We start from the raw sequence: 141,382 nt of genomic DNA on the forward strand, positions 1-141,382 counted from the left end.
AAGTCACATAGAGTCCCTGCAGAAAGGCGGGGAGCCAGGAGAAGCAAACAGAAGTCCAGCTTCCACTGTGGAGGGAATTTTTGCAGAATTCTTTCTTTGCTTTGTGTCTGCTGCATCCCGTCAGGAGGGAGAAGGACATTTGCAGATCCCCTGCCTCTGTGCTGGGTGCTTGTCTTGCGTATTCAACTTCCTGCCATGCCTGAAGGAAGACAACTTTCCTTTCTTTTCACAGTGGGGGAAACTGAGGCCCAGGATGGCCAAGTGGCTCAAGGTCACAACACAGTGAGTGGTGGATCATAGATACTCAGACCTGGTGGCTTCTGAGGCTTCTCCCACCACACCTGGGTCACAGGCAAGCCTTAGGGCTCCAGACTAGCTGAAAATGCAGGCAAAGTTGGGACAGACTTTTCTGTCCAGATTTCCATGGGATCATGGCCCCAGTGAGAACCGCTGTGGGCCTCAGAAGACCCCTGGAGCTCAAGGCACTTCTCATGGGAGACAGAGACACAGCTCCTTCAGTGATCAGTGGGGGACAGAATAGGGAGCTCAGAATAGGGAGATCTGGGTCCTGGGACCTCCTCCTAGCCTTAGAGCCTGTGTCTGACTTGGTCCACTTTTGGGAAGTTCTTCATCACATCTACCCTAAATCTTTCTTGCTGAAGCTTAAGCGTATGTTTCCTGCCTTTTGTGGTAACTACAGGCTAAGTAACCAAATAAAAGTGGACCTTAAAAACATACACACAAGTGACTCTGCAGGCACCGTGGGAGAAATGGGCTTTGCTGGGGACACTGGTCTTCACGGGCCCCGGAATCATGAGAGTTTGGACAGAATAAGCCTGTTACTTACATAACCTGCTCCTCCCGCAAGAGTAATGCCAACTGCCTTGGGCTGTGCCAGGCCTTGGTCTCCCCTCCTGTGACACAAGGGGTCTGGGTAAGTCGATCTCTTTGAACTTTTCCAGTGCTTGCCCTGGGAGTGCAATGATCAATGTCACAGATTTCCTGAACGTTGCTCATGCTGGACCCTCAGCTGAGATACCCTGCCTCTTCTGTTTGGCTCACTGCTACCCTCCCTCAAAGTCTGCTAGGCAGAATACTGCCCTGGGAAGCAAACTGAAGAGCACATGCCTTACCTTGGGACCTGGCCTCTAGGGCTCTTATCTGACCACTGTGGGAACTATGACATGTGGGAACTACCTCCCACTCTCTGGGGCAACCTGCAAGCAGGGGCTGTTTTGCTCAACACCGACCTTCCCAGCAACACAATGCCTGTGTGTGGAGAGGCTCTGCAGCTGTGGGATGAGTGGATGGATGAACCAAGGAATCAGTGATTAGACCACCGGAAAGGCCGGTGGCCTGTGGGCCTCCCTGCTGCCGGTGTCTTCTATCAAGGCTCTGCTGTAGGTATCCGATGTAGCTCAGCTGGAAGGCTAGGTGATTGCCTGTTTATTTGGCTTGGCTGGGACAACATGGTGAACAATGCCGCTTTCGTCTGGGAAGTTCACAGGGGCTTCAGAAAGGTGCCACAGGGAGGCCTGGGGGTTCTGGCTTCCTAGGTCACCAGCCTCCTGACCATCCACCATGTTCCAAGAGCTGGGGTGCAGAGATGGTCCAACCAGTGCTGTAGATTGTCAGGCTTGACTAGCCAACAGAAATGACTTCTGAGTGCAACTGCTCCAGTCCTGGACCTAGAATGCAGTTGGGGAAGCTGAGACTCCCACCCCAGAACTTATCGTCAACATTCAATGGCGTGGAAACTCAAAATTACTCAGGTCTAATTCTATGAATTATTCCTCTTCACATTTACCTTGAAAAATGGTATGAGTGTGGGGTCTGGAAAGCCATCCAGCAAGTGAATATCACAACTGCCTTTTGCCTGGTGGTGGCTGCTGTGAGACATGAGGCTAAATGTTCCATTTCTAGAGTGGCATCCATTTTATACATGAGGAAACTGGCTCAGAGAAGTTAAGCAACCTGTTGAAAGTCACTCAGCTCAGACTATGTCACTTCTTGGGCACCCTCTTTGGGGCCCCTTTCCCCCAACTTTGGGGTCTCAATTCTTCTACTTCATACTTTTGTATATCTCAATAAAACTTTCCCACTTTATTCCCCCCAAAAGAGTCACACAGGTGCTTAAGTAGTATAACTTGTTGTCAGAGGTGGACTTGTAGATGAATTACATCCTTTGATTTCTTAATATCTGTATTGTCTAGTTTTTCTTCCATTACTATGAAATACTTGCATCATAAATCAGCTAAATGAAAACAGCAGTTGTGTATGAGTTTGTGTGTCTGTGTGTGTTTTAGTGATTTTCAACTGATAGCAGTTAAATTATGCAGTCTAAGTGTCTCTAGGCATCTCTCTATGCCTCCCAAACCATCTGTCTCATTCTTTAAGCAGCAGCCCCGGCAAAATTAGTAGGGAGACCCCTTCGCTGGCCTTCCTCACACTTTAACTGACACAGTCCCAGAAGACCCATCTACTGCAGGTTTCCTGCCCAGGGGCTGTGGCAGCAGGAACAGCAGTGGCCCGGAATGTGGAATTCTGAGGTCTGTCCTGCTACTCTGGAGCCCCGAGCAGCCACTGCCCCTCTCTGGACCTTCGTTTCTTCATCTGCCATGGAGGGGCTGTATCAAGTGAGCTCTAAAGACCTGTCTTGCCATCTTGTCCTGTTCGTGGAGTGCTCTGTCTTGGGGACAAGGGACAGGTAGGGACCCCTGGATAAGCCCATGTCTCTATGATGGTCAGAGTTTCAAATATCTATTCCTTGCCAATTGTCTGGCAGAGCATCAGTCCTTTGTGTTTGTGAACTCAGGTCATGGAGGTCTGGCTTCATATGAGTGGAGTGTGGAGGCACAGGTACCCTCCCCCACACTGGCCGAGACTCCTGAGGGTTGGTCCTTAGGGGTCTGGCTAGAAGTCACTGCTCAATGGCTGTGTCCCTTCTTGGAAAGTTTGCAGTTTATTCAAGAAGACTGGGAAGGCCTGGGCTCGTCAGAAAGGAGCGAGAGCCAAGACTTCCCATAGTTCTTCCCAAACAGTGTGCTGGCATGAGGGGTACTAGGCCAGTGTCCCCATTTTTAAACAGGCCCCCATGTGATCACCCCACTGTTCCAGCCTGGGGCTGACTCTCTGAGCCAGGTCTATGAGGCCAGGTGCTTCCCCTTATGGAAAGGCAAATCCTGGCTCTTCACCCACCACCACCACCACCAGTGGGATCAGTGGAGCCAGGATTGGGAGTTGGGGGGGGGTCTCTTTCTAGAGGTTGGGGGGTTGTCTTTGGGCAGAATCTTTGATGACTAGGAAGAAGAGACAGGAAGTCAGGACTTGATCTGAGGTTGTGGGAAGCAGAAAGCCAGCACTGTGCTGAGCACAGAGCTGTGATTAGAATAGCAGTGTCTGTGGGGAGGGCAAGGCACGAAGGGACCTGCTGTGAATGCTCAGGGAGGGAAGAAGAGGACTATGGTTCGGCCTGGGGCAAGGGCAGGGGAATCTAGACCTGTCCTTTGGTGTGAGATTGCTTTCAGGCAGGCCAGGGAAAGCCAGGTGGAATGTCAGAGTATAGCGGACAAGGGCGCTTGATGTTTTAGGTCATTTGTGGCCAGGTGAATGTGAGCAAGGGTGAGCCTTGAGAGTGAGGAGAGGGAGCCTGAAGCCAGGGGGTCCCCTCGTTAGGGACAGCATGGAAGGACAGGCCCCTCTTTAGGAGCCTGGAGGGAGGGGATACTGCCACTGACAGGAAGGCTCAGGGAGGGAGCCATCAGGGCCCAGCAGCTACATACAGTTCAAAGGATGCAGAGCTGCCATATGGACCAGCAGAGGCCAAGGCCCAGCATGCCTTTCATGGGCACCTACTAGAGGTTCCTCTCTAGCCTCCCTGTACAAACCCAGCCAGGTCACTGTGCTCAGGGTTTCTAAACCTGCCTTCCCTTGGGCCACCCAACCCTCACCTTTAGGCCCTGCCTTCCATTTTCTGGGGGGTGGGGGTGGGGGTGGGGTGGGTCTCTTCTCTGAACAAGAGGCCTGCTTCCAGCTTCTCTAGCCTGTGGGGGTCTCCACCAGCTTCAGCACTTGCACAAAGGAGACCCCCACCAGCCCACCCAGTCAGCCTCAGCTCTGAGCAAACCCCCTTCTACAGGAAGCTTCTAACAGCCCCACCCTGCCCTCAAGTTCAGGTTCTCCTTTTCCACAGAGCTGTACAGAGAAGGAAGCACTCCTCAAGCCCCAGGTAAGATTTTGTTGTGCTCCTTGTCTGTCCTCCTTAGAATGCCGAAGTGCTATGTGGGGCAGGGGCGGGTTCTGCTGTGAGGAAAGGCAGGCAGGCCCAGAGTCTGGCCTGGAACAGGGCCTAATACCTGTGCATGAGTGAGAACACTGGGAAGTCTACAGACCAGGTGCAGCTCCAGCACTGAGCCGGGCAAGGGCAGGAGACAGCCTCAGTGGGTGCCAGTCTCTCTCCTCTTCCTGTCACCATCAAGAGGCTGGTGATGGCCATAGCTGGACACACAGCATGCGGGCAGTCACTACTGATAGCCCCACAGCTGAGCCTGAAAGGTCGGCCTGCAGGCCCAGGGACCTTTCTGGGTGCAGGATGAGGTCCCATCCACATCACCCAAAGGCAGCGAGTCTCCAGGGTACCAGGAGCCCCCTGGCCCCCGAAAGGCCCAGCACCCCTTTCTCAGGAGCCCCGGGGTGAGACGATGGAGGGGGTCCTCCGCGGCCTCCGGAGCGGGCAGAGGGTCGCGGCCGGGCCGCCCACCCGCTCTCCCTCCCTCCCGCGGCCGCCGGATGTCGGAGTCGGGTTTACGCAGGCGGCGGCCACAGCCGCCTTATCGCCCGGCCCGGCGCCCGGCCCGCGCCGCCTCCCCCGCCGTCCGGCCGGCTCCGCGCTGGCGGCCACGTCCCGCGGGGCTCCGGCGAAGCTGGGCCCTGTAGAATGCGCTCACCCCCCACACCCCGCCTCCAGGAAGCCCATTCTCTCCGTGCACCCCATACACCTGCAGCCCCCAGCAGACACGGGGCCCCTCTCATGCACAAAGAGCAAAGGACCTGGAAGAGTCCTTTGGAAGCCTAGTGGCCCCTTCTTTGGGTGGGGAGCAGTGACTGTAAGGATGCCTCCTGTCCCCTTCTGCAGGAAGGTACGGTCTGAAGCCGTGCTTCAGCCTTGGAGGCCCCTTCCCTTAAGGGGAGTATGAGGCCAGGACCCTTACCCTCACCAAACTGTGTGTGGTGATGTTTGCCGGAAAGATGCTGAACTGAGAGGCCAGGGATGGAGCTGGCTTTATGGAGTCCTGGGGGAGGAGAGAAACCCAGGAACAGCCAGGAGATGCTCAGGCTAAGAGAAGGTAGAGAAGGCAGGTAGAGAGCCTTGCAAAGCCCAGGCTTGGAGTCCTCTGGTGTGGGGTGGGGGAAAAGGGATCTGGGGTGGTCTGCAAGAGTGTGTAAGGATGGCTGGGGTAGGATGAAGGATTAACTGGGACCCCATCAAGAAGACTCTTATACCCCAAGGCAAGGAAGGAGGCGTGAGGTTCTTGTCTTGTGGCTGTAACTTTACCACATTAACGAAATGACAAATCTATCCAGTCAAGAAAACTGCATCCCTAAGTGGGAAAGCCTGCATCTAGATGGAGATTATCCTGTCACAGAAGCCTGTTGACTCCTGCCTCAACCTGCGGGAATGTGCAGGGGTTCTGAGTTCTTTTGATGCGACCTCCTCCTCTGTTTTTATGGATGGAAACACGAGGTCTGAAAAGAGTCGGTCTTGGCCCCACAACTGTCCTTCCTGATGTGACATCTTCCAGTGTTCCCAAACAGGAGCTGGTTAATAACACAGCCCCCAGCCTCCTACCTCCAACTTGGGTCCAGGGCAGAACCTGGGAATCTGTGTTTTGGTAAGCTTCTTGGCGATTCTGGCCTGTCATTTGCTTCCAGGCATTTAGGACCCATTAACTGTTACCCCACAGCTTCTCCTGGAAGGACTTCCTCCCTTCCCCCTCAGCCCACCCCAAGGGCACAGAACTCCCCCCACTCTCCTCCACTTCTGTGCACCCCAGCCCCTTTCTCTCCAGGCTCCCCTTCTGTAGAAAAGTGAAAACACATGGTTTCCCAGGCAACCACATCCCTCCTCCCAGCTTCCTCGAGACCTCCCAGCGTCTCTCCAGTGTTCAAAATATTTCAAATACCAGCCTCCCCAGGCCCAAGCTGACAAAGGCTGGTTCCCCCTCAACCTTTCTCTCTGAGGGGCCCTAGATGTTCCCCTCAAACCTGGAGGCTTGGGATCGTGGGGAAAGTTCCTGCCCATCACCTTGGTTACCACATAGGTTCACTCTGCTCACTAGCTCTCAGCAGAGAAGCTTATTGCTGTTTGGCCTTAGAGTTCCATTTAGATGGAGAAGTTAGACACCAGAGAGGGAAGGAACTCATCCCAGGTCACATCGCAAGACTGTGTGGTCTGACCAAGGGGTCGAAGGGAAAAGGAAAGAGGGTTGAATTCTAGACAGTGCTGGAATTTCTGCAAATATTAACTTGCTAGTCCTTCCCACAGCACTGTAAAGTCAGTTTTTATTCCCATTTTTTAGTTGGGAAAACCAAAGCTCAGGATGTTGAAGTAGGCTGTCCTAGGTCAGGCGGCAAGAAGATGGCGGAGCCAAGTTTCTGGAAGCTGGTCTGTCTCCCTGCTAAGGTCATGGTCTTCCTACTAGATCCTGCTGTTCTCAGGGTTGAGCAGAGGCTGGGGGAGTCATGGGGCTTTGAGGATTCCTTCCTGATTGTTATTTTTACATTTCCTCATTAGAAGGTTTTGGCTGAAGTTTTTTGGAGGCTGGGCTTCAGGTGAGCTCGTCTCTCCTGCCTTCTCTCAGCTCCAGATCCCCTGGTCAATAGTTCTCATCCCAGGGCATCCCTAACTAGATAGATAAGGATAGAGAGGTGCCATTTGTACACTTGCTGCCATTGCTCTGGGCCTGAGTTTCTCCACGGGTAATGTGAAGGGGTTTGGGATAGAAGACTGCTAGTTCATCCTGGCTCAGATGTTCTGGGATTCTCACTCTAAGTGTACATGTGCAACTGTGTGAATGTGGTGTGATTGCGTGTGCAGTTAGGGTGGAGGTGATCAAGTGACTGTGTGTTAGGCCTGTGTGACTTATGTGGGGAGGAGAACATGACCATAATCTCATGGGAGTGTGGATTGCATATGTGGGTGTGTGTGACTGAGGGTATATGTAACTGTGATTTTATAGGTTATGTTTGTGGGAGGGAAGGGTCACTGAATATTCACATGTGTGGGAGCACAGGTGAGTTCTGGAGATAGGTGACTGTCATGTGGGTCTGTGCACTGCCAGTTGTCTGGAGAATGTGAGTGTGAAATTATTTGTGGACACTAGGGTGCCTTGTACGTGTGTTGTCTTGGGGTGGGCATTGCCCCTCTTCCTTGAGCTCCCCATGGGAGTGGCCATGTGAAGCAGAGGTGGGGACCTTAGAGGCTCCTCCAGTAATTGGCTCTAGGCATTGCTTGCTGGGTCTTTCTGATGGGGGGGAGGGAGCTGAGAAGATGCTGGAAATGTGTCCCAGCCCCAGCCAGGTTTCTTTGAGGAGAAAAGGTTAAAGGGAAAAGGAGAACCCTTGATGTCCTTGTTAGTGGCAGATTTTTTGCACTGCCTCTTCTACCTGAATTTATAAAAGGGGCAGAGAAGCTTGGTTCCAGTAGCTCACGCCTGTAAACCTAGCTACTCACGAGGCAGAGATCAGGAGGATCACAGTTTGATTGATTTGCCCGGGCAAATAATTTGCAAGACCCCATCTCGAAAAAAATCCATCACAAAAAAGGGCTGGTGGAGTGGGCTCAAGTTGTAGGCCCTGAGTTCAAACCCTAGTATCAAAAATAAATAAATAAATAAATAAATAAAATAAGAGGGGCAGAGAGCAGCTTGGCACAGATCTTGGGCCACATCCATCCCCACCCTCCTATGCAGGGCCAGCAGGGTATGACATCTGCTTTTCCAAGTAGAAGGGGCAGCAGTCATTATGGGGCCTGGTTTCAAATCCCATGGCCACCCCTTGATTTCTTCTTCTTCTTCTTCACTGGTCACTGCCAGAAGTCCTACTATCAGCAAGTTCCTCACGTCCAAATGCAAGAGCAAGTGGGCAAGCTCCCTAGGCACCCGCGGCTACTGACTCTGTAAGATTGGAGATTTCTGCTGTCTATATGACAATGGGTATGGAGACACTGAGATCAGGTGTGTGCCTCTCAAAGCCATGTGGCTATTCCCCTTACAATACAGATGACACAAGTCCCCAAAGGGGAGGGGCCTCGCTAAAACAGATCAAGGTGTGGCTGAGCAGCAGTCAGGTGCAGGCCGGGTTGTTAGGCCCTCTCAGGATACTCCTTCATGTTCCAAAGCTGCCCTGCGGACTGTGGTGGGGGGAGCTCAAGCTGTACCCATGGGATGGTGAAGAGGGGAAACGCTTATCCCAAAGGCAGAAGCTGATGCTTGTGCTGCCATCATCACCCCCATTTTTCAAGCCAGAAGCTGAGGCACAGTAGAGCGCCTCACTGGAGAAGGGAGGCCCTCTATCCATGTAGCAAACAAGCTCAGCCTTTCTGTGGAAAAACAGCTGGAGCCCCTCTGCCAGGAAGGCCTCAGGAACAGATAGACAGCATGGTGTGACAAGTGCCGTGATGGGGTAAGCATGACCACTGGAAAGGCCCGAGTACTGGTTGGCACAGGGCTTCCTGGAAAGGGTGAAGGGGCTGGACTTGTCCGTGAGTAAAAACACAGCCTCACCTCACACCTGCCACAAACACCCAATGCCAGTGCTCCCTGGGCCCTCAGAACCCTGGCTGTCCCCCTACCCTGTCCAGAAACCAAAATGATACTGATATAATGGTGAGTGAATATTGTGATTCACATGGAGGTTGGGGCTCCAATGCTGGGCTGGTGTCCTTTGCTCTGTCTTGTTTCTGCCCTCTGACATGGGGTGTGTGTTGAGGGGGAGGTGTGCACTGGCTGGAAGCTGGAATCCTGGCTGGGCCAACAGGCCTGCGACTTGACACGTCCCCTTCCATTCCACATGGACTTCCTGGGAATGACCAGGGCCTCTGTGCAGTTCCTGTTCCCAGCGGCTCACAGTCGCCAGGCCCAGGGAGACAAAACGTGCCTGAATGCAGGGAACAATATGGGGTGGGCGGAGGAGGGCCACAGGAAGCCGGGCAGAGATCTGAAAGTGGAGCTGGCCTGGGGGCTAGGGGTGACTCAGGGACTTGTGACTTGATAAGGTAAGATGACTCTGAAGGAAAATAGTCAGAGTTCAGGGAGGCACCGAAATGGCCCACCAGATGGGATTTCCAGGACCCGGTCAGATGTTAGTTCCAGAGTCCTCACATGTGTTCCTGCCGCAAAGGACCTTAACCATCAAGCCAAACACTGTAGTCCTTGACACTATCTGGTGCGTATGGCGGTGCGTACCTGTAATCCTAGCTACTCGAGTTCAATAGCAGCCCAGGCAAAGTTAGTGAGACCCTATCTTCTTTGGTGATGTATCTGTTCAAATCTTTGCCCATTTGTTAACTCAAAATCCAAACACAAGGGCTGGGGGCAAGGCTCAAGTGATAGAGCACTTGCCTAGCAAGCTGGAGGCCCTAGGCTCAATATCTATCTAGTACTAGAAAAAAGAAGATAGAGGAGGAGGAGGAGGTGGTGGAGGAGGAAGAGGAGGTGGTAGAGGAGGAGGAGAAGAATGGCCAAGGTCACACAGGTATGGACCATGGGCCAGGATATGCCCAGGCCAGTGTGACTCCAGAGCTGTGCAAGCCAGGCCTCTTGGCAGGCAGCACTGCCTTCAGTAATCAGGAACACCTGTGTTCAAGCCTAGGTCCACTTAGAGGGTCTTTGTACTGTTGCCCACAAAGCCAGGGCCCCCATCGCTCCTTCCCAAAAGACACCCAACAAATAGGGCCATTTTTCCATTAGAACTCAAAGCTTAAGAAAAAGTTCGAAAATAGGGGGAAGTAGCTCTCAAATGTAACAAGAAAACTGCAAATAATTACTTATAATTACAATAAAAATCCTATTTACTCCGGGAATTGTAGTTTAATATGTCTGATATGGAGTGGGGAGGGTCTCCAAAATGAGATACCCTAGGTGGCAGACAAATTTACAACAACCTTCTGTGACCCAGGGCTCTTGCCCCATGACCTGGACCCGTCATTTCACTTTTCTGTAATAACTAGCTCAAGCTGGGTGGATGGGAGGGTTAAGTACGGAACTGGTTGAGAGCCCAGGTTGGGCTCAGTGATTGTTCATTCCTCTTCAGGCTGCCCTGCCTGATTTCAGGAAGTCCTTGTGGGTTGGAAAGTTCTTAGAATGAAAGAATGTTGGGGATGACGTAGAGATAAGGCAGAGCAGGCCTCTTGCTTTGGGAGGGTGACTTCGGGAGTCAGAAGGCCCTGTGCCTCTGTGCCTTTGGATCATCCCCACACTGGGTCTTGCCTAAGCCTGTGCCTTCCAGCAGGATTGGGTTACGGTACACAACCTGCTCCCCTCTTCCTCCACAGAAGGGTGCTGGAAGTAGAGTCCACGTCAGATTTTCCTCTTCTTTCTTTCAGCTCTGTTGAGGTGTGGTTGAGATTTATAATAAAGTACGTGTGCTTCAAGTGTAAAATGAGACAAGTTTTGACATAGTTTACACTCATGAAACTATCACCATAATCAAGAGAATGGATGTGCCCTGCATCACCAAGTTTCCTCAAACCTGTAATCCATCCTACTTTCTCTGCAAACTACCCCACCCAGCCCCAGCCAACCCCTGGGGACTTGAAAGATTGCATTTTTAAGAATTTATATACATTTTACAGAGTGGATGTTTTTGTGTAAGGTATCTTTCACTCAGCACATCCACATCAGACATGTATCAATAGTTCATTCCTTTGTAGGTTTTTTTTTTTTTTTTTTGGCAGTGTTGGGGTTTGAACTCAGGGCTTTATGCTTTCTAATCAGGCACTCTACCACTTGAGCCACTCTTCTAGCACTGCAGTTTTTTACTATTACATTTTTTACTATTATAAATAAAGCTACTATGATCTTTCTCTTTGACTTTTTTTTTTTTTTTATTTTGAGACAGGGTCTCACTATGTAGTCTGGTCTGGTCTTGGCTTGGTGATCCTCCTGCCTGAGACCCCTGAGTGCTGGGCCTATAGGTCTTTATATGAATGTATGCTTTCATTTCTCTTGGGTAAATACCTAGGAAAGGGAGGCTGGCTCATAGAATAGATGGGGTTTATTTTCTTTCTTTCTTTGTTTCTTTCTTCATTTATTTATTTATGTGGTACTGGGACTTGAATTCAGGGCCTACACCTTGAGCCACTCTACCAGCCCTTTCTCATGATGGGTATTTTTGAGATAGGGATTCTTGAACTATTTGCCCGAGCTGGCTTTGAAGTGTGATCCTCCTGATCTCTGCCTCCTGAGTAGCTAGGATTGCAGGCATGACCCTGGGATTTAATTTTTTAAAGAAATTGCTAGGGGTTTAGGGACATGGCTCAAGTGGCAGAGCACCTGCCTATCAAGTGCAAGGCCCTGAGTTCACCACTAAAAAAGAAGAAGCTGCTAAAGTGCTTTCCAGGGCCTATAACCATTTTCATTCTGAGCAGCAGGGTAAGCAATCCCCGCTGCCCCTGTCCTTCTCAGGAGTTGGCGTGATCAGTCCTTATCGTTTTAGGTATGCTGGACATCTAGAAATATCTTATGGTGCTTGAATTCACATTTCCCCAATCCTACGTGATATTGAACACTTTTGCATTTGCTCATTTTCCATGTGTGTATCTTCTTTGGTGACACATCTGTTCAAATATTTGCCCATTTGTTAACTCAAGCTTATTTTCTTACTGAGTTCTTTTTTTTTTTTTGCACCTAGCATAAAAAAAAATCTGATTTGCCAGTATTTTCCTCTAGTTTATGGCTTTTTTTTCTTTTTTAAATTCCTTCACTGTGTCTTTCAAAGAGCAGAATTTCTTTAGATGGTAAATTCAACTTACCCTTTTTATCCTGCACTGGTTGTACTTTTGGTATACATCTGAGAAATCTTTATCTAATCTGAGATCACAAAGATTTTCTTCTATGTTTTTCTTCTAAGTCTTTTAGCGTTAGGTTTTAGATTTAGGCCTATGATCCATTTTGAGTTAACTCTTATATATGGCTTGTTTTGTTTTGCATATTATTCAGCATTGTTTGTTAAAAAGATTAGCCTTTCCCTCATTCTGACTGCTTGAATGGGACTTTATTTCTGGACTCTGTGTTCTGTTTTAGTGATCTATTTGTCCATCTTGAGGGCAAAGCCACACTCTTTTGATTATGGTAGCTTTATGATCAAAGGTGTCTTGACTTTGGTCCAACCTTGGCATTCCATATGGGTTTTAGAATCAGCTTATCAGTTTCAACACAAAATGCCTTCTGGGATTTTGATGGGGGTTGCATAGGAACTATGTGTCAACTTGTATAGAAATGACATCTTCTGCTAGGTAAAGATGGCGTATCTCTCCATTTGGCTATTTATGATTTATTTACATAGCTTTAATTTCCCCTTAGCAAAGTTTGGAGTTTTCACTGTACTTGCATGTCTTTAGTTAGTTGGATTTATCTGTATTTGCTATTTTTAATGGAATGTCTATGTATGTCTATACACACACACACACACACACACACACACACACACACACACCTTTATTGGTGGTTGAACCCTGAGCCTCAGATGTGCCTGACAAGTCTCTGTCTGAACTATACCCCAGCCATTTTTCTTTTCTTCTATTTTGAGATATGGTCTCCCTTGCACTTGCAGTTCTGTCTCAGCCTCCTGAGTACTAGGATTACAGATGTGTACCACCATGCCTGGCCCTTGATTTTGTTTTAAATTTAAATTTCTAAATATTAACATTTTCTGGTAACAGGAACAAGATTTACACTGCCACCTAAAAAAGCTAGAGCAAATCTAAGAAACCACAGTCTAAGACATGGGATAGCACTCAGTGAAGGACACCAACCTCTCAATGATAGAAAGGAAGTGAGGTGAGCTAAGACTGCCCCAACTTGCTGCTTAGAGAGCATTTCCAGGCCACAGTTCAAGGGACAGGGGACCAAGGCAGAACCCAGAGGCTGCCTTGAGTTGTGATGGAGCCAGGAGTCCAAGGAAGCCCAGGCAGCTAGGATTTGTAGGGAAGGGTGCTGGAGAGCAGAGAAAGAGTCCTCTCTAGTATTTGAACAGTGATCAGCACAAACTACCTGGAGCCAGCAATGAACTCCAGTAGGTGAGAGGGAGCAGTGCCTGGGAATGCTCACAGGACTCAGAACGGGGCCCACATGGACCTTTCAGCTCATGGGCTGCAGTTAGAGGACTGAGAAAGGTCAGATCTCAGAAGTGGGGAGACAAATCTGCACAAAGTGCTGCTCTGGTCCTGTCAAATATAGCTTAAAATTGGCCTAAGAGGACCAAATTCTACAAGTGTCTTAGCCTCCTCCTGGAATTATCTCAATAACAGTTTTAGCACCTGGCTTAGACCTGTAATCCTAGCTACTCAGGAGGTTGAGGTCAGGACGATCTCAACCCTGGGCAAATAGTTCATGAAACCCTATCTTGAAAAACCCCACCCCCCAAAAAAGAACTGGTGGAGTGGCTCAAGGTGTAGGCCCTGAGTTCAAAAAAAAAATGTTCAGAAATACAAGAGGATTTTCTAGCAAGATGAATTTCACAATGCCTAGCACCTAATCAAGAAGAAGGAAGCACAGAATGAAAAGAGGGACTTTCGTGCATAACGAAGAGAGGACCTTCCATATGTTCAAGGAGAGGAGACAAAGGAAATTCTGAACATGTTAAATAGAGACATATAAGGGACCAGGCATGGTGGCACCAGCCTGTGAGCCCAGCTACGTGGGAGGTGGACCTAGGAAGATTTCAGTTCAATGCCAGCTGTGCCTGGGGCCGGCCCCAGGCAAAAAGCAAAGACCCTACCTGAGAAAATGAACTACAAAGAAAAAGGACTGGGGACTTAGCTCAAGTGGTAGAGCACTTGCCTAGCAAGTACAAGGCCCTGAGTTCAAATCCCAGTACTGCCAAAAAATAGAGATGTATAAGACATAAAAAAGATCCAAATCAAACTTCTAGAGACAGTATCTGAGATGAAAAATAAATAGTAGGAATGACTGAAGACAGATTTGATATTATAGAAGAACAGAATAGTGAACTAGAAGACATAGTAAGAGAAGCTATCCAAGACGGATCATATGAAAAATAAAATAATAATAAAAAAGAACTAGGGCCAGGATCAGGTGGATCACGCCTGTATTCCTAGCTGTGTGGGAGGCTGAGATTGTGAGGATTGTGGTTCAAGGACAGCCTGGGAAAATAGTTCAAGAGACCCCCCCATCTCCAAAATAACCAGAGTTAAAAGGGACTGGAGGTGTGGCTCAAGCTTTGTAAGCATGAAGACCTGAGTTCAAATCCCAGTTCAACCAAAAAAAATTATGAAAAATGGGCAATGGACAGAGCATCAGTGACTATGGGACTTAGTCACTTAGAGTTCTATAAGGTCAAATGTATGTGTAATATGTATAACTGCAATCCTTGAAGGAAAAAAGAGAGTGTCAATTAAAGATTTAAAGAGACAATGACTGAAAAGTTTCCACATTTGATGAAAACTATAAACCCACAGATCCAAGAGGCTCAATTCAGGCAAAAGAAACATCTAGTACACCAAGGTGCTAAAACCCAGCAAGCAAGAGAAAAATCTAGAAGCAGCCGGAGAAGAGAGGAAGACAAGCTCCCCACAGCCAGCTAAGCAAATTTCTCAGCCTGAGCAAAGCAAGATAGAAAACAGCTTGAAAATATCATCAAAGTATCGAGATCTGGAAGTCATGATCCCACAGAAACATCTTCCAAAACTGAAGACTTTGTGACATAGAAAATCAGAAAGAATTTGTCACTAGCACGTCTGCCCTATAAGAATTTTTTTTTTTATTGTTGTGCTGGGTGGGAGTACATGTTGCGTTTACAAAAGTTCTGACAGTATATCAAATATATCATACTTGAATTCCCCCCTCCACTGTTCTCCTTTACCCCCTCCCCCATTCCTGGAATAGTTTAACAAATATCATTTTTCCATTTACATACATGTGTATACAGTATTTGTACCATATTCCCCCTCTCCCCCTCCCACTGGTACCAACCCCCTCTCCCGCAAGGCAGCACCTGTTCTGCCCTCTTGTTCTTCGATTTTGTAAAAGAAAAAAAAAAAGATGTTTTTGTTTTTGTAAGATAGCTACCCAGGGAGTTTCCTTGTGACACTTCCACGTATATATGTATTATAATGCAACTTGGTTCATCTCCTCTGTTTTTCTTCTTCCTACCTTAGTCCCCTTCTTATGGTGTTTTCAACAGGTTTAGGAATTCCACAGTCATTCTCTACGAGAACTGTTGAAGGAGGTTTTTCAAGCAGAAGGATATGGCGCATGGGGGGACCGGGCAGAGCTCAGCGGGAACATGCTGGGAGGCCATAGGTGCTGTCCCCAGCACCCAGAAAACAAACCCACCGCCTGGAAATGACCACTCCATAGGTAAGTATTAAGACGAGTTTTCTTATTACGTAGTGTCTTTAAAGTATAATTAACTGTCAAGGGAAAGTAGTGACACTGAACTGTGGAGTTCATAACAAATGTAAATGCAAAATGTGTAGGACAACAACACAAAGCTGGGAGGGACAAACGCAAGGTGTTGTTGAGAGTCCCCTATTCTGCGATACAGTATCAAGTGAGGGCAGATGGATAAATCAAAAGGAAACAACAACGTTAACAAGATGAAAAGACTGCTAATAAGCCAGCAGAGGAGACAAAATAGAATCAGAACTCTTCAGTTAATAACAAAAAAGTAGAACACACAGAAAAGGAAATAACAGATGGGATAAGTATAAAATAAACAGTAAAATGATTGCTTTAAACCCAAACATATCAAAATCACATTAAGTGTAATTAAATGTGAACATCCCAGTTAAAAGATAGAGATTTGGGTGGAGGTGTGGCTTAAGCAGTAGAGAGCCACCCTCTCAAGTGTGAAGCCCTGAGTTCAAACCACAGTACTGCCAAAAAAGAAAAAGAAAAAGAAGAGATTTTCAAGACTGGATAAAAGAGTGAAAGCCAGTAGTATGCTGTGTACAAGAAACCTACCTTGAAAATAAATGAGAAATAGATGAAAAGTAAAAGCCTAGAGGCTGGGTGTACTAGTGCATGCCTGTAATCTCAGCTACTTAGGAGATAAAGACATAAAGTTCATAGTCTAAGGCCAGCCCTGGGGTAAGAAATGAAAAAACCTTTATCTGAAAAAATAACTAAAGCAAAAAGGGCTAGAGGTATGGCTCAAGTGCTAAAGCACTTGCCTAGCAAGCTCAAAACCCTGAGTTCCAAACCCCAGTACTGCCAAAAAATAAGAAGAAACAAGAAGAAAAATGCCTTCCATCCACTACCTCGGTGACAACTTTAAGGAACTAGAAAGAACAAATAAAACACAAAGCAAGTAGAAGAAAGAAAATAAAAAGTTTGGAGCAAAATTAAATGAAAGAACAAATAGAAAACCAGTATCCGGGATGAGAGACATCACTACAGATCCTGCAGACATTGAAAGGGTGGTGAGAGGTTGTTGGGTACAATGCACGCCAGCACATTTGACAACTTAGAAGTCAACAAATTCCTTAAAAGACACAATTTCCAAGACTCAATGAAGAAGAATTGAGAAGTTGAAAGCCCAATATCTACTGGAGATGTGGAATTTGTTGTAGGAAGGCAAAATCTGCTCACTGGAAATGACTTCTTCCAGATTTTGGTGTCTGGGTCCTTAAATATAGCTCAGAGAGAAATCACCTGTGAGTCTGGACGCAGAGGAATGGGACACTACCCCTTTGCCTTTGCTTGTCCATCCATTCCTACCGGGGTGGCAGGGGGGAATTGGGCCACATCTGAGAGATGGATGTCATGCTAGAGAGCAACAGTGGGGCCTGATGCAGAGGCCTGAGGAGGAGTGAGGATTGGAAAGGGAAAGCAGAGACCTCAGTAAAAGCCCATGGACTGGGAGTGATGGTGTATACCTATAATCCCAGCTACATGGGAGGCAGAACTGGGAGGATCTCAGTTCCAAGCCACACCAAACAAAAAGTTAGTGAGACCCCATCTCAACCAAAAATTCAGGAGTAGTGGTATACCCCTGTGATCCTCTGCACTTGGGAGGTGGAGGTAAGAGGATCAGGCTCCAAGGCCAACCTTAGCAAGAACCTATCTGAAAAACAAATTCTAAAGAAGGAAAAGGGGCTGAGGGTGTGGCCCAGGTGACAGAGCACTTGCCTAGCAAGCACAAGCCCTTGCCTTCAAACCCCAGTACTGGGCTGGGATGTAGCTCGGTGGTACAGTGCTTGCCTAGCATGCGCGAGGCCCTGGGTTCGATCCCAGCACCAAAAAAGAAAAAGACAAAATGAAAAAAAAAAAAACCAAAAAAACCCAGTACTGCCAAGAGACAGATAAATAAATAAAGCTGGCAGAATGGCTCAAGTGGTAAAACATCTGCCTAGTAAGCACAAGGCTTTGAGTTCATCCTCCAGTACTGCCAAAATAAATAAATAAATAAGGAAAGAAAAAGAAAAATCTAGCAAACACCTAAGAAATCTGTATTTGCTTATTAGGGCTGTCATAACAAAATATTGCTGGGTGGTTTAATAACAGAAGCTAATTTTCCCACAGTTTAGAAGGCTGAAAGTCCACCATCAAGGTGCCAGCATGGCTGGCTTCCTCTGAAGCCTGTCGCACTGGCTTGCAGAGGGCTGCCCTCTTGCCGCCTCTTCACGGGCTTTTTAACTCATGGTCTCATCCCTGGCACTCATCTCAGTGTGCCCAAACCCCGCCTCTTACAAGGACACCAGTCAGACTGGATTAGGGCCCATGGTAATGGGTTCAATTTGCTTTAGTGACCTTTCTGAGGTACTGGGGGTCAGAGTTTCAACATATGAATTGGGGTTGAGGTGCAATTTGCCCATAACAAAATCAGATACCATCTGGGCACTGGTGGCTCACACCTTTAATTCTAGTTACTTGGGAGGCAGAGATCAGGATTGTGGTTTAAAGCCAGCCAGTTCGTGAGATGCTATCTTGAAAATACCTGACACAAAAAAGGGCTGGTGGAGTGGCTCAAGTGGTAGAGCACCTGGCTAGCAAGTGTGAGGCCCTGAGTTCAAACCCCAGCATTACCAAAAACAAAAAAAAAATCAGATACTAATCAGTGCTTATCCTGGGGCAGGAGTCAGATCCAAAACTTCCAGGAGGGAGGCAATCCTCGTGGGCTGAAGCGTTTTAGGAAGATTTCTAGAGAGGACTAGAAATTCTGGTCAGAAGAGAATTAGAAGGACATTCCAGGGAAAGTGAACAGTCTTGGGAAAACACTTGAGACAGGTTTTGGGGAAGACAGTTAATGAGATTTTCTAGAGGGGTGACGGGTGGGGTTAGGTTGTGAAAGGCCTTAGTTGTCAGGACATGGTCTTGGGCTTGATTCCATAGCAGTAGGGAGCCATTGATGGCATCTGAGCACAGGACAGGAGCCAGGGAAATTACAAGCAGGCAAGCGTTGTCAAACTTGAGCGTGCATCAGAAGCACCAGGCGGCCCAGTGGGCCTGGGATGTGGCCTGTGAGTTTGCATTTCTGCAGTCTGTCAGGCCCGCTGCTGGTCTGCGTTATGTGCAACCCCCTCCCCCATGGCTTCCCTGGGGGTCCTTCCCTAGGCCTGGAGCCAAGCATCTTGGGTCTGGGTTGCCATGGTATGCGACCCCCAGACAGGAAGGCGCCTAGGGCACCTCCTCAGGTAGACACCTGGCACAGGCCCTTTGACGCAACGCCATTTTTGGTGGGAAAACAGGCACCAACTAGCTGGAGCTCGTGGGATCAAGAAAGCCGGGCTTTAGGGTAGCTGCTGGGACTGTGTCTTTGCTGTACTGAGGCCCCCCATCCCCCATCCCCCATCCCTTCTCCCCCTCCCGGCCCCGCCCACCCCGCTCCGCCCAAAGCGAGCCCCGCCTCCCTGCCCTGCTTCCTGCTGCCTGGGGACCTTGGAAGGATGCTCAAGTTCTGCACATTCCTGCAAACCCAGGAGTAAAACGCCCACCACTGGGCTTGCGTGAAGTCCACGCGAATACTGTTGTTAAGAAGTGCACGCTAAGCGTCATTATTAGCTATCATTACTATCTTTGTTCTTTTGGAGTTTGTATTCACTTAACTTCACCTCCTTTATTAAATTTTTCATAGGGCATGGTGGCACACACCTGTAACCCCAACACTGGAGAGGCTAAGGCAGGAGGATGGAGAGTTTGAGGCCAGTCTGGGCTACCTGCCAGACCTTGTCTCAAACAACTGAAAAAAAAAAAAGTTTTTTTAGTCATGATCTATTTCAGACATAAAAGGAGCAAAAACTGTGTCCCCATCACCAGATTTAAGAAATAAAGTGTTATAAATGCACCCTAATACCCTATGCCCTGGAGCTTGTAGGATACCCACACAGAATGTGAGAGAGCCAGATAAAACATGGCCCTGGCAGCCCTGCTTGAAAATCTCCACCTACACTATGAAACCTAAGTGTTGGCCTGCTTGATGCTTCCTCTTTGGTTTTGGCCACCAAGACCAAAGTTGCTTTTTACATATGGCAGACCCTCTGCCTGGGGTGTTTTGTTTTTGTTTTTGTTTTTGGCAGTACTGGGGTTGGAACTTAGGGCCTCACTTTGGCAGGCAGGTGCTCTAACACTTGAGCCACTCCACCAGTCCGTTTTTATGTTGAGTATTTTGAGATAGGGTCTCTCGAACTGTTTGCCTGGGCTGTCCTAGAACTGTAGTCCTCCTGATCTCTGCCTCCTGAGTAGCTAGGATTACAGAAGTGAGCCACTGGCGCTCAGCATCTGCCTGGGGTCTTGTATACCATTCTTCTCTTTTTTACTCACTCCGGGAGGAGCACCTGGGGACCTCCTAAGCACTACCCCTCCTGGATTTGTGTCCTGCCCTAGAGTGCAAGAACCTGGCAGCAGGCCCATGCATGGCTATCTCACTCCGTCAGTGTGAGGGTGTGCCAGGGTAGTCATCCAATGACTCCAGCCCTGTCCTCTCCTCCTCTGGTACCAGGTTTTTACTCAAGACCTTGCACTTTCTAGGCTGGCACTCCATCACTTGAGGCATGCATGCACCTGGCTGTTTTTGCTTTTGTAATTTTTTGAGTATAGTCTCACATTTGTGATTTATGAGGGCCAGCCTGGATGCAGAGCCTTCTATTTACACATCCTTCATAGCTAGAATGATAGGTCCATGCCCAGCTTTTTATTGGTTGAGATGGGGTCTCACTGACTTTTTACCTGGTCTAGCCTCAAACCTTAATCCTCCTTGTATCTACCTCTTGAGTAGCTGGGATTACAGGTATGAATCATAGCACCTGGCCTTAACCTTGTCCTTTTCCAAGGGGGGAAGTTAGTGTCTGTTGTAAAGATGCTGAGGAAGAATATAGAGGTCACTCATGGAGGCCTCATTTTAAAGCTAGCAAACACGATTTCCTCTTATCATGCCCAGTTTCTTCCTCCCACCCCCTTCCCCTTCTGCCTCCGGCTCTGTCTCCCTTCTCTGAGGATGGTGAACTCCTCATGACCAGTAGAACTCCCCAGGGACTTAGGTGGGGGACATGCAGTGACCGTGTCTCAGATCTAAAAGGTTGCCATTTTGGAAACCAAGGGGATGCCAAGCTGGGCCCAGAGAGCCAGCACAGGCTCCCTGCCTTTGTCCTGCTGGATGCACTGGCCAGGCAGGTGTTCTTTGAAGGCTTTTGTGTGAGTAAAGTATCAAGAGACAGCATACCATTCAGACTTAGGGGGCAGGTCTGACTCTGTCACCTTGAGTCTTGTGCTATGTTCCCATCCAGCCGGTATTGAACATATGAACAGAGACAAGGGATAGTTCTCAGAAGAGCCAGTTCTGGTGCTGTTGTACCAACCAACGCCAGCCTGCTCACCTTCATCTCTCTTGAGCCTGAGTCAATAATCTCCTAGTTTGCCAGGTGCCAGTGGCTCATGCCTGGAATCCTACCTACTCAGGAGGCAGAGAACAGGAGGATTGCAGTTCGAAGCCAGCCTGGGCAAATAGTTTGCGAGACCCTATCTTGACAAAAACCTTCATGAAAAGGGCTGGTGGAGTGGCTCAAGATGTAAGCCCTGAGTTCAAATCCCATACTATGAAAAAAAAAGTCTCCCAGTTCTCAGGCTCAAAGAGCAGACCTGAGGGGCTTTGGGAACTGTGGGGGCCAGGTGACGTCACTGATACTTACTCTTCATCCAGTTTATCTCTGTGACAACTGAGGCCCAACTTAGTGGCCGCAGGGGTGGAGCTCTGTGGGAGAGGCGCAAGGGCGTTGAGTGTACGGCTCTGAGGGTGTGTATGCAGACACGGCAATGAGGGGACTCGGGGGACTCGGGGTTGACCATTACAGTTCCTCCGGGTGCTTCTGGTACAACAGGTCAGACGATAATGTGACCAACTTCCTCCTGGCTCAGGTAAGAGTCAACCAAAGCGATGAGAAATGTGGGTACATGGAGGGGAGCACACGAATTCACGCACTGTCTGTTTCCTCTGCCTGGAATTCTTCTCCCCAAGACCCTCAAGACCCACCCCTTACCTCCTCCGACTCTTTAAGCAAATCTCACTTTCTCAGCAAGGCCAACTTGACCACCTAATTTAAATAGCAATTTCCAGCTGGGCATGGTTGTTCATGCCTGTAGTCCTAGCCACTGGGGAAGATGGAGGCAGGAGAATCGAATTTGAGTCTAGCCTGGGTTACACAGGCAACATAGAAAGACCCTGTCTCTAAATATACTGCACGAGGGAAGGGACTGTGTGTACTTTGTTCACAGCTGTGTCCCCCAGTGCCGAGAACAGGACTTGGCACGCAGAAGCAGTCAGTCAGTACGTGTGGCTATGGTGGTGATAGGGCCTGTAGCAGCCAGGCCATGGCCATGCCTAGAGGGGTGCCTAAAGGCTGCAGCAGTGGGCTAAAGGGCCATCCATGACATATGGGGGTACACGGGGAAGAGAGTGTGGGTGGTGGAGGCAGAACACTCTAGCAGGCATGGGGGCATGAGAAGACCTGAGACATTCTGGGCTGCCTTGCATGCCCTATGAGGGCCCATCCCCTCCATTTGCTATCCTGAGACCCAGAGCCCATGGGTATGGAGGCAGGAGAGCCAGGGGGACCTCTGAAAGGCTAGTGTCCCAGGGCACATTGGAGGTTGGGAAGGTGATGGTGGTCCCACCCATGAGGATTGAAGACCACCTGGAGGCCTGGTGGGAGGTAGGAAGTACCAGAGTGGGAGAGGCAGTTCAAAGGGAAATGGTGCCAGGAGCCCCTGTCAAGGAGGCTGATGAGAGCAGATATGTTTCTCTGAGCATCGGAGGGCAGGAGCAGAGGGGCTCACTAGATTAGAGGCTGGAGAAGAAAGAGGCCTGGCTGGGAGACCTTGAAGGCCAAGTCAAAGAGTCAGGACAGAACCCTAGGGTCCCAGGGTAGGAGGTGGCAAAGGAAGCTATGGTCAGAACTTTACTTGTGCTCTCTGCCCAAAGGGCAGGAGAAGAATATTCCCCAAGCCTTCTCGTAGACAAAGGGACAGAGGGACCAGTTCACTTCACTAGCTCCTTCCCTCACTTTATCAAGCAGGAAAAGTGTGCCTGGTCTCTGTTCTGGGTTCTGGGGGTGCCTCAAGGAGTCAGTCCTCAATTGCAAGCCCAGGTAAGGGGCAAAGTGCCTAGAGAGGTGTGCCAACTCCATGGAGGCTGTGGTCCTGCCCAACTGAAACCAGAGAAGGCTCCCTGGAAGAGGATGCACCCATGCTGGCCCTCAGAGACAGCAGGGGTTTGGAAGTGAGCTGATGAGGAGGAGGCCCTGGGTTCAGGAGCTTCACACCAGTGGGTTTAACTGGGACTGTTTCACTTCATTTGCCTGGCAGCTCTCAAAGGCATCTAAGGCAGAGGAGGTGACTTACTAAATAGATGAAAAAAAAAAAACGGGAACTTGGGACCAAGCCCAGAGATGGTACGTGTCCAGCCCCAGGTCTCCAGCTTGAAAGCAGCAGGGGTGGGGCTGGAATCCAGAGCTGTGGTCCTGGCCAGTGCTCATCCTGTGTGCTAACAGAGGTCATGGGTTATTTCTGCAGCCTTCCAGGGTGCTGTGAGAAGCGGTCCACTAATTCCACATCTTAATCTACCCCAAGACCACAGAGAGGATCCAGGACCTAGGCCAGTGACCCGCTCCACGCTCCTCCTACCTGACAAGGTCGGGCAGTGCTCAGAATGGGAAAAAAAATGTGCAAGATTTTGAGTCCCACTTTTTGGGGCTGATCCCAGCACTTCCCTGGCCCCGCTGTGCAGCACTGGGCAAAACACTTTGCTCCTCTGGGCCCTTCAGCTTCCTCCTCTGTCAAGTGTGGCCCAGCATTCCTTAGCAAAAGGAGGCTGAGGAAGTAAGGTCCTGATAGGCATGACCTGGGGCTGCCACCTCTCCTGGGATAATGACAGGTCAGGGTTCACTGTCCCCACTGCAGGTTGCTTTCACAGAGCCTTCACCTGGCCCAGCTGGAAGTGCTTTCCTGCATTCATTCATTCATTTCATGGGAAACCCTGCAGAGAGAGCATCTCCCGGATGTGAGGGTGATGTACCCATCTTGTGCAGCAGGTGAACACATGCGGGTCTCTGAGAGCCACTGGGGCTTTGCAGACTGTGTCCCAGCAACTTCCTTTGTCTAAGTGACTCCCATGGTCACAGTGCAGTCAGCCAGTCCCCCACAATCAGCCCAACCCCTTGCAGGAGGTGTTCGGCCCTTAGCCTGGGCCACCCCAAGATTCTTCCTGCCTGGGAGCTGGGCCGCAGCCCCAAGAGAGCTGCCTGGTGGGCCCCTGGGCTTATCGCCAGCGACTCCCCGGCAGGCAGACTGTCTCCGCTGCCGTGAGCAGGGCTGATAAGGAGGACAGACCCTGTGTTTACTGTGGCCGAGTCTGGGGAGGAGGCGGCCCTGTCTCCTCTGGGAACAGACTGTCTGAAGAGATATCACTGCATTCCTGCAACCTCCCGGGATGGATGGGCGGGGGACAGAGGAGGAGGAAATAGGACAGCCTGCGGCCCTCTGTTCCGTGGACTTGAAGTGAGATCCTGGGTCCCTAGCCTGATCACGAGTATGTCTTTAAGGGCATTCACATCCAGCATGGGCACAGCACAAAACTCATGTGCTGGTTTTTTTTTTTTTTTTTGTGGTGCTGTGGTTTGAACTCAGGGTCTTCACCTTGAGCCACTCCACCAGCCCTGTTTTGTATTGGGTTTTTGTTGAGCTAGAATCTCACGAACTATTTGCCCAGGCTGGGCTTTAAATCACTTTGCATTTCTGCAGTCTGGGGTAATGACTGTCATTGGAGGGAGGCACCCTGTAAAACTGGGACCAGTAGGAACCTTAGTGGCCCTCAGCTGGCCAAGTGGGCTCATATCTGTGGCCAGCCTTGCAAAGGTCTTGCTGGGTCACAAGGACTGTTGAGCACCTTAGGTCTGTTACTCACTCACTATGTTATCTGGTATGGATGTGACATCAAATCAGGCAGGGTAGGTAACTGGCCTTGAACTACACGGAGCAGCAGGGAGGCTGGATCCCAGCATAGGACTCCAGGGTCCCCAGTCTAACCACTGTGCACCCCTGCCAACTTGGAGGGTGCTGTCACAGAGGCCTGGAGGCAGCCTGGGGGAGAGCAGACTTGGGAGTTGGGCCCATGTCCCACTCCCTGCACTGGCACACATGAACCCCGCAGCACTGTCTGAGCCCAGCAAGCCTCAGTTTCCTCATCCAGCAGTGGAAACAGCGCCGGCCTTCACAGTAGGCATGAGTGGGGTGACGTGTGAAGGATCTGGCCTGGAAGACTCTCACTCATGAATGACCGGCACTAGCTGGGAGCCATGGCTCATGCCTGTAAGCCTAGCTACTCAAGAGGCAGAGATCAGGAGGATTGTGTTTCAAAGTCAGCCCAGGGAAACAATTTGCAAGACCCTATCTCGAGAAAACCCGTCACAAAAAAGGGTTGGTGGAGTGGCTCAAGGTGTAGGCCCTGAGTTCAAAACCTAGAACCACAAGAAAAAAAAAAAAGATGAAAAAGAATGACCAGTACTGTCTTGACAGAGGACTTGGAGAGAAGAGGCCTGTTCAAGTGGAAATTTCAGAGGACACCTATTAAAAGAGGTGCCTTATGACTCAGTTCTGGGAGCACAGAGTTGGGGTGACTTCAAAGGAGACAGCATGAGCAAGTGGTTGAGACTCTGGCTTCTGAGTTGGGCAGACTTGAGTTCAAATTCAATACGCAGCACTTCTCACTGTGTGACCTGACTTCTTCCCCAGTGGGGTGAAAAAAGAATGGATGAGGTCATTCGGAGGTCAAGGAGTCAGGGGAGAAGCTGAGGGGACCCTGGCAAGCACAGAGTAAGTGCTCACCTCGTTCACAGGGGCCTGGGGTGGATAGGAGTGGGGGGTGGGGGAGGCAGAATAATGGCTCCCCAAACACATCTGTGTCTGACTCCCTGGTGCCTGTGAATATGTGAGGCTGTAGACTTTGACATGGGGAGATTACCCAGGGTCATGGAGTGGCCCTGTGTCACCACAGAGTCTTTAGAAGTGGAAGAGAGAAACAGAAAAGCCAGGGTCAGAGTAATGTGAGTGACACAAAGCCCACCAACCATTGGTGATGTCAAATCAGAGGATGGCACCACAAGCCAAGCAATGCAGGCCACCCCCTAGAAGCTGAGCTAGGCAAGAGAATGAACTCTACCCTGCAGTCCAGTAACACTATTTTGTACTTCAGGCATCCAGGACACAAAGATCATGAATTTGTGTTGTTTTAAGCCACCAAGTTTGTAGAATTTGTTATGGCAGTGAAAGGAAAGGAATACAGGACAGGGTGTGTACTGGGCCTTGGACACTGGAGGAAGGTGACAGGCAGAGGTGGGCAGGATGCACAGGAGGAGTGAAGCATCACCAGACGCTGAGGCTTACAGAGTACAGGTACGGGGAGCAGGGAAGCCCATGAGCCTCTGCAGAATGAACCCAGCCCTCCAGTCTGCCTTTGGCAGTGCCTGGACAGCTCCCCACCACAAAGTGGACTCTTTCTCCTTTGTGGTGTGGCTCTATGACTTGCTTTGGCCTGGGTCACTTCTCCACAAACCTGGCCTAGCACAGGACCAAGCCCAGTGGGACAGCCAGCATCTGGCATTAATGCCCTGTGTAATTCCCTCCCTCTGAGTGTGGGCTGGGCACAACTTGCTTCTAACCACCAGAACACTGCATAGGTGATAGTTGGATGTCTGGCACTGGGTGCCAAAAAGTCTGTGTGACTTCCCTCTTATCCTTTTGTTCTTCCCTTATGGCTCACCCTGGAGAGGCCAGGGAGAAGTCTACATGGCGAGGAATGGACTCTTCCAGCAGAGGTCAGTGAGGACTGAGACCACCAGGAGCCACATGGGGGAACTTGGAAGGGGATCCCCCTGCTTTGAGTCTTGAGAGGGTGCCTGAAGTCCTTTTCATGAAATAAGAAAGATTCTTTTTTTAAAAAGTTAATTAATTAATTAATTTTGCTGTACTGGGATTCGAACTCAGGGCCTACACCTTGAGCCATTCCACCAGCCCTGTTTCTGTGATGGTTTTTTTCCGAGATAAGTTCTCACAAACTATTTGCCTGGGGCTGGCTTTGAACTGTGATCCTCCTGACCTCTGCCTCCTGAGTAGCTAGGATTACAGGAGTGAGCCACCGGCACCCGGCATAAGAAAGGTTCTTATTTGAACCAGTTACCTACAGCCCAAAGCCTCCTAATGGGACAGTTGCAGGCTGTCTTAGCTCCCATGGCTGCAGGCTGCATCCTCCTGTTTCTTCTGCTGGCCACAAGTCTGCACTGATCACGTGGGTTTTGGACTATAAGGAAAGAAAGAGATGGAAGTAGGACTTGGGGCGACCATCCCTTTACTAAGGAGAAGCTGAGGAAATGCCCCACCTAGATGGGGAGAGCCAGTGCATGACTCTGGGTTGCTGGGGTGTGTGCACCTCACTAGTGCAGAGGGACTGCCCAGCCCAGCGTTGTGCCTTCCTGCTGTGCCTTTCTGTAGAGACACCTGTGTCCAGGGATGAGCGTGAGCCTGGCCACCTTCTGGGGGCCTTTACAGACAGCCCAGACAGAGCAGATATGACCAGCTGCTGTCACAGGGGCCATAGCTGGCCCAACTCTCCAACATTGCTCTGGTGTCAGCAGCTGGGATGATGGGTCCCCACGTCCATGTTGCCCTCAGGGGAGCCCAAGAAGGCAACCTTAGTGCCTTGTCCACCCCTCAAGACTCTGTACCTGCATATTCCCTCCCCCCACCAGTGTCTTTGAAGTCCCATCATGGAAAGTCCTCCAAGATGAGGACAATAGCTCTGAGTGTCATTGTCACCCCTCTAAGATAGGGGCAGGGAAACCACAGGTCTTGGAGGTTTGTTTTCTACATCTCAGCAGGCTCAATGCTAGTGACCTGAACTAGGTGTCCGTGCTTCAAGTGAGACCGTGACTAACGTCCCTAAGGGTCCCCTCTCAATGGCCTTCTCTGCACTCAAGCTCAGCAAGGCTGAGTGTGACAAAATCATGCCTTCATGACACAGAAAGTGTCATGAAGTTAGTGCTAAAACCCAGTGGTCTGTGCTGTGTCTATATGCTTGGTTTATATTGGCCTGAGCTAGCCGAGCAGGGCTCCTTTCCCCTGTGAGCAAGTGCTACCTGCCCACTGTCATCCAGGCTGGGTAATCTGGTCCAGAGCTGGGCTCTGAGCTGCTCTACTGCCCTAGGGACCCCTAGCATTGAGGACAGCGCTGCCCCCAGTGAGGAGACTTCATGGAGGTGGTCTTGGACACAGGCCTTGCAAGGTATGAGACTGGCGTCAGGTCCAGGTGTGCTACTTCCTAGCTGTGTGTCTTTGGGCAAACTGGTTAACCTGTCTGTCATTGGTTCTCTCACTAGACATGATAAAGGTCGAATTAAAACTGAAACAAAAAACCCTGAGTCTCTCTCTCTCTCTTCCTACTCCCCCTTCCTACTGCTGGGTTGGGTGTGAGGGTGGTTAGAAGGGTCCCCAGGGATATCAGCAGGAGGAAGCAAGCCCATCACAGAAGGTGCTGAGCTCCCCCAAAGCAGACGCTGCTTTGCCATATAGAAGATCCCCGTATGTTTACTGTTTTAATGAATGAATGAGAGAACAAATGAGGAACAGAATGAGTGGAGGGCTAGGAAGACAAGGACACTTCACCCACAGAGGAAGCTGAAGAAGGCTTGTACAACTCCAGTGATCCCCATCCAGGAAGCAGGTGGCTGATGAACTGGACAGGCTGGTAATGCTGTATAACAAGCACTCCCCAAATCCTGGGGCTTTTCCAGTCACCACAAGGATTTTTTATTATTTATTTATTTATTTATTTATTCATTTTGGTGGTACTAGGGTTTGAACCCAGGGCCTTGCACTTGCTGGGCAAGCACTCTTCCATGCTGTCATGAGTCATGCTCTTAGCCCTATTTGCTTTTTTACTTTTTGAGACACAGTCTCACTATGCTGCTCAGGCCAGCCTTGAACTCGAGATCGAGATCCCCCTGCCTGAGCTGCTGACGATCCCTCTGCAGGAGTCTCCAGGTTGCCATGCTTCCATGATAACAGTGGCAGGGGAAGGAGAAGGTGGCAAACCTCACACTGGCTAGATTTTTCTGGCCAGAAGTGTCTCACATCACTTCTGCTCAGATTTCATCGGCCAAAGAAAGTTACCAGGTCACACTTGAGTCAGCTGGGTGGAGAAGTACAACCCTGTCCTGTTGCCAGAGATGAGAGGGTGGCCAATTTTAGCAGTCCTGGTAAGTACTGCTGGTGGCACAGGCCAGCGGGTGCTGGGCCGAGTGCAGCTTGTGGCCATGGCTTGGCAGCTTCTCAGACGTAAATGTTTTTATGAGGTTTCTAACATGTATGGCATTAAGACAAGTCATACAATAGGCTAGGTGTGAGGCTCAGTGGTGGGATGCCTGAGGCCCTGAGTTCCATCCCCAGCACTGGAAAGAAAGAAAGATAGGAAGGAAGGAAGGAAGGAAGGAGGGAGGAGTAGGTCATACACAAATCAAACATGGTGGCTCACACCCAGCATTCGGGAGCAAAGATAGGAGGACAGAGTTTGAACCCAGCCACAGCTATATAAATCTGCATGCTTGGGTCATTTGAAATTTGGACTATCAGGTGACACTATCTTAGTTCATTCAGGCTGCTGTAACAAAATATTATGGACTGGCAGGGTTATAAACAACAGAAATTTATTTCTCACAGATCTGGAGGCCAGAAGTCCAAGGGCAAGGCACCAATAGACTTGAGCCTGGTGAGGGGCTGCTTCCTGATTTATAGGTGGCTGTATGCATTTTCACTGTGTTCTCACAAGACAGAGGGAGCGAGTGCTCTGAGGCCTTCTTTATAAGGGCACTAATCCTATCTGTGAGGGCACCACCCTCATGACATAATAACCCCCAAAGCCCACTTCTAATATCCTCACATGGTGATCAGGTTTCAACATACAAACTCTGTGGGGACACAAACATTCAGTCTGTTGCTGTGATCCCCATTTTAAGGATTCTTTCTCACAGAAAAGAAGTCAGGAGATAAAGAGGCAATCCAGGTCTGGCACGGTGGATCCAAGAAGCCACTGGACTTGACTCCTCTCTGTTTCTGCTTGCCATCTACAATGTATGGCCCATAATGGCTTCCACAGCTCCAACCATCACACTCATAGTCTGGACCAGAGAAGGAAAGGTTGAAGCCAAAAGAAAGCTGCTTCCCAACTGAGTCAGCTCCCATTATGCAGCCTTCCCAGAAGTCTCACCTAGTGTTTCTACCTACATCTTATTGGCCAGAAATGGCAAGGGAAGGTAGGGATAGTCACGTGACTATGCTCAAGCCAGCAGTCTTTTCCCCTTGGATAAAATTTGCCCAGCTGAAAAAAAGAAATCTTACTTCCCTATTAGAGAAAGAGGAGAGTTAAGGGCTACAGGCACCTAGCAGTTATGGCCACTGACCAAGAGCTCATGGATCAAGGCCACCCTCGTGTCTCGAGACTCCACCTCAACCAATAGTGGGGCACAGTAGTGCATGCCTATTGCTCCAGCTACACGGAGACCCATAAATAGGAGGACTGCAGTCCAGGTTAGCCAGGGTAGAAAGTAAAACCCAATCTCAAAAACGACCAATGGAGAAAAGGCTGGGGCATGCCTCAATTGTTACAGCACCTGCCTAACAAGCATGAGGTCCTGAGTTCAAACCCCAGTACCACCAAAAACCCCCCGAAAACAACAACTTAAAAGATACACCAAGAAAGTCATGTGTTTTAAGAAAAAGAAAGGAAGCAAATTTCTTTGGGGGAAGAGAAATACATTTCTAGGTGTGCTTTATGCAATTCAGGTGTGTTGCAAATGCAAGGTACCTTCAGCAGGAAAGGGCCGACTGGATACCTAACCATTCCGGCCTGCCTGTGCTTTGCTTCTGGGTGTGTGGCTCTCCGGGAGGTGGGGCCCAGCCTCCAGTCTCTCCCTGTTCCTGGGGGAGGCAGCCCAGTTTGTCCAGCCTGTTTCCCCTCATTTGGTAGGATCTTGCCTTTCTTTGTATTCAGGGCTTACTTGAACAAGTTTAAAACTGCCTCGAAAAGTTCACGATCATTACAACAGGCAAAAATGTCAGTTAATTACTGAAAATCCTCTAATAGCTGACATTATTATAAATTATATGCCCATCATGATGGGGACAATTAGGGTGTTTTCCCTGCCCTGCATCAGAACTCCCAAACAATGCTGTCTTGGGGAGGGAATGATCTGGATGCAGTGGGAGCAAGCAGGGAGTTTGCATGGGCTACCTGTGCTGTCCCAGGGCCTGAGGACCCTGGTGGGATGAGGTGGTGGCCTGACCGGGCCTCAGAACTAGCCTCTTTCTATCTTCACTCACCTCCTCCACTGCTATGGGTATGAGAATCTCTTCCAGGGGCCTCCCATATCCCTGCCCTGATCCCTGCTCTTCCTCCTATCTAGGCCCAGCTCAAAGAGCCCCTCTTCCAGGCAGCCTCCCCTGATTTCCCCTCTGTACAGCTCCAGACACATGGCAGATGAAGTGTCTTTTGCTTGTCTTGTGATTCAGGTGCCGAATCTTAAGTGTAAGCCCTGATTTTTCACATATATACTGTGTAGTCCTCCCAGACCAAGGTGGAGTACCTGGGTTCTCCCTTAACTCAAAACCTTGCTGTGTCTGAGAGTCCCCTTGCCTTGGGCTGAACCCAGAGATTCTGGTTGAGTGGATTTGAGATGGACCTGGAGTCTAGGTGGGCCACAATCAGGCTTCGGACCAGGGGCTAAGGGCACACAGGAAGCTTGCTGGCGCTGGTCCTGTGTCTTCTCCGTTGTTCCTGTTAGGCAGAACACTTCTGCCCCTTTATCTTGGGGCCCAGAGTCTGGTGCCTGGAACGTGGATCCAGGCTGGGGGCAGCCTGAAGCGTGCCATTTGGGAGATATTAGCCCCCCTCTCAATGTGCCTCTGGCAGCCACTAAGAATTCTTGGTCTCAGAATTTGCTTGGATGAACAGCCACATGCCGGACCACAGGATCTTTCCTCAACGATCCCCTCTGTCCACAGGTGCAGTGATGAGATGCCAAGCCCTGGCCTCTGTGTGTATTGGATCACCTGGGGGACCTAAAAAACCAAAAAGGCAGCTGCACCAAGGCCTGCCAGACATCCTGGGCAAGCACTGAGCTGTGGTCTGTTCTAAAACACCCCAGGGGATCCGGGTACAAGGCCGAGAGCCCCTGATTAGCGCTGGGTGTGTCCTGAGAAGGCCAGGCACCAAGGCCTCCCACCACTGCCTTCTGCCTCTCCCTGGAGAACCGTGGACCAGGCCCACAAGGGCATCCCCTTCCATCTTGGGGACAAAGCAATCAGTACTAATTGGTGCTCATTAAACATCATACATTCCATCTGCTCCTCAGGGTGATGCTACATATTACTCAACTAAGCTCAGGGAGTCTTGGGGACAGCCTGACAATGGCCCAGTGGGTAAGAGCTGGAGCTGGGGCAAATCTAGGTTCTAGGGTTCAAAGTCAAGGCATGTTTCCTGAGCTGGGCTGCTTGTAAGAAGCAGTGTGGGTTGTGAATACCAGCCCTGCCTGCAGCCCAGGCCCAAGGCCTGGGACCTACCACATATTAGGGGGTATGAGATGTTTAAATTTTGTTCAAAGTCAAAATAATGAATATGTATGACAAATCCAGCTTGGGTGACATTTGTCTTTATGCCAAAGCATGTATAAAATATGTTTTGAAATCTTTTTCTTTTTTTTTTTTTTTTTAAGAAAGAAGACACTGGTGAGAACAGATGTGTCAAGGATCCATGGAAGTCGTAATGCATAGCCCTGGGTCCCTTCCCCGGGGTGGCCTGAGCAGGGGAAATGAAGGCAAGGAATGTTGATGACACCGTCCTGCACTCAGGGCCCTGGGAAGTCAACAGGGGCAGAAAATCACCCGGTCTGGCTCGGAAGGGGAGATGTACACACAGGAAGCAAAGCAAGACAAGATGGGACACGCTCTCCTGCTGTCGCCAGCTCCGACCTCTAGCTCGCTTGTTTTTGTCATTTCATTTGTCACTTAGTCATGTCCTGCTTTGCAGGTTACAGAACTGTTTCGTATATTGTATTCTTCAACCACAGTTCCTTTTTTGATTTCTTCAACAAATATTTACTGTTTTAAGAACATTATCTCTAAATATTGGATTCTACAGCCCCTAATTTAACTGTTTTTGGGAAGTGATTCACCCTGCGGGAGAAATCTGCAGGTACTGCGGAATATGCACTCAGAAGGGCGAAGCAGGCAAAAGGGGGGGGAAATGACTTATGTGTTGAACCTTTGATAGTGTCTAAATTTTGTATCAAGTGCAAGTATTAATTAAGACAAAGCTGGGTGTAATGATACACACAACTGTAATTCCAGCACTCAGGAGGCTGAGGCAGGAGAATGGTGAGTTTGAGGCCAGTCTGGACTACATATCAAGGCCCTATCTTAAAAAACAAAAAAAGAAAAACAAAACAATACAAAGCCAAGCAAGCAAACAAAAAGCAAAAGGCTTTGTGTTGAAAGGCCAATTCTCCCGCTCCTGGCCTCCCTGTGTGCTTATCATCTTTTGCAAGTTCATTGTATATCTTTCTTTCTTTTTTTTTTAATGTATATCTTTCTAAAGACACCATGTACCTACCAGCACATACACTTCTGAAAACATTTACACAAACTGTAGCATAGTGTGCACATTGTTGTCAGTTGGACACCTTAATACTTTGATCATTTTATACATAGGGCTGCCTCTTTCTCTTTCAACAGCTAGTTGATATATCATAACTTCTTTAACTAGACTCTGCATTGGTAAGGTTATGGTCATTTCTAATCTCCTTCTTTTTATTATAAAGTAGGTTTCACACTGTTCAGTTATGCCATGTGTAACCACGTGCGTGTGCACCTCCTGCACAAGCATGTCTGTGTGGTGCACAGAGACTGGCAGTGCAGGGAGTGGACATTGCAGCAGAAAGGAAGTCAGTACAATTTGGTCACATTCGTCAAAAAGTGAAATCTGAGCCAGGCGCGGTGTCTCATGCCTGTAATCCTGGTTACTCAGGAGGCAGCGATCAGGAGGATTGTAGTGTGAAGCCAACCCAGGCGGAAGTTAGCCAACAAACAAGCTGGGAGTAGCAGTGTGCACCTGTAATCCCATCTACTTGGGAGGCCATAGGTAAGAGGATTGTGGTCCAAGCCTGGCCCAAGCAAAAAACATAAAGCCCTAATTGAAAAATAATTAAAGCAAAAAGGGCTGGTGGAATGGCTCAAGTGGTAGAGTGCCTGCCTGGTAAGGGCAGGGCCCTGAGTTCAAACTCCAGAACCACCAAAAAAAAAAAAAGGTCAAATCTGCCTCCTCTCTCCCAAGACTTCTGAAGTGCCTGCCCCTAGGTGTTGGCTCGGGATGCAGAGATGAGCAGGTCTCAAGTTTTGTTCTTGGGTCTCATGAATGGGGACAAACCATTTCCAGCCCAGAGAAGGAGAGCAGGTAAAATGCCAGGACAGTTCGAGGAAGGTTGCCTCGAGCTAGTCACTGAGGACATTTGGCAGAGAAGGGGGAAGGGTGTTCCAGGCAGTTGGACCAGCATGTGCAAAGTCTGGTGTGTTCTACAGAGCAGGTGCTCTCTTGCTCAGGGTCCTTGAGTGGGAAGGGCCTCCCTAATGGGGCTGCAAGGCTGCTCCTCCCCCTGCTGGGAGTCACTGCAGAGACCTCATGGTCAGAGAAGATGGCCAGAAAGCGCTCTGCCACGGTGTGCAGGAGCAGCTTTCAGATAGCCTTCTTGGCCTGGAAGGCAGGTGTGCTAAGTGCCTTCTGCCCTCAGTGACAGTGGAACTGCCCGCCAAGCACCAAGATGTGTGTGTTTTTCAAATGAGGACTCCCAGTGCCCCTGAAGGTTGGGGAGTGAGCCTTGTCCAGGTCAGGTCCGAGGCCAGTCTGGGGTCATGATCTGTTGTGGGGGCACAGTCTCGCTCTCTCTTTTTTTTTTTTTTTTGCGGTACTGGGGTTTTAACTCAGGGCCTACACCTTGAGCCACTCCACCAACCCTTTTTTTGTGAAGGGTGTTTTTTAAGATAGGGTCTCGCAAACTATTTGCTTGGGCTGGATTTGAACCATGATCTTCCTGACCTCTGCTTCTTGAGTAGAAAGGATTATAGGCATGGGCCACACTGGTGCCCAGCTTGAGCAGTCTCTTATCTCTGTTCTGTTACCTTTAACATTAAAAATGGACAACAATGGACAACAATGGGCTTGGCTCAATTTGTAGAGTGCCTGCTTAGCAAGTATGAAGCCCTGAGTTCAAACCCCAGTCCCCACCAGAAATGGACAACAGTGTCTGGCCATGTTGGTACATGCCTGGTAATCTCAGCTACTTGGGAGATGGACTCTAGAGGACCATGAGTTCAAGGCCAGCCTGGGTTACATAGGGAGATTCTGTCTCAAAACAGAATACAGACAAAAGAACTGGAGGTGTGGCTCTAGTGGTAGAGAGATTGCCTAGCAAGAGTGAGGACCGGGGTTCAATCCCCAGTATTGTAAAAATGAACAAACAAAAACAGGAATATATTACAAACCTTTCATATAAAAATAATCTAACATTGATGAGTCAAATTAGCTCTCCAGGAAACCCCTTGCCTTAAGAGACTCCACCTTAGGGCAGTTAGAGAAGGCTGGGCCCAGGAACCCAATTTGGCTGCAGCAAGCCCACAGGCCTCTGAGCAGCCACAGAAGCCTCTGCGCTTGCTCACTCGGCCTCCGTACTCACGTGGCATCTGAGCTGTGCATGGACGACCTGCGTCCTCCCAGACATCTGGGAGCAGGCGCTGGAGCTCGTGAAGTGGACTTCAAAACTCCCACTTTGGTCAAGTCAACCCATCTTACAGATGAGGAAGCTAAGTGTCCCAGTGATGAAGGAGTCTGTGGGTTATCGTTAATTTAGTGGTACTTGGTGAGACTCCTTGCTCACTTCACTAAAAGTAGCTACAATTTATTGAGCACTTAGTAGTCATGGGTCCCTGCACATTTTCATCTTAGAAATAGCCTCTTAATACCACGACAGGTAGCACTCAGGCTGTTTTTCTGTAGTCTGTCACCTGCGACCGGCTCTAGTGCCCCTTTAGGGGGTTGTTGTAAGAGGTGAAGGAGGCTGCCCAAAGTCACACAGCTAAGAGGTGGCCAAACTGGATTGGAGCCCAGCTCTGCCTGGTCCGGTGGCCTAGCTTCTTAACCATTGCTTGGTACTGCCTGTGACTGCCTTCTGCATAGGCCACCTGGGGTGGTTACAATAACACTAGAACCCACTTCAGAGAGGCTATGGAAATGCGCTCCATAATTAAGAGAAAGATCCATGAACAATCATTTTCTCAGAGAAACAGTGGTAAAAAGCAAGTGAGTGAGCAAGCAGAAAACTTAAAAGAGGTCAAACTAGGAATTAGTGTTTGCAACATTACGCATACACTGTGGTCTACAGGATAATTTGAGGTGATGTATGGATACACAGCTTTATGTATTTAATACAGGAATATATTTACATAGCTACTTAAAGTAATATATATATATATATATACACACACACACACACACATGAAACATTTATGACTTTGTGGATATTATCATGTATGACAAGGGCTAAAGAAAAGTCATGAATTGATTAAAAAGATTCAATAAATAAGTGTTAACAACACGGGCATCCTTGTCAGATGTTCTTGTATGTTTGTTTCTGAAGATATGCCAGCTGCTGACATATAACATGTCCCGGATCTGGCTCCACTGCCACCATGGTCCAAGCCTCTACCAGCCTAGACCACTCCAAGGCCTCCTACCAGTCTGCCGGTTGTTCTCCATATGGCCACTAGGGGGAGCTGTGAGAACAGAAGGCAGGGCTAGGGTGTCAGTGTCACTCAGTGGTAGAGGGGCTTGTCTGGAATGCCTGAGGCCCTGGGCTGGCGCTCCAGCACACACCAAAACAAGATAACAAAAACCCAGGAGGAAGATCCTGTCCCTCCCCTGCTCAGGACCTCCAGGGGCTCCCAATGGCCACCTGTCTGCCTCCAGTTCTAGGAACGTTCCAGGCACGCTCCTGCTGCAGGGCTGTGTGCACGCTGTTCCCTTCCCTACAGCTTACCACAGGCAGACAGTGTTGTACTAGTCCGCCCAATGTCACTTTTCCCAGAAGCCTTCCCCGAGCACATCCTCTGAACCACAACCTGCCCTCTTCCAGCAGTTCTCACTGCTCTGCGTTGCACTTGACCTCGGCACCTTGGCCTTCTGATACATTGCCCTTCCTGATCATCCTGTTCTCTGTCTCTCCCCACCAGACTCCTTGAGCTCAGGAATTCCTGTGCTATGCTTAACTGCAGCTTCCCCAGCACCTAGAAGAGGGCTAGGAACCCAGCAGGTGCTCAAGAAGTATGAACACAAAGCTGCAATCACATATGTGGTTGGAGAGAGTCCGTAGCATCTATCAGAGTTGCAGAAGGGTTGTCTGCTATTCCCAAGGGTGCTCCAACTCCTCCATTTGGGGCCATGTGGACCAAGTAGATTTGCCTTCCAAAGAGGTTCCACTTAGCCAGATGACCCTGGTTATAGACTAGTGGCTGGTCTATAAAATTTGAGCCTATAGCTGCTCTCCATAGTTAATAGTAGGATCCTGGTTTAGCCATTAGTTTCCTATGAAGTGGGTTCTGATGAGTCTGTCTCCTTGTCAATCCATTGATCATAGCAAGAGGCGGCAGTCAGCAGCCCCTAGATCCTGCCTCCTTTCCATCACCCAGAAGCAAGCTGTACCTTGCAGGATGTCTGCTTTTCATGCCTTGTGCCTTCCCAGCTACAGTGGAAACTTCCCAAGCACAAAGGACAGTTTCCTTTTCTAGACCCAGGTGTTAAGAAGATGCACACTTACCTCTAACAGCCCTGGGTTCAAGTCTCAACTCTGCCATCTACTGGCTATGTGGCCAGAAACAAATTGCTGAACCTCTGTTTCTTGTTCATCTAAGGAGAGCCAGGCCTGCATTGTATGGTTGGGAGGATGGGAAGAGACAGTGTTTATTGATGCTTGGCACAGGGATGATGGGGAGCTTGCTGAAGTGGGAGTTTTTAATTCAACCACCTCCAAAATGCTCACTGAGTGCCCCTTATATGGCAAGAGTTGTGCTGGGGACTGAAAGAGATGGGGGGTGCTGTCTTGTGTGATTTGGTGTCTCTGGTGGCACAGACAGAGAGCATCAAATGGCCTATTTCTGACTCAGTGCCTGTGTGCTGCTGTGGGTGGCATGGCCTGACAGGGTCACCATCTCTGCCCTTGTGGGCTTCCATTTAGAGGAGAGAGAAAAGATAAGGAACTGGATAGCTGGGAATTAGGATTGGTATTATGAAGGAGAAGAGGAGGCTTTGGGGGAAATGGGGCAGAAGTGACTGGGAGGGGCCAGAACTCGGCTGCAAAGCCTCAAGAATGAGCAGCTGGGACCCCTTCCTCTTTCTCTCTTTCTCTATGCCCCAGAGAACAAGAGCTTGTTCTCTGGGGTGTGGAGATCTAGGAGGGCAGGGGTCCTTAAGCTGTAGCTGGGTGACCCTGCCCTGCTGGCCCCGCTGCACACACCCCCTAGTGGTCACACTGCATGCCAGGCACTAGGCTGGATGGGTCCTGGGAAGTCAAGGACAGTAGGGCTGTCACTGCCTTTCCCTTCCTGACATTGGGCACTCATGCAGGCCTCCTGGAATGAGGGCTGACTCTGGGGCCTCCTGTTATTTAATTTGGGCAACCACCTCTAGCATGGTTCTCATTCCCATTTTACAGATGAGAACCTGAGGCTTAGGGGTAGGGGAGGTAAGCAGGGTCTGCTGAATTCAGGTCTAGGGACTCTGGTTTCAGTGCCTTTCCTCAGCAATCCCTCCAACATCTCACAGCCAGCAAGAGCCAAGGCTAAGTTTCGCCTAAGTTAGTGGAAAAAAAAAAAAAAAAAGAAAAGAAAGAAAAAAGAAAAGGCAGTCCAGGCTAGTGCTTCAGCCTCTTCTGGGACTGAGGCCAGGGGAGCACAGGCCCACACACCTCAGGGATGCCACTGTGCCTCAGGGAGTATGGGGGTGGAAGAGGGGACAGAGGAGCCAGGGTTCACATATTTGTCCAGAGGTATGCACTGAACATCTGTGGAAGCCATCCCTGCCCGGAGGGGAGTCCTTGCAGGTAGCCTCTCCTTCCGGAGTCCCCCTCTCCTTTGCATCCCATTGTGTACCCTTCACAGCCAAACTGGTTGAGTTGAAATCCTGCCTGTCACTAAGTACAACCTGTGCAAGTTCTTGTATGCAGCTAAAGTCACTCCGTTAAAACTTGTGCTCTGGTAATACAGAAGCACAGACCACTTGCAGCTGTTGGGGCAGGCACACACGACAGAGTATGCCCTTCTGATTTCAGTATCTTAGCAGCACTCCCAACACCACCGTCGTTTCAATGGCAAAGTAAATGGTCAACTTCCTGTGCCTCAGTTTCTTCATCAGTACCAGGACAAAACAATACCTATTAGGGTGACTGTGAGAATTGAGTAAGTCCAGCTAATACTTGGAGCACTGCCCAACCCATAGTAAAGATCCAATAACCATCCACTATTATCAGTTGTAACCCAAATTTACAGCCAAAGCAGCAAATACCTTTATAAAAGAAAATACATTTAGTTTCTCCTTGTATTTTAAGATGCATCAATTTCCCCAGGGGCGAGAAGTGCCTGGAAGGGACAACAAGACAGGCTTTTGGGGTGCTTGCTGTTCACTTGGATTTGCGCACCAAGCAAGATTCTGTTTCCTAGAATCTTCATGATTCTGGGAAGCATGCAGGGCGGGTGTCATCACCCGCATCTTTAAGGGAGGAACGATGCCAGGACAGCGATTCTACTTTGGCCATGGTAGGGGATGGGTGTGGAGACATTTCTCAGTCCAAATCTTCCCGGGAGGCAACCGCCTCTTCTAGCGAGCGCGGCGCAAACACTACCTGGCTCCAGGTAATGTTCAGCAAAGGGTTCTGAGACGTTCCTGCAAAAGTCCTCCCCTCGTGCACACACTGCCGCGCACTAACGCCGCCAGCCCCAAGCGTGAGCACGGGGAGAGAGACCGCGCGTCGGCGCCCCTGCCGCCCGCGGGGAATGGCGCCCAGCCCGGGGCCAATGAGAGTAGCGGAATTTCTTTCATTCAGCACTGGGCCGGGCTCCTGCCCGGAAAGGGGCGGGGCGCCGCGCCGGGGGTGGGGCCGCTGCGCGCCAGGGGAGGGCGGTGCCGGCCCCGCGGCCCGGCCAATCGGCGCCACGCCCGGGAGGGGGAGGGGAAACCAGGCCTTTTTCCCCTCCGCGCGGGACCAATCCCGACTTTACAAGCTTGAACTTTTGCCACCCTCGGACGAGAGAGCGCGCCCGAGGAGGTACCCCGCCGCGCCGGCTCCAGGGCAGGAGCGGCCTTAACCCTTCCCGCGCCGGGCGTCCGGCTGCCGCTGCCACCGCGTCCCCAACCTCATCACTAACTCAGTCCCATTTCAGTGGTGCAGCATTGCTGGGGAAAGCACGACCCTCTACCCACATCCCTCTCGGAGGAGCACTGAGTGAATTGGCGAAAGGGAAGAAGAGAGCACAAAGCCTCGAGAGGGCCCCAGAACCGCAAGCAGCCTACCTCGATTGGAGGGAGGGCTGTGGCGACAGAGAGAAGCCATCGAGAACACACTCCTCACCTCTACCCTACCCTCTCTAAAAGTCCCCACGTCGGGCGAGCCTGGAACCTCCTTGTGAGAAGCGTCCCATACCCCCCGTTTACTCCAGCAGAGCGACCCCACTCTGCACAGGGGGCGTGGAGCCTTCAAGGCTGTCACAGACGATCCCGCTACTCCATCCTATCGGCTTCCCCCTGTTCCCCAGAGACAGATGCGGGGCAGGAAGGCGCACACGCACACCCATTTTTACTAGCTTGCGCTGGGATGGGTGGGGGCTTGGACAGACTCTAAAGTGCAATTTGTGTTTGTAAGTTTGTGCACAAGCTGGAGACGCAAAGCACCAAGTTTGAGTCCGAGTCTCGGGTTGGCTCTCCCATGGTGTGTGCAGTCGTGTGAGTGAGAGAGAGGGAGAGAGAGGGAGAGAGAGAGAGAGAGAGTGTGTGTGTGCGTGTGTGTTCGTATCCGTGCCCGAGGCGCAACGCGAGCCAGAAAGCGAGCCGCGGGTGCTGTCAGCCCCGGGGCGGGGGTGCTGGGACGGGCGTGGGGCGGGGGCCGGGGCTCGGCCCGCCCCGGGAGCCAGCCCCTCGGAGCCTCGGGCCCTGCAATGGGACGTGTTCTCCTTTAAGAGTTAAGAAACTTGAAACCTTGTTTGCGCAACAATCAGCGCCGCGGAGCCGCCAAAGTGTCTAGACTGGCATATGATGGGAGGCAGCCAATGACTCCGCGGCGCTCCTCCGGGGGCCCTCAGTGTGCGTTTGAGGAGAACAAAAAAGAGAGAGAGCGAGCCGAGCGGGGGAGCGAGCGAGGGAGCCGAGCCGAGAGAAAGAGCCGCCGGGCGCTGCCTCTCCAAAGCTCGCTGGGACCGCGGGGCCACCGGGAGGCACTTTTGTGGAGGGGGGAGGGGGGCGACCTCGGCAGCCGCGGCGCCCGGAGCGTCCGAGCGCTGCGTGGGGGCGGGCTGCGACCTCTGCCTCGGTGGATTGCATTTTTAATTAAGGATTCCCAGCAGCTCTTCGGGATTTTTACAGCTTCCACTCATGTGTTGACACCCGCATTCAAGAGAAACTCGCTCCAAGTGCATCTAGCGCCTAGGACCTGAGACGGAGTTGGACTTTCGTGCATGCAAACCCAGGGATTTGGGTTTTGTTTGGGATCTTTTCTTTTTCTTTTTCTTTTTGCAGGGACCTGAGGGTATCAACAGCCCGCCTTTCGGATCCTGCAGGAAAATCCCATGTGATTAAGCGCTTGGGCTTTCGGGGAAGAGCTTTCTAGACCCGTTTAGGGGTTCGGCGCGAGCGCTTTGTGCTCATGGACCAGCCGCGCAACTTTTGAAGGCTCGCCGGCCCATGCGGGCTCTTCCTAGCTGCGCGCCGCTTGCAGCCCCCTAAGGCGCGGGGGGCTGGAGTTGAGCAGCCGGGTTGCCGCGGTCCAAGTAGCCGCTGGCCCCGCGCGGACTTCGGTTCGGCGCGCGCGTGTTCCCATCCGTTCCGCCCCGGAGAGCTCCCTCATGTTGCAGCCCTGCTGTGCCCCCTCGACGACAGGCTGTGCGCGGTCTGCACGGCGCCCCGCGGCGGAGCTTCATGTGGGGTTGCGGCCCGCTCAGCCGGCGCCTCGCTGAGGGAACGGACCCCTGGTAACCGGAGACCGCCTCCCTCCCCACCCCCGGCGCCAAAGGATATCGTATGTTCAGGTCCAAACGCTCGGGGCTGGTGCGGCGACTTTGGCGAAGTCGTGTGGTCCCCGATCGGGAGGAAGGCGGCGGCAGCGGCAGCGGCGGCGGCGACGAGGATGGGAGCTTGGGCAACCGAGCTGAGCCGGCCCCGCGGGCACGAGAGGGCGGAGGCTTCGGCCGCTCCGAAGTCCGCCCGGTAGCCCCACGGCGGCCCCGGGACGCGGTGGGACCGCGAGGCGCCCAGAGCGCGGGGAGGCGCCGGCGTGCAGGGGGCCCCCCGAGGCCCATGTCGGAGCTGGGGGCTGGTGCTGGGGGCTCCCCGCTGGACGTGACCGAGCCGGGAGGCCCGGGCTGGCTGCCCGAGAGCGACTGCGAGACGGTGACCTGCTGTCTCTTTTCGGAGCGGGACGCCGCCGGCGCGCCCCGGGACACCGGCGCCCCCCTGGCCGGGGCGGCCCTGGAGCCGGGCGGCGGGCGGAGCCGCGAAGCCCGCTCGCGGCTGCTGCTGCTCGAGCAGGAACTGAAGACGGTCACGTACTCGCTGCTGAAGCGGCTCAAGGAGCGCTCGCTGGACACGCTGCTGGAGGCGGTGGAGTCCCGCGGCGGCGTGCCGGGCGGCTGCGTGCTGGTGCCGCGCGCCGATCTCCGCCTGGGCGGCCAGCCCGCGCCGCCGCAGCTGCTGCTCGGCCGCCTCTTCCGCTGGCCCGACCTGCAGCACGCCGTGGAGCTGAAGCCCCTGTGCGGCTGCCACAGTTTCGCCGCCGCCGACGGCCCCACCGTGTGCTGCAACCCCTACCACTTCAGCCGGCTCTGTGGGCCAGGTGAGCGGCCTCGGCGTCCCTTCCCCGCCCCCTGTCCGTGACGTTCACCCTGCTGGGTACACTGCAGGCTATGTCCTCCCAGGTGGGAGCCCCCAGGGCAGGATCCTCGCCCCCTCGAGGGGAACGAGGATCTGAGCACACACAGCAGATGGCAACTTCATTCTAAGGCTCTAGCCTTAAAAATTAGAAGGGGACACCTTGGAGTTTGTGCCTTTAGGGGCGTGATGGAGGCGTCAGCTTCGGATGGAAAAGTCAGGGGGAGGCCAACGAAACAGGGTTCCTCCCCAACTTCAGATTTTATTCTGATCGGTACCCAGGCTCCAACACTTGTATCTGCATGCGTACTTTCCTCTCTCGAGGTAGCTGTCGTTTTGTGGCATTGCTGTAGACGATTTGTGGCTAGAGTCTCAAAGTGTTTGTAAAATGTTCTGCTTGTTCTTATTGTGTACTTTGGAGCACAGCTTTTGCAGGGCAATCCCTCTCATTCCCAACATCCTTTTGGTGTCAGATGCCAGGGACCTCCCATCTTCATCATCTCTGTTTGGGTTAGCTTGCCTCTAGAGTAGAGTAGAGTAGAGGTTCCTATAGTAGGTGAGGAAGCCGGGTATTTTATTTCCTCTGAGAACTGCCCCCCCACCCCGTTCTCCTGGGATCTCCTGAACACACCCCACCTGGGTCTGGCTTACCTGAGGGGCTGGGTGCTGGAGCCCAGGTGAGGACAGATGGGTGAGGACAGGCAGAGGTCCCTGCAGGTGGGGAGCTTGCAGTCTCCTGCCTCCTGCAGGGTGCATATGAATCCATTAGGTGGCATTGGGGACCTCTAGGGATGGGATTGGCAGAGTTACAGGCCCTGGGAGGGCTCTGGGTTCCTCAGTCTGACTTCCATGGACAGCCAGCACCCAGCCTGGGTGCACACCAGTGGCCAGAGCACAGGTCTCCTCAGTCAGGGTGGAAGAAGGTGGTCCTTGGAGCATGGGTTCCTCCCAGGTGTTTTGTGTGTGCCTGTGTGTGTGTGTGAGAGAGAGAGACAGTGTTAGTGGATGGAAGGAAAAGGAAGTTTCTCTGCAGTGATGGTTCCTAAATAGAGGGCACTGATGGTGGGGGTGACCTGCATCCCAAATGGTCATTCTTGGCTAAATTTAGGGGCTTCAGGCAGTCCTGGAGCTGTAGCCCACCTTGGGTTTTCTATGCCTAGCAGCTCTTCCCCACAGCTTCCCCTGAATAAACTGTTTCCCCTCTGCCACCCTTTGTTCTCCTGTCTCTGGAGAAGGAGGCCGTATTCGTGGTTGGGTTGCCTCAGTTATTTTTCTAGTGGGAGCAGGATGGTGGGGCACATTCCACTCTTCTAGAAGGTGCGAGCAGGTATTTTCTCTTTCTCTCTCCGGTCAGTGTACTAGCAAATGTTTGCTGAGCACTTCCTCTGTGCCACGCACTGTGCAGAGGGAAAATGTGAGTAGGATCTATGCCTTCTTGATCCTCAGGGGGAGATAGGAAAAGATGGATAGAAGGGAGGTGGGCAGTGCCAGGTCAGTGTTGTAACAGGATCAGGAGTGCCACACCTCTAACCTGAAGCAGACTTTGACAAGGGGAGGGTCAAAGGGGAGGAGGGGAAGGAGAGAGAGAGAGAGAGAGAGAGAGAGAGAGAGAGAGAGAGAGAGAGAGCGCGCGCTCCAGAGCTAGGAGCAAGGCATGGCATGGCTAGCTCAGATGGGTAGGCCAGAAGTGAAGACAACAGGGCCCCCTCCTGTTCCTTGTCCTGGGAGTTGGTGCAGGTGTTGATTTAAGTTTGGGCGGGTAGAGGTTGAGAGAGTCCTGGCAAACCACAGTGGAACGGTTTTTTTTTTTTTTTTTTCCCTCCAGTACTGGGGTTTGAACTCAGGGTCTACACCTTGAGCCACTCCACCAGACCTTTTTTGTTCTCAACCATAGGACCTGGTCCTAACCTGACCTTGGATGAATTACATTTCCTCTTTGTTTCTCTATGGCCAGTCTCCATATCTGATGTCATATTGGGACTTGACTCCCTTCCTCCTTCCAGAAGGAGGAGCTACTGGGGGGCTGTTTCTATTAGGTGCTGGCCTGTGAGGTCCTATTGGGGTCCCCCTTGGTGTCCCCAATGGGGGCTGTCAGCTGTCAGCACTCGGAACACTGACAGTTATGGAAGAGGCAAGGTTGCCAGTATGCCCTGCTGACCCTTTTGCCTGTGCTAGAACTGAGAACTGGGGAAACCCTCTGCTGCCCGCCCCCCACAGCCACCCCCCAACCCACCCAGCCCCCCCCCCCCCAGCCTGGCCGCCAGCCTGGCTCCTGTTGCTGGGCGGGCGCATAGCTGGGGCTCAGCCGTGCACATCCTGATAAGGAGACTGCGCCTTCTAGTTCCAGGGGAGAGGGCTCGGGCATGGGACAGGCAGACAGACAGACAGACAGACTCACACACTGAGCAGGCACTTAGCTAGCGTAAATTACATCAATCACCCCTGCCCCACCCCCAACCCACAGGGAATCCCAATGACTGGAGAAGCCCTTTCCTGGGCAGTGTAGATGATGTTTGAAGCCACTCCTCCAACTACCAGCTTGCTTTGGGGCCTTGGGGCAAGTGCCTTTCTCTGGGCCTCTTTTCCCCTCTATAAAGTTCTGGGGTTGGATGGAGTCCTTGACGTCTGTGGGCAGAGGGCAGATTCCAGGCTACCCCTGCCTCCCTCCTCCTCCATTTTCCTCCTCCCCACTTGTCATAGAAACTGGGGTGCTCTGCAGAGGCCCCGCCCTGGGTGCCAGTCTCTGTCATGAGCACTGTCCTGAGGCCCCTGGGAGTCGCCTGGGCTCTGCTTCCCTTGGTGCCTTTTGCTGAGCCGGGTGGGTGCCTATGTGGACGGAAATGTGGAGAAATACTTTAATCACAGTTCTGACCTGTGTTTATAGAGCTCCTTTCTCCTGAAAGTATCCATTAACTTTGGAAGAAATCTCCTGCTCTTTGCTTCACTACTTTTTTTTTCTGTAATTATATTGAGTAAATTACTATTATCCAAATTGTGCCCGGGAAAGAGAGACAGAGTGAGAGAGAACTTCTAAACGACTGGAGGAGGCTGCCTAGGAAAACACAGGGTTCCCAGGCCAGGCGTGGGGGAATTAGAACGGGCTAGAAAGGTTTCCTTTTCCTTGGCCTGGCATTATCCCTTTGAAATAAGATCAATTTCAAGTTGGGCTTCCAAGCCCCCACCCCGCGCCCTACTCACTCGCCCCTGGGCCTGTCTGCTCATCCTGGAGGTGAGGAAGGGGTGATAATGTGCAGTTTGCCTCTTGCTGGCGCCAGCCGGCTGTGCTGTTTATCTGGCTGCCGGGGGAATCTGGGCAATTAGGCTCCACAGCCCTTAAAGTGCCAGGAGCTGCTTTTCTGTTCTCCCATCCTGGGGCCTGGGGTTGAGCCTTCTGGGGGAGGAAGGGACAGGCGCCTGGGGGTCCCCCTCTCCATCCATGGCCACCCCTTAGGAGGGGAAAACTTGGAGGCCCAGGGAGGCACGTGGATCCTTTCCCAGCAAGATGCTGGGTTGCAAAGATGGGGGTGGAAGGTAGTGTCCCAAACTGAAACTTTGCCAGGCACAGGGAGAGGCTGTGAACTCTCTGCTGGCTTAAAAAAGGTAGGTCTAGATCTCAGAAGGCTAAGTACCCCCTGAGGGATGACTGAGGGCAGCCCGGGCTGGGCTGGGCTGGGCTGGGCTGAGCTGAGGACTAGCCTGGCTATGCACTCAGCCCCTGGCTGACTGCTCGTGCTTCTGAAGGAAGTTGGAAGACATTCCTGGAGTCCAAGCCTCAAGCTGGAGGTCTAAGGGGCTGGAGTTGTGATGTCTTTCTCTACCATGCCCCCTGCTTTCTGAGGGGCCTGCAGGGCTCAAAGAGTACAGTTAAAATTTACAGCATTTCCATTATTCTGTTAAAATCAGCACAACTTTTACAAGTGCTAGGACATCTTCTAAGAGGGTAGTGGACAGAGAGTCTGGTGGCAATTCAAAGTTTCTCTTCTGACCTTTTGTTTACCTATCACAGTGCCCATCTAGCCTACCTGAGTTAGTGTCCTGGGGCCCCATCTCTCAAATCTGGGTGGCCTGACCTGTGGGGTGGCAGTTAAGAATTATTCAGGATTGTTCACAGCATATCATTCATTACAGCAGAAGTAGAAACAACCCAAATGTCCATAAGCTGATGAATTACACAAAATGCGATCTGTCCCCATGAAGAAATATCATTCAGCCATAAAGAGTGAAGTGTGGACACTGCTGTATCCAGCATGGATGGACCCTGAGGACATTATGCTAAGTGAAAGAGACCAGACAAAAAGGCTACATATTATATGCTTGAAACTTCCAGGATAGGCAAATCATAGAGAAAGAAGTAGGTTCGTGGTTGCCTGTGTTTGGGGTTTGAGGTATAGGAAGTGACTGCTAATGGGGTTAGGGTTTCTTTTTGTGGTGATGAAAAAGTTCTATAATTAGATCGTGGTGATGGTCCTAAAACTCTGAATATACTAAAAACCGCTAAAGTATATCCTTTAACAGGGTGAATCTCGTCGTCTGTGAATTCTATCTCAGTTTTTTAAAAAAAGGATTACCTGGTCTGACCTTCCAAAGCTGTGTATTATGGAGTAGAGACTAAAAACCTTCCTACTTTCTACTTGTCTAGATTGGAGTTGTGATTAGTTGAAGTCTCTCCCAAAGCCTTGGCTGTTCTTTATTAGCTGGCATGTCTGCCGTTCAGGTTTATGTTTTTTCTTTCTGTCCCTCTGATGGCATAATTAGGAATCCCCAACTCAGGTGTGGCTTCTGCAGGAGAAACTTTGTAAACCCCTCCCACCCTCCATCATTTGGGTCTCAGGTAAAGTCCCATAAGAGATGCTGGGGCTGGTGACAGTAACTTGACTCCCACTACCACCTCCATGGCTGCCAAGCTTCCCCTTTGGGGCAGATGTGGGAGGCAAGTGCCCAGAGTGCCATGCCATATGCTGCTGGGCCTCAGCCAGTCAGAGTTTTGCAACAACCACCCTAATCCAGTGACTGCAGGCTTTCTGACACATCTGTGGGATGATGAAGAGGGTGCAAGGCTGGAGGTCAGTCACCTGGGTCTGGTTCTGGCTGCACAGTGGGTTCCTGTAGGTGTCACTTCCACACGCCAGGCCTCAGTCACCTCTACAGTGGGAGCCCTGGCTCTGTTCCCTTTCTCTGTGGAAAGGCCTTCCCAGGCCAGGCTCTGGTCCTCACTCAGGCCCAGGAGGACCAGAGTTTCAGGTGGCTCCTACTGAAGGGAAACAACTGTCATCTTTGAATCTTATTTGAGGTCCCTGGTAGGTTGCCTTTAGCCCTCAGGTCCTCTCTGTCTATACCTTTGTCCACAGATGTGACTGTTATCTTCATCCCCACCATCATTGTCCACAAACATCAAGTGAGCCCTTGCTGTGCAGGACCTGATAAGGAGGAAGGGCTGTAAGATGGGGTCCTCCTTATTCCCTGTGCGCAAATCCCAGCTTCACCAGATTGGCTAGGGGATAGGGCAAGTCAGTTTCCTCATCTGTAAAATGGGAATGATAATGACATCTTTCTTAGATACAAGTAGATACCCGATGAGTGTGATTAACCCCTCTCTGTTCTTGAGGTTTGTGAGAATAAAATGTAATACGTAAAATTGGAAGTGCCTGGCATGGCACGAGACCCAGGGTAAACATGGAGTGGATGTCCATGTCTTCTCTGGTGGCTGTGCCATTATTTACCTTTCCTTCTCCCTGACCACTGTCCACAGTGTCACTGTTCTAGACCTCTAGACTGTTCTGAGCCTCCCCTTTGCTGAAGTCACTTCCAACTGGAAAGGCCAGGTGGGAGGAGGTGAAGCTTCCTTGGGTGTATGGAGCACAGCAAATGCTCCTACAACTAGGAGTGCCCTATTATAATTGCAAAAACACTCATTACCCCCTGTGTCATTCCTGATACCAGCCTAATAATAGTTATTACCACTTTACTACCACAGAGATTGCTTTAGCTTGCCACTCGATGGTGTTTAGTTTCATTTATGGAAAATGAAGGGTCATTTCATTCATGCAAATTGTTACTTAGTTTAGCAAATTGTTGCTTCCCCTAAAGCAAGAGACTAAGAAATTCTTCTGAAGGCAAAGTATATATTTTTAAGGAGGAGTATTTTAGGCAAATGAAAGAAACCCAGAGGAAAACTCCATAGACAATAGGAATCACAGGGTTTGGGCTGGAAGGCTGTGTCCCATCCCTGCTTCTTCATTCCAAAGGGGGAGACTGAGGCCAGGAACTGGAAGTGACTGATTTAAGGTCTGCTATCCAGGTACCTAGCTTGGTTTGGCTCCTGGGTTCCAGCCAGCCCCACTGACCTCCCTACACCCATGAATGGTAGTTCTAATTCAGCTTGTTTGGGACAAGTTTTCATGTCGGGTCCTCTGTACTAATCCTCAGCTCTGACTAGGCTTGCCAAATTTAGCAGTTAAGATGCAGGATACTGGGTTCAATTTTGGTTTCACATAAGCAGTTTAACAGTCAAGCATAAATATATCCCAAATATTGCCAGGGATATACTTTACTACAAAAGCATGCCATGTTTATCCCCTATTCACACTGAACGGAGCATCCTGTATTTTATCTGGCAGCCTTAGCTCTGACTTCCCCTGCACCGATGTTTTCTTGTTATGATAATAATAATAACAGGTACTCTTTATGGAGTTGTTTTTCTGTGGAGCCAAGAGCTGTGCTAAGCATTTTATACACATTATCTTCTTTTGCCCTCTCCGCAAAATGGGGGGGAGGTCTTGTCTATATGATTGCTGTCCCCTTTTTCTAGCTGAGGAAATACTCAGAGAGGTGAGGTAACTTGCCTCAACTCACACAGCCAGGGGAGGAGTGAGCGTTCACTACTGCAGTGGATTTGGGCGGCAGAGGTGGTAGGAGACAGAGGGTGACCTGAGGCCTGGAGTTATTTGAGGAGACCAGTAATTAAAAGCACATAGAAGTCCAGGTGTGAACCAGCCTATTACATGTTGTCTCCTGTTTTCCAGAATCACCGCCACCCCCCTACTCTCGGCTGTCCCCTCGCGACGAGTACAAGCCACTGGGTAAGTGTGTCCCCTTCAGTGCTTTGAAATGGGGCAAAGTTTTACAAACACTCCCACGGTTGGGCCAAAGCAGAACCAACTGCTGCAGCCCTCTATTTACATCTTGAAATTCCAGGCTCATCGTTAACCTTTCTGTGACCTTTAAACATGGGCCCCTCAGAGATGAATGGGTTCTGACTTAGGCAGCCCTTGGAGGTGGGCTGGAATTCCTGGATTTCTTTTCTTCTCTCTCTCCCCTAGCCAGGCGCTGTTCTCCCTTCGTGTGTACTAATGAGCAGTGTGACAGACAGATTGGTCACCAAGCTTTTCTTGTGAGGAACTGTATGTCATATCTTCCCTCCCCGCCAACTCCTCCCACCCATGTTCAACCAAGATGTTCGCCTGGGCAGAAGCAGCACTGGGGACAGGTAGAAAGGATGAACTATGGTGGGCTGTCCCCTGCCCTAGTGGAGGTGGGTAATGTCATTTTAGACAAGTCCCACTCAGAGGCAGGCCATGTGTTCTGTGAAACCTTAGGGCTTGCATTCTGGGGCAGGCACATGTAGTTCTAAGGCATTTCTTTTTCTCTCTCTCTCTTTCTTTGCTTTTTTTTTTGTGGGACTAGAGTTTGAACTCAGGGTTTCATGATTGCAGAGCAGGCACTCTACCACTTGAGCCACACCTCTGGTCCATCACATGTATTTTTAAAGGTTGAGGTGCTAGTCCCTTGGTTCTCTGAGCTGTCTCTCCAATGCAACCCAGAGCACCATGGGAGCCAGAGTGATGGTGGAGCCTATAGAGTGCCGGCAGTGGGGCGAGGCGGCCTTAACAGTCCCAGGAGAACTGCCTTGTGACCTATGGGGTGCAGGCTTCCAAAGTCAGATGGCATGGTATTGATACTGACTGTTCCTGAGAGACCAGACAGCCAGTTTGCTGGTTTGGGTAAAGGCGTCCTCCCAGGAGTATGCATACCATCTGGGAGGCCACTTCTGAGTGTCCTGGACTCTCAGGGACCCACCAGGTTTTCCTTCCAGCTCCCACCCTCATGAGGTCAGGAGTGCCCACTAAGTTCCCCAAGGGAGTTTGACCTCCTGTGGGGAGGGCAGAGGCTGTCCCTCTAGGGGATGAATCAGTGGCTTCCCTTTGTTTGTTCCAGAAGGTTGCTTGTCCACAGAGAGGAACTTTATTTAGTTTACTGGGGACCTGGAGCTGTCATCTGGTAGGATGATGAGGAAGCAGTGAGAGGGGGAGGAGGGAGGCATAAACCCAGACAGTCCCCATCCAACCCACAGCTCCCCGACTGTAGCCATAGGCCTATCTCAGCATTTCCTCAATCAGCACTATGATGCGAGGTGTCTAGAAGATCCCAAGTACCATTAGAGGAACAAAGAAAAGCCCAGAATGAGCGTTCATGGTCTGTATCAGGCTCCTCTCTTGAGAGACTGTTAGCCTGTAATGACGCAGCATGAGCCAGGACACTGCCCAGCCTTGCCAAGTGACCGTTTGGACATTAACAGTATCCCCATATTCTACAGATGGGACAACTCAACCCCAGAAGTAGGAAATGATTCTTGCTGGTGGTCACAGAGCTCAGCCTACCACCTGTCTTTATATGGCATGCGAGCTAACGATGGCTTTTACTTTTTAAATGGTTAAGAAAAATCAAAAGAGAGAGATGTGAAAATCACATGAAACTCAAGTTTTAGTGTTGGGAAGTAAAGTTACATGGAACACAGCCTTGCCTGTCTGCCTCTCTGTTGTCCAGGGCTCCACAAGATAGCTTAGAGTTGAGTAGTTGTGTAGGGTTCCAAGGCTGAAGGTATTTACTTTCTGGCCTTTTATAGAAAAAGGTGGTGACCCTTGGTATTCTTGGAGGTGAGACTTGAATCCAGGGCTTTACCGTCCACCTGGGGGCCCACTTTGAACTTGGGCAGTGATGGAGGTTGGGAGTGTTCTTTACTGTGACCTGGCTGCCTTCGAGGGCCACTCTGGAAACCCTAGATGCGAAGGTTGCCAGGGGTGTGAAAGGTGGAAGCCATCTGCTCTTCGACTCTGTCTGGCAGCCTCACAGAGCTGTCTGTTGCCCCATGGCGGTTTACTGAAAACTAGGACTTAGCGAGACCTGGGACTTGAGCACTGGGGAACGTTAAATGCAAAACTTGTAAGACATCCTCTCCTTGACACTGGGGGTTGTTTTGTTGTTTTTAAAAAGATTTTCCATGTCCCAATACTTTTTCCAGCAGTTAACTTGTGTGTGTGCGTGTGTGTGCATGTGTGCCCTGATAAATAGTCCAAGTTCTCTTTCTCTTTTTGGTATTATTTTCTTTTCCTTGCATTGTTGCTTTTTCATAAACAAAAAGTCAGTTCACTTCTAAGCCTCTGTGTGATCACATGAAACCAAAAAACAAAATAAAACCCACAATATCTAGTCATCATCTGGCAAGTGGGACGAAAGAGAGAGAGAGAGAGAGGGAGAGAGAGGGAGAGAGGGAGAGAGAGAAGGCCAAATTGGTTAATGTTTCATCTTCCCGCTCCCCAAACCATGTGGTAAAAGGAAAAAATTCCTGCAAGATGGAATGAAATCCTAGCTAGCTAGGGCCTAGGCTAACAGTTTTGTCCCAGGAATTCCTGGCCCTGGGTGGTTCTGCTGGGCCAGGTGGGGCCAGCCAGTGCCAGATTTGGGTTATGCTAGGTGAGCAGGAGATGAAAATGCCACAGGCCTCATGGACCCGGACAGTCCTGTCCTGTAATAGGGACAACAGCCTCTCACTGGTATCGGAGGCACAGAAAAAGTTCACTGCCTGTCCCAAAAGGCATCAGCTTGTCAAGCAAGCAGCTCAGCGTTCAAGAGAAAATGTGCAAGAGACTTTGGCTTCCTGTCTCCCTGTGTGCACACAGGGAAGCAAATCATGCCCACCAGCTGAAGTGCTTCCTTATGCCTGCTTTTAAAAAAGCAGAGGCAGCATTGAAAGTTGCTCTGTGAACAGGTTTAGATGTTTGGGAGTCAGGGGAAGGGAGAGAGAAGAAAAAGTTAATCTGGAGCAAATGCTTGAGCCCTTAATTAGAGGGGTGTAAAGTGGGACAGAGTGAAGATGGCTGTGACTTGTTAAAACAGTTTCCCAGCTCCAGCGGGAGGAAGCAAGGAAGGAAGGAAGGAAGGAAGCAAGAAGGAACAGCTTCAAGAATTTTAATGGCTGTAATTAAGTTCAGCAGGTAGGAATTGTTAGGGGCTTAATTTAACCTTACCCCAGGAGGCTCCACGTTGCTACTTGCTTGGTCCCCTTGGTCAGAGCAATTGAAACTGTTCCAGGTGCCAGGGTCGCAACATTCAGCATTTTCCACAAGAGTGTGGGGTTGGCTGGCCTGATCTGAGGTGATCCTGGGCAGGGTTACAAAGTGGCCTCTGAAGGTCAGGAGGGGCTTGCTGCCCCTTGCACACACAATGTACGCATGTGCACATGTACACAGATGCAAGAGAGAAAGGAAAATGCAAGCAGCGTCATGCATCCAACTAATCTTTGTCTCTTTCTCTCAACAGATCTGTCAGATTCCACATTGTCTTACACTGAAACAGAGGCCACCAACTCCCTCATCACCGCTCCGGGTGAATTCTCAGGTTGGTTTTCCCTCCTCTTACATTGCTGTTGTATTGACTGTGTCTCTGGGGACAGATGTGGGGCACTTGATGGAGGTCTTTTTCACTCCCTTTCCCTTTCTTGTTGTCCTTTCCTCCCACCCCTCAGCTGGGAAGACTGCCAGTGTGTCAATTGCAGTGTTCTTGGGGTTAAGAACAGTCTGTGTTGCTGGGCTTAACAGTGCATGCCTGTAATCCCAGCACTCTGAAGGCAGAGAGAGGAGGATTGAGAGCGTTCAAGGCCAGCCTGGGCTACATAGCAAGACCCTGACTCATAAGTAAATAAATAAATAAGAACAGTTTGTGTGGGTGAAATCTGAAGGTGGTAACTTTAAAGGGTCCATGAGCCATGCTTTACCCAGGTGTCCCTACCTTTCCTCTCCTGGAAAGGATAAAGGCCTAGCAAGTAATTAAGTTCAGCAGGTAGGAATTGTTAGGGGCTTAATTTAACCTTACCCCAGGAGGCTCCACGTTGCTACTTGCTTGGTCCCCTTGGTCAGAGCAATTGAAACTGTTCCAGGTGCCAGGGTCGCAACATTCAGCATTTTCCACAAGAGTGTGGGGTTGGCTGGCCTGATCTGAGGTGATCCTGGGCAGGGTTACAAAGTGGCCTCTGAAGGTCAGGAGGGGCTTGCTGCCCCTTGCACACACAATGTACACATGTGCAGTAAAGCCAGCCAGACTCGGTGGCATGGTCTCTCCCTGTAGCAAGGCATCCTCCTCCATGGCAAGGTGGGCATGTTACATGCCTCTTTTCCTCCTGCCCCCACTTGGAGGGAAGGACTGATGGGAGGGGCAGGAGGGTGGATGGCTTGGGCAGGATGGCGTGCTGGAGGGCCTCACGAGTAAGGAGTTTGCCTAAAGCCAGTGATTTCTATATCCCTTCCTGGGCCAGAAGCACAATGGTGGATTTTGGTACTATCCCCAGATTAAAGTCCTGACTCATCCCCCTATCCCATAGTTAAAAGCTGGCCCTACAGAGCCTAAGTCAGGGCTTCATTATGTAATGGAAGGTGGTGGTGAACTTGGGCAGTAAAGCCAGCCAGACTCGGTGGCATGGTCTGTGGGGTCCTTCGGGAGCATGGTGAGTCGTGTGCTTCAAAGACAGTTGGGCCTGTGGCCTGGCTCCGCTGGGGCCTGTGCCCTTGGGTTGGGTCTCTGCCATCTGCATCTGTGTCCTTCTCCCCTAGCCTGTAGCCAGGTCCAGGTCCAGGTAGCAATGCAGCAGGCATGGAGGTGGCCCAGGCCCTGCACCCCACCCGCTTTACACTTGTAACTGCTCAGGGTCACACAGTGTCAGAGCTGTGAGTCTCCAGGGCCTTTGCTCCTCACTGATGCTGTGTCCCCACTTTTCTGCAAGAAAAATGTCTTCTCTGGCTGCGTTCCCTGTGACTCTGAGGTGATACAATGTAGACTGTTTCACCAGCTCAGAGCCCTTCTCCATCCATTTCCTGTTCTCATCACAGCCATGAAGACCAGGAGACTGTGGCAGTTTTAGGGATGGGGAAACTGGGAAGGAACCATGGTGGGTAGTGCAAGCATCGGTCCACAGGGAGGCTCAGGGCTGCACTGGTGCAGGGGTCCAGGTCCCCTAGTCCCACTCCTATCTGGGCTTCGGTCTCTGATGGCCCTGTGAATGGGTCTCTTCATTTTCTTTGACCCTATTTGGTTGTAATCTGTTCCCTCAAAGACACTGCCAGATAATACAAGAAGTTAACGCTGAAGTCTGTTGTTTGTCCTCTGTGCCTGTGTGGCAAGAGCCACAAAGAAGGACTAGGGACACAAAAGTGTTTTTGATTTTGATTCCATGTCACTGCCAATCCTCACCGTGTGTTTAATTTAGGTAGTTTGCATTGGCATTGGTTTTCTGGACAGGTGGGCCCCTCTTTGACATCCCTTTACCCCCCCCTTTTTTTTTTTTTTTGAGGTACTGGAGTTTGAACTCAGGGCCTTCACCTAGAGCCACTCCACCAGCCCTTTTTTGTGAAGGGTTTTTCCAAGATAGGGTCTCACAGAACTGTTTGCCTGGGCTGGCTTCGAACCGTGATCCTCCCAATCTCTTCCTCCTGAGTAGCTAGGGCCCTGCCTTCCCCCATTATTAATGGTGGAGCGTGTGTGTGTGGTGTGTGTGGTGTGTGTGGTGTGTGTGGTGTGTGTGGTGTGTGTGTGTAGACTTGATCCCAGTTGTTCCAAAGGGGGCCTGGAGTGTGGCTCTGTCTGGAAGGAACAGAGCACAGAGCAGCTGCAGAGGAGAGAGTGCCCTCTGCAGGCTGGGAGGCCCACACAGGTTTCCCCCTCCCACTGCCACATTGGGCAAGTTTGGCTGCTTTGGGGCCCAGTGGGCCTGCATTTGGGATTTGTGTCCACATATCTCAGAGAAGAGTCTTTTGTATTAGAAAGTAAGAAGGCCACTGCTGTTCTTGATTGTGTGGCTTTCATGCAAAAAACTTTGCTTCCAGTGGCTGGGAATGCCAGCCTCTCTGAAAGAGAAAATTTAGGGTTTCCCACGGCAGGAGGATTGAATGAGGTTTTGATGGGCTTTGGTCTGAGTTCCAGGTGTCCTTGGCAGGGGAGTGGAGTGGTCCCTTTTGGGGTCTTCCAGGCCCCTTCCAGTAAGGACATGTGTCCCCTCCTGAAGCCGTGTTGGCTGTCACACTGGAGGACAGAGAATGGGAGAATAGCACCGAGGAGCGACAGATCTTGGTGAGTGGTGAAGGCACGACTCATCCTGCAAAGGTGGAGTGAAGGCTGAGCAGGGGGGCAAAGAGGGTAGTGAAGGATAGACAATAGCGATGATGGTGCTAATGGTGCCAGCAGGTACCATGGATTGACACACGATAGGCCAGGCACCTTGATAAGTACCAGCTTCTCTCCGGTTCATTGATTCCTTACTGTGGACTTGCAAGACGGATGTGGTTCTTGCCATGGCACAAATGAGAAAACGGAGGCTTGCTGCTGAACCAACTGCTCTGATCCCCAGATTGTGAATGGTGGCTTGGGGTATAAGCCTGGGTGGTCTGACCACACAGCCTTCCACAGCAAGGGTCCCTGTCCCCCCTCTCTTTTTCTTCTTGGCACTCCTGGAGTTTGAACTTGGGGCCTTAAGCTTGCTAGACAGGCACTCTCACCACTTGAGTCACTCTACCAGCCCTTTTTTGGGTTGGGTATTTTCGTGATAGGGTCTCTCAAACTGTTTGCCTGGGCTGGCTTCAAACCGAGATCTTCCTACTCTCTGCCTCCTGAACAGCGAGGATTACAGGTATGAGCCACTGGTCCCTGGCTCCTGTCCCCTTTCTTAAGCCTGCCAACACAGACCTTGGCGGGGACCATGGAAAAGTAGAGTGGTCAAAAGGAGGGTGGGGAGAGCCTGGCTGAATTGAGTACCAGGGACGGGGCTGACTAGGGGCACAGAGCTCCTTGTTTACCCAGGTAAGATTCGCTAGGCAAATCTTACTAACCATGCAGAACCCACCACCCAGCTGCCTGGCCCCTCTGTCTCCTTGTGACTGAAGGGCTGCTGTCCCTAAGAGACTGGTCCCTGTCATGTCTTGCCACAGGCATGTGGCTCAGGCAAGAGGGCATCTGTAGCCCAGGATGGGGACTGTCACACAGTGACAACCCCAGTGCCTGGCCTAGAGCTGTTTTCATCTAGCTCCAAGGATATGTCCTGTCATTGAGGCCACTTGAGGGGATGGTGGGGACTTTGAGGCCCAGATAGGCAAGGACACCTCGGGCAAGGCCAGGGCAGCAGAAAAGGAACTATCTCGTGTCACCTCTCTCCTGATACATTGACAGAACATTCTTGTTTGATCTCTGCGTTAGCTCCAAATCTGGATACATGATCCTCACAGAAACCTGAAGCTCCGAGGGGCCAGTGACTCCACCAAGGTCAATCAGTGGGTAGAGGAGGTAGAACATGGAACTTTTACCATGAAGACCTTACAGAAGTCTTCAGTGGGACATGGGTAAAATCAAAAGCCCCTAGGTCTTTTTGAGGTGCCCTCAGAGCTCTGGTGCTAGTCTCCTTGTTTCACCCAGGGTCTAGGTTACTGTCCTCTGACTGTTTAAAACCCACTGACCTCTTTGTAAAATTAACATCCTCTCCCATTTTCTTGATGAATTTAGTTCGGGGATTCAAGCAAGATGAGCTGGTTAGAGAAATTCACACTAAGGTGTGAATTTTGCAGGCAGAATATGCTATAATTAAAGGACTAGAGGCTATAAGAGAAGGCTGGTGGAAGAGACAGCCCTCGCCCCTCGGTTGTCTTGCACAATGAAAGCCCCAATGCCTGGCACGCTCATATCTCTGACTTCAGCCTAGAAGAAGAGAATGAGCACAAGGCAGGAGCTGTGTGTCCTGAGTGAGAGAGGGAGCCAGGCCAGGCTGGGTGCTGCTGGGTGAGCCCTAGGTCATTTGACCAGAGTCTGGGCACCCAGGCCTGCCTGACTCTGTGCTGGAGTGGCAGGGCACTGCGAAGCTTCGTTGGGCCTGGTGGTCCCTCTCACACCTTAATATCCTAGGATAAGAAGTCAGGCACCTACTATGGGTAGTAAGCTGCCTGTTCTGGGGACAGGGCAGGCCCTTCTGGTGGCCTTGACTGTGTGTGTTGGCATCTCTGCCCTCCTAGCATGCTGGCTTCTTTGGAGCATCACCAGGAGGCCACACCCTCATTTTACAGAGAGGGTGGCCAGGGAAGAGGACAATGCGCAGGACTGCTGGGAGGGTGGGGGCTGAGCTGGATCTGCTGCTCCTCTCTCTCAGCCAACAGTGAGCTCTTTGAGGACCCAGGCCATTGTGTCTATTCGCACATTCTCTAGGTTGACAGAGTTTGGGGACAGAGGCTCAGAGAGGCTAGGATATGGCCAGAAGGCCACAGAGCAAGCATAGGTAGGTGGAGCCAGGGTGCAGCCTAGGTGGATCCACACTTCTTACTCCCTGTCACCTTGCAGAAACGATGCTGCCTGTCACCCCTTCCTCTCCATGGCCCTGAAGGTCAGATAACATTGCTGTCACAGGTGGTGCTGAAGTCCAGAGTGCTGTGTGGTGAGGGGTTTAGAAGGACAGCTGAAAAGAGGGTTTCGGTTGGCTTTGGAGAGCAGGAAGGATGTGTTCTTACAGCTCAGGAGACTGCCATTCTTCTGGACACCATGAGATTGGAACCTGGAATGGCCTCCATGGGTTTAAGAGGCGGCCTTCAGGTATGGCCCATGCCTCCTGTGCTTGTGCCTGAGGGTCAGGCTCTAGCCTGCAGGTGGTGGCTGGGCTGCCAGACCTATGCTGGACTTAGGGGCGAGGCCCAGACTCCTTGCCTCCTTCACGGCTCAGCTTCTGTCCCCAAATGTCCAGCATTTGCTGCTTATATCTGGCTCTTGGTGATGTTGTTTTTAGCTTTGGCCAGCTGAGGGAAAATAAGCCACACTTCCTCCTTAAGCCCTGTTCTCCCTGAGTGGATGGGATGAGCTGGGAAGGGGTGGAGCCCAGCTGGAAGGCTCAGGCAGTTGCGGACAGGTGTAGCCAGCCTGAATCTGTCACAAAGCAGTAGGAGTGGGGAGCAGTGGCCTTGGTGGGTCCTAAGCTTAGCCCCCTCCCATGGTGTGGCCTCAGGTGGATGGATCCCCGGTCTGCCAGTCTCAGTCTGCCCAGTTGCACACTGGGGCTGGTGGGTCCCTGATCTCAGGGGATCTTTACTGCTGATATGTCCCCAGCTGTACTTTCCAGTTCCTGGGCCTGGGAGGTGGATAGGCAGAGAGCGGGCCTTCTGCTGCAACATCATAGCTTCTCTTCTCATTATTGCCACAAAGCACACTCTTGACCTGGGAGAAAGCTGTGCAGAGGGAGGGGATTGAGGTCCTGGATGCCAGGACTCTATTGGGGTGGGAATGTAGGTGTTCAGGAAAGTTTTGCAGAGAAGATGATTCTCAGTTGGGTTTTGTAGGGTGACTAAGAGCTTCCTAAGAAGACAATGGGCTGTAGATATCCTCTAGGGTGAAAGGAAGTGCTTGTGCAAACAGAGGGTGGGGTGGCATCACGTTCTAAGAGCTGTGGCTAGAAGGTAAATATGTGGGAGATGGAGGATGGGGAAGGATGAATCCACAGATTGTCCTGGATGTTGGGGGAATGGCTAGAACAGGGACTGTGGGCACTGGGGCCAGGGAACCCTGGGATATACTTGGTTCTGAAGGACCTTGCCTGGCATCCAGCCTAGCCTATAGCAAGGGTCATAGTGGAATAATTGAATGAATTTTGGTCCAGGATAGGGAGATTCAGAGAGAGTGCAGATAAAGACAGAAGGATCATCATGCATAATATTTTATAATCACAGAGCTCTGTGCCAGGCACTTTCTTAAGCACCACACACCTGTTCATTCACAAAATCTTCCCAATACTCTGAGGCAGCCACTTTCATTAGCCACACTACAGGAAGACGTGACTGAGGCTCAGAAAGGTTAAGTAACTTGGCCAGCGTCACCCAGCTAGAACTGGGATTGGAAGCCAGGCAGTCTGGCCCGTGTTGGGTTCTCCAGTGTCTGATGAGATGCTGCTTGCCTGCTGGAAGGTGCAGGGTCTCAATATCATCTTTTAGCTTCTGGGACTTCTGAGTCCCTGTGCCCTGGGTTCAGCAGGATCAACACTCACTGGGTCCCAGGGTTGATGCTGGTAAATGAATGACCTGCATGATGGTGGCGGGGAGATGACCAGAGGTGGCAGGGAAATGACCAGAGGCTGCTGGGCTGTCTGACTTGGAGCTGGAGTAGACAGTGATCCTCAGGACGCCTCAGGGCTGCCTGGGCAGCGGGTGTTCCGAGGACCTGAAGTTCCAGAAAATGCACTTAGTGGCCTCCAGCCTAATCACAACCATGTGTGCCCATGGCCCGCCCTCCTCCTGTTCCCCTGGCACGCTCTGCCCGGGCGTCAGTCACAATCAGGAGCCACACTCAAGTTCCCTTGTCGGGCTAGAATGGCTGTTGCCAAGAGCTACTTCTTTGATACAGCAAATACATCCTGCAGGTACTTTGTCAGACGTTTTTACATTAAACACTTTCGCTCTGTGGCCCTTGGCTGCCAAGGGAAGCTGAGACACATCGCTTTTCCAGTCGCCCTTTGTGGAAAGAATTGCTGATATTTGTGGGCCATTCCCCGTGTCCCCCAGTGAGGGCTCTGTACCCTGGCCAGGAGGGCAAGGCCCAGGGCTGGCGCCTCTGCAGGGGGCCATTCTATTCTTACCTTTTGGTAGAAGTTTCTGGGTTTGGAAAAACAGAGTCTCATGCCTGGAACGGACATCAAAGCCCCCAGCCTAGAAGGCAAATGAATAATGACCTTTCATGGTGCGGGAAGCTCACAGATACGGCTTGAAAGTGGTTGTAGGTTCTCTAAGTCATCCAGGGTTGTGCCAGTGAGGGGAATAGGGAGAAGCTGCTGTTGGTGCCAGGCTAGCGGGGAGGGATTATGGGGGCTTGTCATATATCCTGAAATCAGGAGGAGATGGGGACACCCTTGGGCTCTTTAGCTGCCTTGGGAGGCAGCTATAACTATGTGAGGCAGGTGTGGTGTGGGGGTGGAGGGAGAGGGGCTGAGTGGACACCACTGTTCTAGTCTGGCCTCTGACAGCCAACTCTGCAGTTAGTGGTTGGTGTCAGCCATCAGAGTATATACCCAAGAAGCCCCCAGACAGTTTCTTTCCCACTCCATCAGTATTCCCTCACCTTCTTCAGCCCTTCTGCCCACCTCCTACCTTCTCATACTGAGGGTAAATGTCCCCAGAGGTCAGTACCCAGCCCTGCCACTCACTAACTGTAGTCTGTAAACTGTACATTCCTTAGGCCTGAACAAGGAGGCTGCTGGGCCCAAGGACGTCAAGGTCAATCCAAGGCCTATACCCCTGGGTTGATGGAGAGGAGGGGAAACTTTCCAGAAGGCAGGTGTTGGGGATGGGATTTGGGGGACTTGACTCCAGAGCAGGGCCTGGGGCTTCCCTACCTAGGGCCTAGCTTGGGATTAAGGTTGTGATTTCCAGAAGGAAATTTCAGAAGCTCACCTTGAGAGGCTGTGGCTTGTTCACTCCTGGGGACTCTCAGCTTGTATCATCAGTCTCAAGTCAAGCAGCCTCTGCCCTGAGCTGGGGAGCTGGGCTGTGCAGCCTCCAGGGCTTCACTGCTGTCTGTGCAGAGAGAGCAGCTGAGGAGGGTGGCAGGACACGACTCTGCCTTACTCTACCCTGACTGCCTCCTGCACAGGGCAAAAGCTAGAGACAGCCCCAATGGCTTCCTAGGCTGGCTTAATTCTGTCCCATCCATGTCTCTTGGTCATCTCAAACTGCTTCTACTTGGCCTCTCCATCTGTAAAATGGGTCCCTTGGTCCAACTCATGATTCTCAGCCCTCTTTGCACTTTTCAGTTCAGGCTCAGTTCCAGAAATGGTTGGGGAGAGCCTGGGCACTTTTTTTTTTTTTTTTTGAGTTCCTTAGCTGATTCAGATATATAGCTTGGGCTAAGAACCCAGTTCTGGATGGACCTAGATGGGCACAAAGCACCAGGCCACCTTCCACTCAGGCAGGCATCCTTTCTGTGTCCTGCCCCCAGCTGTACTTAGTGATTCCTACACATGGGCGCAAGTGGTGTCTTAAAGCAGCCATTCGTGTGTGAGCTGCCCTGTCTTCAGTCCCCTCAGCAGTGAGCCATGCCAGAGCACCAAGAGGGGACATCTGACTGTGCCTCTGAGTGTCACTAGGCACTGACACCCTTGATTCTCCCTGCACTGGTGAGGTGGGTGTGGCACCTTCAAGTCTTCCCTTGAGGAGACAGTGTCTGGGGTGTTTAACACACTGCTCAGAGCCAAGCTCCTTCCTGGGATGTCATTGTCACCCTGTGTAAGAAAGCGGATTTGCTGAGATTGTCAGGAAGACTGGGGCAGCCCCACCTTACCCTGACGCCTCCCTTGGGTCAGAACAATTTACTGAAAAATGTAAGGAGCCTCATGCTCGACCTTGAAGTGAACTGTGAGTTGAGGGTACTGATGATACAGGGTGGCTTGGGGACCTGAGAAGGCTTGGGTTAAAAGTTTAGCCTTTGGGACCATACTGGTCTGTGACCTCTGTTGCTTAGCTTTCCTTTACAGTCCTCATTCCTCTTCTCTGGGTGGACTTGGCCATACCTCGTGGGACACCGTGTGCCTGGCACACTCAGATTCCCAGGGAATGGTAATTAGGTGTGTTGATATCAGGTGCTAACAGGAGGGACAGGCCTGTATGAAGGAGAAGGCACAAGCAAGTAGAGAGTTCTCTGGAAACTTAGAATGCAATAGGAAAGACCAGGAAACCTCACTCCCTGAGAGGCAGGACATGTGCTGTTTGCTAAATGAGCCCTGTGGGCTGGAACAAAGCTGCTGCCCAGCACAGGTTGGAGTGGTGGGATCAGAGCTGAGCTTGATGGATGCAGAGGGTTTCACAAGCCTGAGGGAGGAAAAGGCAGCCTGGTCCATCAGAGCTGGGGGGCAGAGGCAAGGAGGGCAGAAGCTGCTTGCTCTGAGTGAGGGGAGTTATCTCGGCAACAAGAAATGAGGCTGACATGTGAGCTTTGCGTGTCACCCAGGGAGGGCCAGACCTTTCTCCATGGTCAGCCAGGGATGTGCATCTCAGAAAAACTGCGGCTAGATGGACTGTAGCCTTAGACAACAGGTGAGTAGAGATTTTGCTTGTTTAACGTAAGCACCACAAGTGACAGGGTCTTGTGATGTAGCTCAGTCTGTCTTGGAGCCTATGGTCCTCCTGCCTCAGCCTCCTGAACATTCTTGTGAAACTGTAGCTCCGGTAGAGAAACAAACAACATGACCTCCAAATCCCATCTCGTGTCCCCTTCCAGCTCTCCCTGGGTAGCTAAGCTGCATCTTGACTCTTCACATGGAAGATAGCTATTCCTGATTCACGAAGGGCATATACCGTAGGCTTGTTGAAATCTAGCTTCTTGAACTCAACAGGATGTTTGTGCGAATCCTCCGTACCACCGCGCAGAGTTGTTGGTCATGTATTCTCATCGCTGGGAAATGAGAATGCACCACGCATCCACCAGTCTTTTGCATCCATCTGTTGCTGGTGGCCCCCTATACTGGCAGTTCCCAGTTTGGGGTTCCTACCCTTGATGTTACAATAAGTATTCTTGTGCTGGCCTTTTCTTGTGGACAGAGGGACAGAGCCCTGGGGAAGGCTCCTGGGAGAGGAATTGCTGGCTAGCTATCATATGTGTGGTCACCTTTATTAGATACTTGGCCAGGCTGTTTTCAAGGCCTTGGTGTTTTAATCAGAAGCACCTTGAGGGGGGTTTTAGTCCATTCCACCCTAAGAAGGGCAGCACCTGTCCCTGACGGTTAGCTCCACATGGCAGAGCTGGACCCAATCAGGGTCTCTCCTGTGTGCAGGACCAGTGGTGCCCAGCCAGAGACACTCAGATGAAGTTGGGTCCTGCACCTTATGTTTCCCTGTCACCCCGTGTTTCCCTATGTCACCCCGAGGCAGGATTTGAGCTTCACATCCTCTCCTAAGGCCCTGGGCAGTGCACTCTGGGAAGAGAAAGGAGAATGGAAACCAAACATTGGAAGAGAAGTGTGTTTCCAATAAACTAGGCCTTTCACCGGTAGCCAAAACAGGACATTCCTGTACCCGGGAGCCACGGGTGCGTTTGCTTCTCTGGGCTGTAAATCTTGCTGGGAGTTGGGTCGGGATTGTCCCCAGGACACACAGACAAGCAGTGTCCTCAGCGTTGGGTCCCTGGACGTAAGACAACCTTGCCATCCTGCCAGGGGCTTGGCTGGTGCCCAGGTCCAGGGGCTCCTCAGAGGCCGCAGGGATCCCGGACAGGCAAGGGGCTGAGTGCAATTTTCCATAAGGGGTCCTGTGCTTACCCACCCTCCCTTTCTGGGGTGCTTTGATGGGTTTGAGGTGTTTATAGGCTTGATTCATGACCGAGTTACCAGGGTTTTCCACGGAAATAACTTATTAAAGGGGCCTTGCACACTGTGATGATGAAGTCTGGAGGGTGGTGTGCATCAAAGGCAACACCGCAGCCAGGGGCCGTCAGCGCTTCCTGGCCACTCTAGATGGCCAGACCCTGAGGGGCGGGCAGGGAGTGGTGGGACTGCAGGGAAAACACGGGGCTTAAGAAGGCACCCCCCCCAGACAAACCGAAGTTCAGGTTCATGGAAAAAAAGTGGGGGAGTTTAAGCCCAAGATCCCAGACCAAACCTGCACCAGCCCTCCTGCCAGCTGTGGGGACATGTCGAGTGTTGGGACTCTCCCTTGGCACAGTGCTCTTCCGTGGGAGGAAATGCCAAGGGTGTGGACTGCCCATCGCCTTGTGCCAGGGCTGGATGGAAGGATGGGCTGGGCCATGGGAGAGGAGTGAGGGGTAGAGGGATCTTCTGATTTCTCCCTTCCCTAGAGCTCTTCTCCTTTGATTGAAGCCCATCTGATTTGTTTCTGAGGTCACTAGAAGCCTTTCTCTTTCAGGAAGCTCTCAGGGATTGCACAGCCCATGGAGGCCTCTCCTTTCTGAACTGGCTGCATCTGTCTATGGCCCCCTTGCCCTGTGTTGACTTCAAATGGGTTATTTGCTGTCCCAGTGAATCCACTGTCTCAGCCAGTAAATGACTTTTGGGCAGTCCCTGGGTCTTCTTGTGCTCCTTGGAGTGGTAACTAGGAAACCAGTGACCCTTGGCGCCTGTCATGGCCTGCCTCATGCAGGAGGACATAGTTTAGAGTCATCTTTTACAGTTCTGTCCTGGCTCTTTCCCGGTCCTAATGACAGTAGTAGCAGAGTATTGTAACAGTGGCTGAAATTCTAGTAGAAAACCTGTGACAGACATTGTGCAGTGTTTCTTTTTATTATTATTTTGGCGGTACTGGGGTTTGAACTCAGGGCTTCATGCTTGCAAGGCAGGTGCTCTTACCACTTGAGCTATGCCACCAACCCTTTTTGTGTTGGGTTTTTTGAGATAGGCCCTCTCGAACTGTTTGCCTGGGCTGGCTTTGAACCTTGATCCTCCTGATCTCTGCCTCCTCAGTAGCTAGGATTACAGCATGAGTCACTGGCACCCAGCTGTGCTGTGTTTCTTATTCCCAAAGCCCACTAAGTCCCAGTGAGTAGGTTATGCTGTTACTTATCTCCACTTTACAGGGGACAGGTAATGTGTCCGAGGTAACGAGCTCGTATGTGGCACAGCTGGGACTTGAATCCGGGTCTGCCGGACTCATGCCTGTGTCCTTAGAAGTCACTGCATCTCTCAGGGCCGGAATGGCCCCACATTCTACCTATGAGTTCACAGACTGGCTGGAAAGAGAAGAGAGGCCCAGCACAGGGTCTGTGATCGGATGTTTGGAAGTCTATTGTTGCATGAAATTGAGAGCTGTGGAACTATTGCCCCCCATTCATCAGCGAGGCAGGGCTGGCAGTGCAGTTCACTGGTGGAGTCTTGCATGGCCCCTGGATCCCCAGCACTGGGAGAAAAAGAACATTTTCACAATCCCCATAATGTTTTTGGTTCATCTATGCTCTAGTTTTGCCTTTTCCAGACTATTCTACAAGTGCAATTACACAGCAAGCAGCCTTTTGCACATTTTTCTTTAACTCATTACAGCACTTTGAGACTCATCCATGTTATGTAGGTGGATATTTGGTTGTTGTCTGTTTTTTTGCTATAAACATTTATGTTCGGGATTTCATGGGAACCTAGTTTTCAGGCCACTTGTCTAAGTACCCAGTAGGATTTTGCTACAAAACTGCCAAGCTGTTTTCTGAAGTGGTTGTACCATCTGTGATCCCAGCCTCGGAGAGAGTTCTAGTTCCTCACCATCCTCTCCAGCACGTCGTATGGCCAGTTTATTTTTATTTGAATTGTCCTAGTAGATTGTGGTTTAAATTCACATTTTCCTAGTGGCTAATGATATCGAGCCTGCTTGATATCTGTGTGTCTTCTTTGGTGGAGTGCGTTCAGAGCTTTAGTATTGGTCGTTTGCTTTCTTCTTGCTGAATTTCCAGAGTTCTTTATTTAGTCTAGCTGTCAGTCATGTAAAAAATATGTTTTGCAAATTTTGTGTATTAGTCCCTGGCTTGTCTTTTTGCTTTCTTAAAGGACTCTTGAAGAACAGAAGGTTTAAATTTTGCTAGAGTTCAATTTGTCAGTTGTTTCTTTTCATGCTTTTCCTGTCATAAGAAAGGACCCTGTCACTGCCAACCCAAGGTCATAAAGGTTTTCTATGGTCTCTCCCAGAAATTTTACAGTTTCAGGCTTTTCATTGAATTGATTTTGTATCAGGTGTGACTATGGGCCTAGATTTTTTTTATATATAAAATTTAGTCGTTCTTGATTAGAAAGTCTGCCACTTCTCTTTTGAATCATTGGTCCTTTTGTCAAAAACCAATTGATAATGTACATGTGACTCTCCTTCTAGACTCTGTTCTGTTCAGTTGTCTGTGTGTCTGTCCTTGTACCAGTACCACACAGGCTTGACCACTCTGCTGTTGGATGCCAAGTTTTGAGATCAGGTGGTGTGAATCATCCAGCCTTGTTCCTTTCCCAAGTACTTTTGGCTCCTCTGAGTTGGCCGTTTCCGTGTCAATTCTAGAATCAGCCTGTTGACTTGTACAGCAAGGTGTGCAGATGAGATGGGCCAAATTGTCTTTTCACGGTATGGAAACTTCCAGTCCACAAACATGACCTGTCTCTCCACAGAGTTAGATTTCTTTTGTTGGTGTTCCATAGTTTTCAATGTACAAATTTGCCAGTATTATTAAACTTGTACCAGGTAGTTCGTATTTCACAGTGTTATTGTAAATGTACTATTAAAACATTCTCCAATTACTTACTGCTAGTGTATAGAAGTACAATTGGCTTTTAAGTACTGGCTTTGTCTATGTAAGACTTTTTTTTCTTTTTTCTTTGCAGTGCTGGGGATCAAACCCAGGGCCTTGTGCATGCTAGGCAAGAACCACACCATAGAGCTATATCCCCAGCCATTGGGGTTTTTGAAACAGGATCTTACTACATAGCCCAGGCTGGCCTCAAAGTCACTATCTTCCTGCCTCAGCTTCCCGAGTATCTGGGACTGTAGGTGTGCGTCACAATGCCCAGTGTCACAGAATTTTGGTGGCTAGGATGCTTGGCATTGGCGCCATGTTTCAGAGGAAGAGTTTCCAAGTGGAGAATTTATTTCTCCTGGATTCCCAAGAACATAGTCTCTGTCCCGTGACACTACTGAGATGGGTGTGACATCATGGGCAGTTGTCTCAGCTGCTGAGTGTCAGTCAGTTTCCTGTCGGTTTCATGGAGGGCAGTGGTGAGGGGACTTACTGATCTGGCAAGGACCCATCCAGCAGGGAGCTTGATGTTCACATAAACCAGGGCTGAGGTTTGGAGGAGGGGACCCTTTCCTCTTTCACAGATCAGAGTGGACCAGGCACTTGCCTGGGCTGCACAATAGCTGAGGAGGGGACAGGTCTCTATGTCCTACCTGGGCCCTGGATCCCTGATATGGGCTTGGAGGTGACTCTACAGCCTAGAGTGGGGAGAGGTTAGAGGGCCATTGGTGCTGGAGCCAGGAGGCCCAAGGCCCTTCCCAGAGTTCACCCTCAGAAGTGCCAGCTCATGTTTGGCTGTTTTCAAAGTATAAAAGCACCATGCTTGGAAATGCGGGTTTTGGCTGACCTTACTCTGAGGTGCTGAGTATGGAGTTAAAAGGCCTTTGTAACTCTTTGGTTTGGAACGAGGTTCTGGGCACTGCTGGGGAAAAACTGGAAGCCATTAGTGCTCGCTTTAGCCGCCCTCCTGTGGGAGAGAAGCCTCCTCCTCTCCCTCACTTCAGAGGCCAGCCCAGCCTTCGGTTATTAGAGCCAGGAGCAGCTCTAAGCACTTACTGCTCATTACCTCTGATTTTCATGATTCCTCCAAGTTATCCCATTTTGCAGATGAACAAACTGAGGCTTGGAGAAGTTTCACTTACTACCAGTCCCTTGGGGGCAGGTGATGTTTGTCTGAACTCAAAAGCTGGTGAGATGGAGCAGTCATTGGGTATAGGGCTTCCATTTGGGAAGATGAAAAGGTTTTGGAGTTACATGGTGGGGATGGTTACATGATATTGTGGGTGTGTTTAATTCCACTGAACTAAAACTTTAAAATAGCTAAGATAGTAAGTTTTATGTTAGGTGTCTTTTACCATCTACCATCATTTAGAGAGCTGCTGGGTACCCTTCACCATCCATGCTGCCTCCTGCCATACCAGGCTCCCTGGCGTGGGAGAGGGCAATCCTCATACCAAGCGTTCCAGTTGTTGGACTGCCCAGGGTCAGGAAGAAGGGGCTTTGGTGAGCAAGAGAGCCATAGCTAGCCCAATTGATCTCTCCACACCATCCCCCTCTTTTGGAACTGAGAGAAATGAAGATGCTAGGACACTGTCCAGAGGTTTTTTTTTTTTTTTGTTTTTTTTTTTTGTAGTGCTAGGGTTTGAACTCAGGGCCTACACCTTGAGCCACTCCACCAGCCCTTTTTTGTGTTGGGTATTTTAGTGATAGGGTCTTGTGAACTATTTGCCCAGGCTGGTTTCAGACTATGATCCTCCTGATCTCTGCCTCCTGAGTAGCTAGGATTACAGGTGTGAGCCACTGCCATCTGGCTGTACCAGAGCTCTTGATTCACACACAACAGGTGAGGCCCCAGTGACCAAAGCTTACTGGCTACTAAAGCCATGCCATAGTCCCAGACTGTGCTGGAGCCAGGAGAGATGGGCTGGTGCCCACCTGTTGGCCCCTGGTCTGTGTCCCATGACATTGTTGGGATTTCTGACTCTTTCCCCAGAGCCTTTCCCTCTGGGAGGGAGGTCAGGGGAGGGCAAATTCTTAGAAGCAGAGCCAGGCACTCAGATGCCCTTGGCTTGTGGGGTGTTCTCAGGAGAGGGCGCAAAGGAGCAGGAAGGCAGGCAGGGCTGTGGGCTCAGCTGGAGTCCAGCTTTTGGCCTGACAGTTTGGGAACTGTCCCTCAAAGAGGTCACACCTTGAGATAAGAGGTGTGACCTTTCTTCCACGTCAGTCATTGGCCGTAGGCAGTAGCACACGTGTGCTTATGTGTGCGCTCTCTCTCTCTCTCTCTCTCTCTCTCTCTCACACGTACCATGGGGCCTGCAGAGTCACCTGACACAGGACAGTTCTCCCAATACAGAGACATCTGTGAAGCATTAGCCCTAAACTCCCACTGGCAAGGGATCAAGAGAGGACCTGGGCCTGCAACACGGGCATGTGTGGGGAGGTTCACTGTTACTAATCTTCCTACTTGAAATTTTTACCAACAACAATAATAGTAGTAATAAAATGTCTACAGAAACAAAGTTCTGAGAAGGAAGGAAGAGGGAACTCCCGCCCAAGGAGGGCTGGCTTTAGGCTAAGCACCTCTTTACCTGTCTTCTACCTTCTCTGTCTTTCACTGAGACAGAGAAGTAGTCCTAGGTGTAGGGTCACCAGATCTGGCAAATAAAAAACACAGGATACCACTTGTATTTGAATTTTAGACAATCAATGAAAAATTTGCATTAAGTATGTCCCGGACAACCCTAGTGACAGACTCGCACTAAAACGTTATTCATTTAGTATCTGAAACCCACATTTTACCTGGGTGATTTGTCTCACAAGGGGCGGAACTAACATTGATGCTCAGATGGGTGATTACCAAGCTTACTTTTGGCCCTGATGGGTACAGCACCAGCAGAAGGCTTTGGAGTCCTTCTCCTGCCAGGGCCTCAAAGGCTACACTGCCTGACCGTGGAGTCCCAGACTGGTGAACCCAGAGCCTCTGTTGGACACCATCCACTGGAAAGCTCTGTCCAGCTCAGCCCACCTGACAGCCCAGCTCCCATTGTTCCTGAATGTGGGAAGGAAGAAACCAGAGACCAAGAAGGAACCCCCAGCACCCAGAAAGTACTCAGGCCCCTGCCCTGGCATGGGCCCAGGAATGTGCTGAGAGAGGCAAGTGGACCCATAGGGGCTGCACCACCCTCCCCCACTCAGCATCCTTCCACCATCCCTGCCCCAGGCTGGTGGAGACTCAGCCTGGCAAACAGACCCTGCCCCAAGCTGCCAGCATGCCAAGCTCTTCCCTAGCCCTGGCCTTTGCTTGACTCTACCTGGAGTGCCTGCCAGGTGCTTTTCTCCCTGTGGCCAGCCTCTTCTGGGCCTTCTGCAGATCCATCTCACATGGCCGCTCCCCTCTGGCTTTGCCTGGACCCCCTGGCAGAGCTGATCACCATGGACTCATGGCACAGGTTTCAGCAGTAGTACCTCTGAGGCCCCTTTCGCTAATAGTTCGGGGCTTCTCTGCATCTTATGGTAGTGTCTGCCATGGTGGAGTCACTTAGCAAGCGGGTGTTGAGTTGGAGGGAGAAGGAAGGATTTTGTTGGGGGACCGGGGTCCCATTTCTCCTCATCCCAGTGTCCCCAGGAGGGGCCCCCTGCCACTTTCCTTCCTGGCTGGCACTTAAGTTCTGTTTGCCTGGGACCTAGGCCTTTTGCAGCCCAAAGGTAAGCAGGTTTATAAAAACTTGAGTGAAAAGGGAAAAAAAAAACAAGTGAGCCAGGAAACCTTGCAATGGCAGATCTGGGCCTGGGTAGGTGGAAAAAGGTCCCCATGGCAAACCAGAGCCTTGGAGCCCAGCCCTAGCTGGCCTGGCTGAGCCTCCCCTTCCAAGAACCTCCTACAGATAAACACGGAAGTGAGGCCAGTACCGCCCCCTGCCCCTCCACCCCCAAATAAAGATGGGGTTAGAGAGGAGGAAGGGAATGAGGATCCCTGTTAGGAGAGGAAGCCCTGGGGTGCCTACTCTTCAAGCAGAAAGTCTTTTTTAAAATATAGAGATAAAATTTACTATTTTGATCTGTGTGTGTGTGTGTGTGTGTATGTTGCTACAGCTGGAACCCAGGACCTTGAGGATGTAGGGTTAGTGCCCTACCACTGAGCAGTATCTCAGCACTGTTTTTTTTTTGAGACAGGGTCTTACTATGTAGCCCAGGCTGGAACTCAAAATCCTCCTGCCTCAACCTCTCAAGTGCTGGGATTACAGGCATGCTCCACTGTGCCTGGCTTGAACATTGTTAGGTATGCAGTTCAGTGCCATCAAGTACCCTCACTGTTGTGCATCATCGGTAGCCATCTACAGATCTCTGTTCCTCTTGCAAAAGGAGAATGGCCTTTTTTTTTTTTTGGTGGGACTGGAACTTGAACTCAGGACCTCCCACTTGCAAATAGACACTCTACCTGCTTGAGGCTTGAGCCACACCTTCAATCCAGAGAATTACTTTTTAATGCCTCATTTTATCCAGTTGAAATGTCCAAAGATTACTTTTATATCCATGATTGGGGATAGAGAGAATAGCCCTGCCCTTGGGGAGCCCCTGTTCTTGGGGGGCAGATAGGACCATGTTGCCCGGGAGGGCTGAGTGTGAGAGAATGAGGAGGGCACAGCTCGAGGCGTGAACAGGTTCCAGCTCCAAGTTGGATGCCAGAGGATATTCACAGGGGTCACCCATAAATATGTCTGTCCCTGTCACCATGAAAAGTGGGGGGGAGGGCATGAAAGGAGCACTAAGGTACTGCAGTAATGCCGGAAGTCTGGAAACAGAAACCTGTTGCTCACTCCATTGCCGCCATGCCCAGGTTCCTCTGTGTCATGGTTTCTTGTGTTCACACTGTCACGGGCAGAGAAGAAGGTAGCGTTTTCCTTTTGGCCCTCCTCATCTCACATCATATTAGAAACACCTTCTGTGTTGGGCCCCGGGCTTCCCAATGCCCGTGCCTTACCCTGCTTTGTCAGGGGAGTGGGTCTTCCATGAAATCCCTGAGAGGTGGGCGAGGGTCAGAGTGGCCACGCTGGCCTGGCTGAGGGTGGATAGCGAGGATTCTACTTTGGCTTACCTGGCTGCAGAGGGAACCCACGTGTGGATTGCTCTGCCCTGCAGCCTTCTGGACACTTGAGGTGGCTGCAAACATCTGGCATTAGTGTCCATCTTCCCGGGACTCCTATAGAGAGAATCTTACCCAGGCGCCTCTGCGGGGGCAGAGAGGTGTAGGCAGGATCTGCCAGTGACACAGGCGTGCAGTGCTACAGGCTGTGGGAAGGGATGCAGGGGCAAGAGGCAGGTCAGAAGGGGCATCATTTGGGTTTGCTTCAAACATACTTACATGCTTTTGTTTTCAAAGCAGTGCGTGGCTCATTATGGAAAATTTGGGGATTATAGAAAAGTGCTAAGGGACACAGGGAGGGACCTGCCAGAATCTGACTGCTCTCCATATAAGGGTTTTTTTCTGTGAAATACAGTTTGGGGACTGAGGTGTAGCTCAGTGATGGAGCATTTGCTAGTGTGCACAAGGCTCTGGGTTTGATCCCCCATGGGGGGGTGTGTATATATATTTGCATTCTGCCTTCTCCCCTTAGCATACATACATGTTTTCCTGCTTCACTATACTCTTCAAAAGTGTTGTTTTTGACAGCTTCATTCTGCTTTGGCCTATGGATCTACCTGGGCTGACTCCTCTTCCCAGGTGGGTAGAGAAGCCCTGGCTAAGCAGTAGGATCTGCCTAGGGTGCTGTCTTGGCGCCTATGGATGGCCCCAGTGTGGTGGTACTACCCATGCTGTCCTTTGAGCATCCCAGCTTGAGGAGTGGCAGTGGGTCTTTACCCTACTCGCTGAACTCCCAGGAAGGAATGATGCTGGCCCTTAATGCAAGCAGCCTAAATGTTAGGCTGGGCCTTGTCCCTGCCAGGTTTGGCCTTTTGAAAATAGTGCTGGCTTTAGAGTGAGGCTTTGCCACTAACTAGCTGTGTGATCTTCGATAAGTTCCTTAGCCTCTCCAAGTCTTGATTTCTCTTCTATAAAATGAGGGTGATGAAAGTGACCTATCTGCTTCGTCATTGTGAAGAAGAAGAAGAGAATATTTGCCTGTGCCAGAGACATGGTGGGTACTTGGTAAGCACTGGGAACTTTGTGAGTGTCAGGGTGAGACCGACTGTCTTGTCACCTCCCTTTCACCCACAGGACTGAGCAGCACCATGGGTAATGGTTGACACGAACTACAGTTGACTCAACCACCTATGAGTGAACTGTCTTTAGTCCTTTGTCTTCTGCCCACACTTCAGTGGGGGAAACTGAGGCCACCCTGAAGTTCCGCCCACACCTGGACTCTCCCAGACCCTGGAGGGTGGCTGAGGAAGAGCCGGTCTTTGGAGAACCGGGAACATGCTGGATGCATCGGTCGGTGAGCCAGGCAAATTAGCAGTAACGAGCTCGTTTCGATGGCAATGAACTGCGTCTCCCTCCAGCTGCCAGACATTTACGAGGCTGGCTGGGTGCCGGCGGCCAGAGGCCTCCAGTGGCCCTCATCCCTCTGCCTTCCGGCTGGAAATAATTCGTATTTGAAAAATAACAATAAAAAAAAGGGCTCCATCTCCTCTGGCCTCTGGTTCCTTCAGGCCCAGGTGGGGACATGGTGGTGGATGTCTTGATTTGTCAGCAGGCTCTTCTGGGCAGTCAGGTGAGAAAGACTCCCCAAGTGCTCGCCCACCACCACCCTGGCCCCCCATTTGAACCCATTGCCTGGGGGCCTGGCTTCCAGCTGCAGCAGCTCTGCTCTTAACTAGGGGGGATTGCCTGCATCTGTTAGGGTCCTCACATGCTCCAGGCCTCAGTTTCCCCATCTGTAAAGTGAGAAGGGAGGATCGTTGGGATGACCTGTGACATTCAGACTCAACATTATATGGAAACCAAGATTCTGGAGTAGAGGGTTTCCAACCCTGGCCCTGATCCATCATTCTTTGAAGCCCTGTTAAATGCAGATCCCCAGGCCCAGCCCTGCTGAAGGAGAATCTCCAGGGTAGGACCCAGCAGTGCACACTTTCTTAGGCAATGAAAAAGCTGAGATTAAAGTCCTATAAGATGGCTGGGTGCTGGTGGCCCATGCCTGTAATCCTGGCTACTCAGGAGACAGAGATCAGGAGCATCATGGTTTGAAGCCAGCCCTGGGCAAATAGTTCATGAGACACTAAAAACCCTATCACAAAAAAAGGACTGTGCAGGCCCTGAGTTCAACCTCCAGCACCATAATAATAATAATTTTAAAAAGTCCTACAAGATAAAACCCAGTGGTTGAATCATTCTAGTATATTTGTAATGTGTGCGACCATCACGCTACTTAATTCCAGATGAAGTGCATCCTGACCAAGGGCCTGAGAGACACCCTTGCTGCTGCCTCTCTGGAGGCTCTGCAAGGTGCTGCTTTGGACCTTTGGATGCAGGCCCTTGACTACCCAGCCACTCCTGCTAAGGAGCTGGTATTCAAGATCTTCCTGAATGAAGATGAGCCTTTGAGAAGGGGACTCTGACTGGGGGAGAGGCTGCTGCTTCCCATACCTTCCCAGGGGAGCAGGGGCCCCATCCCAAGCATCCTACTCACTGGGAGCTGGTGAGCCTGGCACCCCAGCCATGACAGATGCAGTGATGGCCTGTGGGGCTCTCCTCACCCCATGGCTGCCTCTCTCCCTCACCTGAGCCCACCCCTCATGATGGCAGTGTCCCCTCACTGCCCTTGGGGCTGAGGCCCTAGCCTCATAGTGCACGCATACCACACCCTCCAGAGATACTTCTTGGAATAACTTGGTGTACTTGGAAGCTCTGCCTCCCAGCAGACAGGCCTTTGTGGGGATCACGGTGGGGTAGGGGAAGAAGTTATCCTAGTCACCACCTGGTCAGTGAAAGGGACGGGGCTTTCCCTGGGCCCTCGGCTCCCTGCAGGTGCAGAGAAGGTCAGCGAGTGCCCATGCTGCTGGCTGGGACACTCTTCTGCCCACTCAGTCTCCTTGGGCCAGGGAGGCTCTAAGAGTGGGACTTGGCCATTGTACTGTCACTGGCTGACCCTCTTAGGCAGGGGTGGCTGGCTGGATTGTGCCCCTTCTGGTGAAGCCTATGGCTGTCCAGGTTGCCACTGCCATTTCTGCCTCATCTGCCATCAGTACCCTTCCTGAACCTCCAGCTTGACTTCAGGAAGCCAAATGGACATGTTACTGTCTAAAACGGCCCCTGGCTCCCTGGTTGTCTTGTCTCTGCTCCTGGACTTGGTGTTCACACCAGGTTTTTGCTTGAACCTTCAGCCCTGAAGTCTTTGCTTCAAAACCCCCTATCTGGAGTCTGGTGTTCCACACTGACTGCCCTTCCGTGGTCAGTGTGTGGTGGTGGCCCACGCCCTGGCTGTGTGACCTTTCCTGCGGTGGGCCTCAGTTTCCACACCCGTGAAGTAACGAGTCCTTTCTAGCCATGGCCTTCTGTGAGTCACCACTGTGGAAGCTGCCTAGGGAAGGTTGAGGGAACAGGAGGACGATCTCACCAGGCAGAGGCTATGGGGTTCTGAGAGTCCCCCGCATCTGCAGTGATGGAATGGCAGCTGAGAATTCGTGTCATAAGATTGGTAGCTCTGTGCTGGTGTAGTTTTCTCCTAGGCCCCCGCCCGCCAACCAGCCCCGCAGAGGACTTGTGCTGTGTTCTCTTGGAGTGATGGGGTGTGGGTGGGGAGGAGATGGTCTGCAAGCTGGCCTGGAGTCAGTTTCTGCACCTGTGAAATGGGTGTGTTGAGTGCAAGGTCAGGTGTCATATGTCAGTCCCTGCACAGGTATTCTCTTCATAGCTGTCATTGTCACTGATGCCCTTATTCAACAACCAGTTATCGAGGGAGCCTCCAAGGCCACCCTAGCATTTCTTCTTTCTTCCTTTTTTTTTTGAAGGAATACATGATTAATGCAGAACGTTTAGAAAGCCAGAAAAGCCAAAGAAAAAACAAATCGCCCTGACTCTCACTCTGAAAGCAAATCATTACATTATTAGTTACTTGGAATATCATTTTTCTTGTCATCTTGTTTCTTAGCAAAAAATGGGAAGTGCAGTAAAATGTGACAGCTAGAAGATACGTTTTTAGTGTGTGTGTGTGTGTGTGTGTGTACATATGAAAAGTCAAATGAACAGGAGGGAGCCATGCCAAGAGCATACAGAATTTTTCGGATCACTTCTCTGATACTGAGAACATTTTCTTGATTCAACACATAGTCCATGTGCCTTTTTTTGGCAATTGCTGGGGTTTGAACTCGGGGCCTTGCACTTGCTAGGCAGGTGCTCTGTCACTTGAGCCATGCCCCCAACCCTTTTGTTTGGGTTATCTTTTTTTTTTTTTATGGTTCTGGGGCTTGAACTCAGGGCCTTCATCGTGAGTCACTCCAGCAGCCCTTTTTTAGTGATGGGTTTTTTGAGATAGGGTCTTGTGAACTATTTGCCTGGGCTGACTTTGAACCTCAGTCCTCCTGATCTCTGCCTCCTGAGTAGCTAGGATTATAAGAGTGAGCCACTAGCCCCCGGCTTTGGTTGTTTTTGAGATAGGGCCTCACATGTATGCCCTCACCAGCCTGGACCACGATCCTCCTATTTATGCTTCCCATGTAGCTGGGATGGCAGGTGCTCACCATTGTGCTCAGCTTTTTATTGATTGAGATGGGGTCTCCTGAACTTTTTTGCCTGGGCAGGCCTAGAATCTTGATCTCCTCTCCCCAGCCTCTGTTTTCTGACCAGCTGGGGTGACTGGTGTGTGCCACTGCTCCTGGCTTTCTTTCTGTGTACTTTTCAGTGGCTGCTAGTATTCCATCTCATGGATGTGGCATATTTACTTAACCATACCCTTGGCGCTGGATCTTTTGGGTGCAGCAGTGATTTGTATTTTATTATTATTACTACTTATTTTGTTATAATTTTTGGTGGTGCTGGAGATGGAACCCAGGCCTTGCACATGCTAGGCAAGCATTCTACCACTGAGACATACCTCAGCTCCTGCAGTGATTTTTTTTTTTTTTTTTAAACTAATCACAAACATTGCTGCTTGGCGAGCATGCCTCTGCATACATCTGTGTGCTTCACTGGCCATTTCCTTAGGATAAATTCCTAGAAATGGGATTGCTAGGTCAAAAGCTATGTACATTTAAGGTCAAGGTGTCTTCCGGAAAGGCTGCATCCGTTTTCTCTCCCAGCAACAGTGGAGAAGGCCCGGATCTTGTAACTTGCAACCCTTTGCTATTTCCAAACCACGAGCCCAGAAAGAGTTGAAAAAAAATAATAAAAACCACTACTCTGGGAGCAACTTCCTGCTGGAGGAAGGGAGGCCTTTGGTAAATAGTCCACTCCCAGTTTTTGAGCGAGGGCTTTACAGAGCTTGGGCCAGGCCCTTGGGGACATACCTCAGAGTCTCCAGCAGGCCTGGGTCCCCAGGCAGCTTCCATCTGCCTTCAGGGGAAGAGGATGAGCATCAGGACAGCTGGAGGTGTCCCGTCCCCCTGCCCCCCCACTGCCGGCCACCTCCTTCCCTAGTGTGAGGTCAGTGCTGCATGGACTGGCCAGGGGGCACATTTGTGGAACATCCACAGCCATTTGTGTTGCCCCCAGAAGCTGGTGGAAGTAGGGCTCAAGTCTTGCTTATGGGCTCACTAGTCCCCCAAGCCTAGAATGAAGTTGCCATACACAAATATTGGCTAAATGAGTGAAGGCGTCGCTGAACAGCTGAATCTAAGTGGTGAAGGAGTGGGGCCAGATCTCGGCAAGCACGTGGATGAGGCTGTTGCCTTATTCACACCAAATCCTGTCCCCTTTCCCTCTCCTAGGCCCCAGGAGTACCTGTCAGGGGGCTGGGGCTAATTTCTGGCTGCCCTGTCCCCGCCCTGCTCTTGTGGGGTCTGCCTGGTTGCCTCACTGAACCTCAGGTTTTAAAGGATGAGACTTAGTTCTTGGGGATCCCCCTGTTGGTTCCTAGACCAAGAGGTTGGGATGAGAGTAGTGTCAACAGAGTCATTTGTAAGACTTCAGCCCCCCAGATAACCTCCCAGTAAGGGTCACTACTGCTCAGGCCTGGTCCCTGTCTTTGCCCCCACCCCAAACTCCAGGGGTCTGCGTGGTGGCAAGTGACACCCCGCTCCCAGCTCATCCCGGCCCAGGGCGTATGAAAGTCAGGTGACCCAGCTTGTGCTTTGCGCTCTCTGTTGAGTGAGATTGTGGATTATTTATTGAGCGCAGAGGCTCCACCAGGCATCCTGCCTTGAGGATACCCTTCTCACCCCCTTTCTTCCTGGGCCCACATCAAAACAGCTCTCAGGGGTCCCTCCCCCTCTCTGTTTCCTGAACTCCTCCTCTTAGGCCAAGGGCAGAGGGCCTAAGAGGCTCTCTCACAGAGACCATCTTACTTTGGCCAAAACCCTTCCCCGTCTTAGGCTGTACTTGTGTCTTCAAGAGCTGGGTTGATGGAGACACTAAACACAAGAACAGCAGTGCTACTTTCTCAGGGTTCATGTGCAGCTGTGACTGGCATAGGACTGAGACAGGTCAGAAGAGCAGCTCCCACCTAGCCTCTGCCTCCAGCTTGCTGGAAGACCTTGGACAAGCCCCACTCCCTGCCTTGCCTCCTCAGGGCGTGGCAGGGGGTGGGGGCAGTGTGTGTCTGAGTTCCTGCTTTCTCTGATTCTCTATTTCTAGGTGAGGAATAAGGGCCACCAGGATGTGGTAAGGCCCCTTGAGGTCCCTCTGCAGCCCTGTGGCACCCCCACCCCTCCCTTGTGCCCCACTTCCTGCAGCCAGTTTGGAGCCAGAGACAAAGGCCTGTTCCTGGCAGAGAGTTTAGCCCGTGCTGCCTGTGGGATGGTTGCTGGTGACTGGCTGGCGCCCCGATAAGAGCCCGAGTCTCCCTGTGAATCGGCTGGAGGGTGCTGGAGGCAGAGACATGGAGCAGGCTGGTACTAGTCTTGCCAGCCTCCGCCTGCCCCTTCAGGGTCTCTCCAAGCCCTCGTGTGCAGGGGAAAGGAGGTCTCATGACAAATGCCAGGAGAAAGGGATGCTGCTGCTGTGCAACCTTGGTGACTATTGTCCTATTGTGTGTTTGCATGGCTTGGGGTTTTGTGGTCCCAACAAGCCTGGGACCTTCAAAAAGGAATGTAGGACTACATGTGGGATGGGACGTGGGTGGTTTCTGGAAGCTAAAGGTCTCTCTTGCTGGCCAGCCAGCTCTTTGTTCCACATCCTTAAGGACCCTGACTGCAGCCCATTGTTCCCGCTGACACGGAGGTTCCAAGTTCCTCTCTGGCTTTGCCGTGGGACCGTGTTCCTGGTGTTGGAGGCTGGGGCAGGGGTGTGTACATACCTGCTTTATTTTGGTGGTATTGGTGTTTGAACTTAGGGCCTCATGCTTGCTCAGCAGGGCAGGTGCTCTGTCACTTGAACCACTCCACCAGCCCTTTTTTGTGTTGAGTATTTTTGAGATAGGGTCTCACTTTTTGCCCAGGCTGGCCTCTACCCATGATCCTCCTGATCTCTACCTCCTCAGTAGTTAGTACCCTGCTTATTAATAGTCACTTGCTATGAAATGGAAATGCCATTTTGGGATACCCGTTGCTTGTGGGAGGCTTAGACAGAGATTGCTCACGGGTTTATGTCTTGGGTGTTTGTCTGAAACTTGGCCCCTTCTGACTATGTCTGCTTTCTAGTTCAGTGGCTGGTCAAGGGTGAGATTGGACCCTCTAGTAAACCCATCAAGATCCCAGAATGTTCCGAGTCAGCTGCGTGTGAAGAATTCAGTTCCCAGGATGAGTCTGGTCTGGGCATGGCAGATACCGGCTCCGAGGGGTTAATGTTATTTTGAAGTCCAAGTAAGGGCAGAGTATGTTTAAGCTACTTTCCGGGATATTGTGCATTTGGACATTTAGTATGTCAATTATTGGTATAACAGCACTAGCACAAAATTCCTTCTGGCCCAATTTTCATTTTACAAAGAGTAATCCAATTAATCTAATTGATCCAATTGATCATCCCTGAGAGGATCCAGCCAGGAGGACAGGAATTCTTGTCTGCACTTGGTGAGTGGGGAGGATGAGGCTTTGCCATAAGCGGCAGTGTTTGTGGGGTCACAGAGCCAGACTGGTGGGGCACGGGGAGCTATGGGCCTCTCACTGCCAAGGGCTGGCCTTTGTCCTACACATGCCCTTCACTGTGGGCCCTTGGGCCTCTCCTGTGTTGAGTATTCTGTGGGGCCTGGGGTGGTGAGGATTTATGGCTCTCCCAGGAGCTGGGCGACACCACCGTTAGCATGTCCCACCTGTTTACCAGCATTGCTGCTGCTCACCTGAAGGTCGCTCATGGGTAGTTTTTAATTCTAGGTCAGTTTTCCGAGCACCAACTCATGGTTTCCACCTTAGTCATAACTGTCTGTCTGTTAAAATTGAAAAATGAGAAGTTTAAATTTGATAGAGGTTCAGCAGAACATCCCAACTTAGAGTGCAAGTGTAAGGGCCTGAATGATTGTGGGACATCAAAGGCCATCTGTGGTAGTCATTTCTGCTCTGGCCACCATTTCCTCAGAGACTGATTGCAGCCATCTGTCCCTTGTGAAGAACCACTGACCCTCACCCCACTCACCCCCGCAGTCTGATAGCCTTTCCCACCCCGACCCTGGCTTGGCACAGCCCCCCCATCCCCCCAACTCACCCATTGCAGCCATACCCCTCCCCCAGTCATGTCTCCCTGGGCTCCATAAATCACCCGAAGAGCACATTCCTTGGGGGATTTGTAAAATAATCATAATATTTGAGGAAAAGACCTTAAGATTACTTATGGCTATTAGTGGGATCCATATATTTTGGCACCAAGCATGGCTTAATTGAAAAAATATGTGTGCTTGGTGATTTCTTTCCTTCCACTTTTTTTCTTTTTTATAAGGAGTAGATCCAGAGAGAAGAGCGGTTAAAAAAAAAAAAAAAAACCAAGGAGGAGTTGGATATCAAAGGCATCTGTGTGGAGGAGCTGTTTACAGAATGGTGGAAAATATAATGCTAAGTGGAAAGTAAGCCCTGCCTATACAGTCCAGGCTTATTAATAGAGTCACCCCGTATATAATGAACCTTTTAAGAGACCTAGGACAGTTTTCCCTTTTGCAAAACAAGTGTCTTTCGAATAGCTCCATTCACGCTGCTAAGGGTATTAGGTTACAACAATAAATAAAAGTGAACAGTGCCCTGAGAAATTCAAGGAATGCACAAATGTTTCCGTGATTCAGTGTGAGAAAACACCATTTCAACATTTAATTGAATTGCATACTTTCATCTTTAGAACGCTAGCATTTGAACTGCCACCTGACCCTCTCTGCTTCATTAGATCGCTCAGCTCTTGGGAATGGGGGCCGCTCTCCTGCCCCTCCCAGGTTCTTCCCTTCCCTGCTGCTCCGCTCCTTAACTTGCCTTTGCCCGGGATTATCAGGAAAAGGAGACTCCACGGGAGTTTCCTTGTAAAGCTACAGGGAGAGGCTTGGATGAAATGTGCTTTTCCAAGTGCTTTATTTGCTGGGATTTGGAGTGAGCTGTGCAACTCGGGGTCAGTTGCTGCCCTTCTCTGAATCTCAGTTTCTAACTTGGTCACAGGCTCATTCTGGGGTCTCGCAGCTGCTTCTGTTGTGCCTTTCTGGTTAAAATGACTGGACTAGAAGGGCCCTTGCTTTTCTCAGGGCCCCTGTGAGCCACGGGCACTTGCTGGGCCATCCAGTCCTGTTGGGTCCAGGGACCTCAGGAGTTATGTAAGGAGGCTGGCCCCGCATGACATCCCATTCTGTGAACTGGAGTTCAATCTCTGTGAGTGGACAGTTGTGCCAAGTTGTCGGGACAGTGGAACCAGGGAAGGGCTGCTGACAGATGGTGTTTGGCTCTTCAGAGAGAAAGGGAAAACGTGTGTCTTTAGCACGGTGGCCAACGTTGGCTAGCTTTTGTCTTTCGAGGTTAAACGTGTGCACTAGGGGCACACACAGCCCCACACAAGTGTGTTCTTTCCATAGATTAGCCAGCGGCCCTTTATTGATCACCTGCTGTGTCTAGGGCCTCCTGTGAGCTGCTGTGGGGGACAAAACCCAACAGATTCCCGGGGCTTGGTTCTGTTTTCACTGGTAGACGACAAAGTGTGTGACCCTGGGCCAGTCATCTCTCAGTAAGACAAAGGTGTCAGATGTAAACCTAGGCAAAGAAAGCCCTTGGTGGCAGCAGAGTCTTTATCTCTGGGCCTCTCCCAAACTCTTTCGTATCCTGTCTCCCAGCTGGACCAGGGGTGCCTTGAGGACAAGGACAAGTGTTCTTCTGTGTGCTTAGAAGATTGGGACATGCCGTGTGGCCAGTGAATACTCACAGACTGACTCATCCCAATTTGATTTTGCTCCATTTATGGGCACCTCCTATGAGCCTGGCCTGTGCCTAGTGCCGGGGCACACAGCAGATAAGGCCTGGCCCTTGCGCTCGCGGACCTCGCCGTCTCTCGAGGAACTTGGACTTGGCTATGACATGATGCGCTTGGTGCCAAGGGGAGGTTCTCTCCATTTGGGTGTTCCCAAGAGCTGGTCCTGAGACAGAAGAGAGCTGACCCAGGAAGAGGAGGGGCGGGGAGGGGCCGGCACAGGGAGTACATCGGAGGTATTGCCTCTGTGAGCACTTGGAGCTAGGAACATGGGCAAGGGAGCTGAGGTGTTATTAGTTACCACTCCCTGGCATCCATTCCTGGCCCTTCCCAGTGCTCAGGCAGAACAAGCCCCCAGTGGCCAGAGACAGGCTCTGACAAAAGCAGGTGTCTCATTTGCACTGAGTTGTTGAGAGCTGAGTGCATAAGCAGAGGACTGATGGGTGTGTTAGTTCAGCTCGCTCAGTTGGTGTTTACCAAGCACCTGCCCAGGCTCCAGGCCCAAATGGCTCCTGAGAGTAGTAGCTGGTGCTAAGCAGAGAGGAGCCTGTCTTGCCCTTGGGGGAATGAGTGTGAAAGGCCCTGTATTTGAAAGTGCTATGCAAACTGTCCGATCCTGTACTGTGGTAGGTTGAGGATGGTGTGTGGTGATCTCAGCTCTGCACAGAGGGCTCATACTGGAGGCATTTATTTCATTATTTCCTTTTACTCAAGTCAGAGATAAGAGCTAGCCCAGCTCAGCCCCTGTTGGCCTTGGCCCTGGGGAAACTGTGGAACCTACTCTGGCTGAAGGTGGGTCTTGAATGATGCCCGAGCACTGTACCTCCTACAGGAAGCCAAGACCCAGGGGTCTCCTGAGCCCCTGGTCCACACTGCTTTCCTGATGTGGCAAGCCCACATCAAGACCAAAGCAAATTGCAAAGCCCACTGGCTGGTGGGGAGGAGGCCCTCCAGGTAGAGAAGGCTGCTTGGCACCCTCTGGCTGTGGCCCTCACCCATTCCTATGGCAGAGGTTTGGAGTCACTGGACCTCAGCTCCTAACTTTTGCTGTGTCCCCAGCACCTGCATGGTGTAGGGCGTGGAGTAGAGTGGAATTGGCCAGCCCAGACCTTTGTTTTGTTGAGAAGAGGAAACAACGCAGAGACATCAGTGACTTCCCAAGTTGCACAGTGACTTGGTGACACTCAGAGCTGGAGTTTGGCCCTGGATAGCCAGCTTGCCTTTCCTCTTACCCCTTCTGTAGGACCCTGCATGTAAAACACATTTCATTACAGTACTTAGAAGCATAAGTAAAAACCCCTTATGTTGAATGGAATCCTTTTTTTAAGCAGTCGATGACCAGCTTTCACTTGCTCAGGAAAACCACCAAGGGAGGCCACAAAGCTTGTCTGGTTTTGTGTTGGAGTAACAGGTCTGGGAAGGTCACCTGGGTCTCAGGACTCCCAGGACGGTGCCCTATCTAATGTCCCTGGGACACTGGTATGGCCGGGCTAGAATTGGATGCTTTGGCTCCAAGGAGCCCTCCTGCTGTTGGGAAGGCCACAAACCTGGCTGGGGTAGTACTTCTGGGACAGGGGCTCCTGGATGGTGATAAGGACAGGACCAGCCTGAGCTCACTGTGTGACATGGCGAGGATTCTGAGGTCTTCTGCTGGAGTGGCTTAGTTTAGTGGACTCAGATACCTGTCATGAAGGTCTGCACAGGTCGCTGTGGCGCCAGTGGGAGCTGCCCCAGTGTGTGTGGGAAGGCCTCACTGCAGAGGGGACTGTTAGCCCTGGCAGAGGTGCAGGAGGTGCAGCAGCATGGGCCAAAGATGCAGCATGCACTATGCCCCTTAGGGGTGTTGAACTCTCACAACAGACAGTGTAGGAGGTTGACTGCGTACTGCCATTGTGCAGGTGAGCTCAGGAGGCCCTACAGAGGGGGAGGGCACCTGTGTGGCGTCACGGTGTGATGTCATGGATGTTGAAGCTCCTTATCTTCCTTCTGCTTCTCTGCAGCCTCTCAGATGTCTCCCACAAAGGCCCCCGAGGCCTGCTGTGACTTTGTTGGCATTGTACTGGAAAGGTGGTGAGATGGACAAATGAGGGGTGGGGATGGTCCCCAGCCTAGCCTGATGTTACCCCAGCAGCAGGCAGATGCTGTGGGCCTGGTGTGAGTCAGCTGTTCCAGGGAGCTCTGTGGCTCCTCTCTGTCCCCACAGCTCTTAGCGCTGATGCTTGGTGCCCATCTTCTCCCATCCCTTCCTGCTTTCTGGCTCCCTTGGCAGCCTTGGATGTACCTTAGGAACAAGCAGAGTGACTATGCTGGAGTTAACCCACCTGTTCCTCTCCTGTATCCCTTGGTGGCCTTTTGTAAGGGTCCTGTGTCAAGGGCCTGAGATGTCAGAAGAGTCCATTACACAAATGGGCAAGCCAAGGCTTCACGAAGAGAAGTGACTTGCCCAGAGTCACCATTTTAGACTGGGCCTGAACTCCTGGTGACCCTGGCTTGGAGTGATGGATGTTACTGTTGCAGCCCTCCTCCAAGGTAGGATGGTCAAAGGGATCCAGAACTTTCCACCTTGCACAGTTCAGACTACCCCACGCCAGAGATCCTCAATGACCTTGAAGGAAACTAAAATTTCCCCATTTCCTGCAGGGCTTCATCAGTTTTTGGAGACTTACGTAACTGGGTCTTGCTGAGGCAAGAGCCCCACATGGGGCTGGCCCTGGGGTACTGCCGCTGGGTCCCTTAGGCTTCGTGTCATTGTCAGCCTCTTGACACTGCCTGCCTCACCCCCAGAGGCCCCAAGAGGCATGTGGGATGCTTGGAGGCTCAGATTCTGGGTTCAGATGTCACGAGTGACGTGTGGATGGGTGATCACTGCTCAATGTCCTCCTCCCTCCATAGGAGTCCTGTCTCTGGGGAGGAGTTAATGATGCCAAGATAGTAAGTATTGCCTACTCATTGGACACTGTCACCACTCTGGAGAGAATAGGGGCAACTCTTGCCCTCCTTCCCCCTGTCTAGCGACCCTGTGGTGCCCTCTGGATTCTCTCAACCTCTGCCACTCTCACTAGTGGCTGACCTGGCTGTGTTCTCCTTAAACCAGAGGCAGGAGTTCTGCCAAAACCCACACATGTAGAAATGTCAGCTGTGCCCAACCCCACCCCTGCTTGCTGCTGCCTGGGAGTGGCCGGCTCTTGTTGCACTGCAGGAGGCTGAACTAATGCACCACACCCTGGGTTTACCTGCTTCTTCCAGGCAGCCTTCCTGCCTCCCTTGCACAGGGATGCACACAGTTCACCTGCACCCTGGAGCAAAGTCCCTTTAGTGGTACTGAGCACAATAATGCATGGCTCATTTTATTCTCTTTCTCAGTGTGGATGCTGCCAGTAGGTGGGGCTCATTTGTCCTGTTTTCATCCTGTGTGGTGATTACTCTGAGGGCCCTTTGCCCTGGGCCTTGTGGGATTGTGCAAAATAAGCCAGGGCTCTCTCAGCAGAGTCGGGCATTTTACAAATCATGTCTCTCACCGTCCTTATACCCATCCTGAGGGTGGGGTGAGATTGATTGCAATCCCCATTCACAGATGGGCTCACTGAGGCTCAGAGAAGAGGCACATGTCAGCTCTTAATAATGTGGTAGCTGAAAGTCCATTGACTACAACAGCAAAGATAAGACTTCGGCTTCTGGCAGAAGAAGAGGAGCTGGGGTGAGGGGAGGCTCTGTGGGTTGAGGGCACAAACTGGATAGGCTCTTTATTATCTGCAGATGCTCATTTGCTGTGTCACCTTGGGTAAGCACCTCTCCCTTTCTGGTACTGTAAATTATTGCACCCTTAATATCTTTGAAATTTTTTTTTTTTTTTTTGGAAACTTCAGCAGTGAATCAATTGTGTGCAAAAAGGAGCTGTTTATTGGCACCAGTGCTGTCCTTATCCTTCAAAGTCTCCATAAGGGCATCACAGATGGGTCATGACCCAGCTTAAGGGGTTACTGCCATGTTGAAGAGTAACCACATAGCTGGGGATGCAGCAGAAATTCTGCTTGCTCACAGGAAGTTGCCAGGCTAGTTCTCATGTGCTCATAGGCCCCAGTATTCCAAGAGGGCCACACTTGCCACCATCGGGCCAGAACTAGCTCATTTGCCATTGCTAAGCCTCATTTTCCCCATCTGTACTGGGAGCACAGACGAGAGGAGGCAGCTTGGATCTGTGGGGTTGGAGCTCCATTGTGTGGGCATGGAGGATGGGCGGCTGTGCCTGTATCTGTTGTGGATGCTGAGGTTATGGTAAGTCATGGAGGGGGCTGTGCTCCACTGCTAAATACAAAAGCAAGTTTTAAAACTGTAAGAGGCCAGGCATGGTGGCCATACCTGTGATCCTAGCTACAAGGGAGGTGAAGATAGAAAGACCACAGTCCAAGACTGACTCCTGGCAAAAAATCTCCAGACCCTATCTGAAAAATAAGCAAAGCAAAAAGAGCTGCAGGTGTGGCTCAAGTGATGGAGTCCTGCCTAGCAAGCATGAGGCTCTGAGTTCAAACCCCAGTGCCAACCAAAATAAAAACAAATGCTGAACTCAGAGGGAGAGTACAAAGCTCTGGGTTCTATCCCCAGCACAACAAAATAAGAACCAAGTAGGTGACCCTTCCTGCTCAGGTGGCGTTTGTGACAAGGACATGCTAGTTATTGTACTGCCCTCAAATGACATCCTGGGGTGATGCAGGCCTTCTCACCTGTGATTCTGAGTGGAGAGGGGAGGGTGCTGAGTGGAGGATACAGGGCAGGTCTGTGTGCTAAAGGCCTCGGTCCACAGATCGTTATTTGGCCATCTGCCTCCAGATGGAGGAGCCCCAGCTGTCCCTGGGCTCTGCCGTCTGCCTCTCTACTGTACTGCCAGCACCCCACAGTGTGGCAGTGGCTGCTGTTTTTACCCCACTTGAGAGATGAACAGTTGAGGCCTTGGGAGTGGAGAGTCTGTGGAGGTGAGTGACTGGGCCATCCCAGCAACAAGGGGGCCATTTCTCCCCACCGGGCTGACTGGGCTGGGCCTCCACCTCCGTGTGTGGGGTGTCCAGCCAGGGGAACCCACAGTGGGGCTAAATAGTAAGGCCTTCTGGAGGAAGGAAAAGATTCCCAGAGTTCAGTGCTTCAAGCCATTTTGGTTTAAACACACATACACACACACACAACCTAATTAGAGGTGACAGTGGTGACTTTGTGTGTTCACTTTTTCCTCCCTCTTCCCCACACCTCCCCCTTCTCTCTGCCCCTCATAAGTTGTGTCCCTGGGAGAACTGGGTAACATTATAACTACCAAAAACAGCGTGGTCCCTGGAAGCTGGGGGAGGGGCTGGAGTGCAGTAGGCCCTTTTGGAAAAAAAAGAAAAGATTTTTTTTTTTTTTTAGGTTTTATTTTATTTTTTTCCCATTCGTTTGGAAAAGAAGCCCTTTGCAGTCGTGCTGTCACAGTTAAAATAAGGTTTAAATTACAGGCCAGCCCGTGGCTTTCCCCCTTTCTTTCAGAATTTTTGCCAACTTGCAATTTACTTAATGAAATCCTGCTATTCCGTTTAACGGGGATATTTTGTGCAGATGTTGATTTAACTTAGCTTTGCAAAATATGTGAACTGTACCGTTTCTTTTCCTATTTTTAACGGTTTCAGGATTCTAGTTCAGCAACTCCGCTGGCCCTGCCATGCCAACAGCTCTGTTTACCCGGGCCCTGCAAATGCTTGTTTTCCATGCTCGGCTGCCCATCCCGCCCACGTGCCCGCCGCGGGGAGGGTCCCTTCCACAGGGCACAGCCTCCACTGGAGATGCCACAGACACAGGAACTGGTGGAACTGGCCTGATGGGGCCGGAAGGCACCAGAGTTTCTGATAGCCTAGCCCCCTTGGTTTGATGCCAGAGTGGGGAAGTCATTTGCCTAAAGTCATATAGTTGAGTTAGAAGCAGACTGGTCAGGGCCTAGTTGTCCCCTTGGACCGGTGGAGTAGGGAGTGGGATGCTTGCCTTTGGCCCTTTGGGCTGTTTGTCCTCTGCAGGGAGCTGTGGGCTTGCCCCACTCACCCCTCTTGTATTGGGAGGCAAGTCCTACCTTATTTCTTCCTGAGGCAGTTGTGGTGTAGAAGAACCCTGAATGGGGCTCCTAATCCTTGTGGGACCTAGGGGCTCCTGCTGCTGACTAGCCAGTGTGCCCCAGGCACAGTGGCTCTCTGAGCCTCAGTTTCCTATTTGTACAGTGTAGGTGACACCCTGTCTCCAGGTGCTGACTTAAGGACCTAAAGGGTGGTTGTTGTGAGGTACCTGAGGCTCAGCAGTTAGTTACCCAGGGCGATGCCTTTTAAGCCTCACAAACTACCATCTCTGACATCCGGGTAGCCTGGGAGGAGACATGGTGTGCCTTCTCAACCCATGTCAGATGTGAATCTGGGATCTAGGGAAGGTCTGAGTCAGACATAGCAGGAAATACCCCTTCTCTGTGGATTTGGGGACTTCCTCAGCCACCCTCTCTTTAATAAGGAGCCACAGGAATGGCAGGGGCTCATATGGACAGGAGAGAGTGAACACATTATTTAGCCTGGGGAGAGCAGGTAGAGGTCCACAGATGGTGTGGGACTTGTGGAGAGCAGAGCTGACCAGGGCTCTGCAGCTTGGGCCACAGTATCCCTCCTGGTTGCTCCCAAGGGGTGTGTGTAAGGGCCCCTCTGGTGGGATCTCTCTCTGGCTCCCCATGCAGGAGCCTGGCCTTCTTCAGTTCTGTCCCTTGGGCCTCCCTTGCCTCTTGGTACCCCCTGCCTGGTGACGTTGGGAGAGATTTAAAGGAGGCAGCGAAAGTGGGCCTGTGGGAGCATAGAGGGGTGGGGCAGGGCAGCAGCTCAGTGCCTGAGGGGCCTCCGCCTGGGCCTGCTATGAAGTGCATTCCCTATAAGGCCCTGGATGGTGGAATGTTCTCAAAGGTACAAGCAGGACAACAGAGTCACCCAGGTACAGCACAGTGCCAGGGCACTGGGGATCCAACTCTGCAGACATGGCCACCTGATGGGGCAGAGAGGCCTACTCCAAGCACCAGGGGCTGGCTGCCCCCGGGTGGGACTGACAGGGCCGTGGGACCCTCCTTGAAGCAAACTCCACATTTACTTCATTTATATGGGATTGCTGTTGTCTTCAGGTATGATTGTGGGTGGAGGCATGGGGTAGGAAAGTGTGACAGGAACTTTTGTTCACCAAAGTCATCTTCATAGGGATCCTTTTGTAGTCACAAATCTTAGAAGTCTTATTTTCACCATTAAATATGAAGTCATATGTGATTACACACAGAGTGCAGTTATATTCTCTTTGTAGAAAAGTCAGAACACACTGAGAAAGCAGAAGTGTGCCCTTCCTCCCCAACCCATGCCCCTCCTGAGAGCTGACCACCCTAAAATGCGGCGATACATCTACCAGCAGGGCAGGTGCAGACACTGCAGTGGTAAGTCTGCATGCTTGCCAGCACTCAGACTCTGGAGGCCATGGCAGGGATTGTGAGTTTAAAGCCAGCATGGGCTACATAGGCAATCTAATAAGACTCTGCCAAAGAAGGAAGGAATGAAGGAAGGGAGGAAGAGATGGAGGGAAGAAGGAAGGACGGAGAAAGAGAAAGGGAAGGAGGGAGAGAAAGGAAAGGAAAGAAGGAAGAAAGAAGGAAGGAATGAAAAAAAGGAAAGAAATCAATCCAGTTGGTTACCATGACTATAATCCTAGGTACTTGGGAGGCTGAGATCGGGAAGATCGTGGTTGGAGGCCAGCCCTGGCAAATAGTTCTTGAGACTGGAAGCATAGCTCAAGCAGTATGCACCTGCATTGCAGGCATGAAGCCTGAGTCCCACCAAATCATGATCATCACGATCTTCATCCTGGTGTGTACTAGTCTAGCAGAGACACACTTAGACCAAGTGATGTAGGGAGAAAAGAGGCACAGGTTGAGCGTCTCTAATCCTAAACTACAAAATCTGAAATACTCTGAAGCCTTAAACTTTATGAACGCTGGTGTAACATCTGGAGTGAAGACTTTACTCTTGCCTGCCACGATGGGTTGCAGTCAGACTCAGGCACACTACCCAGTGTATAAAAATGCCTTTAGGTCCTGTGTATCAGACAGATATGAAGTACAAGTGAGTTTGTTCAGACTGAGATCCACGCCAAGAAACCTCATTGTAACTATGCAAATACTCCCAAATCTGAAACACTTCTGGTCCTAATCAGTTTGGATAAGTGCATCAACCTGTACTACCAATGTTAGACAGACAGAAAGCAAGTGCAGCAATATGGATAGGAGGTAATAAAATCCCAGGCCCAAAAAGTACATTAAAAGGAGCAAAAGCCTATTTTATACTGATCAGGAACAAACTTTTTATAAAAGACCAGATAGTGAACCTTTCACGCTTTCAGGCCCTACCAGTACTTCTAACACTGCAGCATGAGAGCACCCGTAGATGGCATATTAAAAAATGACTACAGCTGTGTGCCAGTGAAACTTCTTTACAAAAACAAGTGTCAGGTCAAATTTGGCTTTTGCTAATCCTGTACATAGATTGAAGCTAAAATGATCTGTAAGATTTAATAAGAATCTTTGCACACCTGACAACATAGTTTTGAAATGTCTAAATCAAAGATTTCTATCTAAGTGAAAGGAGAATTTGGGGCTGGGGCCATAAATCAGTGGTAGAGCACCTGCCAGCATGTTTGAGACCCTAGGTTACATCCCCAGCTCCATAAACAATAAAAAACAAACAAACAGGAGAATTTAACAAACCTCCAGAAAAGTAGACCTTCAGATGGTGATAGATTCAGTAGACAGAGACAGTGTTACGAATGTGACAGTGCGCTTGTTGATCTGCACATATACCTGTGGTTCTAGATTCCTGCCCCAGTGAGCTCAGCTGGATTTTGGTATCCTCCTTGCATTTTTAAAACCAGAATACTGTGTCTTCCCCTAAATGGAGCTGAAGACTGGAAAAAGCTCTGTCTTCAGCACTGGGTTCTGTGCACATCCCTAGAGTTTGCACTTAAATCAAATTCCCGTCTTGTGGTATTAATCCTATGTGGGTGTCAACACCAAGGGGGAGCCAGGAGAAGCATGGGGCAGGGTCCCAGCCCTTGATGGGTGTGCACACATGCAACAGCAGTGACCTGGTCAGTTCCTGACCTCGTTCAGCACCTTACGTGGCTCTCTCCTGGTTGGATATTCAAGGCCTTGCATGGTTTGGTCCCAGCCAGCCTCTACAGAATCTTTGCTAGCCTTTTGCTTCCTGGAATTGGGTCCTGGTTACTCTTTAAACTTTGTCTTCTTCTGCCTGTATGCTTTGCTTTGCCATGTGCCACCTTCCCTCCCCCCATACCTGGAATGCCCCCTTTCGTCCCCCTCCACTCTCACATCCTTTCCCAGCGAGACTTTCTGTTCCACTGTTCCTTGCCTCTCTGCCCCTCCATGATAACGTTCTTTTGTGGTCACGTCCTCGCAGACGGAGATGCGCCTTGGTCTTCTGGCACTGATACAGAACGGTATTGTGCACACACGGGTGCTAGGCAGGGCTGTGCAGTTCAGGTCAGGGGAAGGAAGGCAGCTCAGTGGGGAGCCTTCCTGCGTGGAGCAAACCAGCAGACTGGATGTGGGAATCCTGGCACCACCCCCGGTCATGACCTTGGATGGGTCAGGAGGCCCTAGTTTCCTCCTTTAATTTTTCCTCCTTAGTAAAATGGGACAGTCAATAACATATCCCTTGTGGGGCTGTTGTGAGAAGTAGGTGTGCCTGGCACACAGTGAGCTCATAGGACATGTCAGCTGTTAGTGCTTTCACCTCCCTCCAGCAATTCACTGTAGCTAGGCATTGGCAGAGCTGGGATTTGAACTGATGTCCTTGATTCCAAATCCCACAGGGACGTATGCCCTGTCCCAAGGGCCTGTCCTCAAACAAACCCAGACACACTGAGTCAGGGCCATCCGTGGTGGCTCCAGAGTGTCGCCTTCCCAGCCGATATCCCAAGCCTGGCGCTGGGACGGCTACGTCCGTCTAATGCTAGGAAGTTGATTTGGTTTGGGCTCCTTCCTGCCCCTGTCATCCTCTGTTGAGGAAGCCAGCTCTCCCACCACCGTGCCAGGCTGCTAACCCCCCACTTGTACAAGCGTGAGCTATCCGGGTCAGCAGAGAAGCCTCCTAAATATTGTGAAAAACATAGATTCTCGGGCTCCACCCAGGACCCATGAATCAGAGTCTCCAGGGGTGGGGCCTGGGAATCTGGACACAGGGCACAAAGTAGGAGATGCACCGGTTCTTTAACCCTTTTATTTTGTGGCTCAAGAGCTGTGTGCACTGCTGCTTCGAGGCCCCTCTTCGGAGTCTTACTTGGTCTGTGGCTGCTGCCATTCCCAGCTCTGTCCCCATCCTGTACCCCTGTCCGCTCCCCTCCACCGTAGTCTTGGAATCTCTAGAAACCCTGTACAATGGAAGTGGCTGCGAACGGGTGTACAGAGAGCCCTCTGGAAACACAGGCTCTGCTCACAGACTTCCTGTGTCTTACAATGTTATCTTCAGAATAGGAAACTTTGCCCCATTTTTGCAACGCACATCCTTTGCCTGAGAGTCAGTGGTGGTGCCGGCCAGCCAGGGCGGGTCACTTCTCAGGCACAGGCCTGAGTTGTTCCGACAGCCATGCAAGGAAGGCCTCTCTCCTTGCAGCCCACAAGAACAAACAAACAGACCGTTTTGCAAAAATAATTCATGTCAGCCAGACTCATCAGGATTATTTGTCTCAGTTCCTTAGACCTGCTGGTACCGACAGGGGTCCTTTCTCCAAGATGGCTAACTGTGGGTCCTACCCTGCTGGGTGGCCTGAGCAAGTGCCTGTTGGTCTCCAAGCCTCAGTTTCCTCTTCTGTAAGGAGAGAAATTGGGCTAAGTCATCTCCAACCCTGACAGCTAGCAAATCTCCACGAATCCTTTAGACTCCTCTAACTCCCTCCAAGCTCCCCTTTGAAAGGAACATGATGCTGCTATTCAACCATATGTTGCATGGTTTTCAGAGTTTTCTGACAATCCAAGAGGCGTGTGTCCCCCTTACCCCAAAATATTTAAGTGACCCACGGAGTTGGTGGCCAGATATCCCAGGCTACAGAGTGCATTCTGAGCCAGCAGCAGGGAAGCAACTCTTAAACCCAGGAGTCAGGCTTCTGCAGGCCTGCAGTCACTCAGACCTGGCTAGTGCTTGCCTGCTATAGGCAGCAGCAGGAAGTGCTTATGCTCGCCCAGTCTCAGGGAGGGCTGTTTTGGTCGGAGGGAAACAATAATGTGTATATAGCCCACTAAACAACTTGGAGCTGACCAGAAGGAATAATGTTTACAGAAACAAGAGTCTCCCTGGTTTCCTCTGACATCCTCATTGACTTCTCCCTTTAGCCTCCAGTGCTTCCCTCACTGCAGAGAGATTCAGTCCTACTGTGAGCACATTTTGCCTCTGCACACAGTAGGCATTTGCTGAGCACAAGAGGAACCCAGCTCCCTAAACAAAAGCTCTTCTTGCATCTTCTGCTGGCGAGAAACCAAACCCACAACGAGTGGTTCTTGAAAACATCCTGCCCACTCTTTCCCTCCAGGGAATTTGCTTCCAGGGTTTCCGGGTGGAGCTCCACGTGTTCAAGGCCTGGGCAGGGCGCTCTCTGTGGCTGCATGGAAGTCCGTGAGGGGCTCTTTGGAAGGTAGAGATGACTGAGCTCCAGCAAGACTCACCTTCTAGGAAGTGGTTCTCAGCGGGTATTTAAAAATAAGTATGTCAGTTTGCCTATTACAGGGTAAATGCCACAAGGAAGGGTTGAACCAAGTGGATGATCACATTCCAAGTGTGTAGATGAAGAAGGCCTCCAGTCAAACTGCATGGTTGATGAAGGGACAACTCCAGATCCATGGTGTCCATCTGGTGGCAGGACACATGCATTGTAGCAAGCCCCAGCCTTGGTGTTTTTGTTGGTTTTACTGATACCAATTTTTTGTGTGGTGGTACCGGGTCTGGAACCCAGGGCCTCAGGCATATTAGGCAAGCACTCTACCATTGAGCTGTACCCCCAGTTCTACTGGCCATTCAAAAATGTCCATGAGGGGGGTAGCCACAGGGTCTCAGTGGGCTCTGCTGAACACCTCCAGAACTGGGAGATGGAAAATGGAGGGAAGCGAGGCGTGGGTGACTGACACCTGTAATCCTAGCTACTCAGGAGGCAGAGATCTGGAGGATCACTATTCAAAGTCAGCCCAGGCAAATAGTTTGTGAGACCATATCTCGAAAAAACCTATCAGAAAAAAGGGAGGCGGGGGGACTGGTGGAGTGGCTCAAGGTATAGGCCCTGAGTTCAAACCCCAGTACTCCAAAAAAAAAAGTAGAAGAACACTCTTCTGTTCTGGGGACCGGCCCAACTCCCTGCCAAGGTCAACTGCCACTTGAAGGGGCTCTCAGACTGGAGGGCTGCTAGGTAGCACCAGGGCACCCTGGGGAGACTGGTGGCTCTGGGTCTCCCTGGCTTGGCTCCAGCTCCCACGTGCCCTGAGACACAGGCAGTTGCCTCTAACTCTGTGCCCTTAGGGACCCGCCCAGCCGGAACCTGCCAGTCCTCCGTCAGTGCCGCCTCCCCGACTTGGCAGGGCTAGCTCCCCAAGCTGAAGCAGCCCTCGGTATTTCCAGCTTGGCCCCCTGCCTGCCTCTCTGGGGCCTTGCAGTCTGTCCCTCTTGGGCCAAGATCAAGGCACCCCTCAGCCTGATGGCTTCCCAAGCCTTCTGAGTCCTCTTCCTGCCACCCTATGCACCCTCCACTCATCTGTCCTCACCTCCATTGTGTGACCACCCAGAGGCCAACATGCTGCTCCCCAGGGAGAAAATATGGGGCCAGGCTGATTTGTAAATCACCAGGGAGGCCACAAACAGGTGACCTTGGTTCACCTACTGCAGTTGACGCCTGAGGGGTTTCAACACAGGGTGGAGCCCCTCCCTGCCCTCTCTCATGTGGAAATGCCTGAGCTGGCACTGTCCCCTGGCCTAAGGCCCTAAGAAGTGCTGCTTCTTGAGGCTGGATACAGAGAGCACTGGGTGGCATGCTGGTATGCAGTCAAGGGCTGCTGCATCTTCCTGGGCAGCCACTGAGGGCCCAGGAGTGTCAGCCATCCCCATGGCTTCTTCAAATACACAAAAACACCGACAACTGGGGCGACCTTGCCAGTCCAGGCTGACTGGGTGGTGGGGAATGGGAAAGGAGACTGTCTAAGAACCCAGGTTTTGTGACTGCCGCACCTTGATGCTCATTGCTAATGTTCCTGTGAGAGGTCACTGGAAGGTGGGCTTTAATAAAGGCAGATAAGTGCAGAGGGGAGTTGGTGGCAGTTGTTTATACAGTGCTGGTAGGATAAACAGTTGTACTGAACCTTATTTATATTTTGCATGTGTTTATCAAGCTTTTTTAAACTTCAGCCCAGCTGCTATGAGAATTATTACAAGCTCTGGATTTATGAGTCCCAATTAATGGTACTTTATTGTATATGCACAATAATTTACCTTGGCAGGATGTGTGCTTCGTCCAGAAGCCTTGGTTGGTGCTTAGGGGAAGCAGAGTATCAGTGTTAGAAAGACGTGAAGTCAAATCATTTGTTTTCTCAGATCCAAAGCAGAATAAGGTATGGGGCAGATAAAAGCATGAGACTCAGGGACCTTCCCTAGGGACCCTAAGGTGCCGGGTCCCTGGAGCCCACAGGCGCTGACTTAGTGCACTCGGGGTATGTATGGGGCCAGAGGAGGAAAATGACTGAGAGGACCCACGCTGGCATTACCAGCAATAATCAGTATTCATCCTTACTTTTGACCCCATGAGTTGCTTCTCTCATTTTTGTCCTTACGTCTCTTTTTTTTTTTTTTTGAGACAGGGTTTTGCTCACTTGCCCTGAAACTAGCAATCCCTCTGCCTCACCCTCCTAAGTAGCTGGGACCTGGCTTGTGACTTAAAATTCAATATCCTCCCAACTAGCATCAACCACTCAGCGTCGTCGCTGCTGATGTGAGATGCCCGGTCTGACTGGTAACTTAAAGGAGGGGATTAAGGAGGGGCTTAGTCCCAGGACTGTACATCAAGCTTGGGGGGTATGTGTGTGTGTGTATTGTATGTGTGTGGGGTGTGTGTGTGTGTGTGTGTGTGTTGTATGTACTCTGCTCTCCCAGATGGATTTCACTCTCTTTCACACCAAGGAAGGTCATCTTGTTTCCTGAGGCGTTTGTCCCTGCAAAGGCTTCCCAAAGCCTTGACCCAAGGAGGGGTCACACTTCCATCCTTTGCCTCCATGCAGTGACAGTGGAATGAGTGGATTAAGTTAGGAAGGCACCTTCCAGCCCAGCCTCAGGATTACTTCTGGGCTCTGTTTTAAGGCTTGGTATCCCCTTCTGACTGGTGGAAATCACAGAGGCCATGCCTCCCTGATTTGACTGCCTCCTTCTTCCCTGGTGGTGAGGGGGTGGGGGACAGACCCCCTTTCCAGATGCAGCATTTGAGGCAGGCACAGCCTCTGATGGTGATGGCATCCAGGTTGGGTTGGCACTGTGGGGTGAGTTGGGCAAGGAAACTTTTGGGTGTTTGGGTTTTCTGCTGTTATTTTTAACTCTGGTTTTAAACGTCCTGTCTTGCAGCAGTGGCCACAAGACAGAGCTGGATGTTATGAGTCGCTTGATGTAACTAAGAGGGCCTGGCCTGTGAGTTCCCCACCAAGGAGGAAGTGGTTAGGTGGCCAGGAATGCAACCTGTGCCTCCCAGATTAATTAATAATTGAGAGCTGGCCCCCAGCCAGCCAGAGCTGGAGAGACAGAGTGAACAAAGCGGTGGTTAACTTGTGGTGGGGGAGGGGAGGCTTGACTTTGCCAGTAGCTAAGTGGGAAATTCACCATGGCCATGATTTATGGGCTGAAGTACTCAGTATCCTCTTTAGTGGGTCCAACTAGGGCCTGCGCTCTTGGGATGTAGACGTGGGTGCTGGTAACCCAGGTTGCTGGTGCCCATGGGAGTTGGGGGAGGGTGGCAGGCTTGTGGAGGAGGTTTGATCATACCCGTGAGAAACCTCAGAGACAGGGACTGTTCTGGCTGCCTGTTGGAATTTTGTACAGACTAAAGGATGAGTGGCTGGGGAGCAGGCTGCCCTGCATTTGAATTTTGGTTCATTGGCTATGTGACCTTGGGCAGGGATTTAATTTATACTTGCCTATGGGCGGTCAGTCATATGGGATAAGTAGACAGTGGGTGCCTGGCAGGTCTGGGTTCTGGTGGGGTGACTGATAGAAGGCCTTAGGATTGATCCAGTCCGGGCAGAGGGCTCATGCCATCAGTCTCTGTCAGCGTTTGCTGGACTCACATATACTGGGTGTCTGCTGCTTGCTAGGGTAGACTCCGCCAGAGCCCCTCTAGGTTTCCCTGTATTGAGAAAATACCCCTTCTTCCCACCTAATCCCAGCCCCCTGCAGAGGGGGACAGTTCCAGAAGGCACTCAGGCATTGCCATCAGTTGCGTTCAGCCCCGTTATCTCCTTGGGCCCCTTTTCCAGAAGAAGTCAAGGACTGAGAACTGGATCATGGAAAACAAGGCGGATGCCCCTCTTTGCTGAAAAGTTAGCTTTGGAATTAGAGGTCCAAGTAGCAGCATGGCTAGCTGTCAGAACGATTGCTGTCACGTCACTGCTGACTTGGCTGAGTCACAGCGTGTGCCTCAGAATTGTTCTGAAAATATAAAGCCCGTTCTGAAGTGACAGCTGTCCGTCTTCCAGAACGCTTGGCAGAAGGCAGTGGTGGCAGAAGGCAGTGGTGGGAGTGGTGCCTCATCAGTGTTATGCATGGTGCCTCAACCTCCCTGAGCCTTATATTCCATAACCTGAGGAGAATGGGGAAATGTCCACAGCTAGAAACAGTGTCCCACCATGACCAGCAATGGGCACACAGCCATCCTTTTGCACAGGCTAGCGGGGTTACGGGGAGCATGCCTAGCTCCCTCCTGCTGTGGTAACCAGGCGTGGGGCCAGGGGCTCTGTGGGGCTAGCCAGGTGGGGTGGACAAACTGGTTGGCTCCCTCCTTCCTCTGCACATCCCACCTCCACCCAGCCCTGTCCAGGGAGCGTGGAGCTCGCACACAAACAGTGCCAAGCGGCTTTGACTCACCTGCACAGAAGCACCGCCACAAACAGTAGACAGGTAGGCAGGTCACCTTGGCAGAGCTGGGAGCTGCCAAGCCAGTAGGTTATTTTGCAGCATTTTTGTAGGAGGGAACGTTGAAGTCTCACGTTACTGCATTCTCTACAGCAAATACTGATATTTAATTGTGGATTAATGATCTCGCCAGTCAATATTAGCTTTTTGCTTATTATAAGGCACTCCTGTTTGTTCCAGAAATATATAAGAATGATTCAGGCAACGCTTGCTTTTAGAAAATCCGGCATGTAGGAGTCTGCGTTCACTAACCAGGCTTGGACTGGGTATCTTTGTGTAACAAAAGGATATTTTAAAGGAAAGAATTTAATGTAAGAATTATTTTAAAATTGAGCACCCACCTCTGGCATTTTGGGGTGTTTATCCCAAACTGCATCTTTAGTGTAAATCAAGGCAAGTATATTTAACTTCTAAAACACACAGTGTTTTGTTGGTAAATAACAACAAGTAGGTATTAGATTGAGGCTAATTTTTGAAAGCTTTGCAAATCAGAAAAGCAGCTCTGCCACTCCGTTCTTTGGCTTTTCCATCCAAAGCTATGCTCTCTGGTCCCTCCAGCTTCACAGACTTAGCAGGCCAGAGAAAGTCACCCCTATTGCCAGACAGGATGCCCACAGCTTTAGGCTAATGGGTTGTTTTGTGCCATAGGAACAGGCCGTCCACATGTATAGTGGGCTCCTGTTGATTCATGCTGACCAGGCTGTGTGGTGGGGGTCAACAAGAAGGGACAATGTTCCTCTCCTACCCTAATGTCTGGACCTGTGAGCTTCAGTGGTGCCACCTGGAAGATGGGCTCAGTATTGCCATTGTACTTTTTTCAGGGGTGTTTGGGGTGGGAATGGGGACACATGATTCCCCAAGAGTTCTTCCTATCCTTAACTGCACCCCACTACTTGAGAGCACCCTGAAAAGGTGCTCACTGCCAGATCCCTAGGGAGGAGGGGCAAAGCAGAAACTAGCTAGACCAGGCTGTATGCTCATGGTGAGCCAGCCTGTGACACGCATACCCTCTTGTCGCAGCACAGAGAATCACAGGGGAAGTGGGTTTCAGGTTTCAGACCTAGGGGCTGTGGAAGGCTCTCTTTCCAAAGGAAGGTGACTGGTGGTTAGGTAAGATTCTGACAAACGCTGGACAATGGGGAAGGAAACTCATTCACCAAAAGCCAGATACTGTTGCCAGACCTATCTCTAAACCCCTTGGCCTTCTGAGCTGGGTGTCCTGGGAGGTGGCACCAGCAGGACAGGCTCCATGGGTGTGCAGTGTGGGCAGCCCCGTGGGGCACTGCTCAGAACGGATCTCTGCTTAATGTTTTGCTTTCACCATCTTGAAATTATTAATTTTTGAATAAGTGGCCCTGCATTTTTCACTTTGTACTGGATCCCCCAAACTATGTAGGTGCCCCGGCCCTCAGAGATGTAGTCACCTGCTCAAAGCAACACAGCTGTTAGAATTGGCAGAATTTCTCTTATCACTACCTGTGACCACCGGAGAGTGGGAAGAATGGAGTGTCACTGTGGGGGGAGGGCCAAGCTCCTGAGATGGCTGTGCACATGGGCACCTGGCCCTGAGAGCTGAGACAGGCTGATGGAGGGCAGCTTGTATGTGTTTTTCTTTTATGGCTTTATATTGGGTTCAAGGGGAGTCTGAGACAGGAGGTTGGCCAATAAAACTTGGATTGTATTTGGGAAATAAAAGAAAAACGGAGTTGCCCCCAATTCTCCCAGATGGGAACCTACAGGGTGGGGACTTGAAGCACACTGCTTTCTGCCATCCACCAGCTTCCTGCACCCCTGCTGTGTACCCAGGCTGTCCCTACCTGAATCCCTAAAGGACCACTTTTGTTCTCTGATTGGGTTGAGTCCGTGAACTTGGCCATTGAAGGCCTGAGATGAGAACACAGGCTCAGCTTGATGAGGGGTAATAAACCCTGAAGATCAGCAAGGGTCCTGGTTCACTTGGAACTCAGTTCTAATGGCAGCCCAGCCCCCGGGCTAGAGGATTTGGGGGGCCTTCCCTTCTTACTGCCACCTCTTTCTGGGAGTGAGTTCCCTAGCTTCACTTTCTTGCATAAATAGTGTTTTTTTAGAATCTTTCCCTGGGCAGTAATAAAAGCAAGGCTTTCCCACTGCAGGTGGTCTCTGAGTAAGAAAACAAGCCAACACACTGGGTTCTGACTTTGATAAGACAACAGAGGCCTTGGAGTGAGAGCAAAGTTCAGAGCCTTTTGTTTCAGAAACTGGTTCCTTCTCACTGCCTGGGCTGATTTCATAAGCTGCTTATCTTTGCTGCCTTGCAGCACTGTTCACTTTTCCACCTTTCAGGGCCTTCCATCCTGCCTTCTTCCATCTGGGGCCAGGGAGCTCCCTGCCCATTCTAGGTGGTCTGTTTCATCCTCACTCGGGGGAGGAGAAGCTCTGACTAGCCCCTCTCTCTGTGGCCTTTTGGAGTTGCACTGTCTTGAAGTTGTTAGGCTTGTGCCACAGAGCACTGGATCCTGGGACAGTCTGGAGGTGGCTTCAGGGAGCCACCAAGCAGGTCTATGTCCAAGGGCCTGGGCAAAACTTGTTCTGTGTCAAGGCTGCAGGACGAGTTCATCTTTTTAGGGTTTGTTGGAGATAAAAGAATGGAAACCGTACCCATTACAGCCCAGGCTGCCACTTTGTTCCTTCAGAGATGTGGCTCTGAGCAAGCCAGGGTCAGAAGGCCCAGGCTGCAAGAAACAAAGGCTTTTCTGCAGGGCCTCTCAGGTCTCTCCCTGCAGAAGCCAGCTGCTGACTGTCACCATACCCCTGATGGCTCCTAGACTCCCTTTGGTGGTACCTCGGGACAACACAGAAGGGACTGGAGGAAATGAGGCAGTGGAGAGGGTTTCCCTCGGTGCACTGCCCTGTGGCTTCCAGCTCTGGGGCTGCCTTCAGAAGGGTGTGTGGTACCTGCTGGATCTGTGAAGTTCAAAAGGGAGAGTGAATGAGGGCAGAGCACTACACACTTTCCCCTCCAGGAGGCACCCTTTCCCTCACCGGTGCTCCTTCTTATCATAACTAAAAAAATGCTCATTTCTGTACTCTGGAAGGGTGGAGTATTTGAGTGTGGGGGAGAAACAAAACTCAAAAGCCCCTGCTCTTCCAGGTTGGTGGGCAGCCTGTCATAGGGCCGGGGCACCATCGCTGCCTTTGGGTGGTGCTGGGGATAAAACCCAGAGCCTCTAGCAGCTTGGCAAGTGCTCTACCACTGAGCTATGTCCCTAGCTCACAGGATCCCTTTTCAATGTCCCATCTCTGCATGGCCCCCACATAATGGCTGGGAGTGGACATGGCTGGGTGACTATAGCATGGCTTCTGTGACAATATCCTGCAGCTTCTGGCACTTTGTAGCTCATAGGTTTCGTCCGTGGGAATAATACACAAGATCCTCTATCTCTAAATCTAGAGAGACAGAGCTCGAGTCCCTAGTGATGACTTTGGGCTCATTATCTATTTTCAGGCCTCAGTTCCCTCATGTTGAAATGGGAGCACGTGAGAAGATTGACGTGCTTCACACACTGCCTGGCATCTGGGAAAGGTCCTTAAGTGTTGACTGGTCTATATTATGACTGCTACTGTTATTTCTCCTGGATTCTCAGCTCCATTGGTACATCTTATCTTTGCCAGTGTTATTACCTAATGTGCATAAACTCTACCTACTGAGTCAACCTGTTACGTAACTTACACAAATACTACATAGATAAGACTGGGGGGTGGTGCTGGTGGTAGTGGCGCTAGTAAGAGTAACTTATGGAGTGCTTATTTCCAGCCAGGCATTATCTGATGCACTTGAAATTGATCCCAACGGATGAAGTAACCACTGATTACAACCCATTTTGCAGCTTAGGAAACTGAAGCCCAAACAGGTGAAATACTTGCCAAAGATTTCATAGCTGGGATTCACATTCGGGCTCTTGGGCCCACACTCTTCACCCAGTCCAGAGCTCCCACTGGTCCTAGCTCTGTTGCCCACTTCCACTGTGACCTTGGCATGTAATTATGACCTCTGTGAATATCAGTGTTTGCTTCTCAGCCATGTGGACTGCATGCTGCCCAGCCTCTCTCCAACTCCTCTGTCATTCTCACACACCCCCAGCACAACAGCTGAACCACAATGTTGGAGGGTGGTGGTGAGCACAGTCCCCAGCTCCAGACCAGCAGCTGAAAAGGCCCCTGAGGTAGGCCCTGTGCAGGCAGCTTCTATGGCCAGACCGCCCCGTGATAATGACCGATTAGGAACTTCCTCTTGGAAGCCCTTCTTCCTCCAGGAGCCAAAGGTGCTGGGGCTGGGGTGGGGGCTGGGGTGGTGGGTGAGAGTGAATGAGAGGAAACTCCTGTCAGTTGGGCCTCACTCTAAGCTACTAACCATTGGCACAGCCTAGCCACATCCTTCCCTGCTGCCACGCAGCCAGTGGGGAAGGCTGGCCTTTCCTCCCCACAGGGAAGAAAGCCTCCAGTTATCACTGTGGCTTCTACACTTGCTGCAAAACCTGGAAGCCTTTCTGCAGCTCACAACGATAAAGGAGTGTCAAGTAGAAACTCCTTTTCTCCAAGTTTGATAACAAAAAACTACTTATCTAATGGTCAAACAGGACTTTAAAGGGGTGGAGGCTAACCAGATGCAGGGCTGTGTAATTACTCCCAGGCATGGGAGCCACAGATGAAAGCCACCAGCATAACATGGGACAGAAGGGAGGGTGAGAGGCCCTGTGTAGCCCTGTGACAAGGGCTAAGAGCAATCTAGGCTCCTTTCCAGCTCTGTTGCCAAACTTGCTGTGTAAACCTGAGCAAGTCACTTAACCTTTCTGGTCTTTTGAATGCCCAAGTCTCATTTCTCAACATTTCTCTAGGGGCTGAGCAGATCTGTTTGTCCAATCCAGGAGAGCAAGGAAGTTGCTGTGGCCCAGGTGGGTGTGAAGGCCAGCAAAGCATAGAGCATGGTGGCCCCCAGCTCATTTTTCTGGGAATGCTCTAAGCCTTCAGATCTAACATCTGATTCCTTCAGGGAATGGCAGTTCCAGGGTGGTTTGGCCAGAAGGCAAGGGGAAGCACCATAGAACAAGCTGCAGTGCTGTAGGCTTTGGTGCACATAGCCCAGGGGAGCACATAGGAGTGCTTCTGCCCTTTGTTTTGCAGAAAACTGCTGATTGCTCTGTCCTCCTCCCCCAGACTGCTGTCGGCCCCCCTCGGTGCTCCAGCACCCCTCCATACACACACACACACACACACACACACACACACACAAAATTACATGTTGGGTTCTGAGTACTCTGGCTAGGCAAAGAGGCCAGGAGGAAGGCCCACCAGCCACTGGCCTGGCAGCTCTGTTCAGGGGAGAGGCCTTTGTTGGGGCTGTCACCTCCTGTCCTGTGCAGGCAGCCACCACCACCCTCTGGTGGCAGGAATGTGGGTGCCTCTGGGAGGTAACAGGGGCTGTCCCCCTGGGAGCCCTGCTGCAGCTACTCTGGGACAGACAGGGAGCTGGCCCACAGCACATTGCCACTTTAAATTTTTTCAAAGGTCTCATACCTACAGTGAAATGCACAGCTTAAATGTTTGGTGATGCTTAATCTCAATCTCTCTCTCTCTCTCTCTCTCTCTCTCTCTGTCTCTCTCTCTCTCAGGCAGGGTACGCCTGAAGCTCTTCTACATTGCTGTGTGTCATGTCTGAGTAGCATCCATGGGTAAATGTGCCTTGCTAGGTTTTGTGTGTCCATCCTGTGACGGTCATCTGAGAGGTTTCCAGAGGGGGCTGACGAGAGCTCCTGGAAGCACTCAATGAATCTCAGAGGTTTAGAGCTGGAAGTTAAAGTCATGCCATCCCCCTTGTTGTTCACATGGGACACTGAGGCAGAGAGGGGAGGTGACCTGCAGGAGCCAGGCCAGGAGGCTGGACTTCTGACTCCCCAAGGCCCAGCACCTCTCCTCCTCCCCACCAAACCCTCCCAGTGGGACCCAGAGCCTGGCTGGGAACTAGGCCAGGCCCTGAGCAGGGGGCATTGAGCGGGAGTTTCGGTCAGGGCTCGGTCATCTTTGATGTTGTTTGTTCGGGTCTGACTCCCTGGTATTTATTTGCTATTAAAGAGCTGGTTCCTAATTAGGGTGATGGCTGTGGGAGATGGCAGGACCACAGCCTTGGAGCCAGCAGGAGTAAAAGATCTTTTGAAAGAGAGCATCCCCTTACGTGCTGCCGGGCAGCTCAGACTAGGGACAAGAGATGTGGTGGGTGGATTGGGGAAGTACAAGGGTGTCTGGGCTTAGAGCCACCTGCCTCCTCACCTGCTGTGTTGCAGAGAGCACATTGGTGTGTTGGCTACACCACGAGACATCAGGGTCCATATGCAGATTCGTATGTGGGAACACAGCCACTGCACGGCTCATTTTTGTTGGAGAATTCAATTATTTCTCCTTTCCCTCCCTCCCTTACTGTGTGCCTCTGGCATTGCAGACACAAGGCTGGGAGCTAATGCACTTTAGGGTTTGCAAAGGCTTTGCCCCCCTCAAGGGCCTATTGAAACCTTCTGTGATGGAGACCTCTGGGCCATGACTGTCCATACCCCGAAGGGCCAAAACAGTGCTGGGGCCAGTTGATCAGACACTGGTTTTTTGCACACAGTTGGTTTGCTGTGGAATGTCCAGAAAATCCAGAGGGAGCTTGTGTGGGCAAGATACTCATGATGGATCAGTTACTTTTACAGAGAGGGAAACTGAGGCTTGGGGACACTTAGAAGTTTATCTGTGGCTGTGCATCTGGTCAGTGGTGGTAGTCTTAGGTCTGTCTGAAAACTTGGCTCATGTGAGAAGGGTTATTGTAGAATTCTGGGGTCCCAGGTTCTGGTTCCTGCTCTGCCACCTGTGCCATGTGTCACTCTACACCCCCTGGAGCGCCATCTTCTCATCACAAAGTCATCAGAGGCTCTTGCAGGTCACTCTGTAGACTGTTTTCCTTGGTTCACAATGTAAGAAACAGAAATAAAGTAGAAAATGAGTCCACACAAGATGAAATAAAGCAGTGAGAACCGTGTATCATCCACAACCCCCTGTTTAAAAAGTGTATTGGTTTGGGCTGGGGTGTGGCTCAGTGGTACAGTGCTTACCTAGCATGCGTGAGGTCTTGGGTTCCAGCTCCAGTATTCGCTGGGCCTCAGTTTCCTCACCTATGAAATGGGCTGTTGTGAAAAAAGCGTCTGGCTCAGTGATGCCTGTTGCCCTTCCTTCTTGCAGCATACTCCAGGCACCTCTTGCCTCCCCCCTCACTGAGCTTGGCACACTGAAGAAATTCTTGCTGGTGGTGAGCAGTGCTGGAATTTCATGGCCAGGATGGCATGGTGCTGCTTTCCTGGTCCTCTGGTCTCCCAGACCTGTGCCAGATGGATGGGTAGAGGGGCCAGTGACTTGGAGTATTGGAGCTCAGATTGTTGCTATTTCAGCTGCCCACCTGCTGGGATTGGCTGGTGCCCACTGGCTAAGGAGTGGGTCAGTAAAGAGCAAGGAATTGCTTCCTTTCCTCTTCTCCCTTGACTATCAGCTGGAATAAGAGGGCCCTAGAGGAGACTGAGGCAAAAGGCTCAGTCCTGAGCTTATTCCCTTGCAGACCTGGGGACCTAAATGCCAAGTAGAGGGTGAGGGGTTCGTCCCAGGGGCCAAGTGGCCTTTGTGTGTAAGTGGATGTTGGAAGCTCTGCCCCACCCCCACCCCCACGCTGCTCCAGGCTTGAGGCAGGGCTAGGATCAAGGCAGTAGGGCTGGCTCCTTGAGCTTCCAGGTGAAGCTGTGGGAAAGTGTTCTCTCCCTCCACTTAACCTGGCTGCTGAATCGTTTCCTGCAGAGAACCTGAGCCATAAGGTTCAGGTTGTGCTCTCACCAGGCCTACAGCAAAGTGGTAGTCATGTCACTATGTCACTTCGCTGGGCAGTGGTACCCACCTTCCTCTCAAAGCCCTGAGTCAAAGGAAAGATGGGATGTTGGAGGTTTTGGAGTTTGAAAGGCTGGCTGCCCCTGAGAGCAGGGTGCATGGGGTGGCCCTGGAGACAGGACCCCTTGCGTCTGGTCTTCATGCATATTAAGAGGCCCCAAGTTGGAGTAAGGCATGGTTTCAGGAACGCCACCCCTTTACCATATAGTAGAGAAACTGAGGCCCAGACAGAAGCTGCACATACCAGAACCCAAGAGGAGCAGAGTTTTTTGTTGTTGTTTTGAGTTGTTTGTTTGTTTGTAAGCACTGTGCTGTTGCACAGGGTGGGTACAGTTCTGGGGAAAACCTGTTTTCTGCCAAGAAAATCAACTTAGGTAGAGGTGGGGTGGGGCTCCTGGGAGGAGGAGTATCAGGCAGGGTCTTTTTTTTGAGACAGGGTCTTGCCATGTTGCCCAGGCTGGTCCTGAACTCATGGGCTCAAACAGTCTTCCTGCCTCAGCCCAGCTGGGACTCCAGGCATGTGTCACCACACCCAGCCAGGTAGTCTTGTTTATAACAAGGCCAGTGCAGCACCCCAGGCTAGACAGGGATCCCCACCCCCTCCCCGTGCTGGAGTCCCTCTAGGTGGTGACACACAGCCCTCTGCTTACCTCCTACTCAGGCCAAGGTTTGGACTGAGAGGCTCACATCCTGGCTGGGCCACGCTAGCTGTGCACCTTGGGCAGTCTGTGGGTGCTTTGGCTGTGAGAACAGGAGAAGGTGGCTCACAGAGCAAGGTCCTTGTAGATAGAGGAGTATGGTGCATAGGGGCGTGGGTGCTCCATTGGTGTATGTGGATGCTTGTCCTGAAGGCATGTAAAATTTCTTGTGGGCAGCAGCTAGGTGTAGTTCGTGTCAGTGCATCACAGCACCTAGCACACAGTAGGTACCCTGGCTTGCACGCTGTAGGTTCACCACCTTTGCATGGGTGTTGGGCGCTGGGCGGAAGGGGCGGCCAAAGACAACCTGGTGCAGAGCAGGTGCTCCCACGTCAGGGGACCGCTGGGCACCTGTCCCATCCCTGGCCAGCCATGCAGCGAGCAGAGCCCACCTCCCACCCCCAATAACCGCATGCCTGTGCTTGCCCTGCAGACGCCAGCATGTCCCCCGACGCCAGCAAGCCGAGCCACTGGTGCAGCGTGGCGTACTGGGAGCACCGGACGCGGGTGGGCCGCCTCTACGCGGTGTGCGAGCAGGCCGTCAGCATCTTCTACGACCTACCTCAGGGCAGCGGCTTCTGCCTGGGCCAGCTCAACCTGGAGCAGCGCAGTGAGGCGGTGCGGCGCACACGCAGCAAAATCGGCTTCGGCATCCTGCTCAGCAAGGAGCCCGACGGCGTGTGGGCCTACAATCGGGGCGAGCACCCCATCTTCGTCAACTCCCCGACGCTGGACGTGCCCGGCGGCCGCACCCTGGTCGTGCGCAAGGTGCCGCCCGGCTACTCCATCAAGGTGTTCGACTTCGAACGCTCGGGGCTGCCTCGCGCAGAGCCCGACGCCGCCGACGGCCCCTACGACCCGCACAGCGCGCGCATCAGCTTCGCCAAGGGCTGGGGACCCTGCTACTCGCGGCAGTTTATCACCTCCTGCCCCTGCTGGCTGGAGATCCTCCTCAACAACCACAGATAGGGGCAGCCCGCCCCACGGACGAACCCCATATCATCTACCTAGATTTAATATAAAGTTTTATATATTATATGGAAATATATATTATACTTGTAATTATGGAGTCCTTTTTACAATGTAATTATTTATGTATGGTGCAATGTGTGTATATGGACAAAACCAGAAAGACGCACTTTGGCTTATAATTCCTTCAATACAGATATATTTTCTTTCTTTTCCTCTTTCCTCTTCCTTATTTTTTTTTTTTTTTTAAGAAAATGATACAGCAGAGCTAGGTGGAGAAGCCTGGGTTTGGTGTATGGTTTTTGAAATATTAAGGCCCAGACAAAAAGCTAATACCAGTCACTCGATAATAAAGTATTCTGATAATAGTATTTTTTTTTAAACTGTCTTCTTTTTACGTGGAGGGATATTCACAGCTTCAGTGGGCTTCCCACCCATCAGTGACCCTGAAACTTGGCCTCGGTGTTTACTGGATACAGAGGAGGACAGGGAACAAATGGAAAAGGGAGACAGGATATTTTTACTCTTGTGGCCACTGGATAGGGACAGGAGCAGAGAAAGAGAGCAGGGCCATCTCTTTGGGAGACTCTTGCATTCGGATCACGGAAACCTCAGGTCTATGCCTCCCAGCTCAGAGCTATGCACAAGTGAGCAGACACTATTGCTCAGTACTGGAGAAGCAGCCTGAGAAGGAAAGGAGACCTACCTGCCACCTGTACCACTCCTGGACCTCCAGAGTGAGGTTCCTCTTAGCACCTGGGTAGGCTACACTTCACATACACACACTCACACTCACCAAGCAGCCCAGAACCTGCCCATCTGGGCTGTGCTAATGACTTTTGTAAAGGAGGCAGCTGGTGTATTTCTACTTCATAAACGGGGAATGTTAAGGTTCTGGAAGAATAAGTGACTGGCCCGTGAGACAAATGGAGACTGGAAGTTCCATCTAATTGTAGGAACTGTAGACCTGAGTTTTCTTTATCAAAAAAAGAAGGCCTCCTTGGCCAAATAACGAAGAGGAATGTTTCACTGTATGTCCTCTTTTCTGAAGATTTACATTAGCATGAAGTGCTCTGAGAAGCACTTGCTGCTTAATAAATTATCTCTCAGTTTAGCAGCTTATAACAACAGACGTTTACTCACGCCCACAATTTCTGTGGGTCAGGAGCTGGGTGGTTCTGGCTTGGGTCTGTCCTCTGTTGTGAGGTTGTTGTTAGGAAATCTGTAGAGCTGCGATCATCTCAGACCGATTGGGTCTGGCGGACCTGATCCAAGCCCACTCAAGTGGCTATTTGGCAGGAGGCATGGGTTTCTCTCTCTGGGGCCTTTCTGTCAGGTCTCTTGTGACAAGAGAGCGAGTCCTCCAAAAGAGAGACCAAGCGTGAAGCCCCTGTCTTCCATAACCACATGTCACAGTGGGGAATCATCACTGCCACCATATTCTACTGATCGTGTAAGCCAGCCCTGTTCCCATGTAGGGGAGCCCACACAAGGATGAGAATGTCAGGAACTGGGGGCGGGGGGCGGGGAGCAGGAACCATGACCATCACATCCTTCTCGAAATATACCACCTAACTTTGTTTCCCAAAGATATTTGCCCAGAGACTGTCCCCACCCTTGCTAAGCCTGTCACCATACAAGGCACACAGGAGCCTCAACTGACCAAAGCTGGTCACACCAGTGTCGTCGCACCGAGGCCCTGTCCTGAGAGGCCTGCAGGGGGCGCCTGACTCACCTTTGTAGCCCGGGGCTGCATTCTCAATGTTGGTTAAGCCTGGAGGCCCTGAGGCTCACGGGCAGTTGGTGAGGGTCCAGTCCAAAGGCAGCAGAAGCCAGTTCTGTTGGTGCCAAGGAGAGATGGGGAGCTCTCCATGGAGGTGTTCAGTGCTTGAGTTCTGGTCCTCAAAGGACAAAGTGTCAAGGTGACAGAGGGAGCTAGATTGAAGGGCTTGGAGTGGCAGACCAGAAAGCCAGACAGGCATTTTCAGGCATTCACACTATGGAGGAGCTGAACTCAATCACTCTGTCACTTACAGTGATGTCTGTGGCTTCTTAGGTCTTCAGGATTACCATCTGTGAGATGGAAATAAAATTGCTCCTGACTCAGAAGTAGGTGCAGAGTGGGAGAATTAAGGACCTGATCTGACATCAGGACATAGCAGCTGTTGCTAATATGGCCATCGAGAAGAGGCTGGGGAAACTGCACACCAAAACAAGGGATGGGGCTGATGCCCAGGAGGCAGTGGGAGGGTGGGCTGGTTCCTGAATGGACCAGTAAAGTGATCAGAGCTGAGCTGCTTTTTCCTTTTTTGGTGGTACTGGGACTTGAACTTAGGGCCTCATGCTTTCTAGGCATGCACTCTACCACTTGAGCCACTCCTCCAGCTCAAGCTGGCTTCTTAAGTCACTGCCAGGGACTTAAAGGCCTGGAAGGGCCTCTCAGAAGACCTGGGCCCTGCCGAATCCATCCTGGCTCCCAGAACAAAGTGTCTATCAGGTAGACTCCATGCCTTCGGAGGACGCAGCCAGTCATCCACATGCCTACAAATGAAGGGGCAGTCCCAGTCTTCCACCCTCAGGGAGCAAGGGGCAGGTATAGAGACTGACACCTCCTCCTACAGAGGAGGAAACTGAGGCCTGGCCAGGGCCCAACTGACCTGAGGTGGACGGCTGCCTTGAGGGTCTCAGTTGCTGCTTTTTTTGTGTGTGACTGGGTTGTAGGAAGCACCCTACAACACTTTATTAACATCTTATTGCTTCCATAGTTAAAGATACTGATGGAGCTATATACAGTTCCTTTACCTGGTTCCAGCTCACGCTGAACAGAGCTTCCCCAGGCTGTTGGGAGTTGGGACACTATTAGTCAGACAGGACCCAGAGTGAGAAGGATGGTACTGCCTAAGAGCCTTAGGTGGCATCAGGCTTCAAGAGGGTCCTTGGGGGGGGGGAGCAGAGGCGTCAGGAGTGCTGAGTTAAGCCAGGGCCCAGGGGAATAATCCCTGAGATGAGTTAAGCCATAGGCCTCTCTGGTATGTCCAGAACAAGGGAAGTGGTGCTGTGGAGGGGACATATCTCCAGGCACCGTTGGAACTGGGGGAGCTTGACAGAACAGTTTGTGTGGTTATATGGTTTGTGGCAATTGGGTCTTCCTGCATGACCATGTGTGAAGGATGTATCCCTTAAAGGGAAGTCATGCATGGAGGCTGGGCTGGAGTAGCCAGTATCAGGCCTGGGGGCAGTGGGTTGGAGGGTGGTCACAGTAGCCAAGTAAAGCCACCTGTCACCTACACCCCACTTTAAGTAACTGTATTCATGTAGGATAAGGCCGGGAACTTTCCCCATCAGGGATGGGTATTGATGCTCCCAATTCTTCAGTGTGGAAGAACACGGGACTGGGGTGGGTGGTGGTGTTGCCTTAACCAAACCCACTTTTCATGTCTCCTAGCGGTACTCCTTCATCCTCCATCTCCAGAGTCTAACCTGACTGCTAGCTCTCACTTCCCCAGCTTTTCTCACAAGGCCCTTGTTAAAGGGCTGCTGGGCTGTGGGGGAAAGAGGCCTGGGAGGTGACTGTGGTGGTGGCTCCTCATCTACAGGCTCAGGAGCAGGAGTGGAGGTAGTCAGGGGCTAATGGCTGCCACAGAACAGGCGCACAGCTAGACCAATGAGCAGTGTGGCCAGGAAGAAGGCGGCTGTGAGTTGCAGCTGTAGCAGGGCTGGAAGCACAGGATTGAGCACCAAAGAGCAGGACACATGAAAAGATGTGTGATGCTGCTGCCATGCGTCATGACAGCTGACATAAGCAGTCCATCTAGTGCCTGGCTCAGCACCACAAGTGCTGCCCATCTTGAGAAACGCTCTAGGAAGCCTGAACCTGGGCCACTGCCTGCATGCAGTGTAGAGGAAGAGGTTCTGGAAAGAGTGGCTGCCTTTCTTTGGGGCCTGAGTCCAGCTCCAGACCCTCAGGTATAGGTGGGGGGCTGGGACCCAGGGGCTGGGCAAGTAGCTGAGTCGGCAGCAACTGCTGTCCCCCTCCTCTCCCAGCACAGTGTGGGGCAGTGACTGGGGATCCCCAGACCACCCAGGATCTGGTGACGCAGGCCCCAAAGAGACATTTTCTAAACAAGGTCTGGGAGCCTGGAGAGACTGATGGGAGCCTGGTGCCCAACCCCAGCTCAGGAAGGGCGATGCCGCCAGCATTGCCAGCAGTTGGCTAGGTTTGGAGGAAGTGTTGGTCCTCCCCTGTCCTCTCTATGGCGTCTGTTCCCAGCTCTGGCTCTCCCTGCCTTAGTCTCTGTGTGTATGTGGCAGGGATGGACGAGTTGATCAAGGAATGAGAAAAGCAGACTGGGAGAGAACAAACCCTGGACGTTTTGCATTCATGTCTCAGGTGAGACAACCTGAGGCACAGAGAGGGAGAGTGAGTGGTACACAGCATGTGCACACTTAATTAGTCTCCTGAGAGTTCCTGGTGCTCCACACCTCCATGGTCTCCCTCCCACCCACCCCCAATGTCTACACCCTCCTATCCCCCACACTGCAGGGAGACTTAAAAGCCCCTGCGCAGCACCTCTGTGCTGCTGTCTTGTTCTAATCCTGACCCTGCCACATTGCAGCTGTGTGACCTTGGACGTTACTTTAAGGCACTGTTTCAGTTTCCTCTCTGTAAGAGTGAATACTAATGGTAAGAGTACCTACAGTGTGGCAGCGGTGTGGGGTAGGTTACATGAATTCATGCCAGGGCACGCTGATTTGCATATGTCAAGTGTTCCTAGTATTCTTTGGGAGTCTGAAAGGTAGTTCAAGGAGGTGAAAAAAACTCAGCAAGAGTGAGGACTCAAATTCAGATCCCAGAATTTTCTGGTGACTTTGGGCAATCACCTGGCCTGTTGTGAACTCCTGTCCACAGCTGGAAAGTAAGTGGATGACCCGCCCAGTGACATCTCTAGTCAAGGACATCTGGTCCCTCCAGACAGCCCCTAGCCCTCCAGTCCATTCCCCACTTAGGGTGACAACAGTCTCACTCCTCCACAGGGCTGGGCTACTGCCCTGTCCTTCAGGATAGACAGTCAGCTCTGAGGGTGGCCTGCAGGGTCCTGAGGGAACCTGGCACTGCCCGTCTATCTGGACCCCTGGAACGTCACATCCGGCTGCCCCTCTTCCACTCGTTCAGGCCCATGCCCAGCCTGCCCTCCCCTCTTCACCCTCCTTGCCCCATCCAAGCTCTGACCACCGATCACCCCTCATGTCCCATGTTCCCCAGTGGCCCTGGGCCAGCCCCCCAGTGCCGGGCACTGAGGATGGACTCCCGGATGTTTGTGGAAGGAAAGGGTCACAGAGGTAATGGCTGTAGGCGTTGTATAAACTCTAGGGACACAGGGGTGTGTTTACTAGTGTCATGGGTCTCTATGACAACCCCCAGCTGGTTTCTCCCTATGCGCCCCTAAGAACAGTCACCCCTCCCTCAGGTTTTGGGATTCAGGACCTGTAGTCTTATTCTCCCTTCTCAGAATTGCTGGGGAGCAAGAGGTCTGTGAAATGATTTAGGACAAAGATTTGGGATCGTTAGCACTGAGAAAGCCCTCAGAGTGCATCTGCTTCTACCACTGTGACAGAGGTGAGGCCCAGAGAGGACAGGGCGCTCACTGGGGTCACACAGCAAGTTAGTGGTCAATGGAGGCCAAACCCAGGACCTGGAGCTCTTTCCATATCTGGCAAAGGGCAAGGCGGTAGAAAAACAGATCACAGGTTTTGCTTTGTTTCCATTGTGGTCAATATATGTAGTATAACATTTACCATTTTAACCATTTGAAGTGCCCAGTGGTGGTAAGAATGTGCCATCATTGGGCAGCTGTCACCACCAGCCTCTCCAGAACTCCCATCTTCCTATGCTTTTTAAGTCTTTTTCTTTCTTTCTTTTTTTCTTTTTCCCAGTACTGGGGATTGAACCCAGGGCCTTGTATATGCTAGGCAAGTTCTACCACTGAGCTCCAACTCCAGCTCTTTTTTATTTTTGTATTGTACACCAGGCTGTTCTCAAACTCACAATCCTCCTGCCTCTGCCTCCCAAGTGCTGGGATTACAGCCATGCCCTGCTTTATTTGTTGAATTTTTAAAAATATTATTTGCTGTTAGTTTTTTGTTGTTATTTCTGTTTGAGCAAATTAATTGTAAATGTTTTGCTTTCTATTTCTCATCATTGAAAAGCAAACAAAATGGAGCTTTTGGAATGCCTAAAAGCACACACATGCACGAACACCACCATCTCATGTTCATAGCCCAAGATGAGCTTTCATTAACATTTTAATAGAAACACATTTATTCATGAGTTTTTGTAAAGGAGGAAAAAAACCCAAAACAGCCTCTTCCAAAACAGGCCTTTTGATGTTGGCTCAGTTCCTTAGGTTGCCTAAAACAGGCAGAATTTTGATGTGTATAAGAAACAGATTAATGGAGACTCCCCCACGCCTTCTTCCCTTTTCTCCTCTAGGAGAGAGCGAGGAAGTCTGTCATTCCTAGCTGTGATGCCAAGTATTGTGGACTCTAAAGGCCCCTTGCTTTGTGCTGCCCAGAATAGAATGTCACCAAACATCAAAAACCACATCCGATCCCTGGAGAGCTGGGTGGCGCTCACTGGACCTACCGAAGTGGCTCCTGGGTTTTCCTCAGCCTGGACTCAGAGGGTCTGATGTCTGACCCCTGGAGCCACTGCCAGGATCCCTGCTCCAGCCTAGCCATGATGAGGGGTGTCCCTGCCATTGCCAGTTTTTGGTCACACTGGTTTTAAATGGAGGATCTGTCATTCTGGGCTCTACCTGCTCTGAGTCAGCGGCTGGGTGCTCAGCTGGGGAGATCCCTGGCTGGCCTGGCCATGGCCTGAGCAGGATGTCATGAAGTCTTCTGTGACAGTCCCTAGGCCTTTGGGGTGGGCTCTCTGATGACTGAGAGAAACCAATGGTCATTGGGGTGAGTTTGTTCTTGAATTTTTCATGGTTAGGGAGAGAGGACACACCAGGGAATTCAAGGCCACAGAGCTGAGGAAAACCACCCTTGAGCAGAGAGATTTCCCTATCAGGCCAATTCCTGAGGGGCAGCTGCTACTAAGAGTGTAGGGACTCTTTCATCGCAAAGGAGACCAATGCAAACCTGATGCTCATGGCATGGGAAGCAAAAGTCCTTTGTCTCTGACCTGGGAACCTTGTGTCTTCTAGAGTCTTTCAAAACAGTGTCCACGAAACAGCGAGGCACTAACATCTTACCTTGTATATCAGTTCCTGACAGTTTGGTGGTGAGAATAGTCTGGCTCACAAGCCAATCAATTAATGCAACTTGAGGGAGGCCCATAGAAAGTGATAGCAAATGTGTTGATCCGATCGTATGGCCAAGTGACTTCCTACTTGTTAACAAGAAGGACCTGGGTGAGAGTGGTTGCAGGCTGTTCCCTGGGGAGGTCACAGACACAGCTTCCAAATCAGTGCCCTGAGTGCTAACTTGCCTCCAAGTCAGCCACTTTCTCAGAAACAGTAGTCAGCCTTGATTTCTGCTTTTCAAATGACAGTGACAGAGATGGCTACTTATCCTGACAGTAAAAGAGGGACTCACATTGTGGCAGAGCGAGAGTATCACCAGAGTTTGGGTATGTGATGCTTATGAAGGAAGAGTGATGATGCTCAGCATTCCTGTGGGCTACCATGCCAACTTCAGACCACCTGGAGGTGACAGTAAGAGGTCTCAGGGTTTTGTTTCATTTTTGTTTGTTTGTTTATTTACAATGGATCCTGGCAGCTATAAGGGAATACAGAGGAATTTTAGCCTGCCTGGAGAAATTTCCTGAGACAAACTCCCAGAGGGAACCCTGGGTAAAGAATTACCTCCCATTTGGGCTCTACTGCTTCAGGTTGAGTTTATAATTCCACTCGTGACCCACTGGAGAATGAGGGATGGATGCAAAGAACTCTAGCTAACTTCTTGCCATCAATCCACTGCCATTGGGTTGAAGCCACACAAGCAGTTAAATGATATGGTAGTGGCATTGGGGCAGCAGGTACCTGGAAGAAGGTGACCTGCTTTAGAAAGTTGCAGCTGTCTGTGAGTCTGGCCCAACTTAGCCTGTGAACATAACCCTATGTCCCCACCAGAAAGCAATGTGGCTGTGGCTGTTGAGTCCACATAGCCCTAAAACTGAAAGAGATGTTGTCAACAATGATGGCTTTGCTGCCCAATTTAGGGTTTTGAGTGCACAGCTTGGTGGAGCTACAAGCAGTTGCCACCATGCTGGTTGAAGCTAAAAGTAAATGTGCCTTGCTTACTGTTCCAGAAACACTGCCCTTCACACCATCTCTCCCTCTCTCCCTCCCGAATCTCAACTGCTATAAGGACAAAGATGACTGCAGTTAACACTAAAGTCTCCCTGTGCCCAGGGAGGCAAAATTTACTTGCTTCCATCCAAGTACACTAAGGAGCTTTGCAGACGGAGGGACTCAAACCATCCTACCAGACCACCATTTACCATGGAGGGAGGGGAGCCAGATTCAGCTGCTAGGGTAGAGGAGGGTTCAGAGTGGGGAAGGGAAGCTGACATGATCATTTGGGCCATGTCAAGGTACTGCTGCTGTTGGCTGATGGCTGGCAGGAAGTGACTGTCTACCTGCCCTTCCCTATCCCATGGAGATTCTCCAGGTGGGGAAAAGGCACACTCAGAGAAGTGCTGGTACCTTTAGGGCCCCACAATCTAATGAGTCCTTTGAGATACAAGAGCTGGGGGTGTAGCTAAGTGGCAGAGTGCTTGCCTGGCATGCACTAGGCCTTGGGTTTAATTCCCAGTACTGCAAAAAAAAGAAACACATTATTTTTTTTAATTTAAAAGCTACAAGTGACAGATGATCTTGCTGTCCCCCAGGGCACCCTGGGGTCTTTGGACTCATACCCTCCCCACATTAGTCAGTTTCTTAGCACTGTGACAAATACCTGAGAAATGATTTAAAAGGAGGACAGTTTCAGTGGTTTCGGTGCATGGCCTGCTGACTCCATTGCTTTGGGCCTGCAGTGAGGCAGAGCATCATGTCAGAAAGGGTGTGATTGAGCTTACCTCATGGAAGCCCGGAAGCAGACAGAGAGGGACAGAGAAAGGGGCCAGGAATAACATATGGCCCCAAGGACATGCCCCCGGTGACCTACTTCCTCCTCCATCACAAAAGTTTCCATCTCCCTCCAATTATGCCATCAAACTGTGGATTCATCAAGTGGATGAATCCATTGGTTAGGTTAGAGGTCAGAGCCCTCAGGACCCAATCGTGGCTCAATAATGGATCTGCCAGGTGGGGCCCAAGCCTCCAACACACGAGCTTTTGGAGTATGCTTCATATCCAAACATGACACTCCCTGACACAGCTGCCAGGAACCCTCTTTCCTTTCCTTTCCTTTCCTTTCCTTCCCCTTCCCCTTCCTTTTTCTTCTCTCTCTCTCTCTCTCTCTCTCTCTCTCTCTCCCTTCTTTCTGGCACTGGAATTAGAATCTAGGGTCTCACACTTGCTAGACATGCCCTCAGGCCTTTTTGCTTTGGTTATTTTTGAGACAGGTTCTCCCATTTTTGCCCTGGCTGTCATCAAACCTTGATTATAGCTGAGATTACAGACGTGAGCTATGGAGTCCAACCAGGCACACCCTTTTCAATGCTTGCTACTAGGTTCTTACTGAAATCAAGTTGTACCTCCCACCCTGCCCTGCAAGGCCTTGTAACTGGCCTGAGAGTTCCACCTGGGGTAGGTCCACTCAGAATCAATGACTAAAAGGGCAGAAAGGGTCCAACAAATTTCATCCAAGTTTCTGAGGGGAACAGCATACTCTGGGACATGACTGCCCTGGTCCCGGCAACATCCTGGCCTCCCACCCCTTTGGGAAAACACTCCGACACTCAACTCCCTGAAGCAAAGCTGTGGGCTTAATGGTGACGTTCATTCACAGAGATTCCCCCAAATGCCTTGACCTGGGTCCCTGATGGGCCAGCTGAGCCCTAATCCGGTGTTGTCTGGGGGGTTGTTGTGGCCATTCAGCCTCAAGGGCCAGCTTTACCGAGCTGGAAGTTGGCATGGCCACTCAGCCAATGGGCAGGACGCAGTGCTGTTCTTATAGCTCTGGCCAACACCCTCCCCCAGGAAGCCTGTCCCACTTTTACTGACTCTTGGGCACAGCCAATGGCTTGGTTGTGTCAGCTACCACTTGGAAAACTACAGCCTGGCAGATCAAAAACATTCCTCCTTGTGGTGACAAACTGGAAACAAGTTGAAGCTGCCGATTGAACTTCCTGGGTCACGTCTGTAGAGGCCCATAGAAAGGGTATGGTATGTTCTCTGCTAAAGATGCCTGGCAAGCATACCTGCCCAGATCACACCATTGCCACCTGGACCTGTTATCCCACGAGACATGACAACACTTCTAGGGGCACAGCCCTGTACAAAGTACACTTCTGCCATTTCATGCATGACACGAGACTCAGTCAAAGCTGACCTGGCTGTCTCACAGCGGGCATGACCCCTGCCTGGTTATGGCAGATTGATGGCCTCGAACTTTTGACTTTTATATTATTGTGTCTCTTGACACTTTCAAGTCCTGGTGTTGCTGTTCTACTCTGAGCAGCCAATTCCAGCCACAATGTTATGGGCCAAAGCAACTGATGGCTGCGTGCCTAACTCTGTCATGGCTGAGACTTTCTGGACCGCTGATGGTCGGACAGTGCTGCAGAAGGCACTGAACCATTGAGGTATCCAGTGGCCTTTCACATTCCCTGCCATCCAGGTGTCTGGCATCATGAAGTGTTGGCACGACTTCCTCAAAACTTAGGTCAGGTTTCCAGAGCCTTCCTCATGGGCGGAAATAGTTCTGTGTAGCTTTGTCACGCTGTGCAAATGCCTGACATCTGAGTACTGCATTGGCCACCCCACCAGATAGCTCTAGCCATGATCTGATGGCAGTATCCCTGAACTATCAAAACTCAAAAGACTGTGGGAGCTCAGCTCCTGCACCGCCTATGCAAAGCATCTGTGACTCTCTGGATGTCTGCCCACCCACTTCCATCACTCAGTCACTCACAGGCTGATGAGTGCTACCTGTCCCATGGGGTAGACCCAGGACAGGATGGACTCATCACCAGTTCTCTCATTCCATACTCACAGAAGTCAGTTTCTGTGGGCTGATGTCTGCTTTGCAGAGGAGAGAAAATCTCAGGGAAGTTAACTAGTTGCCCAAGGTTGCACAACCAAATGGTGGTACTAGGTCGTGAACAGATCTACCCGACTCTTGCTCCAGTGCTAAGTTCTGCCTCACTCATCAAAGGGACTGGGATTCCTTCCTATGCCCCACAGGCTCTGGCTTGTAGCATCCATTTATTTCAGCCTATACATTGGTTCTGGATACCATACTATGTGCGGGAGACTTAGAAAGTGGGGGAGTCTCGGTTGCCTCATCTGGGAAACGGGTCTGAGACCAGCCTCAGCAGGGTGATTGGGAGGAGCAAATGAGCTCAGAATAGGAACTGCTCTGGAGAAAAGTGTGGGGCTAGGGCTGGGACAGTCTCAAGTGGTACAGTGCCTGCCTAAGCAAGCACAACGCTGAGTTCAAATCCCAGTACCACCAAACAAATTCAAAAAAATAGAAATTTTTAAAATTCAAGACAACAGTGATATGGATTGTTTCGTGGTCAGAAGTGAGTGCAGGGATTGCTGGAGGCTTGGGATGGAGACACAAGTAGGAAGGTGTACTGAGAAGCAGAGCTAGGTTCCCCAGGATCTCCCTTCCTGTGCCTGAATCCCCAGACAGTACTCTGGGTTAAATAGCTCCTTTCTTAACCCTTCCCCTGTTTGGAGCAGTGGCATTGGGCTTTACAGATAGACAATGGGATGCAAGCACAGAAGGTTCATGCTAACCCTTTTCTCCCATTCTAGGGATAGGATGAAGGAGGCTTGGAGGGCTCGCTAGCTTGCCCAAGCTCCTGCAGGACATAAAGGGCAGAGTTTGGACTGAGATTTCTCTCTGGGCTCCTTGGGTTTTATAACCTTGCTATCACCCCCAGAGAAGCTAAGCAAACAGGCTGGAGCATGGGCAGAAAGAACCCAGAATCTTCCCTCCATGGGTGGGATTCCAAAGTGGTTGATGGCCAGGTGTCCATGGGCTAACTCCTTTCTTGAAGGGGCTTCCAGGCTGGCTGGAGCAGCCAAGACCTCCATGACTCTGAATGGGTGTGTTCTCTGTGACATCAGCACTACCATCTTTTGCGGGTCCCTCTATGACTCAGCCAGGTGGTTCTTCCTTGCTGCAGTCCTGGCCCAGATGTCCCCTCTACAAAGGTAGCCATTGACAGACATCAAGTCCAAGTCTTTATGGAGGGTAGAGGCTCCTCATTGTCTGCAGCCCCTCACACATCCTAGGCTGAGCCCGTCATGCTCCCTAAATAGGCCCGGTTGGCTGGTGACACCAAGCCTCTGTGTATGCTGTCCCCACACCCATGCTTAATTGTCAATCTCCTTCCTATTCATTTAAAATCACAATTCTGTGTTATGAGGAGATGTGTACACATGGACAAATGGGATAGACTAAGAATTGCCTCCTCCCATCCAGGCCAGCCAGCCTGTCAACCAGTTGGTTGTGTTGTATGTCCTTGTTCCTTCCTTTCAACATGTTGGCATCTCAATGCCCCTGCTCATCTGTCCCTTCATTGGGGACCCCTGCCCTAACACTTTCCCGTCACCCAGCACAGGTACACTCTAACCCTGAGCACTCACACAGTACCCATGCACCCCTGCTGGTTCAACCCTTCCGAGCTCTGCTTGTGGCCTGGGAGCTGTTTGAGGATGGTAACTGTACTGTGTTGGTCTTGTCTGTCCCTGATGGGAGGTTGAGGTCTCCGGAACATGGCAAGTGCTCAGTAAGTGCAGATTAGAGTGTTGCAGGATGATGGCCCAAGGGCTGCCCGGAGTCTCAGAAATCCCCAACAAGCAGGTCCACTAATAAGCAGGGCTGGGGAGGGAAGAACAGCTACATCTTCACCTCACTCTACAGAGAATAAATTCCAGATGGACAAGACTGTACAATGTGAAAACAATGAGTCCATAAAATAACTTGCTCAGAATGTTCATGATTTTGATCTCTGGTTGGGAAGGGCTTCTCCAAACCCAGTAATGGAAGAAATTAGAAAGGGAGAGATGTATGTATTTGTATACTCCAAATTAGAAACTTCTGTACATCAAAACACACCAGAAATAGAATTAAAAGAAAAACAAATATGTAAAGAGCACTTGAAAAACAAAAAGAAAAAAGTTGAAAAGCCTCAACAGGAAAACATGGACAGTGGATTCAAAAAGAAAGGGGACAAAAGGGACATTGAAGTGACAGGCATTAGCTTGTTAGAAAACATGAGATTCAATTATTTCTCACTCATTACTTTTGCCAAACCATTTTAAAAAATAAGTTGTATTCAGTGTTGCTGAGCTAAAGTGAGATGAGCAGTGTATATTTTCCTTTGCGGCTGATGGGGTGAGAAATGGGGCCACGATCAGAAAACTCGTTTCTTTATTTCTTTTGCAGTACTGGGATTAAACCCAGGGCCTCACTCATGCTAGGCAGTTTCTCAATATGATTCAAAAGCCTTAAAAAGGTTACGTCCTTAAGAGGACTCCTTGCATCTAGGAGTTTGGGACCAGCCTGGGCAGCATAACTAGCAAGACTTCCTCTCTCTCTGTCTCAAAAAAAAAAAAAAATCTATCTATCTATCTATCTATCTATCTATATGCCCTTTGTTCTTTCAGTTCTGTATTTCAGGATCCTTCCTGAAAAATACTTTTTTTTTAATAAGAAAAAATTCTGATAGAGTGTAAATGCCCCATATCAGGTAATTACACAAAGGATGACTCATCTATGTGACAAAATATTATGTAACCTTTACCAGTCATGTTTGCTAATGGCAACTGTGCCCAGACAGTGGAGGGGAGGGCAAGGCACAGTTTTTTTTTTCTTTTCTTTTTCTTTCCGCTTTCTATTTTGCAGAACTATTTACCTTACTGTGACCATGTGTCATTTTTAGAAAGAAAATAACACATTTTCGGGTGTCTTTAATAGTATGGAAAAAATCATTCTATAACGTTGGAAGGAAAAAAAGTAGATGACAACCTCACAGATGCGTAATGTGATACTTCATTTACATATATACATGTATAGTGCAGGAGGCACTGAGCTCCACCCCGGTGCATAAAAATTGCTGAATATGTGCATGCATGTTGATAGTATGATAGTAATGCATGCATATATATATATATATATATGTATATATATATATATATAAAATATTACTAGTGAATTTATCTGAGTTCTGGAATTTGGGATAATTTCTGCATCCTTTTTCTTTTATATTTTCTTACACTTAAAACATTTCATATATTATATGTTGTTATATTAGACTTCATTACAAACTGCAATCCTAAAAACATTCTCAGGCCAAGCAAGGTGGCTTACACCTGTAATCCCACCTACTTACGAAGTGGAGATAGGAGGATTGAGGTTTGAGGTCAGACCAGGCGCACAGTTCAAAACTCCAGTATCGTGGCCACTAAAAAGAAAAAAGAGATTCTCCACAATGACATTGAACAAAAAGACTTTGGTGTTAAGCCTGAATTAACGAGTTCTCTTTTGGGGGAGTGGGAAGCAGGACTGGGGTTTGAACTCGGGACCTCTCCTCCTTGCTAGACAGGTGCTGTACCGCTTGAGCCACTCCACCAGCCCCTCAAAGAAAGATTTCTAATGGCCATTGTTCAGTTTAGTTGAAGTTCTCTGTCTTAAACGACAATGAATGAAACCTGACATCTGATCATTTCTCAGTGTGCTCTACACTTGCTCCCTGCGTCCGCCTTCCAGGCGCTGAGAGGATGACACTGTGAGCAGCAAGACAGAACGAAAGCACGCACACACAGGCACACCGTGCTCTGGCCCTGAGGGAGTGCCAGCCTCCGGGGTCTGACGCACAGGCCACCATGCTGCTTTCTACCTGGGCTTCCTGGCTGCCCCGTGGTCCAGTGAGCACAGAGAGGATTTGGTGGGGTGGCAGGGGAGGAGGGACCCCCCACAGTCCTTGTGGGGTGATGGCACACATTGCATCTCTCATTTGGCTTTCAGTAAAGGCCTCCTGGCTACTGTGCCTAGAAGACCCCATCCTGACTAATGAGGCTCCTGCCTGTCCTGGTGCCCCACAAACTTGCCCTGCTCAGCCCAGTAGTGGGCTTGGCTCTGAGGTGGCATTTCCCTAGAAGAACAAACAAGAAGACTGTGTCCTGCGGTGCTGTCTGGTTAAGTGCTGCCCATTCCTTCATTCGTGGGCTCCGTGTGGGATTTACTTCTGAGACAGACAAGATACGAGGGCTCTCCAGGACTCAGTGCAGAGTACCCAGTGCACATATAAGTTAAAAAATTTAGGTGGGCGTGGTGCTCTGTGCCTGTAATCCCAGCTACTTGGAAGGCTGAGATAGGAGGACTAAGATTTGAGGCCAGCCTAGGCAAAAAGCAAAAGACCCTATCTGAAAAACAGCTAAAGCAAAAAGGACTGGGGGATGTGGATCTGAGTTCAAACCCCAGTACCACTGGTCAAGAAAGAAGAAAAGAAAAGAAAATGAAGGAAAATCTTGGGGCCGACAAAAGCAAGAATGTGAGGCAACCCTCACAATAGGCATATTGGCCATGCATGCTGGCGGCCAGGCCATTGGAGAGAGGTTAGAAGAGTAATCATAAGGAAAGGACAATGACCATTCTTCAAGCACCTGTTATGTGCTGTGCATTATCTAATTGTTCCATCGTCCCTGTGGTGGGTGATGTTGGGTCCATTTTACAGATGGTGAAACTGAGGCTCAGGGAGGTAAAATAAATACCTATCCAGTTACCTAATGAGAAAATGGTAGAGTTGGAATTAAAATCCAGGCTGTCCTGTTCAGAAACTTACCTGACATCCAAAAGTCTCTGTGGTTTATTTATTTATTTTTAAATGAATGGCTTTAATGCATACCTACTGATGCCAAGCCCTGGCTTATGTATTTTATATGGTATTCTGTTTATCTTCAGGACAGTGTCTGTGGGGGATTGTAATTATCCTCATTTTACAAATGAAAAAGCTAGGGCTCAAGTCTGTTCAAAGCCACACTGAGCCAACTAAAAGTCTTTCTAAGGGAAGCACCTAGGGGGAAGAATGGATCAGGAGCAACGAAGATCAGGCCCATACCACCCTCGCTGTGGAGTAGCTGTGGGAGCTACTCCAGGGACTGTCCCTTGCTCTTTCCAGAGGGACCTCTCAACACACTAGGTGACAGACCCAGCCTTCTTTGTCCCACAGCCCCTGGCAAAGGCCCTCTCAGCCCAGCAGCAGACAGGAAATTGACTCAGCCCCGACAGCCCCCTCCTCAGACTCACACACCACAGTCCTGCTTTGGAAAAAGGGTGGTTTTCATTTCTTTCCTTTTTTCTTTTTTTTTTCCTTTAAGCACTCTTATTCGCTCTGTCGCTGGGCTGTCTCTCCCACGAGCTTCTGCGGTCGTAGCCAGAGGTCTTCTGGCGGCCCTTCTCTATCCTGTCCTGGTGGAGGGTCCAGCCATTAGGGCGGGCTGTGTGGCCCTACTGTGCGTGGAGAGAGGTGGCCCCTGGAGACCCCTGACGGTCCCTATTATATTGGCTTTTATGAAATTGAAACTCATAGCACATCTATTACACAATAAACCACAGCTATTTCATGGATCAAATTAAGTTTTATTTGGGCAAATTACAACCTTTCCTACAGTCGTGCCTTTGTAAGGCCATTCCTTTTTAATAAAAGCAAGCATTTCTGGAGCTGGCCCTCTAGGACCAAAGCTCCACAGTGGGTTGGGGGCTCAGCCGGGGCTGGCAAGAAGGTGGGAGCATGTGTGTGTGTATGAGAGAGAGAGAGAGAAAGAGAGAGAGAGAGAGGAGAGAGAGATGGGAATCCTCAGGGCCCCTCCTGGGATGCAGCTGGCCTCGTCCCCCTGCGTCCCCATCCTGATGTTGCCAGGGAAGTCTGCAGAGAACTTCTCATTAAATGTGAAGAGAAGCAGCAGCAACAGCAGGAGGGCATTTCCCGGAATCCTGGAGGAAGTGTGAGTCACCAGCCTGCTAAGCAAGCCCTGCGTGTCCACCTTGGCCTGGCCCAGGAGGCCTGGGGTGCAGGGCCAGTCATCAGGGCTGCGCCAGGCTGGCCCGCATAGACACGCCTGCTGTCCAGGCTGACACAGGCTCTAGGAATGCAAACAAAGCTGGGTGGAGGGGCCTTCTGGGGACCAGGGCGCTGGGCCAGGCAGGAGGCAACAGGCCCACAGGAGAGGCCTACAGAGGGGCCATGGGCCTCAGACAAGCCCCTTTCTGGCATCCTTGGAGCCCAAGTGGCTGGTAAGGCTCCTAACTCCTGGTGTGACTTGACCAGGCCTGCAGCTCTGGACTCAAGCTTCACAGGGGGCAAGGGTACTTGCCTGAGATCAGAGCTTCTCAAAGTTGGTCCCTAAATCCGCAGCAGCAGTAGCTGGTTACATGCCCGAAATGCAGATTCTCCACCTCCCACTCCAGATCTACTAAGTGGGAAGCCCGTGGATTGGGGGCACAGCTCTGTGGTAGAGCACTTGCCTGATGGGCAACCCTGTGGTGGGACCCAGCAATGAGTGTTTTTAACAAGCCCTCTGAGCAACGCTGATAAACGCTCAAGTTTGAGGACCACTGTGTTTAACGATCTGGAAGTCAGCTTCCATCCCCCATCTGCTGGTTATGCACTCAACAAAGTGACGGGATATTTCAGTAGTACTTACTGTGTGCCAGAACTCAGCGGCCTCAGTCAGCCCTGCCAGGGCAGCTTCTGGGAGCATTTCTCCATTGTACAGATGACGTAAGTGATACAGTTCTGGAACCTCAAGTTCTGGAACCTCAGAGGTATGGATGCATACTTTTTTTTTTTTTTTTTAATGGAGACAGGTCTCACTATGTAGCTCAGGCTGGCCTTTAAATTCCTCCTCCAGAATACTGGGATTATAGTCGTGTACCACCACACCTGTCTCCCATTGGTAGATTGGGCCTGTACTGACTAATTAGTTTGTGTGGATGGCTGACCTTTCCCTGGGTAGCTTTTCTTAAAATGCTCTTCAGAAGCTGTTCTGCTATGTCACAGGTAGCTGGGGGTGGGCAGAGCACTCACCCAGAAGTGGGGAATAAGAGGGAATCAGGCAGGCAGAGTGAGAGAGCAAGAAGAGAGGGGAAAGACAGGCGGCCTGAGAGAGGCGGCCTGTGGGGCAGGGTCCCCACAGCCTTGTGTCTCCAATCCATGTTCTTGGGCCTGCAGCACCAATACCAGCTAGGAGCCTAGCAAAAATGCAGAATCATGGGCCCTGCCTTCGCTGAAATGAATCTGAATCTCAATCTACATGGGGCTGGAGCTGATTTGTCAGGATGGCTCCACTTGGCTGTTGGGCTCCCACCCCCATCGGGTGGGTGGCCATGGCTTCTGTGGCTGGCCTGGGGATCCGAGTGCACATTCACATTCAAGAAGAAGAAATTGGGGCACACAGCCAGATCCCTGAGCCCCTTCTTGCCACAGGACACCTAGACCCAGGATGTACAGGGCTTTGGCTCCCTCATCAGCCCAAGCAAGCTCTCAGTAAATCCTGGGTGGTGAGGGTCCTTAAATCCCACCAACCAACCAGCTGAAACCCCTCTTCCCAAGATCTTCACTTCCTGCCCTGCTCTTTTCCTAGAATGCAGCCTCGGGGTTCTGACGCTGGCTCTGCCACTTACTGCTTGGGCTCCTTGTCTTACAAAAGAAAGAAGGAAGCTGGCCAGGGGGCCTGGCCTGTGACCCACCTCTGTGGAAGGCTTAGGTACAAGGACTGGGATCCAGACCAGCCAGGCAAAAAGCTGGAGGCCCCATGGGAAAAATAACTAAAGCCAAAAGTCTGGCGGAGTGGCTCAAGTGGTAGAGCACCTGCCTAGCAACCGGGAGGCCCTGAGTTCAAACCCCAGTATGCAAAAACTGAAGGAAGGGAGGGAGGGAGGAAGGGAGGACTTAGGTACAAATCTAACAAAACATGTACAGGATGTATGCAAGGAAGAAACGAGCACTGATGGAAGATACCAAAGATGTGGGGACAGGAAGCACGGGTGCCCAGCCAGGATGGGAGCACAGCCTGGGCCCCAAGCACCCCTGGAAAGGCGAGGCCACAGCGGGCACATGGCATCCATCTTGCTGAGGGGCTATCACTGGCACCCACAGCCCAGGGAACGGCCCTGCTGGCCACCTTTCCCGGTGAGGCCATGGCCTCCGGCTGGCCACTGGGGCTGAGCGCGTGCGCTTCATGGCGACTGCGCCACCCTTGGTCGCCGTGAGCCCTGGCCACCTCCCAATGCATGGCTGGCACTTGGCGCCAGGAGAGGCTGATGAAGAAGCCGTGGGTCAGCCTAGGGCTGGCCACATTTCTGCAAGACGCTGTGGGGGAAGTGGCCTTGAGCAAGACAGCCAAGGGCAGTGCCACCAAAGACTTTACCCTTTTCCCCAAAAGATCTGGGAGACAGGGGAAAGACCCAGCAATGAGGAGTCCCTGTGTTTTTCCAAGTGATGTGAGGATGAGCAGACTCTGGATATCCTCACCCAGCAGAGCAGCTGGTGGCGCTGTGCAAGCTGCTGGAGTGGCAGACACAGGCACCAACAGCTTCCTGTGCTGCTAGCTCACCATGGAGCCAGGGGCCATCAAGGCCAAGGAAAAGCTGCTGGCTGAGGAAGGAAGGGGTGTACAGCCTCCACATCAGGGAACTGCAATCAGCTTATTGGGGAGGGGCATGTGCACCACTGTGTCACAGCCTGCCTAGGGGGCCAGCTGAAACAGTGGCTGGACTGGCACCTGCATTGGGACATCCCTTCTTCACTACTCATTTCGTCCTGAGTCATGTACTTCCCAGGCGCCCTCTTGCCTGCAGAGCAGCTCACATCTGCTGTTGCAGACCCTTCTAGAGACTGTAACGAAGGGAGCCCAGGTGAAAGTGGCCAAGGATGAGGGTGAGCAGGTGGACAACAAGGTGAAGCTGGAGGCCATCCAGCAGGAGCATCAGGAGAAGGAGCTGCAGACACTCTCCCGGGCAACGAAGGCAGTAGTACCTGCTGCCTCTGGGAGGCTGGTAGTCCACCGGCAGGCAGAAGTGCCTGGTGGGGTCCTGCCATCAGAGTCCCTGAAGGACCCTGCCCCTGAGCTGCAAGTATTGGAAGAAGAGGAAATAACCAAGGAGGAAACTGATATCTTCTGCCTTGCCCATTCTAAAGTGAAGGCACTGAGAAGACCCTCACCAAGGAGAAGAAGGGGTTGGGGCTACCAGAGGAAGATGTCCAGGAGGTCAGGAGGGAGCTTTAAAGCCAGCAAGAGACTGACAAAGAGAATGTACCAGATGATCAAGCAGATAGCTTGACTGGGCAGCTGGAAGTGGCCCAGATGCAGGCAAGCTGGGAGTGGACGAGGTCTTGACTGTGCCATACATAAAGATGGCAGGATCAACACGGACAACTTCATCAAGGCGATTGAGCTGATAGGCCAAGAAGATATCGCCATCCTCACTGCCCAGGTAACAAGGAGACATCGCCATCCCTCACCACCCAGGTGGCCAAGATTGTGGCAAGTCTGGAGGAGGGAAAGGTGGAAGAGAAGCAAGCCAGGAAAAGGGCTGAGGAGGCCACAGGAGTGCAGACTTAGGGCTGGCCCAGCTCCCCTCCCAGGCATGTGGCAGCTTTGCGCATGTCTGCGTCCATCTTCGGCACCAGCCGGTGTGGGAATGACCAGGATGGCAACTGCTTGGAGGTGATCCTTAGTGGCAAGGGGATGTAGGAACATTCCACATTGTCAAGATGTTATTTCTTTCCAACTTGTTCTATACCTGCAACATGACCCCAACTAAAATTTGGTGAATTGTTTTGTGGATATTGACAGAACAGCCAACAAAGTTATGAAAAAGAACAAAGAGGACTGACGTTATTCTGCTTCAAAACCTACCATCAAGCTACAGTAGCCAGTGCAGTGTGATATCGGAGAAGGAATGAGCGAGAGGCCCAGAAATAGACTTAAATGAGTATCTTTGACAATTTTCTCCATGGAGAAAAAAGTCTTTTCAACAAATGGTACTGGAACAACTAGACATCCATGTGCAAAAAAGAAAAAAAAGACTTTTACATCTTTCATAAAAATGAACTCAAAATAGACAGTAGACCTAAATGTAAGACACAAAGCTATAAAATTTTCAGAAGCTAACTCAGAAACAAATTGAGTAACTTGGAATCAAGCAGTGAGTTTTCAAATACAACACAAGTATGAAGGAGAAATCAATAAACAAGATTTCATTAAAATGAAAAACTGCTCTGCAAAAGATACTCTTAAGAAAATGAAAAGACAGGCCACAAACTGGGAGAAAATATTTGTAAAACATATCTGATAAAGGACTTGTATTCAAAATATACAAAGGGCTTTTAAAACTCAACAATAAGCAAGCAACCCAGTTTTTAAAACAGCCACTACTGGAGGTGTAGCTCAATGGTAGAGAGTTTATCTAGCATCCAGGAGGCCCTGGGTTCCATCCCTGGCACAAAACAAAAGCAAGACAAAAGACCTGAACAGAAACCTCACCAAAGAAGACACGCAGAAGGCAGACGAGCATGTGGGAAGACGCCCACCCAAGCTGGCAGCCAGTAACTGTTCTTGACATGACTGGGTTACCCAACACACGTTGGAAAACTTAAAATCCAAGCACCAGTGGGGATGTGCTGCTGCAGGGGCTCTCCTCACTGCTTGTGGTGATGCAAAATGGTCCAGCCACTTTGGAAGACAGTTTGGCAATTTGTTACAAAGCTGAATGCACTCTGACCATACAATCCAGCAGTCACACACCCAGGTATTTATCCAGTTGAGTTGAAAACATGTCCTTGCAAAAATTGTCACACATAAATGTTTATAGACCTTTGATGATTGTGGAATCATGAAAAAGTGGACATCATCACGATGCTCTTCAGTGGGTGAATGGGAAAGGTACATTCCTGCAGTGCGGTAGTATTTGATATCAAAAAGCCATGGGCAGTCATGGAGGAGACCCAAGTGCTCACTGCTACGTGAAAGAGGGCAGCCACCGTGTCACTGCCACTCCACCATGTTCTGAAGAAGGCAAAACTGTAGAGATGGTGAAAAGACAGTGGTTGCCAGAGGCTTAAGGGAGGGTGTGGGGAGGAGGGGATTGTAGGCGGAGCACAGGGGAGCTATAATGTTGGATACATGACATCAAACATTTGTCAAAACAAAACTGAACCCACCAAGAGGGCCAAACCATGGACTCCTGTGAATAACACGTATGACTACATATCATATCAACACCAGTCCACCGACTGTCACAAACGTACCGTGCTGACACACGATTTTAATATAGGGAAACTGTATTATCTACTGGATTTTTCTCTAAATGTAGAGCTATTCTTAAAGACTGAAGCCTGTTGTTTCTATTGACAATAAACCCAGCGTGGCATCTGCTTGGAGCTCCAGGGTCTTAGTGCCTAGAGGCTGCATTTAGCATCTGGGCAACATGTAGGGATGGACATTAGTGTCTGAGCGACAGTGATACAATCTCAACTCCCACCATTCATCTGCTGTGTGACCTTTGGCCAATCACTTAACCTCTCTGAACTTCAGGTTCCTTATCTGTAGAGTGGGAAATAATAGTAATTAGCAGTAGGGTATTAACAAGGCTGGAATGAAACATTCTGGGGAAGGTGCTTCAAATACTCCCTGGCTACAGGTAAAACATCAATAAGCATTTCCTATTCATGGTGTTAGTGAGGGAGAACTGCTGTGTACCGCCCCCTACTGGTCACTAGAGACTCAGCTGCTCAGACACCCCAGAAATCTCTGTCCACAGGACTCTCCCTATGGTTGCCAACCTCCAGTACAAGCCAGGCTTAGCTAAGGGCTGAGTGCGGAGGGACTGTGAAATGGGCCAAGCCGGGACCTAGCCTGCGTAGGGCTTTGGGGTGGATAAAGTCAAGATGAGAGAATCGGGCGGAAGGGCGGTGTGCAGAGGTCACCTGGCCCATCACCTTGCTTTAGAGAGGAGGAAACAGAGACGGCCCAGTTTCAACATGGAACCTACTGAATGTGGAGAATGAGGGGGTGGCCTGATGCTGGGGGGGGTAATGACCGAGCCTGACCGTGACCACGTGCTCAGCACTGTTGTAGGGGCTTGACGGGAGCTGTTTACCCCCAAAGAAACCCTGCGAAGTAGGCACTGCCATTCCCACGTGACAGATAAGGAAGCTGAGTCACAGAGAGGTTAAGTCACGACTCCACACTGCTTTCAGGATTTTCTCAGGCTCTTCCATACCTGCCCTGCCTTTCTCTCTGGCTGCAGGACACCGACATTGTTCCCTGTCCTCCCGTCCCACAGGGCTTGGGAGGACAAGCCCCAGGGGAGTCTTTCTCTTTAGACACCTGTGCTTTGTTGCGGATGGGCTACAGGAAGTGGAGGCAGTGGTGGCTCCCAGCCTCCCGCATGCTTCTTAGGCTCACCCAGGTGGTGGCCGACTGTCAGGGGCTTGGTCACCTGGTTGAGGTCTTGCTGTTGAAGAGGCCGGCCATGCTGCAGATGACGTCCCCCAGACGTGTCTTCACCATCTCTGGCTTCTCCATGGCCGGTGCCTCCTCCTCGGCTTTGCACGGGCTCTTGGGCAGCAAGAGCCATTTCCCATGCAGGCTGTGGCCAGCTGCCACTGCCACACGCTACGCAGCTGCAGCAGGTGTGCTAGGACCCATCCAGGAGCTCGTCCAAGTCCACCTGGCAGGTGAATTTGAGGAAGGTCAGCTGTTTCCGCTCAACCTCTGCCATCTTGCAGCTCCTAGAAGGGCCTCAGGGAGTCTTCGCTGACGTCCAGCCAATCATCACGCCTCACTCCTCTCTCCAGAGACTGGTTCAGGTATGAGGATATGATGTCTCTTTGCTGATGAGAAGTGGAGGGAAACTGGGAGAATTCTAGGAAGAGCTCCTTGATTGTAAGAGAGAGGGCAGGAGAGACCCAAAGAACCCACCTATGAACATTGTGGGATCTGTATGTGATGTAAGAACCATGGCAGCCACCTTAGGTCCATGAGGGCATCAGTCTGAGAAGTGGTCTGACACACTGAAGATGGCAGAGCAGAGGCAGTGAGTTAACTAGGTCCTTAAAGATGTGGTTAAACTGCTGAATTAGCCATGGAATGCCCTTTCCTTGGCACGTGAGATCTTATGTCACTTATGTGCTAAGCCAGCAACATCAGGGTTCTTGTTCCTTGCAGCTGAAAGCATTCTTGCTGGTGTGAGGCTGCACCCCAGACCTTGTCACAAGTCATCCAAGGTGAAGGCCCTTTCAGCCCTGCTTCTTGTCAAAGTTGGCTGAAGCCAGAGTCAGACCTGTGGTCCCCAGAGGCCATGTTCTCTGGGTTCTGAGCATCTGCTTTTCCTAGGAAGCACCTCCCACACACCCGTTCTACACCTCCCTCTTTTCCCTTGAGCTGCCTCTGTCCCTTCCTTTGTGAAGTCACAGTAGCTCCCTGAAGCAAGGGCTTCATGGCACCATGCTGAGCTGGTTTATGTACCTGCCCTGTGTCTTGGACTGAGAGTTCCGGACTGAGGAAAAGACCTGGTCACGTCCATTCCTGCGCCCTCGCCACCAGCTTGGGGCCAGCCCGATGCATAAGCACTCTAAGTGCCTGTGGAATACGTCAGGGTGTGTCAGCCACCCAGGTTCCCTGGGCCCTTGAGAGACTGGGGACCTGGTATCCAAGGCAGGACATTGACAGTAGTGTACGAGCCACTCCTGCAGCCTAGGCCCTTCCCACATCACCTCATACTCTGTTGGGTGAAGTGGTGCTTGTGCCTGTCATCCCAGCTATAGTGGAGGTTGTAAGTAGGACTGTGGTCCAGGCTGGCCTGCAAAAAATGTAAGATGCTACCTGAAAAATAACTAACAGGGTGAAAGGGGCGGGGAGCTTTAGTGCAGGTGGTACAGCACTAGCTTATCGAGTGCAAGGCCCTGAGTTCAAACCCTAGGACTCCCTCCCCCAAATATCAGGTTGCTGGGGAACAGGCCTGGAGGTAGGAGACTTGGACTCACACACTCTCTCTCTCGCTCTCTCTCTCTTTTCTTTTTCTTGTTTACATAAAACTTTGTTTATATAACTTTGTCCTAAGGCATCTTGTGGACCAGAGAACAAGCACGCAGACGAAATCAGGTCATGACCATTCTGCTGTCTAAACTTTCCCAGTCAGGCCGAGGGTGGAGCCCCAGGATAGAGGTCTGAGGGGTCACCAGGCAGCATGACCAGCAAGCCCAGGAGGTGTGCATGCATGCCTGGACCCAGGATCTGACATGAGGGAGAACACGGCCATAGTCAGACCGTTACAGCCAGGTTTTGGACGCCGGCCCCCAAGCCAGCCCATGGCCCTGCTTGGAGCCTCATATATGAATGGGGCTGTGTGATCCTCACCAGGATGACACATGGGACCCCGCCAGACAGAAGTTCAGGAAGTGTGGAGTGAGTGCAGTCTGTGAAGATGGGGGAGGGCTTTTCAGATCAACAGTAGGTTTTGAAAAGCCCTCCTTCTGTCCTTGGCTTGGGGACCTCCTGCCATCCTCAAACCATTTCTGCTTGCAGCATTGGTGTCTTTCCTGCCTCATCTTGAAGTCATGCAGACCCCTGGTGCCATTGTCTGCCTCAGCATGACCCAGATGGAATCCTTGGCAGTGGACAAGGCTGCAGGGCAGTGTCCCCCTTTGGAGAGAAGACCCTGTCCTGGACCCACCAGACTTTACATCTCCAACATGGCACATCTCCAGTATTGAAGACCTCCTGGTCCTGCCACAAGCCTGCCTGCACCATCTCAGACTTCAGTTTCCCCTAAGAATTGGGACACCTTGGCTGCATGTTAGTGAAGGGCCTCCTCAGTGTTGCGGTCTTCAGGGAGGGCTGGGACAGCTGGGGAACAACTGGCAGGGAGCAGAGGCCTCTCCCTCAAGGTTCCCCTCTAGGCCCCTCTCCCTGACAGGGTAAGAGGCAGCTACTGGTTAACGCAGACCAGATGTAGCTGTCTCCACTCGCTCAGTGGCTGTCCTCCTCAGATGTCCTGGGATATATGAGACTCCATGGAGCTTGGCTTCGGAGGCTAGAGTGGCAGCCACAGCTCCAACAAGCACATTCGATCCCCCTGGGAGGACAGGAACAGATTGGTCCCCAAAGACAAGTTTGAGGTCACTAGCTCTGTGGAGAACACTTTGCCTCCTGGCTAGGACTGAGTATGGAGCCTCAGGGCTGCCGGGCTTGTGCTCAGCCAGAGGGCAGGGTGGTGTCTCCCATTAGCTAGGACAGGAGCACAGGCCAGGAGCCCACTGAAGACTGGACAATCACCAAGGCCACATCTGCCTCCCCCAAGGCCGTCTCTCAATCCGAAAGCTTCACACTTGGCAGGCTAATCTTTGAAGAAGAAAATTCCATCAACAGAGAATGACACCCTCCCCATGAGGGGACTCCATCCTGTGGGGCGGGGTAGTAAATGTTCCCCAGGGGGCCAATGTCCCCCCTCCCTGAATCCAGGGTGCTCCTCCTGTCAAGAAGGTCTAAGTGCCCCCAAACCTGTCTAGACAAACTTGTGACTTTCTTTGATGTACAGAATATAAGGAAGTGATGTCATGTGGAGGAAAGCCTAGGGACACAGTACAGGTGCAGCCTCTGGGCCAGGTCAGCCTGGCTGAGCAACCTGCTGACATTGCCAGACGCTTCCACTGGAAAAGAGGGGGCCAGGTGGCTCAGGCCTGAGGAGGGGTTAGTGACAGGGATCACCTAGGTTGTATGAATCTGTGGGACCTTGGACCTCCCAAAGGTGATCCCTGTTCCTAGGGTTCCCAGCCAGCCACTGAAGGTTCAGCCCTGTCATTTCCTCATGGGGAAGGGGGAGGGGCTGTGTGTCTCCCACATCCTGTTTACATGGAGCTCCTGGGACAAGAAGGACAAGCTAAGGGTGGTTGCTGGTGCTCCAGCAATGGTGTCCCTTTAAGGATAATCCTGGAAACTCCATACTTCACTTACAGGCTATTTATTGATTGCCAAGGCTTCATCTCATAGATAGATTCTTTTTTCTTTTTTTTTTTTTTTAATTTTATTATGTTTTTACATTTTTATTAGCATATGTTAGTTATACAGAGGCATTTCATTGGAGAAGCAAAATTTAAATAAATCCTTTCCTTGCTGGCTAAACATTCAGGATTGAAATGTCAAGTTCAGATATTCCATTGCACCCTCTGCTTCTCCCCTTGCAGGGCTAAACGTGAACCAAGTGTGAAATTAATAAAGAACACGATTCCTGATTGGCCACAGGTTTTGATGGTTTCCGCCTTAGGACTGTACCCTGGACCCTCACAATGAAGAGTCTTGAAGTGTAGATTTTTTTCTAAGTGGCCATCTGCGCAGTTAGTTGAGAGTTAGTGGTTTCCTTTCTAAGGAGCGCATGGGGACAGACTGTGAGCATCAGCACTGGCCAAGTTGGCCACACGGAGGAAGGAGGAAGGGACACCATGGGTTGGGAAGGTCAGCACTGTGCAGGTTAATGATTTGGGGTGGCAGCTCTGTCTCCACAGGGCCTTTGAGGACCTCCTCCCCTCTCCTGGAATCTTCTGTGGACTTGCCTTGGGCCAGACCCTCTCAGGACCACCATGAACAGTTCCTGGCTGTCTCTCTGTCCTGAGGAGTCGGTGGTGAAGGATTCACAGGGAAAGAGTCACTCCCCTTGGGCTTCTGGCCTGGGCTTTTGCAGCTGAAGCAGGGTACAAAAGAGCCCTACCTTCCCCCACTGCAGGGCTTATGAAGCAGCAGGAGGTGGGACTGTGGGGGACTTTGAGAACTGATGTCTTGCTTCGGCTGGGGCCTGGAGGCTGACAGAGCAGAGGCTTGAGGGCTAAGATCCCGTGTTCCCCACAGATTGCCTCACACAGATGCGCTGGAGTTGGGGCCTGAGCTCACCATGTCAGTGCTATGGGGAAGAAAGGGAGTTGTGGGGTACAGGTCTGGAGCAGGCCATGTCCCGTGGAGCCCCCCCACTCTGGGCTCACTGGAAGGAGAGCATGCACACAACTTGACACCCTGCCTCTCAGACACACAACTTGACACCCCGCCTTCCCATCTGAAAGTGGCAGCTTGCTTCTCCAGACCGTGTGAGGATTCTAGGATAGGCCCTGCCCAGTTGCCTGGGGACTGTACACACACTGCCACCCAGAAGAGACTTGAGATTTCTGAAAGAAGGGCCCCCAGGCCACATTGCTTTGGGACCTCCCAGACTATGCTTCAACAAGGAGAGCCTGCCTGACCCGCAAGGCCCAGCTGAGGCCACCGTTGCTTAGGGAGCTGCCTCTCCCACCTCTGTGGCCCCAATCCACAGCTCCCAGCCTTCCAGGGGTCCAGCGGAAGTGCACGTCCATCTGACCACAGCTTCCAGCACACTGAACTTAGCACTAGATTGAACAGCAGGACTAGAACTTAGAGGTGTTTTTGAGATGGGGTCTCCCTATATTGTCCAGGCTGGCAGACAACTTGTGGGCTGAAGCAATCTTCCTGCCTCACTCTCCTGAGTAGCCTGGACTACAGGCACACACCCCTGGGCAGGCGGGAAGCTTCTAAGTTTCCTGGTCCCAAGTATCTGCTCTCTGTGTGTTAGGGCTGAGCTGAGGGAGCCCTTTTTTGGTGGTGGTTTTTATTTTTTGGTGGGACTGGAGTTTGAACTCAGGGCTTCGCGCTTGCAGATCAGGAGCTTTACTGCTTGAGCCACACCTCCAGTCCATTTTGCTCTGGTTGTTTTGAAGATGGGGTTTTGCAAGCTTGAACTTCGATCTTCCTGATCTCAGCATCCCAAGCAGCTGGGATTACAGGCGTAAACCATGGACGTCCAGCTCAATTTCTTTATAACAGACAAAATCAACCAGCTGGGAAGAGAAATGCCAGTTTTCTTTTTCTTCTTTGGTGGTACTGGGGTTTGAACTCAGGACTTACTGCTTGCTATCACTTGAGCCACTCTGACAGCCCTCCTGTTTCTTGTCTTCGCTGCCACAGTTTCCATTTTCTTCTTTTTTTGTTAGCATAGGGTTTGAACTCGGGGCCTTGTGCTTGTTGTGGAAGTTGCTCTACTGCTTGAGCCACAGCATCCAGCCCCTTTTGTATGGTGCCCGGCTTCCTTTTTCTTGCAATAGCTAGTTTTGGTGAGTTTCTGTAGCATATAAATAAAATAACCGTGCCTGATATGCACAAAAGCACAGGGGAGATGGATGGGCTTGTAGCTGCTGCCCATTGAGCCAGCTGAGGGGGCTGCTTGAGAGCCCAGCAAGGCCTGTCCAAGTCCTCAGAGCAGCTGGCCGGCAAGGAGGCTGACATCACATCCTGCCACAGTGCTGAAGCTTGTGAGTTATAGGTCTAGAGGAGCCTTCTTTCCTTTGCCCCACTTCATGCTCCATTGCCAGGGCCACATCTCAGGACCCTGGAGCTCTTGGCTGGGGTTGCCTGCAAAAGAGCCATGCAGGGGATCAGCAAGTGCAAAGCCCTGAGTTCAAACCCAGTACCAAAACAAACAAAAAAGAGCCATGCAGGACAGACCCAGAATGGATAGGCTTGGCCTCCAGCCTCTCCCAGGATAGATACTTGTCCTTGGAGGGTCAGGTGGAGGACAAGACCCAACACTGGCTGGGCCATAGGAAGCCCTGGGCTCCCAGAAGAAATAGCAGGGGCTGAGCAGCTCAGAGAAGACTCAGGTGCAAATACGGCCACATGTAGACAGGGGCTTTTCAGAGACTAGGCTAGCCACCTCTGCCCTTAAACCAGTCTTTAAATTTGCTCATTTGAGTTGTGTGAATGCATAGTTTCAAAAGAAAGGGGACAATCTTTCAAAGGGCACAAATACAGTTCAGTTTGAAGATATTAAAATCAGCTTTATTTTCCATTCCAGCACAGGGTAACCCTTGTAAAACCTTTTCCATAAGTGTTCTGATGGACTGAGCAGAGGAGGTTGGTTTTGTAGATAAAGGCTGAAGAAATAAGAGACAAAGAACAAAAAGTAGGTTGGTCATTTTAAAGTGACTTTCCTTGTAAGTTGGCCATAGGGAGACAAGGCAATAAGAAAAAACTGAAAACAAAACAAAAAGAATGGATCTGTTAACATCAAGTTACCTTTTGTGTCAAGAGTAAAACAGAGGGAACTTCATTATTACACCAGTTGAAACTGGCTTGTTTGGTAATTGGACTGTGGTACAACTTAATTTCATCTTGGTGACTGGGAACTTTTGCATGAGTGACTCCATTTTGATTTTTAACCTAGTCTGTTGGAGCACAGTGCAGGAGTTTAGTCCAAAGCAATGACTTCCTGTCATTTGTATTTAACAAAACCACGTAACATACATATTATGCCATATAATTTATATTTGCATATATACACACTTTTGTGAGTTTTTTTTTTAATTGACTATGGATACCCTTCCAAATGAACACACAGAGATCTACATCATTTTTGTTAATAGTTGTGTATAGTCTACAGAATGACAGTCCAAAGAAAACTCAGAACAGGTTTTATTTTGAATGTAGATGTAAGAATTCTAAGTAAATATATTAATAGAAGAAATCTAATGCTGTCCTGAACTGAAAGAATAATAGCTCATGACCCAGTAGGAGTTTATTCCGGGAATGCAGTGTGAGGATGGTCACACTGGGAACCCCACCATGGTGCTCATTAAGACAACAGATATAGAAGGAAACTGTCATTCTATCAACAGATTGTAAAAAAAGATTTATATGCTGACAGGCAGGCTTCCTGATAAAGCACTAAGAAGGAATTTCAAACACGGCCAGAAGTGTTTACCCGGACTCATCAGCAAACAGAGGAAGACAAATAGTAAAGATGTTTTCGTGCTGTTCAGAAGGAGACATGGCCCAACTAGGGGCCCACGCAGAGGGTGGGTGAATGGGGAGAAGCCAGTACCAGGGGTCTCTGGGGGAAGACATCTTTCTGAGGAGCCCCTGTGGCCTAAGAAGCCTTTGCCCTGGCACATCCTTGCCATCTCATACACGAGTCACAAAGCCTCTGTACAGAGCTGGGTGTTTCTGGCTCTGCAGGCCACACGGTCTCAGTTACAACTACTTAGCTCTGCTCTCTGAGGGCAAAACCAGCCCTCCACAAGGCAAAACTGGACGGGCCTGGATATGTTCCAATGAAACTTTATTTACAAAAATAGCTGGTGCCTGTGGCTAACACCTACAATCCTAGCTACTCAGGAGGCAGAGATCAGAAGGATCATGGTTCGAAGCCAGCCTGGGCAAATAGCTCAATCACAAAAAAGGACTGGTGGAGTGGCTCAAGGTGTAGGTCCTGAGTTCAAACTCCAGCACTACAAAAAAAAAAAAATTTACATTTGACCAATCGTCCCTGTCACATCCTTCGATAATAAGATTTTTCCCCCTCATCTCTGTATAGATTTCAAATGTTTACTTTGAACAACCCTTTTTTGAGACAGGGTTTCACTATGTGACTTAGGCTGACATTAAACTTGAGATCCCCTTGCCTCAGGCTCCCAAGTACTGAGATTTTTGGCATGTTCCACAGCAAATTAATGCTCTTAGTCATCCAAAATAGAATGGAAAATAACCGTGCCATTCACAAGGCCACCACAGGTTGTGAACGTATGAATTCACATACAGCTGCACAGGCAGGATCGTCCTGTAATAGGCTTAGGTTTCATCTCAGTCTCCTTTGTCTGATCATCTTAGCTCCTGGAGGCTTTGAATAAGTTTACCACAAAAGTCTCAACTGGAGGTCCTTTCTGGGGGTGACCCTCCTTACAACCTTAGGCTCCTTCTCAAGTGCAGGAACCATGCCCCATTTCTCACAGAGCCTGACCTGCTTGGCCCAACAGGTCAAGGGGCAAATCATGAGACCTGGGGAAAATCATCTCTTCCCTGGAGGCTACCGTTCCCTGCTGCCTGTGTGACTCACTCCAGACAGGGTGGAAATAACTGTCTGGGCTCTGTGGCAAAGTAGCAGAGGTTTCAAAAACTGTCTCCCAAGCCAGGCACAGGTAACCCACACCTAAAATCCCAGCTACTTGAGAGGCTGAGATGGGGAAGATCATGGTTTGAGGATAGCCTGGGCAAAAAATTAATGAGACCTCATCTCAACGGGAAAAAGCTGGGCATGGTGTCTTTTCATCGTAGTGATGCAGGAAGGGTAAAATATGAGGATAGCAATCCAGGCCAGTCTGGGCAAAAAGTGAGACCTTATTCCAAAATAACCAGAGAAAAAATGGCTGGAAGCATGGCTCAAACTTTAAAGCACCTGCCTTGAAAGTGCAAAGCCCTGAGTTCAATTCCCAATACTGGCCAGTCCAGACAGCCAATCAAATCAAAGAATATTTGCTTCAAAGGCCACAGAGGAGTGGGCCCAACTGTGAGAGAGAGAGAGAGAAGAGAGGAAGGACATCTGGAGAATTCTGCACCTCTAAA

General features: G+C 50.8%; 1 protein-coding gene, 2 long non-coding RNA genes, 1 other non-coding gene and 1 pseudogene across 5 annotated transcripts; 3 read left to right on the forward strand and 2 right to left on the reverse strand.

The window, feature by feature from the left end:
- Positions 1-21,423: 21,423 nt before the first annotated feature.
- LOC141420851 (uncharacterized) lies at positions 21,424-32,923 on the forward strand. The gene is made up of 2 exons (XR_012445522.1): positions 21,424-21,593; positions 32,492-32,923. It is a non-coding gene; the product is annotated as an uncharacterized lncRNA (long non-coding RNA).
- Positions 32,924-40,109: 7,186 nt separating this feature from the next.
- On the forward strand, positions 40,110-109,159 carry Smad6 (SMAD family member 6). 2 transcript variants are annotated; one of them, XM_074066270.1, is made up of 5 exons: positions 40,110-42,916; positions 49,974-50,030; positions 53,548-53,625; positions 104,058-104,114; positions 108,253-109,159. In XM_074066270.1, the coding sequence occupies exons 1-5, from the start codon at positions 42,106-42,108 to the stop codon at positions 108,786-108,788; spliced, it is 1,539 nt and encodes a 512-aa protein (XP_073922371.1). In that variant the 5' UTR covers positions 40,110-42,105; the 3' UTR covers positions 108,789-109,159. The 2 variants fall into 2 exon arrangements, with proteins under 2 accessions (XP_073922371.1, XP_073922372.1); XM_074066271.1 differs by lacking the exon at positions 104,058-104,114.
- LOC141420852 (uncharacterized) lies at positions 42,892-46,250 on the reverse strand. The gene is made up of 3 exons (XR_012445523.1): positions 46,150-46,250; positions 43,603-43,918; positions 42,892-43,498 (listed from the first exon to the last, which is right to left on the reverse strand). It is a non-coding gene; the product is annotated as an uncharacterized lncRNA (long non-coding RNA).
- On the reverse strand, positions 65,526-65,599 carry Trnaa-ugc (transfer RNA alanine (anticodon UGC)). The gene has a single exon. It is a non-coding gene; the product is annotated as a tRNA-Ala (tRNA).
- A 19,054-nt stretch (positions 109,160-128,213) lies between the features above and the next one.
- Positions 128,214-129,214, forward strand: LOC109676021 (mitochondrial proton/calcium exchanger protein pseudogene; annotated as a pseudogene).
- The last annotated feature ends 12,168 nt before the right edge of the window (positions 129,215-141,382 follow it).

This window comes from Castor canadensis, chromosome 2 (assembly GCF_047511655.1).
Source record: "Castor canadensis chromosome 2, mCasCan1.hap1v2, whole genome shotgun sequence".
NCBI lineage: Eukaryota > Metazoa > Chordata > Mammalia > Rodentia > Castoridae > Castor > Castor canadensis.

Bases quoted from the DNA above. Each gene is read 5' to 3' on its own strand.
- Smad6 (XM_074066270.1), top strand. From the start codon at position 42,106: ATGTTCAGGTCCAAACGCTCGGGGCTGGTGCGGCGACTTTGGCGAAGT. The intron at 42,917-49,973 runs GTGAGCGGCCTC...CCTGTTTTCCAG, and splicing joins CAGCCGGCTCTGTGGGCCAG to AATCACCGCCACCCCCCTAC. The intron at 50,031-53,547 runs GTAAGTGTGTCC...TTCTCTCAACAG, and splicing joins CGACGAGTACAAGCCACTGG to ATCTGTCAGATTCCACATTG.